Genomic DNA, 132707 nt, shown 5'->3' with positions numbered 1-132707 from the left:
TTGATGAGGGAAACCAAGAAATCCCATTAGCCGTATCCGTAGCGTAGCTCTGAGCAGCTCGCAGTTCTGCTCCGCCGTTCTAAAAACAGCTTGCACCGACAATTAAAGCAGATATCAGTGGAATGTTTTTGTTAATATAAGTCCTAAATAGTCCTATTTTCCGTCAGCAATCACTTACATGAAGTATTTCAGCCTAAACACGAGTCTCTCCGTCACTCTGCTCTGCTGTAACCCGAGGAGAAAATTTTCCTTGTGGGATACAAGTGTTATCCAATGAGGAGAGAGAACGGCATGAAGGGCTGTGTGTGCAGCCAAGGGATGCGCGTGAATGTGGTGACGTAGCACGAGGACCAATTGATGCCTGACAAGGGCGGGGGCTGCTAACTCATGGTGCGTTCAAAGAAACTCGTACTTTGTGTTTTTCCTTCCTGTGAAGTCATACCAGTTCGATCTGGTACGAGTTCACGGGTCGGAAGTTACGAGTGGCCGTTATAGGGAACTTCCACAGACAACAGGATGGTAAAAACACGAGCTACGGGTTACCTGGAACGCTACCAAGTCGTAGTTGTGACTTGAAGCTGTAACTTACGGTTTCAAAAGCCTGCCTTGAACGCAGCATAAGCCGAAACGGCCGTGAAGCTGATATCTGCTTTAAAGGTAACAAACCTACTGCTATGACTATAGGGATTATGACAATGGGCCAATTTGCCAAAAATGTTGAACTATCCCTTTAAATTCATAACTGCATCTTATTTTACCCCCAACTGCCCCTGTTTTTAACTAGACTTCTCTGTTTTTAATTTATCTTTGTCACTTTTACTTTTTGGTATTTCAGATATGCTTATGAATGTTTCAAACGTTTTGTGTTTTGTCTCGGCTATATTGTAAATGAGGTTGCTCCTCAATACATTTCCGAGTTTAAATAAAGGTTATAATAAGATAATAATAATTAGAAATAGTTTCATCTTTCCCACATCACATGTCATGTCATTAATGCAGTCATTGTAATCTGATATCTGACCTGAGGAGAGGAGCAGCTGATGAAACCAAGTGGCAATTTAAAGAAAATGAAATATTTGCAAATGTTGCATGTGGGTTGGTTTGAGTGTTTCTTTGAAGACCCACAGGCGTCTTCGTTACCTGCACACAGAAGAGGCTGTTTTCCTCCCTATCACGTTACCTCATGAATAATCAATGCTGACAGGATCCATCCCGGCGTGAACTGAACTCGACATGAAACTGAGAACTTCATTCATTCAAACTTGTTGGCCGACGTCCTGCCTGCCCACGCACCGGGAGCCACATCTTCTTCACCCCGGAGCATCGACGCTGAAGTTTCAAACCCTGAAATGTCACTCAGAGCCAGATCCCACACGGACCTGCAGACGGCGGGGACAGCAGGAGTAGCAGCAGTGTCCTCTCTGGACGACAGCTTCTACAAGTCCTTCTCCATGAGCAGCAGCAACGTCGTGGGCAGAGGCGGCCGCTTTGGGAACGGGGCGGGAGAAGAGGTCAAAGGTCTCTGCAGGCCGAGCAGGAGGCCCGTCCGGATAGTGAGGCCGGTCAGCGCCGTCAACCCCAACGGATCCTTCCTCCAGATCAACCACCTGCAGGGAGAGCTGGTCCGCAAGAGGAAGGTGAGGAGGAGGGAGGAAGGAGGAGGAAGGGAGAGTCAGACTTCAGGCCAAACTGATTTAATTTCTTTTTAAAAAGCACCTGGAGGTTTGATGTTCATCATCATATTCTTATCTTCCTGTGTGTATCTAAAATATAAATCTTCCCTTGAGGACAAAACCTCATTAATGTGCATGAGTTAACAACAACAGTGTGTGTGATGGCTGCAGGGCCAGGCTGAACTGCTGCTGTGCAGGTTGTTGAAGGGCTTTTATTGTGGAAACTCCTTGAATGATAAGCAGACATTAGTATCTACTGAGGCACAACTCTTGAAGCATTAAAGTAGCTATATAACATTTATACTGGGGCTCGTGTCCCAGTAAAAAGGGTCTGGTGAGGAAGAAAAGATGAAATTCTGCAACTGTAGAGAGAAAATTAAAAAAAAATCTAAGTTTTTTTCATATTGTTCTGTTGTATATCTTTTTGGATGAACATCACACCTGATGTTGTCGTCTGCACAATGTCTTCACTGCTGAGAGTGAGGAACAGGTTGCATGGAATTAGAAAGGTGTTAGCCTGTGTCACTCAAGAGTCATGGAAGCTGAGAATCTGGAAAATATGGAAATTTAAAGGAAGGCAATAAAAGAGAATAATAAAAAACAATTGAAGAAGAAATACTCTGAAATATTTTAAATCAAAGAGAAAAGCCCAAAATAAAAAATAGAAATAGAAGAGTGCTTGGTGGTTGATTGCACATCCCATGTTGGCAATGCCCAATGCGATGATCGCTGCATGCCGTTCCCCCAGTCTTTCTCCCCACTTTCCTGTCTCTCTTCACTGTCCTTTCAGTTAAAGGTACAGTGTGTAAAATGTCCCGTTGGCAAAGTGACGGTGGCCTCCAAGGACAAAAAAACTGGGATGACTGGGAGTATTTCAGGAGCATGGAGCGATGAGGTGAAGATCTAAACCATTTTACGATATGTCTGCTGTTTCCTACTTCTTCATTGGTTTATTTATGAATGCGGAACTTGTGAATCATGCTCTCTGGTTGGCTGGATTTTCCATTTGGGCTGCTGTACAAACATGGCGGTGCAAGATGGCGACACTCTATAAAGCAAGACCCTTGCTATATAAAAGAGTAATTATAAGGCTATACGAAAACCAAACAAATTTGTATTTTATAGCGATTATACACTTATACAAATATATTCAGATTTTGCCAATAAACCTTGTTAATTATTACACACTGGCCCTTTAAAAATAATAATAAAAAAGGCTTTGCATTCAGGACTTGTCCTCACAGTGGTGAGTAAAAATGTAAACATTGAACATCCACAGCTCTGTTACACCTCCAGCTGCGCAGTGAAGAAGATCACTTGACAGAGATGAAAGTTCAGACCACCTACTGAATGGACCTCATAGTGAGATTATTCTCTGAGCAACAGGTCTGGAGTCTAAACTCATGATGAAAATCAAACATTAAAGTCAAACGGTCACAGTGATGATGTTGAGACTGGATGTTAAGAGTCTAAATGTTCTGTCACGTCAGGTCTTTGATGGTTGAAATGAGTCCATTTATTTCTCTAATGTTACAAATGAGTTTGATTTCAAAGCAGAGGAGTCGTTCTTCACGTCTAAGCTTCATTTTATTTCCCCCTTAATCAATCATTTTAGGCTCCTCAGGTTTTTCCTTCTGCACCACACGTCACTGATAATGTTGCTGATGTTTCCTCAGGAATGTGAAGATCTGAAGAAAGAAAACAAGTTCTTATCAAATGAGATCCACATGGAGCGGATCATGATGCGCACGGAGAACGAGCTGACCATGAGGAACCTCAGGAACCTGAACCAGGAGCTGCAGGCGGAGGTCAAAGAGGTGCGTTCAAAAACACCGCTTTTTACACAGCGCATCATCACTCACAAGAGATAAGACGACGGAAAACCACCCAAACACATCAGTTTGACAGTCTGACACTTACTGCATTGGATGTAATGATATGAACTGTACAGTAAAGGTCAGGTCATTTTTTGGATGTTAAGAAATGTTATTATTATTATTTATGTATCATAAATATGAGGTAAAATAGCTGCTGTGCACTTTAAAGTTTGTTTTCTCCACATGGATTATTTTAGTGAACAAGAAATTTATCCTAATTATTATAATTTGCTTTGTGCACTTGTATATGCACTGATCTGCTCTCATGTTGGTTTCTATTTTTGTCTTCTTCTATTTTCACTTTAAATAAGTGATTTCTGAGTCTCAACTCAACTCAAAATGTATTCATATTGGACATTTAAAAACAACCTTAGTTGCCCAAAGTGCTGTACAACATACATAGAGTCAAGTGCTAGCAATATAGATAAAAACAGCATACATCATCAACATAGAGTAACAATAAGATAGGGCAATAAGAACAGATGAAGCCGACTCTCCATCACATCACATCTTTTAATCTGCATATGTACTAATCTGTATTATGTGATTATGTAGTACTGTAAATACAAAGATAAAGAGGAGCAGGGAACTATATCCTCTTGTCTTGGATGATGACTAAATAATCAAACGTGATAATTAGACTCTGTGACAGTGTGACAGTGTTACAGATACGAGATGAGTCACACAGTGAGTCACAGTGTATCAGACTTTTCTCTGAACACCACGTTATCACAGTGTTACATGACGACACTTTGGTAATGCAACTGCTGCCTTTAAAATCCATTTGCACATAACATTTGCAAAATATAACTGATAGTAAGAGGACCAGTATATCATTTGTATATAAGGCTGGAGAAAGTAAAACTTCAGTGCTGCAAAGTGATTCAGAAGAGGCCAAGATGTGATGAGTTTTAATTTGAGTCAAACTCTGAAAACCTTGGATCCTACATTTCCCAGAATGCAACTAAAAGCATCTTTTACACACTTAATGCTCTTGTCTTTCCAGCTCTACACAGTTATGTTTATGAAATCTGTGGAGTGGCCCTTTAATAATAGGATTTACAAGGATGTATTGAGTCTCAGATTGTCTCCAGTCGGATGTTGTGTTCCTACATTAATGTGAAAAGCAGTTTCAAGTCGAGTCACACCACAGTGTCGGTGTCACTGACTCTTATTCTTCAGCTGAGCCGGGAGTCGTGTTACATCTGCAGACAAAGCAGCCGTCTCCTGTTTCCTGAACGACTCCCCCATCTCCCCATCTCTCTCTCTCTCTCTCTCTGTCTCTCCTCAGGTGAAGCAGAGGCTGTACCAGAGCCAGCAGAGGGCCACGCTGTGCTCCCGGGCGGCGGAGGAGGCCGAGGGGTCGAGGGGGGAGGCGGAGAAGAGCCGGGCCCTGGCCGAGGCCCGGGCCCTCGGCTGTCGGCAGGACAAAGACGTGGCCGAGGCCGACAGGGGCCGAATGAGTGAGGAGCTGCAGCATCTTAGGAAAGAGGTGAGCACACACACAGAGACACACACACACACACACACACACACACACACAGAAACTGTCAGCTGATCTGTGCGGTCAAGTGTAAACAACATATTTAGATGAACAAGAAAAGGCTCGCGCACATCCAGAAGTGCAGCCAGGTGCTGAGTCCAGGGAGACGATTATCAAAAACAAGAAAGGACTCGCAACACTTTTACTTTTTTTTTTACTTTTATTTATTTGCACATAAAAAATAAAACAAAACATTTACTTATCTCTCTTACTAGTAAGAAAGGTATGAAAAATAAATGTGCAGGTGAGGTCTGAAACCTGAAAGGCTTATAACATGACCTCACCTTGATCTAACACATAATTGAAGCACAGTCAAGAAATAATAATCGCATACCTTGTGCAAGGTATAGATAGAAAATAAAATTCAAAAAGAAAGGAAGGAAAAAGATGAAAAAAACAGGGAAGATGTTGGTAGTAAAAATAAAAGTAGTAGATAAAAATAAAAGTAGTAGATAAAAATAAAAGTAGTACTATCCCTTTAACTCTCCAAGTAGTACAACACTGTATGGGCTCCCAAAAGTACAAACATTTATTAGAGGACTATAAAAAGGACAACGTTTCGAGCAGTGCGCTCGAATAGAAGAGCGCACTGCTCGAAACGTCTAATACATTTTTGTACTTTTGGGAGCCCATACAGTGTTGCGAGTCCTTTCTTGTTTTTGATAATGTGCATATTTGGCAAAATGTTGAACTATCCCTTTAACTCTCCACTGAGAACTACACAATTTGACAGACGTGTAATAATGCTGTGAAAAACAAATATGAAGATGAGGAATGAGGATGTTTCTGAGTCTAGTGTCCCTCAACGATGTTAGGGTTACATCATACAACTCAGTTTGTAAATGTGTCTTTGTCTCATCGCAGCACACTGATGTGCAGCTTCTTCTGGCACAAACGGAGAAGAATTATTTTGAAACCAAGCTGAAGCTGGACCGGGTGTCTGGAGAGAAACTGGCCCTGCTGCAGGAGAAACGGAGCCTGGAGTCGGACAGAGACGACCTCCGACACAAGCTGAGACAAGTCACACAGGAAAATGTCCAACTCAAAGACAGGTGAGAGTGTGTCTCTTCAGGTTAAAATAAAAGGTTTGTGGTTTGTGGATTTAAAGCTGTAAAACGAAGCACCACAACACCACAGTAGGGAAAATCTCATGACACAGAGATATTATAGATAAACTCTATTTCTCCAATTTTAAGGGATAAAAAAGTCATTTGGACCCATTTGATCCTTAATTGACCAGAAAAAAACTAAACTTGGTAAAGTTACAAAAACAAAAGTATAATTTATTCAGTCCTGATACATTCCCCTGTGTTAAAGCTGTATTGGTCTTTACATCTTTTGGCCACTAGGGGGCAGAAAAACATTATTTCCTTCTCACATATTGACACATTACCTGTTACACAGTCACAGAGAAGTGTGCTGAGGTTTGAAGAAAAGACAAAACAGTGTGTACTCAGGAAAAAACAACCATTGAAGCTGTGTGAAGGAAAGTTATGGGGACCAAGGATGGAGCCCTGATGGACGCCAGATTTCAGCATAAAAATAAACAAAGTGGTCAAAAATTTAAGAAAGGATAATTAAAGTTAATTTTTTGTAGCATTTTCTCATAGTATTGTGTGAAACAAAAGCTCTACACGCTGATGGATCAAGGTCTGTTTGTTTAAAGTGGCTGAATGATTGTTATTTTTTGACACTTAGTCACAAACTGTGTTGACAGTGTCCACTGTTCTCAGCTGATAGTAGATAAAACCGTGTCCAGTATCACCCAATGAGTCTTAAAGGAGGGAAACTGGGACAATGAGCAGCGTCAGAGGAAGGACATGTTCATCGTCTCCTATGTCTTGTGTAACGAGAGGAAGAGGCTTTACTGTATGGTTGAACCTGATTATGGCTCCTTATCAACAAACAAGCCAGTGTGAACCCAGTCCGTCTATAGGAAGCAATAAATCCACACACAGTAGCAAACCTGATGAAATCCAGCCTTAGAACAAACCACGGTAACAATCTGTCCTATGGATAATTTAAGTAAAACTGATCTATTACATCAGCCAGTGCTGCATCCAGGGCCGTTGCATAGGGGAGAAAAGTGATGACAAATATAGATTTAATGGTAGAACTCATACTAATGTTGCATCAGTATCAAAACATGCAATAATTATGTTATTTGTAACAACATTTGTAAGTATGTTTTATTTTCCAAGCAACAACCCCCTGCCTTCTCTTTAGAAAAAATCCTTTAGTCCATGCATGGAGCAACAGTAGTAGCCCCCCACATACTCTATAAGATAACGTAGCACAGATGAGGAGACAGAGTGAGATTATATAAAGTGTTGCGGTGGTGTCTTGAAAACTAGAGCTAATTTAAAGGGATACTTCACCCAAAATCGATAATTCACCAATCATCTACTCACCGTCATGTCAAGGAACTTTGGGAGTCATCAAAACGCTTTAGGAGCTCCAGGGGGGGTCCGGCTGGCTACGGATTATATATAATGGCGGCTGATAGGGTTCACTTTTGAATCGTCCAAAACACACACTATGATACATCCAGATACCTCCATACTGCTCGTCTGTACTGACCCAAGTGTCCTGAAGCGGCCACATAAAAAAGTTGTTCGGAAAAATTAATTTGATCTCTGTTTTTAGCCTTGTTGTAGCAGTAGCTCACATGCGCGAGGTTTGCTGCGAGATGTTTGTTCATCGTTGTAAACCACTGGATGTATGATGTAATCATGGAAGAACATCTGGCAGCAAACCTCATGCAGCCACTGGGAGCTACTGCTACAACAAGGATAAAAACAGAGATCACATTAATTTTTTTTCCGAACAACATTTTCATGTGGCGGCTTCAGGACACTTGGGTCAGTACAGACGAGCAGTATGGAGGTATCTGGATGTTTCATAGTGTGTGTTTTGGACGATTCAAAAGTGAACTCTATCTGTCGCCATTATATGAAAATCCGTTGCCAGCCGGACCCCCCCCCCCTGGAACTCCAAAAGCGTTTTGATGACTCTGAACCCTTCCTTGGCATGACGGTGAGTAGAAAATTGGTGAATTGTCGATTTTGGGTGAAACCTAGAGCAAATGAAAATGTGGGGACATCGTCTCAAAATGCTTGAGAGCTAAAGTGTAGCCTACATTGTCTTTTATCAAGAGTAAATCAAGAGGAAATAAGATGTATGGATGTGTGGCCACTCGGGGCTTCCATACTATAATATGTGTGGGAACGGACAGAGGAGCTGCAGATGAGACGAGGGATTGAAAAAAGACAGAAGAAGCGGCGCGGTGCATTCCTGTGGGAAGGCCAAAAAATCCTGTCGTCCACACGTCTTTTTTCTCTCGTCCGTAGCTTTGAGAAACAAAGATGAGAGTGATGAAGTTTCATTCATCACAGGGTGTTTTTTTTTCTTTTCTTTTTTTTCCGCTGCACTCACTTAATAAAACCTCATTCAATCTCACTCCTTCACCCTGGTGTTGACTTGTGCAGCGGTGGTCCCTGGGTGATTCTTCAGAGGGAAACACCTGGATCCAGATGTGCTCAGTTATCCAAACACATTAGGACCTACAGGCCTGTGATTCTCATCTTTAAAAGCTTGTTCCTTTGATTTATTGGCTGAGAATTGGTGTGTTTATTATCTTCATGAAAGACTAGATTGATTTTTATTTCAAGTAGGCTTTGTGTAATCCTTAAAAAATCAAAGTATGAGATTGTTTCAGAGATATTTGGGGATGTAACATCTGCGTTTCTGTTCTGTACAGTGAGATGACTACGAGGCGCAGGGCCGTGGCTTCGGAGGAGCAGAGCAAAAAGGCCCATCAGGCTCAGCGGGAGGCCGAGGCCGAGCGGCGGCTGGCCGAGAAGGAGAGGACGGAGAGGACGGCCGAGTGTCTCGGCTGGAGGGAGAAGCACCAGGAGCTGGCCGACAGGTTCAGAGCTCAGGAGGATCTGAAGGCTCTGAGGCAGAACAAAGCTGTGAGGAATCAACCACAAGGAGCTTCACTTGGTTTTGTGTTTTCCAAATTGCATTTCAGGGACTGTTCTTTTTGTTGTTTTTTCCACTAGTGCCAGGCCAACATCAAGAGCTACGTCCTGTGCATGACAGAGAGCGACCAGAGGGTGAAAATCCTCAAAAATCAGGACGGCAGCCCAAGAAATTTCACGGTGAGATGCTCCTAAACTCAACTACAAATGGGTTAGTTTTAGATTTTTCATCCCATAGTGATGTGGTGAGGTCACTTCCTGTTTTATGAATGAATGAATTAATTGCTTTTATTATTGTGTCATGCATACTTCTGTATGCCCAGCTCGCATGGGCTTATAAGACACCAAGAAAACTAACGGGGTCCAGAGCACATCAAAGAAATAAGAGAACAAACAGGGGTTCAAAACCATTATCTGAAAAAAAAGAAGAAAAGAAAATTAAAAGTAAAACAATGCCAAGGTTCAGGAGAAATCATCAAAAAAATGTATTAAAGTTTCCAAACTTTCCTGTCTTCTTTTCCAAGCTTGAGAAGTAAAACTAGCAGTTTTAAACAACAACCACTCTAACTTCTGCTCATCAGAGCACCAAAATATTTTAGGGTTTTGTCCAAAGATTTCATGAAATAATCCCTCTCCCAAATCATCATACTTCGTACAATATAAAAGGAAATGAGACTCACTTTCTACTTCATCTAACTCACACATTTCACATATTCTATTCTCCTCAGGAATATTCTTAAATCGACCAACCTCAATGGCCAGAGGAAGAATACCAGTCATGTGTTGTTTTTTTTGTATTCAGGAGGGAGATCCTGTGTTTATCTCCACACCAGAGTCCAGTCCTGACGAGATGGAGAGAAGCTCATCCAGGTAAACAAATGAAAAAAAGGCTGAGGGCAGCAGCTGCTGTGAGTCCTGAGGCCACCAGGGGGCGCCACACACTGTGAAATGTTTTCACCAGGTCATTTTAGTAGATCTCTAAGATTTTACTGCAAATATTAACATTAAAACTTAGATACAAATGGGAGGTGATGGTCATATTGACAAATTTATGAATGAAAAGTCAATTTAAAGGGACTTATCAATCATTTTTTTGTTTTGTTTTAAATGTGACTACACTTTGAACTGTGTTTCCTCAGGACCATGCTCAGGGTCTCCGCCCCACACATCGGCCGGGATCTGGGTCCGAGTCGCTTCGACGACCTGCCCGCCTTCGGAGGAGGGGATCGACCCGACTCAACACCTCCGCGCAGGAGCAGGAAGGTGGTGGAGTATTTCTGGATCCCCACAGACCAGGAGTGATCGATCGCATTTTAAAAAAAAGAAAGGAGGAAAAAGTTTTGATTTTTTTTTTTTTTTTTTTTGAGAAAACGCTGCAAATAAAAGGTGAAAAATACTGTTGGTGCTCATGTACTGGACTTTATTGACATTAAAGCAATAGAGGTGCACGATAATTATGAATACCTTATACAATATGATCCAAATCCATTGCCTTATACATAAACATGGCTTGTGAGCACGATTCTTCTTGGGTAAAACTTCATATATGTTGATCGTTTTTAGCTGTTAGACTTATTGTAGTGAGAAAAGGAGGGAGAGAGGGGGTGAGGGGGGCAATTAAAGTCATCTAGAAAAAATAAAAATAAAGATCTGCTTTCATTTTTAGCCAATTTAAGAACAAAACATTAAAACATTTACTCAAGAATTAAAATCAAAACAAAGAGTCTAACTCAGTGTGAGCTTGAAGTGTGAAAACCTTTTAGCAGGTAAATCCAATTCATTAAAAACAAGCTTTTTTGTTTTCTTCCTTCCTTCTTTTGCATTGCTTAATATTAATACTTGTAAACCATGTGAAGTGCCATAGGAAATATTCTGCTTCAATACATTTATTGTGCACTCAGGCCAGGACCAAATCAAATACTTCAACATCTGCTTGGACTCTTCGGGTCGTCTTAGATTTCATTATCCCAGCACAAGGAGAGAGGAAAAAAAAAAAATCAAAAACAAAACAAAAAAAAACAAAAAACAAAAAACAAAAGCCCATCTAACTAAGAGGTAGAAACACAGGCAACTTTGAAACGTTACGGCGGCACACCATTGATTACAGTTTTTAAAATATTGTAACATTTGGAGGATAAGTATTGCAACCACTCAACGTAATAAAAGACAACAAAGGGAAGGAGGAGGTGGTGAGGGAGGCAGATAAAAGGGGAGGTGGGCACCACAAAAAAGGAAGATGCTCATCAGTGACTATGAAGAGCACTTTTATTTAAAATGAAAGAAAAGAAAAGAAAGAAAACATGTTTTAATTCATTATGAAATGTTTTGCCAGCTTGTGCTTCACTCTCACTTCAGCGCGGCCCCTCACGGCTGATTTCACATCCCCTCTGTTTGTTAAGCATCACATCATAAGAGTGTGTGTGTGAGAATAAATGTGAGTGATGAGAGGGGGAATCCAAGCCGGGCCCCTAAAGAAGATCACAGAAAGCAGATCACTGACAAAAGACCTCTTGTTATTAATTTGTCTTATAATATATATATACTGTATATATATTGTTTTTTAACTAGCAGTTAGTGAAGCTCGCCACTAACTTGACTTAATTCATGGGGAGGAATCTAAACATCCTTTTTAAACCAGTTTCCTATCAGCGGGGAAGGAGGGAGGGAGAAGAAACAGAATTGGGGAAGGTAAACTAGATGGGAAATGAAAAACATGCAATAATAACAATAACAAAAAAAAAAAAGTTACAAACCTAACAATCAGAGCAAAAAAAAAAGAAAAACACAACACATGGTTGAGCCACTCCAGACTTCATGTAGCTGATCAGGACACAGATCCAAAAATCAAACATCCATTTTTTTTTTTTTAGGCAACAGATCACAACGATGCTCGTCAGCCTGTCTGTCGTCATGGTGAGGGTGGTAACACATGAGGCCCCTACAGGTACAAGCTTTTTTCGGTTTTATATGTTTTCTCTTTTTTTTTTTTCGTAGCGAGACACAAGAAGCAGCTGAGTGCCACGTGGTAGTGGTTAAATTAAGCACGGAGGAGTTTTAATCAAAGGAGAAAAAAAAGGCGAGTGTAGTAGTAGTAGTAGTAAAGATAAGGTCGTTGTTCTTCTACACCATGACGCTGCTCAGTCCGCTTCGTCCTCCGACTCCTCCTCCTCCGCCGTCTCCAGCCAGGTGAGCCACTGGTTGACCTGGAAAAAAAAAAAAGAAAAAAAAAAGAGGATTTCAATTCATTTCTGTCGATCTAGAACAAAATAAATCGAACGCTCGAGTGTGACGGTGTTTCTGTACCTGGAATAAAGCTTTTCCTTTTCCAGGGAATTCTTGGGTGATGTCTTCTTTCCATGCGAGGAAGGCTTCTTCTTCAATGATCTCCATGTCGTAGAAGTTGACAAAGTAGCGCAGCAGCATGCCTGAGGGCGCACGGTTCGGAGAAAAAGCGTTAATGAACCGTTCCAACAGCAAAATAAAGATATAAAATTTTGTTATACCAGTTGTAAAACGGCATAAGTTTCTGGCTTTAGAGACAAAATCAGGTTTCCGACAAAAAAATCTAATAATTTGTGACATTTGAGTAACTAGATGTGTATCATATAAATAAATTGTGCAATTAATTGTTTTCATTATTCTGAATTTGTATGCCATTATGTCACCAAAAAATTTCCAGGAGATTGTAGCACATACAAAATAATGAAACCAAATAACTTCAGATAAGACCAAACACAGATATGTATTAAGATAAATATACAGTATTTTCCATACTGCTTCCATATGCTTTCATACTTGCATAGGTACGGAAGCATATTGCATTTGCATGAATAAAAAAATAAATTTAAAAAATCTGTTTTTTTCTGAGTAATTTATTTTTTGGTTTGTTTTTTGGAATATTTCTTTCTGTTTTTCGGACTAATTTTTTTCAATTTTTCTCTGACTTAGCTTTTGAGATTTCAAAATCCCGCGAGAAGCTCCAACCTGCAAGTGACATAAGGACTGATTTCAAAATAAAGGTGCTACATCAGACTGCTCTGATGTTTTCTGAGTGACTCTCTCTGAGGTGGAGTTCTGCAATAACAGGTAGTTTCCTTTCAATATAAGTCTGGATTTACTAAGAAAAATGAGTTGTAGATACAATGCTGTATTTTTCGTGGAGCATATCCATGCATGTAGCCTATCCCATGGATCTAAGATCTAACAGATCCATGATAAAGAGGAGGCTTGACCGCAGCGGTTAAACGTTACTTGCAGGTGACTACTCGCGGGATTTTGAAATCTTGCTAAGTCCGAATTTTTTTTTTCAATAAAAACAGAAAAAAAAAAACTCAGAAAAGCCAGAGTTTATTTTCTCCAAGTGAATGCAATATGCTTCAGTACATAGGAACCCTGAAACATGTTGGTCATGGTGGAGTTTAACTGACCGCTGCTCCCTGCTGGACAAACTATGGAATGAAAAACTGTTTCCAAAAGTCTCATTTCATTGTGCATGTGTTCGGGGAGGTGGGGAGGGTGGGGAGGTGGGTCTGTACCTTTAGGGAAGCCGCTGGCGTTGCAGTGCACCTGCAGGGCGTACAAGGCGCTGACCTGCAGCTCGGTGTGGTCGTGCAGGAACTTCTGCATGACGGGCTTGAAGGCCAGCAGCAGCTGTTTCTCCTGCTCCAGCTGCTCTTTGGAGGGGGCCGCCAGCTGCTCGTCGCCGTCCGCCTCCGCCATGCACAGCTCCTGGGAGATGTACTGGAGGAAACTGGGAGAGGGGGGGGGACCAGAGGGTGGAGAGTTACGTTACGAAATCACCAAACACAAGGAGAGCCAGTGTTGTAACGATTCCTTTGAGTTTAGATACACAATAAACAAATAACTAAAAAGATCTAATCTGCCTGATGTTCCTTTGCTTTTCCTGTATGAGGCTTTTCCATTTATCTCCATTAATGTCACTATGAATCTAATACATCTGAGTTTTGAACTGTTTATTAAGCCTGAAAAGGAAAAATCTGAAAATACTAGACGCTCCAAAGTTGATCAGAATTCATTTTTCTAGTCGTCGATCAGCTCTGGTGTCTGCAGCCCAGTGAAACACTGTGTTGTGTAACAAAATCCTAGTGTCTTCCAACTTATTCAATGCACTGATGCACAATAAGCCACTAAAACAAAAACACACCAGCTGTGTGGAACTTTAACTTTAACTCAATGAAACTGATAAAACACACAAGTGCATCTCAATAAATTTGAATATCATGGAAAAGTATATTTGCATGTCGGCAATTCAATTCAAAAAGTGAAACTAATACATCCTATAGATCCATTACACACAGAATTATTTATTTAATTTCTTTCAATTGTAATGATTATGGCTGATATTTAATGAAGACCTAAATATTACAAAAGACCAATTTAAAAACACAAGGAAATGTTGTCCTTCTGAGAAGTATCTCCATCTATATATGCTCTCAATGTTTGGTTGGGACTGTTTGACTTGAACTACTGGAAATTAACTTTTCCATGATATTCTAGTTTATTGAGATGAACCTGTACATCATTCTCACTCATTGATGATTTATCGGTGACAAAAACTCCTTCACTCTAGTTCAGCTAAGCTCCTGGAGCATGGTGTGTGTGTTTGCGTGGGGGCTATAATTACCTAGTCATGAGGATGTTGACAAAGCCTTTATCGGTGTGAAGCTTGGGAGAGATGTTGTCTTTAATCCACTTGTAGATGGACTGTGGAGACGGGTCTGCCTTTATCTGCTTCAGCAGCTCCTTCTCCAGCTTCAGCAGCGGGAACAGGAAGCTCAGGCCCTTCCCCTCCAGGATCTCCAGCATGCGGTCCTTGTTCTGATCGATTTCTGCCAATCACACAGGGAAGAGAGGGACAAGGTGGTGAGGGGGGAGGTGGGGGGTGTCACAGTGCTGATAACAGAGAGAACAGGTCTGCCCCTACAAAGGCAAAGTGCAGTATCTGTAAAAATGCCAAACTGAGAAAAACAGCTTTTTGTGTTTTTCATTGTCAGGTTTAAGCATCAAATTATGAATAACTACCAAGTTTTGAATTGATTAGATCAGTGGTTCTCAACCTTTTTGAGTCGCGATGTTGTTGTTTTGGTGTAGTTACGGCCGTCAGTAACTTGTTTTGAGTAATAAAATGCATGTTTGAGAGTCGCTCGTCGTCCTTCTAACGTACGGTCGGACGCTACATGAATTAATTAATTAATTTTGCATATTTATATTTTTCCAAAATGATTTGGCGACCCCCAGAAATCATCTTGCGACCTTAACTGGGGTCGGGACCCCAAGGTTGAGAATGGCTGGATTAGATAAAGGTGGACTGAATTAAATGTATTTTGCAGTTTGTCTTCCTGACCAATTTAGACCGTTTTATGGCAGATACTGCACTTTTGCCTTGGTTTTGGTGCAGATACGGCACTTTGCCTTGGTTTCACTGCTTTTTTGGATGGAAAAAGCCCAATAACTCTGGAAATTTTAGCAGTACCAACATCAAATTCTACCAGATTGAAGAGAATATGCCACATTTTTGATTGGTCCCCAAACATTTTTCTTGAAAAAAAATGCAGATACTGCACTTTGCCTTTGTAGGGCAGAGGAGGTGAGGTTGTGATAATGAACAGTCACGGAGACGAACCTGGGAGCATCTTCTGCATGTTGACCTTGCTCAGCTGGAAGAGGTCGGTCAGCCACTCCCGGTCCTTCAGCTTGGCCGTCTGTTGCAGGCAGAGCAGGAAGAGCGGGAAGTGGGTGCCGTTCTCCAGGGGGTGGGCCAGCTCCGCCACGCTCACCAGCTCCGCCATGACGGCCCGCGCCGCGAACTGGGCCAGGTACGACTTCACCAGCGGCACGTCCAGCTCGATCTTAGGGCACTGGTCTAGGACGTTGAGGAAAGCCTGCGGGTGCGGGGGAGGGGGGAGGGAAATGTCAAGAGCATGAATAATGATGCAGCTCAGTGGGAACATGTGTCATCAATAATTAACAGCAGCCTTTGAGGGTAATTCATCACAATTTGAAAATGTCAGAATCAAACAGCGAGATGAGTTTGTCTCCTTTTTTTTCTCCTCCTGAACCCCCCGAGGAGATTTAGAGCTGAGTAAACTTGACTGAATCCAGACTGACACTGAATGGAGCCATTTTGCGCCTAAAATTTAAGACAGTGCAAAATAAAGTTTTCATTTACTTCATCACAGGTGTCAGGCCAATGTGTGTGAGAATCATGAATGAAAAGGAAATGTAAATATTTGCTGTGAAAGTCAGTGTGTAATAATTGTTAAGGTTTACTGGCAAAATCTGAATATACCACCCATGAATATATTTTTACAAGTGTATAATCGCTATAAAATAAAATTTGTTTGGTTTTCGTAGCCTTATTCCTCTTTTGTATTTACATATAGCAAGGGTCTTGCTTTAGAGAGAGTAATTTCTAGGTGTGTTCACCTCTGTTTGTTCAATACACGTACAGTTTCATCTTCTTCATCATCTATTTATTTTTTCTTGTTAATCATACTCCATTATAAATACTGCTTTCTTTTTCTTTTACTGCTATTGCTGTTTATTATCTGTGCTATACATTTCTTTGCTGTTGTCTGATATTAGAAGAAATGCTTCTTGCCATCAGTGGCCCCAGACTGACTCTGGACCAGCCTACCTGGTCAATTTTAAATCTTTGAAAAACTTCGGCAGTGGTGAAGCAATTTTTTATTGTTTCTTATTTTGTCAGGCCTTTTTGGGTTTTAAAAACCATGGGCCACAGGATTGTACTTTTCATTGGTTGTGTCGTTTGCATCGTAAATTCTGATCCGTACAAGCACCTTGTTATTATGTTAAGAAAAGTGTTATATAAATAAAGTTTATTACTATTATAATATGAGTAAATGCTGCATGTTGTGCACACCTGCATGAAGCTCTCTCCAGTGATGAGGCCCTCGGTGCGGAGTGTGTGGATCAGAGTGCTGGCGTGCTCCTTGTCCTCATCGGGACGGTCCAGGGAGCACACGATGATCTTGCTGAGCATCTCCGGCAGGAAGTGCTTGGGGGCCTTCATCTCACGCGCGCCGCTCACAGCCTCGGTCAGGTTCTTACTGTTCAAGTACTCGGTCACGATCGTCTCCTGGAAGAGGGGCAGGTCGGTCAAACATAGAGAGAGAGAGAAAAATGTGATGAACTGTTAAAAATATGTCTGGGAGAAGATCCACAATTTATAAAGTTAGCTGCACAATGTGTGACACTCTGCCATGACACTAGAGAAACACACAAATGCTGATCAGAACCATTATTGCTATAATACAATATTGTTTTTGTTTTTTATTTACTCATTCATTTATTTTTATTATTATTATTATCCTCATTTAACTCATTGAGTGCCAACCACGTAATTTCTCGTTTTTCGTTCCCATGCGTTGAGTGCCAAAAACGAGATTTTTCGTTTTTTGCTTTTTTTTTAAATTATGAAAATAGACACTTTAATACACATTATATGTAAATTTGGGGACTCTACGACGAGGAGAACTGAAATAGATGACGATCAAAGTCACATGACAGCTCATGATCTGGAAGTTTTTTATCATAACTCGGCTTCTGCAAACGGAGTTCTGCATGTGGATGCAGCAGCTGCTCTGCTCTCACCCGCGAGGCTCCAGCAGCTCGGAGCTGAAACAGGAAGCTCTCAGCCGACTGTCCCGCCCGGTCTTCATCTGGAGCAACACCGTGTCCTCCCCAAAGTCCCCCCGCGGTAAAATCTGATGGTCTCTGGGCCAAAGCAGACCGGCATCACCGACCCGTACCACAGAAGGACCGCGACCACCGGCGGGACCGGTGTTCCCGAGCCGCTGTGGCCGACAGACCCTCATGTTCCTCGGCGAGAGGCTGTGACACGGCACGGTGCGTCTGTGTTATTGTTGTTTAGTGGCGCCCCCCCGCCCCCGATGGTGGTTTTGTGAATAGAACAACAATTGTTGTATATATTTATCTTACACGAGCCCTTTGATCCAGAAATGCGAGTGTCAGAAGAGTGACAGGCACAAACAGAGCACCTTTCATAAAAGACGCTCTATCTCCTTTTCTAGAAAAAAAGGAGGGATTTTGGTGAAACCCAGCCATGTTAAGCTTGACTTTTCTCAGGAACAGAGGCACGTAGAAACAAACGGTTTGTGGTCATTTGAAGCATAAAGTTAAACCTTTCAATTGAGCCACAGTATGTGTTGGTGGCAATAATATAGAATACACTATGGCTCTACATAAAAAGATCAAAAATGGTCTAAATTGCCGGTACACTTGACTAAAACTTTGGAAAGGAGCACGGCACTCAATGAGTTAATATGAACTATGTGTATATATTTTCTTTTCATTATATATAAACAACTTGAAACTGCCTAATGACACCCAATCTGTGTATAACCCAATGTATAAGAGAGACAGCACTTCATCAGCACACACACACACGCATAGGGTATATAAATGTATATATACTTTTTAATTTATTTTATTTTATTTGTATATATTTGATTCTGTGAGTTGTATTTGTTTTGTTTCATTGATTCTTGATGCTTTGGCAACATAGTTCTTGTAACATTCATGCCAATGCCAATTCATGTTATCGTTTATGTTCTGCCATTGACTTTCACTTATTCATCCGTTTATTTTTTTGTCTTTATTAATATTATTTTATTGTTATATGCTTTGGCAATATAAGCACTGCCTTATCATGCCAATACAGCTATTTAAATTGAAAATTGAAAGAGAGAGAGGGAGAGGCAGAGATGAGTCGGGTCACACAGGAAACTAAAACAGACTCGTGTCAATAATATTTGTGTTTGTCCGTCCCCGGCGTCTCTCCGTCAGTGAGCAGGACGTCCCACGGTGAACGTTGAGTAAATGTCACGGCAGGTTTCAAACGCTCCACAGGAAGCGTTTATGTGCGTTTACGGTCACACACATTAAAGTATTTTGTGGTTATCTACTGTTTATGAGGACTTCCTCAATGTGGCTACAGATCATTACTGGGTTTTTTTTTTTTTTACTCACCGTCATCTTAAGCAGTTCTTCCTTCGCAGGAGGTGGTTTCTTGTTCGTCTTCTGAGGTTTCTCTTGGATGGGAGGAGGGTTGGTCTTCAGGCCAAGCTGTGGAGGCTGCAGCAGCAACAAGAGTTTGTGATTATTATTGGATTTGGCTCATTTGATTTCATTTTTTTGTGTTTTTTTAATTGTGCTCTGCTCTCTTACTTGTCCCAGAGGGGGGGTTTGGGTGCGTGGGGGCTGAGCGCTTGGAGGCATCATGGTGGGGATCTGAGGCTGCAGCTTGGGTACCTGGTTCTTGTTGAGGAGGAATGACTGAGCAGGCCTGAGGCTGATCTGTGAGACCAGGAAGCATCAAGGGACAGAGAGCAGTCCGACGACATTAGAAACCATCTTTATAAAAAACATTAGGAAGCTGAAAATCGGCCGATTCCATGCCCTCATATCTCATAATCGCAGTCAGCGGACCAGCTACCAGCTGAGGAGGAGGAGGAGAAGGAGGAAGAGGAGGAGGAGGGAAAGGAAAGATGGAGGAGATAACAGAGAGTAGAGAGGTAGAGGAGAAGCTGGCAGCAGGTTAGATTCCTCAGAATAACGCGTCTTTTTATAATCAGTGGGCAGAAAGCGAGTTACACCTTCCCGTGCACAGCGTTGAGGAAAGTTACCTCATCAGCATTGAGCTGTCCTTTCTTGCTGAATCGTGGAGGCATGTCCTTGGACTGGACCTGCTGCTGAGCCATGTGGTTCTGGTTCTGGTTGAGGAAATGCTGGTTCTGAACCTGGTGAAAGACGCACGAGCACAAGAAGAAGATCAGTTCTCAAATGATGACCAAACTGTGCGATTACACCAGAAGCGTCATAGGCAGCCGGCATCCAGAGCGTCAATTTGAAGTTGAGAGAAGATCAACTTCATGCAAATGAGAAGTGTCGCCGCCAAACCAGCAGCCAATTGCAGACCGTGAAATGTTCTGCGAAGCCTGAAAGCCCCTTTGGCCGCCTTCTGCAAGGCAGAACAGGCGTGTCTCCACTGCAGGAACCGCCCCCAAAGGAACTAAAGGAACTTATACGGGGTCGAAAGGAGTCCCTGTTTTGGGGTAGGTGCTAAAATCGGCCCCCAAAAACTCCCGGGTGGGGCTTGAGGTTTCCTCTGTTCTGATTGGGCAGACTCGCGGGATGAGATGGCAAGAGAAAGCCCCGAAAACAGCTGCATTTTTAAACCCAGCGGTTTTTTTTTTTAAGCGTCTATGCAGCCAGAAAAAAAAGAGAGAATAAGTAATATGCAAGTAGCAGTAGTAAAGAAAGAAAGTATGATAAATACGTGATCGAATGATTATGTGATGATCGAAACAGCGATTAAAAACTCAGCTTTATTAGAAAGCGTAGGGAAAGTTGTAGAGAAACATCAGCAAACTGACGAACAACTGAAGAATGAATTACCTGGTTGGACTTAACGAAGGACTTGGGCCCCATGTCGAACTGTGACTGTGGTTGGGGGGCGATGTGGCCGCCGTGGCCGTTGAAGAGCGGGTTGGTTCTATGACGTCCCATCGTGGGCGAGTACCGGTCCTGAATAACCCCCGGGCCAGTTCCAATCCCACCGCCTGGAAGACGACGTACAAATGTTAAAAAATGAGCCAAGTATCGACACAGACAACGTAAAGATTGAACTTTAAATAATTAGATGCATGCAACTCCACCCACACACACACACACACACACACACACACATACCTGGCATCTGTCCAAACATGTCGGCCAATCCCCCAAGAGTCTCCCTGTCCAGTTTCATTCTGTTGGGCATGAAGGGGCTTTCCAGGAAGAAGTCCATCCTCATCCCCTGAGACATGGGCGCTGGGATGAAAACACCCAAATCCTACAACACACACATACACAGTGTCAGCGTCTTAGTGACATGATCAGAGCTCTACTTTTTTTTACATTTCCTACATGAACTTAAGTGTTTAATAATAAACTACACAGCTGTCAAACCAGAAACTTCATTACTGCTGACTCACACTCTGCACAAAACGAAGCTCATGTGCATTAATTTGTAGCTATGGGATTATAATCTTATATTTATACTTGAATGCTGCAACTTCAGCCTCTGATGTTGGACACCAACTTCTAATCATCACTGTGACTGTGAGCGTCGTCTCTCTGGACTCACTTTCACTGCCTCCTGACGGATCTGGTGAATCGTCTTTGGTCCGTTGTCGATGAAAGCCTTGCGGGGGATCCAGTTGTTTTCTCGCAGTTCCACTGTATCTTGCAGCAGGAAGCGGATCCTAGCGGGCAACTCCTTGTTGTTCATTAAGGATCGCATACGGCCAAAGTACTGATCCATTAAAGACTGCAGGGAGGGATGCAGAGGAGGAGGACGGGGAGTCAGAAATAGCAGGAGATGCTTGTACATACTTGATGACAGCTGGATTTACATTAGCAGTGGCTGGGAGCCAGTTGGGGCATTAGGTGAAGCCGTGTCTCGCCTGACGTCTCGCCAGAGCCCAGTCAGCGAATGACAAGGCAACAGTTTGACCCACACAGGGAAACAACTGTCCAGCTGAGCCGAAAACCTAAAATGTTTGGTTTTCCCTTCCCACACTGGTCATTTTGAGATTTTTAATTCTTTATAGGGGTGTCCTCAACTAATCGAATCTGATTCTTCAGGTTTGCATTTAGTCCATCATCGATTCATGATCTCATTTGCGTCTTTTTCCGCTCCAAAAAAAGGAGCTAAAACACTCAAATAAAAAATGTTTAATCCTACAGGTGGCTTTATATAACAACAACAGGACGTTCTCCATCCATCCTTTTCCTGATCTCACTCATTAGGCTCGCGTGCGGTGTGCATGACATCACCGCCTCTCTTTCGGGGCAATGACGAGTATAAAAAAAAGGAGAAAAATTAGTCTGTTTTTCCATTTTGAAACAAAAACCTAAACCAAAAAACATCGTTTTCAGTTTTTCCGTTTTTGTTTTGAAACGAAAGAACAAAGCGTACACCGATTGTGTGGCCATGATAGGTGCGTCAATGCTCGTCGCCGGTTCAGGGGTCGAGTGTCACAGCACCAAGGAGAGCGCTGTTTTGTGTGTCTGTGTGTGTAGGTGCTGCGTGATCGATAGACAGAGAATGCGTCCATTAGTTTAATCTATTAAATAAAACTTTAGGCCCGAATTTAATTTTCCCTCTATTGAAGCTAAATGTCATCAAATAGAGTGAGGGAGATGGTGCGCTGGTGCTCGAGGACTCACTGTGATGTATCAAAATCGCCTATATTATAAAAAAACAAATGTAAACCAGATGTTCAGCAGCAGGAGCACCCCGCTATATTCAGAATGGTACGAACTTTTATTCATAACGACGATTTGATTGACAAGGTCGATAGTCAAATCAGACCTCTCCGAATCGAATAGTCGACTAATCGGGGTCACCTCTATTTCTTTATTCAATTGTTTAGTGTTTATACTAGTTTCATGTTTATCTATTTAAGAAATGGGACAATGCATATAAATGAACATTTAAAAAAAACATGTCAATATGAAAAGAGAGATGGAGCTAATTTCCTAATCCCTGTGCTCCAGCCTCTGCAGGTGGCCATGGTTTACAGGAGCCGTTACCTTTGCTTTCTCATGGTCGAGTCTCGGCCCCACTGTTCTCATTATCTGACAGAGGCACTCCAGATCCTCCCCCATATCCTTGAGCTGGACTCTCTTCTTCTTTTCCAGAAGCTTCAGAAAAAGAACAAGAAAAAAGAACAAGAAAGATTAATGGGAGAGAGGAAATCAGAGAGTCGTGCCAGGTATTCTGCTCTGTTTTGATCAAGGTATGCAGCGTTTTTTCTTTTGATGACAACTCGTACCGTCTTCCGCCGTCTTACAAACGAGGAACAGCGACTTCAAACGCAGCACAGCGGCAAAACAACAACAACAACGGCGGCGGAGCCCACTTACTGTTTTGATGCACCTATGAAGGATAGATTCGTGGATGAGGTCGAGTTTGCCAAGTTCCCCGATGAATTTAATGTTGCCAAGCATCTTGATCTTGGCAATGGCACGCTGCTCCTCCTCCTCAGAAGTAAGAGGGTTGTCATGTTTGTCATAGACTGGTGGGGGAAAGGGTGGAGGAGAAAAGAAAACGCAGTTAGTGAAGCGACTGTTGCCAAACGAGCTGCTGCTGCTGCTGCTCGGACATCATACGACGCGATGATGGACTTACTTTCAACATTTCTGGTGCGGTTTTCAAATTCATCTTGAAGCTTGGAAATCAGCAGTCTTCTGAAGGTCTGCGACAGCGACAAAGAAAAGCCGTCAGTCAGGTGTAATGCAGCGAGCCGTGTCAAAGCAAAGTGCTTCCAGAAAAGCTGAGCATGAAATCGCATTACAACCATTTGCATTTTACATTTTACATTTGAGAGGCGGTTTAAAAAAAAAAAAAAAATCATTAAGAAAAAGTAGAGTGGTGCTTTATAACGGCCTGCTCAGCAGAACTCAAGTGGCACCGGGGTAATAAGAGGATATAATTTGAGCTTTAAGGGCGTGGAAATGGCCGACAGAGTGAGGAACAAGCAGACGTACTGTGCTCTGCTTTTGGGATGTTTGGATCTCAGATGATGGGCCATCAAAGTTTGGTGCGTCCTCTGCCAAGCGCAGACATAGCTGAGCATAGAGCGAGCTATACTTCGGCTCTTCTAGGGCTTTGTCTACAATCTGCACCACAGAGACAGAGAGAAGGAGAGGGAGGGAGGAGGGAGAAACCAGAGACCACTCAGGTCATTATAACATGCATTGTATGGGTATGAGTCACTCCTTGCAGCCTGCCAAGTGTCAATGAAAATGCGTTTCCATTTCGCAGATCGCTAAAGAATAAAATAAATCAAGTCAAATGTAGCCTTTCTTACCAGCAAGATGATTCCTTTAAGGACGAGTTTTGAATCTACGCCCACGTTCAGGAGCTCAAGGCATAGCTTGTCAAACTTCTCAGGCGTGAGTTTGTTGAGTATGCTGCAAACACGAGGAGGCAGAGAGAGCAGGAAGTTAGTACGACTGTGAGATCAAGATGCTGGGATGATATTATTCTATCACAATGGGTTTTTCCTTTATATTTAGATGCATGTGGCTCCATAAAAATGGGCTTTAAGATATGATAAGACTTATCATAAATAATTCAAATACTAAAAAACAGAAGAAAGCATGTAGCAAAAGTAATTAACCACTCAATTATTGTTTTATACTGTATTTACGGTAGTCATTCAAAAAATTTAACAAACAATTGGCGATGCTTCACTGTCTAACCACTCCTTCACATGACTGACTGCAAAAAGCTCTTTATGATAAATTCACAGGACCCATTCACATCTCATTAGACACACTTTGTACTGTTGTTTTTGTTACTCGGAGAATGAATAGAATAGCTTTATTGTCATTGTAGTGCTCTTAGTACAACACAATTTAAAGAGCAAACTTTCAAGTGCTCCAAAGTATAAAAAAATAATATGCATACAACAGTACTAAGACGTAATAAAACACACTAATACACAATAAATAAGTAATAACACTCCAGTCTATAGAACAGCGCTCTGTTAGCGTGTCAGTCCGTGTTGAACACCTTTTCTTATCATGAATAGAGAAAAAAAAAACAACAAGAAGAGAAACTGTGCCCAGGAAACGGGAACAGTTCCTCTTCTTGCTCTAATGCTCCGTCTCATTTAGCGCAGCAGCGTCGGTCTGGCCTAAATCTGGCTCATTTGCTGCAGAGAAGTCAACATGTGTAGTAGGTTATTCTTGACGGGGCTGCAGAGGCAAACATCTGCATCCTGCGGTGGCCACTAGCTACAGCTTACATTCCTCAGGAAACAAAGTCACTGCTTCAGTATTTATTTATTTATTTTTTGTGCTTGTAAACATCACCTGACAGAGAGAGAAAAAGACACCGGGCTCCAAAACGCCTTTAAGCAAAGCACATGTTACATCTTAATGAATGTAATAAGGACGAACATTAATATGTTTACACTCATCTGACCTTTGGTGGCTTCAGCTATTTAAGGGGGGGAACTGAAATTTGATTTTCTAACAAGCAGTTTGGTATTTTATTTTCTCGGTGTCATCCCGACCCTGAGTTCTGCAACCTTTGTCCAAGACACTGCTCCAGTTTTTAAGATTACTGTTCAAACATTTACTGGTGTTTTGTGTTTTGTTTTTTTTCCCCCAGGAAGTCTCTACTGGCATGAATGAACTGTTGCAAGCCAAGCTCCTCTAATCTGTTGATGCGATGGGTTTAGTACATTTTGTAAGAACCGTACTCTGAACACAAGTGAAATGCGGTAACAATCTTCAGGCCACAGGAGATCAACATTCCTGCACATTCTTACTGCGGTAAGACTGGATAGAGGGTCAAAGAGGAGGAGTGTTAAAGGGATAGTTCAACATTTTTGGCAAATTGGCCCATTGTCATAATCCCTATAGTCATAGCAGTAGGTTCAGTACCTTTAATTGTCTGTGTAAGCTGTTTTTAGAACGGCGGAGAAGAGCCGCGAGCTGCTCAGAGCTACGCTACGGAGGCTGATGGGATTTCTTGGTTTCCCTCATCAAACTCATCAAATACACAATCCAACAACTCCAAAACGCTCTGGTGGACAAGTTGTGACCTGCACATTCACCACGCTATGAGATAATAACAGAACGTTACCAAACAGAGTTGTTTTAGAGGTAAATACGGAGACTGTTTGCTGAAAAACTGTCCCTGAAGGCAACACACATCAGCCAGTTTTACATGAATTTACCTCTAAAACAACTCTGTCTGGTAACGTTCTGTTATTATCTCATAGTGTGGTGAATGTGCAGGTCACAACTTGTCCACCAGAGCGTTGTGGAGTTGTTGGATTGTGTATTTGATGAGTTTGATGAGGGAAACCAAGAAATCCCATGAGCCTCCGTAGCATAGCTCTGAGCAGCTCGCAGCTCTGCTCCGCCGTTCTAAAAATAGCTTGCACCGACTCCTAAAACTATAGGGATTATGTCAATGGGCCAATTTGCCCAAAAATGTTGAACTATCCCTTTAAATGTGACCTCAAAGAGTTTGAACCTTACCCTCTCACTTTCCTGAAGATTGCATCATGTCGTTCTTTTTCGTTGCTGGAGTTGGCATCTCGTCTAGTGCTTCGTGAAGGAACCCATCTCTGAGAGCTTTGCCCTGGGGTTTTCCCCAGGAACTCGCTGCAGAAGCAAACACAAAACAGACCGAGTGAAGTTTCACACAACCTGATGACACTGCGGTTGCTAGAAAAAAGAAAGAAAAAAAAACACATACAAACACTCCTCCGGCACAGCTCTTGTTTGAAGAAACTAATCGCTTACAGTACCCTAACCCTTTTTTTTTTACAAGTAACTGCACACTTGTACTGCAAATGCTGCACTACTCTGTGTAACTTACAGTCCACTTCGCGCACACACACACACACACACACACACACACACACACACACACACACACACACACACACACACACACTAGGGCCTCAATCAGAGAAGATGCTTGGTCTTACTTGCTTGAAATTCGAGTGTCTGGTGCAGATAATTCACCCCGAGCAGTCAAAACAATATTTGTTCTTTGTTTCATAAGTGTACCTGCTCTGCTGCCAGCTGTAGGCCTTGAAACGCCTTCATCCTTTTATACCGTTTGTTGTAAAACGATCCCAGACTGCTGCCTGAGCCGCTCTATCTGAGGTTGACTGACATCATGTTTCAGGACTTCTGGGTATTCAAATCAAGAGTTTCCTGGAATTCTCTGATCAACAAAAGTTGTCTAGTCTATTTTTCGGGCAGCGGAGGAAACCACTAACAATAGGCACGGTGCTCAAGTGTTGTTAATACCACCGCTACATGTTTATGACACATGGTCTTTAAAACAAAATGATGGATGACAAACCTGTTGCCGACAGTCTTGGGATAGTGCTGAGGTGCACCCCTACCACCTCCTCCCCCCGAAGAAGCACTGCAGAGCAAACACAAAGAGTGGGACACATTAGACCACACACACACGATGCACTGACCTTAATTTACACAGCAAAAACACTTCAGCAACGAGCGCCCTGATGCAGGATACAGCTCCATTTTAAAACCAGGTTGCAGAGAACACAGTATGATCTGTTAGGATCAGGATGTACGTTTTCTACGCAATAATGGTCGATCGTGTTTTAACTACTGCAGGGAAAACTATGTCAACTCTCTTTGTCAGTTATTGGAAAAACAATAAAACAGGTATAAGAGCTCAGTCTGACCAAAAACTTCATGAATAAATGTCACATCATATATTTTTGAATGACAATACACACATTTATATACAGCAACAGGCAAATACAATGCATATAGGGTGAAGTCACGTACATGAATGCACCTTTCAATCAACTGAGAGCAGCAGAGCTCAGGCACGGAGTAGGGCTGCAACTAACTATTATTTTCATTATCGATTAATCTGTCGATTATTTAAATGATTAATCGATTAGTTGTTTGGTCGATAAAATGTTAAAAAATGTCAATCTGTGTTTCCCAAACTACAAGATGACGTCCTCAATTGTCTTGTTTTGTCCACAAACCAAAGAGATACTCAGTTCATTGTCATAAAGGAACAAAGAAACCAGAAATATTCACATTTAAGAAGCTGAAATCAGAGAATTTTGACTTTTTTCTTCAAAAACTACGCAAACCGATAATGCAATTATTAAAATAGTTGATGATTAATTTAATAATCGATTATTGTTCGATTAATTGTTGCCGCTCTAACATGGAGCCACCGTTTTGGCCAACATTGTATCTTTCACATTCAGAAACAAGGGAACGCCTTTCATGTTGCACTGCGTGTCAGAGTTTATTTCTGTGGTTTACGTGGCAACTGCTCACCAAATAAATCCATTATTGGATTAGGATTAATTTGGCTTTCGGTTATGTCACACGTTTTGCAATCTTTTCAACAAAACTTGGCATTTTAAACAAGTTTCCCCCCCAACTCCACTTTTGTTTTTCACTCTGTAACTGGTTTCTGTTTGAGTTCTTTAACTATTGATTAACCTACTAGGTTATAGATTCAATGCTCAAACTTGGTCACTGCCTGTGTTTTTCGATCAGTTTGATACTGCTCACATTTGACCTACAAGCCTGCACTGTGAATGTGAATTACAAACCATCCTGATTGGTATTCACTTGGATAAATTAAGGTAAACTGTAGAAGATATCGCAAAACAATAACAGGTTACACGTTTTCACAAGCAGAACAAAAGCAGAACAGGTCACTCTTCACACCGTTTGATCACAGACATCACGCTTGACAAATAGTCAAATTCTCTCAGCAGTGTGGAAACTACAAATGACTGGTGCTGTTTGTTTACCGAGGGCATCTGCAAGTGTTGTGATGCATTTTAAGGCATTTTTCAAAGGCCTGATTTGATTATCAACACAACCAATTTGGCAGCTGGACGACCATGTGAAACCTCTTAGAAGGCGCACCGTAATCTGCAGCCTCATCACTGCCCAACTTTACGTTCACCAGAATTATCCCTGGGACATTTGAGGCGTCAATTTTTTTCTTGTTTTTTCAAAACATCCATTGTGTGACATCCTGTCAACCATGACCCCGTACACTAATCTGGGTGTGTGTGTGTGTGTGTGTGCTGCTGCCATCGCCGCCACCACCACACAAACCAACAGGACAGAAAGCGTCCCCAAGGCTCATTATGTCAACCCCCTCCTCCCTTTTTCAAAAAGGTCTCACAAAGAGAAATGTCCGACTGCCATTTCGAGCCCTAACCACATCCTGCTTTGTGTTAAAGGCCGGAAGTTCCTTCCCAAAAAACACTACCAGAGGATTAACCAGTGAAAGAAAAAAAACAACAACACAGAAACAGAAATGCATCTCCATGATGGCATAATTTTTTTGAGAAAGCTTTGGTTTATTATTACCTGAAACGAGAAGCACCCCCTTCTGCAATCACACTCTCCACTTTGGCGGCTTGACAATGAAGAATACTTAAAAGAATAAGAATAATAGGAAGGGATGGGGAAAACGGTGCTGAGGAAGAGAAGAGAAAAGGGGGGAGTGCAATTAGTCACAAACAATAGCAACAAGAATTTTAGAAGAAACTAAATTCCCAGTTTTACTTGATTCATTTGTTAATTATTTTATCCAAATTTGACATACACAAATGTATATTTTCAGGTAAGAAGCCAAATTATCTGGAAGTGTCTGCGTATGTAAAACATCTCCTCTGTATGTGATTGTGAAAATAAAAAAGCTGTTAAAACATGTTATCTTTGTAAGCTTTACAATATATTCATTGAATAAGTATTTTATTTGTTTCCTCTTTGTCTTGTTGTCACCTTCAAACCCCCTGGCATGTTTATGACTGTATGTTTTTGTATTAATGTTGTTGTGTGTATAACTTCTTGTTTATATTCATTCGTGTTTTGTTAACAGTAACAATCAATAAAACAGGAAAAACATAGCAACAACAGGCTATGACACAGTTAATACAGAAAACAGGGCATAACAAGTTCTGCAGCATTTTCATCCTTTTACAGTCATCATCAGTTAGCCAGCTTAGCTTAGTCTTTTGTTATACAGGCCTTATATTCCATCCCTCACATTAATTAACACAGCAGCGAGCTAGACAAGACATGCCACCAAATACAGATAACATCAGTTGTGCATCGATAACGTGTGTTTGACAGCACAAATGGAAAATATGTTCCGTATTTTCTAGGCTACAACAACAACAAAAGCAGCAGAGGTGCGTCAGCTAAGTGGCTAACGACGTTCGCTAACGGTAACTAAGCAATTAGCCGGCTAGGTTGCTATGGTTGCTAGGTTCCATACGTTAGCTACATCACGACACTGGTTCGGTAACGGTAACGAACTAATGATGCGTTCGTGACAACTCGGAACTCGGAATCTCCTAGTTGAAAACTCCCTGTTTCCGACTTCAAAGCGTTAAAAAAAGACACACCACTACGCCAGAATAACCAAAAACATGGCGGACAGGGACGATTTTTGCATTCAAAAAGGCATTAAAACATTTTATTTTTTAAATAATGAAACAGGTCATAGAAAAAGGAAGAGAAATAACATAAATGTACTGTGTTCCACAACATCAGTACGTTATTCTGTAACCGTCAGTAAAAAAAAAAACAATGTATATCATATAACGTTGTAATGTATTTTGGCATTTATTGTGCATTTTAATCATTTAACCATGCGTTTCTACCATAACGGTGTGTGGTTCTGCGAGGGTGCAGGATTGTTGTTATGACGTCAGGGTAGTTTTTTTTCCTCCGACTTTGGGTGGCGTTTGATTGCACTTTTTCAAGTAGGAGGTCGGGAAAATCCCTGACTGACCCTCTTTCTGTTGTGGTTTTATTTTCTCTATGCATTTTATTCTTTATCCCTTTTGTATCCATCTTTGACACATCTATTTACCTTTTCTTTAAACTATGTTTTTTTGTAATGATCTGTTATTATTACACAATGCTTTGACTATGTGTTTTTTGATGTACTGTTCTGCATCAATGTATCCCTTGTTGGTTCTGTACATACTTGCTCAATAAAAAAGAAAATGTCCGGAAAATCCGAGTTGTCACGAACGCAGCATAATTAGCCGGCTAGGTGGCTAATTCCATAAGCTAGCTACGTCACGACACTGGTAACCTACCAAATATAATACATCTGTATGACTGCAACGGGTTGTAATCGGTTGTATAACCAAATAGCATTTGACAGGAGGGGGGATGTTAGTAGCGTTGCTCGGCGATTTTAGATTATAGATGCTCTTTTTTTTTGGAGGGTGATGGTTTTATTTTATTAATGGTCCCCTCGGTGACAGGACTAACGTTACCCCTATACCATAATAATGCAGAGAAATTGGGCAGGGCAGGGCGGCGTGGTGGTGGTGGGTTAGCCGCTAACTGTGCCTTTTTATCGCCATCACATCATCATGGCTGAGGCGGTTTGACATAAGGATTTAATTTAATATAAGGCCAGTTTAGGAGTGACCCTGGCCCGGGGACATTACTATGACTATTATTATCAATCAAGGATAAGCAACGCATCATCATCATCACGTTTATTTTATTTTTTTGCAAATACTAAATAAGAGTAGCTTGACGACGACGCCATTTTCTACTTGAATATAAATCAGCTGAGCCATCGGTGAGCTAGCTGGAGCTGGAGCTAGAGCTAGAGCTAGGCTATCTGCCGGCTCCTGAGCTAATATGCTAACGTTATAGTTAGCTGAAGCAAGCTGCTGTTATTATAGACGTTGGGTAGTATCTTAGCTTAGCAAGAAGCCATTTTGGATAAACCGGTGCGGTTTTGTAAAGGAGGGGGGAAAGAAGGGAGGGAGAGAAAAAAAATCTGCCTTACCTTTACCAAAGCAACTTCAGTTTTATATTTTTGTGGGACCACCAAAAGAAGAAATAATAAGATAGGTGTAAAAGAAAAGCGAGTGTTGCGACGGATATCAGGAGATCTAAATGCAAGAAAGATGACCGCACAAACACACACATCAAAACCAAAACCCTGCTCTGCCCGCCTGCCTGCCTGCCTTGTTTGCCTTAGCTTTAGCTTGCTAGTAGGAGAAGAGCTCAAAAGCTTGCTGGCTGCCTTATGGGGGGACAGAGAAGTCAACAATTTGCATTGGTCACGTAATTTGTTGCTATGTCAATTCTGACCAATCACAGGGAAGATCTGTTTTTTAAGGCGGGTCCCAGCGGTTCCTTTCGACCAATCAGAGGCGACCTGAGACAAAAGAGGCCGCCTCCTCCAGTTGACTGACACCAAATTTAACATCTGCAGTGCAGGAAAAGCTAGTTGTTATCTCCTTAAATTAATAGAGATTAAGGCATTAAATTACCACTAATTACACAATTTCCCAACCATTGAAGTAGCCTACTATTTGCACATAAGTCCTCGAAAAGAGCATTTTTCTATTTTTTTTAAAAAACGACCCAGCTTTCATTTTTGCCACTGAAAAAAGTATTTTCATCATATAAACAGATTGTCTCATTATTTTTCAATGGTTTTAATGGGATGTCATTTATCGGCCTCACTAGAATTTAGCTGTGGAGAACCAGAAGCTTTAGTGCTGGTTGCAGCCCTGTATTGTTCTTTCTGCAGTATTTCATTTAGTCATATTTACTGAGTCATTTCTCCTTCCATCTGTGTGGAGAAAACACTCTGAGCCTTTTGTTTACCAAATTTCAGGCACTTCTAGCATGGGCCCTAAGTTGACAGTTGGTTCCCTGACTGCTATTAAGAAACAGTCTATTGCTTTTCATTATTCTTATTTGGGTCAATCCTCAGGCAGGGATTCATTAGTTACATAAAGGTAAGCGGATCATAGCAACCTCTTTTGCATGCTTGACTATTTTTCTACTGCTCCACAGAAGGAAAGTACTGAAAGTTGTATTTGTACAGCAAAACAAAGTTTTATTTTACTGCAGTATATGATATAGCCTACTGTATAATATAAAATAAGCAACATGGCTGGATGATGGACGTAACAAACATTCACAGTACAGGGAACTTAATTAGGTGCTTCATACTAACATGGCCAGGCCTCCCTTTGCTGTCAATACAGCATCAATTATTGGTGGAATTGACTGAATGAGATATTGGAAACATTCCTTTGAGATTCTGCTGCTGACACGGTGTCAAATGCACATTCATGATGCCAATCTCTCCCATTCAACCACGTCCCAAAGGTGTTCCTATGGACAGATCTGATGACTTGGGAGAGCACTTAAGGTCACAAAAAATGGCCCGCAACAATACTTTGAGAGCAATTAGCAGCATTCAAATGAGGATTGATTGGTTCGTATTGGTGTTGGGATTGGGACTTTACCCAGAGTGTACCAAGAAAACATTTTTTACGCTAACAAATTACATAATTAGACCACTACTAGCAGCCTGGACTGTTGACACAGGGCAGGCTGGCTCCATGGATTAACTCTGTTGATGCCAAATTAGGACTCTACCATCTGGTTCGTCAGCAGAAATCCAGATTTATCAAATTTGGTCTTCTGCTGTTGTACATTGTAAAGAGTGGTTATCTGAGTTACCATAGTTTCAACCACATTAGCACTTTCAGAAATACCTAAATTAGCCTATAGCACCAGCCATGCATGGTCAGGGCCATTGAGAATACATTTTTGTGAAAGCTGTGAACATCAGCTGAAATGGATAAGCTGATGCATAGGTGTTCCTAGTACTTGGTAAGTGTGCAGTCAATACCACTAGGTATTTGGTCAGTTCTCCAAGATTGGTATTACAAGCACATTCAAATTGAAATGTAGCAATTGGTTACAACATTAAAGTGCCAAGTCTCAGTGTCTGTTAAATAAATAAATAATATGAAATTAAAAATGCGTGGGGGATATATATAGGAACATGAAAGGAACATTTATCTTAAATTTAGGTTTGTCATGTTTAATTCCAAGGGATTAATAAATGGCATCATGTGGGAAAAAAAGGATTAAGTGGGTATATTTCTGGGTTCAGGATATCGGAGCCTTTAAGGGACACATATGTTTTTGCTGGAGGCATATGTTTATTAAGTTCTGAAGAACATGCCAAGGGAACTGCATTACATCTGGCCCAAATACTCTCTTGGCCTCAAGCATGACAGCAATAGAAATTCAAAGGTCAAGGTCACTGTGATCTCACAAAACACATTTTTGTCCATAAGTTAAATTGTGTCATGATTAGCTTATACATTCTTAAAGGGATAGTTCAACATTTTGGCAAATTGGCCCATTGCCATAATCGCTATAGTCATAGCAGTAGGTTCGTTACCTTTATTTGTCGGTGCAAGCTATTTTTAGAACGGCGGAGCGGAGCAGCAGGCTGCTCAGAGCTACGCTACGGAGGCTAAAGGAATTTCTTGGTTTCCCTCATCAAATACAAAATCCCCAAACTCCAAAACGCTTTTGTGGACAAGTTGTGACCTGCACAATCACCACGCTATGAGATAATAATGGAACGTTACGAAACTGAGCTGTTTTTGAGGTAAATACAGGGTAGTCTGCTTGCTGAAAAACTGTCCCTGAACACAACGCGCATCAGCAGTTTTGCATGAATTTACCTCTAAAACAACTCTGTCTCGTAACGTTCCATTATTATCTCATAGCGTGGTGAATGTGCAGCTCACAACTTGTCGACGACAGCCTTTTGGAGTTGTTGGGTTGTGTATTTGATGAGTTTGATGAGGGAAACCAAGAAATTCCCTTAGCCTCCGTAGCATAGCCCTGAGCAGCCTGCCGCTCCGCTCCGCCGTTCTAAAAATAGCTTACACAGACAATTAAAGGTAAGGAACCTACTGCTATGACTATAGCGATTATGGCAATGGGCCAATTTGCCAAAATGTTGAACTATCCCTTTAAGAATGTATAAGCTAATCATGACACAATTTAAAGAGGAACTATGCTACATTTTTACCTTAATTAAACAGCTTTGGAGCAATTGTGATGGTTTAATAAATGGCTTAACTTGTTACGAGGGAGAATGGAGGCTCTCTGCCTTCCATGTGCGTGACACTTATTTGCGTCTCTTTGCTGAAAACTAACTTTGCAAGATCAGGGCCGCCGCCCCGGTGTCCCAGCTCTTGTTTCTGCACCCCGTAACCCGCAATCTCTTGTTTATGACAGATTAAACTACACAAATATACACGTCGTAACATTGTATATGATATAGGGGAGAGTGGGGTAAAGTGAGACACTTTTTACATTTGCTCCCCTCTAAGCGAGCTAAAATGATTTATCAGTAAAATTTACACATTTCCCATTAATTCAGGATGTTGCCTAGCAATGGAAATTATCAGAATGTATTTAGGACGAAGGACAGTGAAAATATGATTGTTTTAAAAAAAGTGGTCTCGTGTCTCACTTTACCCCAAGTCAGGGGTAAACTGAGACAAACTAGAAAAATCAAGGGGGTAAACCGATACACTTACTTTTTCCACTCTGAAACTACCATAACAACACATGTTGTAACAGCTAAAGTCCTGACAGCAAGCTTGACAACCACACTTTCCAGAACTAATGTCGGACTAGTAGCAGAATCATGGGGATTGGCCAATTAAGCACTTTTGTTTTCTCAACGCAAAGTGACTCAAAACCAAAATCAAATACAACACAAAATGTTTTAATTAACATTCAAATGACAGATAGAACCAGTTAGATAGTCTGGGGGTCAGATTGTAGGCCCCGACAATCGTGACCATTTTGATCAAAAGTCCTCTTGTGTGTGTGGGGAGCCGACAAAGTGGAATATGACTAAAATTTAGTTAATTAAAGGGACAATGAGGAGTTTTGGAAAAGCGAAGCGTTTTCTCACTACATTTATGAGCCTCCGCGCGCACCGTAAAATTATTTTGACCGGCGCAAGACGGACTCATGTTTTCATTCATCAATAATTAAAGTCAGAGGTTCAAAGAGGTTCACATACCGTTGTAGTTCCGACCATAAACGGCGATTCAGCGGCGTTATTCTCATGACTCGTTGCGAAACCGAAAGTAAAAAACGCTGGTCGGCTCGACCAGCATCTCCGCCACCACTAATAATAACAAAATAACGATAGAGACAGAACGATATATTTATCGAAAATGGGCCCATTAACAAGTGTGGGTAGCGGAGATTCATCCACATTAACGTGAGACTTTTTTATAACCGAATAGAAACTCCTCGTTGTCCCTTTAACCAATAAAAAAGTGAGCTGACTGAGAGCACCTAGCATAACAAAGCAGTGTGGCTACAGATCATTGATCACGCAAGATTCCTGGCTTGGGGGATGAGATTCTAGTGTAAATCTTTGTGTGTGGTGCTCACAGTGTCTCACTCTTGGATTTATTATAATACATCCATGGTCTCACTTTACCCCGCAGCATTTGTCTCACTTTACCCCAACACCCCCATTTTAGAAAAAACGACCTCTCTTAGAAATTCAGGCTAATTTTCAGCCAGCATCATCACATGGTTTTATGTGTTGGTAATTCATCATCATGTATCATAGAAGTTTTTCTACCTGAATCAATTTGCTTTGGCACAACAGTTGATTATTGACAGTTTGACAGTTGTGAAAAACATGCTTTCCACAGCATCATGAGGTCCTCTCCTTCATAGCCATGGGGAAATGGAAGGGGCTTGAAAACATAATGGTCAGATGACCATAAATGTGTTCCGTTTTCTAGATATAGGGGATGTCTCACATTACCCGGTGTCTCACATTGCCCCACTCTCCCCTATAGCCTAACGTTATCAACCGCTCTACTGATTGATATCTCGCCGGCTTTGTTGTAAACAAATGCACATGGCCGAGAGGAGGGTTAGCAAAACAGCGGAAAAGCGACCAGACTCCCTCTTTAAAGGGATAGTAGCATTTTTTTTAAGTGGGGTTGTATGATCTACAAATAGCCCCTAAGTACTTAAATTGCAGTAGAAGACTCTCTGCATTCCTCCCGTTAGCAACGCCAGCCCATAGCCCTGCCCAGAGATTTACAACATACAGTGTTGTGAACAGACCCAAAGAAACAGCCTATTTTCGCGGCCTAAAAGAGGTTTTACCTGAAAAAAAACACACAGTTCCATTGTTCGCTATAATATAATTTTTTCCAGCCCTTCAAAGTGCAGGAAAAACACAGTTTTTATTTGGACCTAACCAACTCACGCATCCCTCCGCCCAGGGTTAGCGCCCGCCAATCAGCAGTTGGTTAAGTTGTTACGCCCCTCCGGGCCAACGAAGTTCTGGGGCGTAACAAATAAAAACTGTGTTTTTCTTGCACTTTGAAGGGCTGGAAAAAATTATATTATAGCGATTAATGGAACTGTGTATTTTTTTTCAGGTAAAACCTCTTTTAGGCCGCAAAAATAGGCTGTTTCTTTGGGTCTGTTCACAACACTGTATGTTGTAAATCTCTGGGCAGGGCTATGGGCTGGCGTTGCTAACGGGAGGAGTACTTAGGGGCTATTTGTAGATCATACAACCCCACTTTAAAAAAATGCTACTATCCCTTTAACACATTTAATTGGATAAAATGATGAAGTGATGACATTTTATAAGGTCAACTTCACTGTTACATCATAATGTTCAATGGAAAAAAAACTTCTGGTCGTTACTAACACTTTAGTAACTCAGGAACAGAAAGGGAGATTGTGAACATATTTCCTTCAACTTGATTAGTTGGTGGAGGCATCCAGTGACCATGACTGATGATCCAAGACTTCTGATGAGTCCACTTGTGAGTTTATTCACCCTCTTAGCCCTGCCACAGTCTAGTATCAACCACTTATAACTTACTTCATTTTCACTTTATCCAGCGCTGCCAGGTTTAGAGCCGCTTCAGTCCAGGCCAAGGGCAAACTGCCACACATCATTCAGTCTGTGGAGAAGGGCACGGGTCATGACCTCCTCTTCTCCATGCAGGCAGGGAAAATAATTGGGGACCTCCATCACCCAAGACACCACAAAACTCCCTTTGGCACTTCCAGTTAATCAACCCTCCACCTCTTCACCTCTCCTGCAGCACTGTTGCTGGGAAAACATCCGTTAGGAGACGAAGAAATAAGAAGTAATTTGTTTTTGTGGAAACATCTCTCTCCGTCTTTCAAGTAACCTTTGCTAACAAATTACTGTATTTTTGGAGGAAATGTGGTGAAAATCCAAATAGTTGCAGCTGTAACTGAGAGATTTCATATCATACCAAGTGAAAGTTGCTTATGAAAGGAAATGAAACAATCTGCTGATGCTGGGCTCAAATGTATATGATATGTACAGTAACATCAATTGAAAACAGCAACCCAACAAGAGTGGATGTGGATATTCATTGAAAACTAAGAATACAGCAGCTGATATTTAGTTTCCCCCTTTTCTTATTCCAGACAAAATGAGCTGTTATAAGGTGGTTTGGTTGAGAGACACCCTGCACTTATGTTTCCATTAGGTGTCTAAGGGTGAGATGGAAAACACAACGACCACTGAGATGCAGGAAATAACAAAAGATGATTGAGAACGGTGAGAAATAGGCAGCACAAGCTTAATAAGACAGACACCAATAATCAAACTCACATACACACACATGCATCGGCGGAGGAAACACTCCTTTAATGTTGCATATTGTGCATCTGAATCAAATCACAGATTTACAAGAGCGTGAACTCATCACTGGATGACTGCACGTTTCATGTGTATTTCCATACAGTCAGTGCCATTATAGACAAAGGCTGGTTGGAGGAGATCGCATGACTCAAACCCAGTGAAAAACACAAAAGCATGAATAAGCTTTGGCAAACTTTGTGAACTTTGGTCTTTAGAGGTTGCAGTTAATTTGATGCTTTTTTGTGCACGTTATTTCATCCACCACTGTGTTATCTGCGAACCCAGTCATTTGCACATATAGAGCCGACAGCTACATAGTGCAAAAAAATAAAAATCATTATATCATTATGCAGAACATTCCTCAGAGAAAATAACATAGTGCATGTATTTTCACTTTAAATAACTTGCATGCTCAATCAAAATGCCCATATACTGCAGTATTTAGTATTCAGTGGTCGTAATGATGTAGCGTGTAGGTGTTCATATGCATTTATCTGATTTGCAGGTGTTCATGTTAATTTGCCCACCCCCCTTTTTGCACGGATACACAGCTGCACCACACAAAAAGCTGTAGCAAAGAAAATATAATGACAATAATTACATTTCACATGATAATGATGTTTTGATGTTGAAGGATGAATGCTCCAGATTATTAAAACAGTGGCCATGCAACACATTAGATTACTTAATGAGGTGTTCTTGTTATAGGTAATTATGTGTATAAATTAAGATAAATGTATGAAACGTAACACAATTTGCTTTGAACTGCACTGGTGGTGGTAGTGGTACAGTATAAGACCTGTGCTTTAGATGTATTGTGGTGTATTTTCCACTAGAGGGCAGGCTGAGCCCTCCTGTTGAGATGAAAGGCAGCAGACAGGTTCAGGGACTCTGCTGCTGCTGCTGCTGCCGTGTCGCTCCGTCCTCCATTAGGATGCACACTCCGTCCGGACCTCTCCTGAATCCTATTACCTTCCCCCTATCATAACCACTGACTTCAAACCCTGCAGACAAAATAAAACACTTGTGCGCCGTACCCTTGACAACACTATCATGTTGTTCTCTCTAACCCCTTTTCTCTCTCCCTCTCTCTATCTTCATTGTTCTCCCTGCTTCCTTCAGGAAAACTTTCATCCTGCAGGTCTGCAGTAGCCAACCCGTCTTATTGCTTTCTGCGGATAAAGATCTCTGACCCAATTATAATTAGCTGTCTTTATTAAATAACAGTCCACTGGCCCTCATTTAAACCACCAGCCGACCCTCGCGCCAACCTCAGCCCCGCCGCTTTTGTGTTTCTAAAGTACAAAGTGATTACAGATTTAATTAGCTCAGGACCTTGCGTCCGTATCCATACTGATATTTAGTGCAGAGTCTGAAGATAGAAGCCCTCGGCTGTGTGATGATAACTTGCAGGGGAAATGAAACAAAGGGTTGGGCTCTGGTTATCTTGACTGCTTCCACGAGAAGCTGATAAATAAGGTGATAAATCAAAACAACAAGCGTTTTTCAGGTAATTTCCATAAAAATTACCATCCAGCCCTGAAACACCATCAAAAAGTGTTAAATCGCTTCTCCCAACATCTGGTACAAGGAGCCGCCTGGTAACTGTGCTGCTGCTGAGTCTCAGCTGGTTAAACCTCACTTCTGTTCCCTCCAGATCTCCATCACCATGCGTGTTTAGTTTACTTTATTTATTTCCTTAGTAGTTTTTTCTTTTCTTTTCTTTTCTTTTATACAGTATTTTCCTGTTTTGGGGAGTCAGACAACTGCAGAATACAAGGACAACGATATAAGGGATCATAAAAGTTAACCAAGGCCAGCAGTGAATCCTGTATATTGCTGCACTAACACACCATAAAACCAACAATTTCAGGATTATAAAGTTTGTGACAAAATAAACACGTCAACACCATAAATGTATATTAAGCTGTATTGATTTTAAATGAGTTATCGTACAAATCGGACAAGTTTGCCCTGTTCTGCTCCTCCACCATGAGTCTATAGTCTCTTTTTTTTTTCAAAAGCTCAACTTTTGGATGCATTTATCCGACATTATCAAAACATTTACAGTCTATCATAAATCTTTGGCTGACGTGGCCAGACATCAAGGCCACTGAATGCATGTGGATGGGGAGCAATAAAAATGCTCTTTCAAGTTCATCTGGTTTAGTCTGGACACAGTCTAATGGTTGTTTTGGTTTTCTATGATAACACTGTCGGCGCTGACGAATACACCACTCCAACTTTCTGCTGCAGAGTGGTGCTTAAGCATTATGCACAGACATGGCAGCTATCATTCTTTTATGCTTTGCTCCACTTAAGAAGCATTTGCTGTCATTATAGAAAGGCTTCGGCTGTTATAAATAAAGGTCGCTGACTGAGCTAATGATTTACTAGGAAGTAAAATATGCATGCATAGAAAAGAAAAAGCAGATGAATGGGGTCATCGCTTCAATCTAAGACTCTGAGTAAAGCTGTCACATCACAAACATCAAACTTTATTCATGTTTCTCCTAATAGGATTTTAAAGAGAAGCGTTTTTAAAGAAGCACGTCCTGTCAACCCAACCACCTGCGAGGAGCAGGGAACCAGCATGACCTTTTCCATTGACGTGTTTATCGCTCAGTGACAGCTACAGCATGAGTTTTTTCTTTTCTTTTTCTTTTTCTTTTTTTTTTGTTGGAGATCAGCTTGACTGACTCCATCTGTCTGTGCTGGACAAGAGATAAGGAAGATCTGATGGTTCAAGAAAGGGATGAGTGAAATAACCAGACCACCTTCATGCAGTGGTTTCAAAGCAAGTTATGGATTTTGTTGAAAAACCTTCATCATGTATCAAGTAATTTTTTTTCCATCTAACAGTTAAACTTCCAATAGCTGAAGCTGAAGACCAACCTTGACCCTTTGTTCAGTATACAGCGTGAACATTTTGGGTCTGACAAGGTCGTTGCTCTGCACCTGCCTGCACTGGCTATTTATGTTAGGCTCACCTTTAACCCGTTCCTATGTGTATTTATCCCTGACCTTCAGAGGACGCTGAAAATATGAATGAAACACTCCTTCGCTCTCTCCCCTTGAGAGGACGGTGACCTTTCTCACACATTTTAGAGCCTCTATTTATCCAGGAATGTTTTTTTTCTCAGTGTGTGGCGTGATTTTCTTTTTTTTTTTTTTTTTTTTAGCTCCGAGTTGCTCAGAGTTCATATGAAATTCACACCTGAAAGGCACCGAGTATTGTTCAAGTCCTCTGCTGTCAGCCAGCCAATCAGCAACCGGAGCTACAGTAGTGGGGAAAAATGTACATTCATTTTAAGAGACCTTGGAAATGTATCTGCTGTTTCTTTTTTTTTTTTCCATCTGTTTTGACATTCAATCGTCGTATACAAAGAGAAAGCCATCGCAATGGAGGAGGTAGAGCCAGTGTTTTTCACAACAGTAGCCTCAATAGGCCTCGCTGTAACAAGCATAAAACATGTATTTTGAGAGCGGGCGATGACTCTTGTGTGTTGTTTACAGAGAAGAGCTCTGGCTCTGCTGTCTGCCACCGCCAACACAACTTCACACCACATACTGTATGTTTGTCGAAGGGTATTCTGGGGAGTGTGGGTAATGGCTAATTGGAACAGGAGTGCTTGTTTTTTTTTTGTGCAGGTTTTAAGGAAAGAAGTAAAAGAAAAAAAAATCCTAGAAAACTTCGAAGATGGAGAATCTGGAGGTGTTTTTTTTTAAGCCATGCAGGGATGGCAGAAACCTCCAGGGCTGAAAAGTTCCTCGACTGGCCACTTGATGCCTAATTTTACAGCAGAAAAACATGTTTTCAGTCTGGTACAGAAAACATGCCCCACTGCTTTTGCCCGTTCTGGATGAGATGAAGCAGCTCACTTGGAGCTTTGAAACTTCTCCTCAAACAAGAGTGACATAACAGAGGCAACACCCATCTTTAGTTATACTTCAACCTTTGTCCAAGCATGAGACATGTCAACAGCCACTGGACAAATTGCCATTAAGTCTTGATCTGGGCGGTACGGTGGTGTGGTGGTGGTTAGCCTTCTCTTGCCTCCAAGCAAGAAGGTTCAAATCCTTCCTTTCTGGGTTTGCATGTTCTGTCACGTATGAATGAGCTCTCTGCAGAAACTCTGGCTTCTTCCCACCGTCCAATAACATGCATATGATTGGCAACTCTAATTGCCCCGTAGTGCTTGAATGTGAGTGTGTTGCCTAGCGACTTGGTGTACCATGCCCACTCCTTGCCCTGCAACCCAAGCAGTGTATATAGTCATGTTCCCCAGAGGATGAAGCCTTAAGACAGTGTTTTTCAACCTTGGGGTCGGGACCCCATGTGGGGTCGCTGAAATGTCCAGTAATTGATAAAAAAAAATACTGATAAAATATTTTTTGAAACTAATTATTATTCTTTTTAAAAATATGATTAAAAACACCACAGACAATCCTAAACAACTGTATTCTATACTTTCACTTGCTCAAATTTAAATTGAGTTCAAATAAAATGCAGCATATAGAAATATCTGAGCTGGCGCATCTTGATTTCATCAGAAATTTGAGATGTCAAAATGGGGTCACGAGCCAGAAAAGGTTGGGAAGGAACCACTGCCTTAAGAGCTCTGGTTAATGCCTGACTTTACCTCTACATTGCCACATTGATTTGATTCAAACTGCACCCTCTGGACAAATGACTTTAATTTTCACGCCATTAAATCAGATTTATCATCTGTCTGATATTTTGATTTTTGACCTTTGTTGTAGGTACTTTCTCTTTAGTAGCGTTGTTATTGTGAGCAGGTTGTTATGCTATAATGTTAACATTCAGCCCAAAGCACTGCTGTGTACATATAGTGAAGTATGACCTCTAGTCAGCTCATGATTCAGTTCTTCAATCCTCCACTCACAGGCTCTCTTATGTAAATATCAGGCCACTATATAGGCTACCTAGCTGCATCTTTTTTTCCCCCTCCACTGTAATTTATGTTGAGAGGTGTCTGATGTATTATGCCAGACATCCTTTTTCAATATAAGGTCAGTAATAGTAGGCATGAGAGTAGAAATAGGCTGTAGCCAGAAACTTGAAAACAATTGACTGGTGCAACCCTTTAATCCTTTCCCCTTGTCCCTGAAGGGTTTTTATAAAAAGTCTCCCATTCCCAGGCTGTCTGCCACGGTGCTGATAAACTGCAGTACATGCGACCCTCCTCACATGCGAATCAATAATGCACTGTGATATCTTCTTTTTAATCTACCCCAGTCAATTACATTGTACCTGACAGGCTAATCTAAAAGAACGCATTACTGTTTGAGTGGCCCGTGGCAAAGGTTATCGCTCCCCGGTATAAGAAAAGGTGGGTTTCTGGCTTGCTCGTTTGAATTAGAGTCCAGAAAACAAAATGACTGCATATCAAATTTCAAACACTCTTCATGTGAAAATCAATGGGAGTCCATATGTGTGCAAACATCCAGTCAATTTCTGGCGCATATCACGAGATAGTGACGTGTTTGACAGACTTTCCCCCACAAACCTCTTTCAGCGGAACAATTGATCCACTTGTCAGCCACATGTCAAAAATGACCAATTAAGACTTGGGTGGAGCATGAGTGCATCTCCAGGATGAAGCACAAAAGAAAGCATAAAACACAGAAGCTATGACAGAAACAAATATCTTGTTTATTTGTGTTTTTCTCTTTGCTTCGAGTATTTCTCTGTCTTGGGAAATGCAGGATTAAAATATTAGCGCTTCCTATTCAAACTCTTCCCTCTAGTTCAAAACAAAAATCAATACAAGCTCAATTGTGTTAAAAAATGTTCAAAAGAAACCTGGTCCCAAGGGTGGGATTTCTCACTCTGAGTATTCTGGTGTGTTTAGACTTGAGGATACAGCTCTGGTTGAACCAGCGACAGCTTTTGGGCTAAAACTTTAAAGTTCACTTGAAGCTTGAAACACAAAGTGGTGGGTAAAAATCCATTTTTATAGTTTTATGTTCAGTATCAAGAGACGTGGCTCCTGGGTGTACCGTGGCCTCTGCAAACAAATGCTTTTGTATATGCAGGGGAAAGTCACTTTTCATATGATCGCCTACTAAGGATCAGACGTACGGTGGCTGACAAGTCTCAGATAAATGCAAAAGCCACAACACAATGGAAGAAAAACAGATGTTGACATTAAAGCAACACTATGTAGTTTTTTGACCTTAAAATAATGTTAGCTACTGTGTTACTTACACATATCATGCTAGCTATTGGAATGTTGATGCACTCTGCACTGTAGCCATGGTAGCCCCGCTTAGCAATTGGCTTGGAGGCGTGGGACACAGCTTCCAACTTTTTCTGAACGTCAAAAAAATGTAAGCCGGTTTTGCTCTTCTGGTGGAATTGAATGATTACGTTTCCATTGCTTTCAGGAGTCGCAGAAAACTCATGGATCATCATGTCAGTTTTTAAAAATGAATCTCATACAAATGGACATCCATTGTCAATGCGTTTACCGCAACTATGACAACTACCATGGAAACGTAAACATACAATTCCACCGTAAGAGCAAAACCGGCTTCCGTTTTTGATGTTCTTAAAACTTGTGGATAGTTAAAGGGATAGTTCAACATTTTGGCAAATTCGCCTATAGGGTAGGTCCATTACCTTTAATTATCGGTGCATGTTGTTGAGGTGAATGGTACAGGTTCCCTGTCCCTCAAAATTCATCAAATACACAATCCAACAACTCCAAAACGCTCTTGTGGACAAGTTGTGACCTTACATTCACCATACTATGAAAGGCATAGCGAGGCATAGAGAGGCAAATGCAGCTGGAACTACAGTACATACCAGAAATGGCTGCTGGACAGGGCCATTTCAAAAGTGCAAGTAGTTCTTGAGTATTTGCTTCATGTGTAGTAGGCTAATGTTACTAAATTATACATGACTATAAGGATTATGGCAATAGGCGAATTTACCAAAATGTTGAACTATCCCTTTACCATTAATGTCAGCATCCGTTTTCCTTCATTTCTGTTGTGTTGTGACTTTTGCATTTGTGTTTTGGCAGTGGAAAAGCACATTGATCTCAGAAACAAACAATAAACACAGTAAACGGTAAATTATATCAAGCGAGCCAGGTGAATATATTCATGAGATTCTTTCTTCCCTTAAAACAGGCAAATTAAGATTTGTGTTCTTTCTTGTGCCTTTTAAATGCTTAGTCCCCGCTGGCATTAAAATCCGAGCCCAAATATCACACACACACACACACATTTTCCCTTTTTCTCTCACCTTGTGTTAAAAAAAAGAGAGAGAACTGTTAGTGGCACAAAATGGCACTCGAACACACCATTACTCTGGACCTCTGTGGTAATTTTTGCTCCCTGCCAATTACTCCGCCCCATCATTTGTGTCATCCAAACAGTAATGGGCAGCCTCACATAAGAGGGCAAAAGCATCCGTAAATAATTTCTGACTGTGGGAAATGGAGGAGACCACTGAGCGGGAAAAGTGGCCGTGCTGCTAATTAAAAAGCCACGGCTCCGGCCGCCGATCGTCTCTCCCTCATTAAAGCCACCATACTCCGCAGGCTCAGGAGAAACACTCTGTTCCTGGACTGAGCGGGAGCATCCAGAGGAGTCGCAGTCAGAGGTTAGAAAGGACTAGTCTATATAGGGGGGAGAAAAAAAAAAGGCGAGACAGCTTTGTAGAGGATGACATCCAAATCCAAATTAAGTTAATTTAAGGTTCTGCAGCGGTGCCTGTCAAGTCCTCACAGCATCACGACTCCGGCAGACGAACAGCTAATAGGCAGGACAACTCTGTGGATGAAACACCATGGAGTCAGTGTCACTTTCTGTCTGAGCCTCGGCCCCCCCACCCCCCTCCACTCCCCTCCACACCCCCGACCCCCGTCACTGAGACTGAACCCGAGGAAATTACAGTTAATCTGTCTGAGGTGCATCCGGTTTGCATTTCCCGAGGTTTCTGTGGACAAAATGTGGCACACACGAGATGCATTTCTTTTCTTTTTTTTTTTTTTTTTTAATCCTTATTAGCATTAGGGGAAAATAGGGGAAAATAATGGATGCCGCACGAGAGCGAGACACGTTTGTGTTTGTTCTCGGAGGCGATTCCTCATTTTGCAGTGAAAAGGGACATCAACAATGGAGCATGTGCAGAAATTAACATTGACTCCGCAGTCGATGAGGAGGCCGAGGCCGACCCTCCCTTTCTGTTTGTGATTCTGTAAACTAACAAATTACCACCTGGCCCTTTTCAGATTTACACATGAAAGACATGTGTTGTTATTATTTTTTTTGTTTGTTTGTTTCATTTTGATAAAAGGGGTTTTCAGCATTAAACTTCAAAGTGATGTACACAAAGGGCTGAAGTAGGGAAGGGAGGAGGGGGTTTGCTCTGCAGAGCATGAAAGAGCTCAATCATCATCACAAGGACAAACACATTACATGACGATGGTATAGAGTCGGAAAATATGGCCTTTACGGGAGAATGAATGAGAAGTTCATGACAAGTGAGTACAAGTAGTTATTTCCTCTGTTGGAAATCTAATTGGACCACTGCTCGGAAAGTGATTCATTCAAATGGCAGAAAAACAGCGTAACCCCATTTAACATCATGAATAAGGTTTTGTCATCAGGAAGTCCAGCAGAGACCGCTTTGTCAAGAATACAGAATACATTCAAAAAGATTAACCTCATTGAACCTGGCTTTGAAAAAGAAGCCGTTGAGGCCGACATCTGATCCCAGAATAATATGGAAACCAATCACATTCAGTGAGATTTTTTAAAATAAAGGTGAGCTTCACGCAATAACGACAGATCAGCGATGTCTTGCAAGGTTGTACTTTCTTTGCAAAACCGGTAGAAGTCCTTAGATGTCACCACACCTGCAAAACTACAACAACACCCATAGTTGTTGACACACTTTTCATGGCTCTGCATACTGTAGCATCTGTGGAGGTTTTCCCTATTAGTATCTATCTGAGGACGTGTGGGGAGTGCAAAGGCATCAGACAGAAAAGAGGGGTTCAACAGAAAGTAGAGCTTTAATCATGCTTATCTGATAAATCCAAAAATAATCAGTCTTTGTTTTTAAAGGGATAGTTCAACATTTGGGCAAATTGGCCCATTGCCATAATCCCTCTAGTCATAGGTTCGTTAGCTTTAATTGTCGGTGCAAGCTATTTTTAGAACGGCGGAGCAGAGCCGCAAGCTGTTCAGAGCTACGCTACGGAGGCTAATGGGATTTCTTGGTTTCCCTCATCAAACTAATCAAATACACAATCCAACAACTCCAACTCCAGACTGCTTGCTGAAAAACTGTCTCTGAAGGCAACGCGCATCAGCGGTTTTGCATGAATTTACCTCTAAAACAACTCTGTCTCGTAACGTTCTGTTATTATCTCATAATGATGAATGTGCAAGTCACAACTTGTCCACCAGAGCGTTTTGGAGTTGTTGGATTGTGTATTTGATGAGTTTGATGAGGGAAACCAAGAAATCCCATTAGCCTCCGTAGTGTAGCTCTGAGCAGCTCACGGCTCTGCTCCGCCGTTCTAAAAATAGCTTGCATCGACAAGTAAAGCTAACAAACCTACTGCTATGACTATAGGGATTATGGCCAATTTGCCAAAATGTTGAACTATACCTTTAAACCAAACAGTTGTAACTCTGTTTTTTGTTGTTGTTGTTGTTGGATACTCAATATCCAATGAGAGTGAGATACAGTCTGGTGTCAGCCAGGATAGACATTTATAGCATTTAAAGGACATTTCAAGAACCTTGTGTAACAGCCTCAAAGAGCCCTGCAGGTCTTCAGAGCCCGCACCAGGAGCCAATGTTCTCTGCAATTATACGATAATCGAATCTGCACAGTATGGATTCATCATAAAGTCTAGTGTATTAGGTTGCACTGCAATGAACCAGTGGGGGGGAGAAAAAAAAAAGAAAAACTCCTTTCAGTGGGTTTTACCTGAAAAGTGAAATCTATATGTTTCTCACAACTTGAAGTGCAGACCACCATCTTCAACTTTTCTATAAACACCTAACATCTATTGTCAAGACTCGTCACCGTGACCAGAGGATCAACACATCTTGTGGTAAAAATCACCTCAGGCTATAAAATCTGTTTTGAGTCTGTAGAGGTAGAATATAATTTGTTTTTGAGACAATCCTGTTAGCAGGTCCATCAGTGAGAAAGTTCAGACCCTTCACATTGTTCACATTTAGTTTTGTTGCAGCCTTGTGCTAAAATTGTTTCAGGTGATTTCCTCCCTCATCAATCCACAATCAGAATCTCAAAATGACTAAGTGGAAAGAGAACAGTTGACATTTTTGCAAATGTCTCCCGGTGAGATCTAACCTATTTCCCTGAATGCCAAACACTTCTTGCAGCAGTTACTTGGGTCTAATGGCAGCTCGACTTCCTGATAAACCTGCAGTGCTCTGCAACACACAGACTGACGACAAAGGGCGGCTAATGGGAGAAATTACAACAACCTGTTCTGCTCGACTGTTGGCATTTTCCTCATATGGAAAGAGAAGAGTTAAATGGGAGGAAGGGGCAGTAACTAGTCAGGTGAAAGTGGACAGATAGGAGCTGCCTGGTTTCTGATCGATCTTGGTTTCATCCGTCCAGAGAATCTAATTTGTCATGTTCTGAGAGTCCTACACATGCTCTCTCCTGCTTATTTCTCTGAATTGATATCAATAAATAACCATAATCCCAAAGTTCGTGGACCCTCCGACCTCTTTTCCTGGGCACTGATGTGGAGCTGTCCAATACGCTTCTTTGATTAAGTGGATAATATCAGGACCCAGATCAGATCCAGCCTGATCATTGAATTCTTTCCATTTAATTCTGCCTCTTTTACCAAGGTTCAATCTAACTGCGATAATGTTAAAGAGAACCACTAACCAGCTCATGTATAAGCTTTAGTCATTTTACCTTTTCCAGTTTTATACATGCCACTATTCGTACTATTAAAAGAAACCTAATTTGGACTCTGACTTTTCTGTCTCAGGTTTTAAGAAGGTGGAGAAAGTAATTTAATCTCAATCGAGACCTTTTATGAAAAAGTAGTGTTTTTAACTATTTCCGGTGTGGTTTCTGAGCACTACACAGCACTTGTTAAGGTTTTACTATAATGATCTCCTGTGTGTGAATAGCATACCCAGGTGACTGCTCACTTTTACTTCTTTTCAATGTTAAGAGCAATGTGGATCGTAGCATCCTCTTACAGCACTTGTGTCAAGGTCGAGTTGTCTCCTTCCTTTTTGTTTCCTCTCTGTCTTTCTCTGTGTCTCCCTGTGTGGAAGTCAATCTATCTGGAGGTGGGTTAGTCCAAGAGTTTCTCTCGTCATCGTCTTTTTGTCCAGTGCCCTAGATATCACAATCAGCTAGCAGCATCTCTAAAAGTTTTTTTTAATTGTTTCTGCATTTTTTTTTGTTTCTGTAAATCTCAAAACGCTGTCCAAGTGTTTTCGTGTAGACAACCAAAACCCATCTTTTGTCAAACAATGACGTCATAGCACTGCCTCTGTTAACCTGTTACCTGAGCCACAACACTAGACGTCACGTAAAAACAACAACAATGGTGGATAACTGTTGGTTGCGTGACTTGCGTCCCTCTGATGCATTGTATTGACATACTGTATATGGACTGGGTATCAGGTACGGACATAGACTGTAAAAAGAATGGACGTAGCACCCGTGACGTCACCCATTGGTTTGGGGGAGTCTGTTTTGTGCCGCTACTACGGGGGTTTGAACCGCGCCATGTTGGATTCTACTTGCCATATTTGGAGCGGTGCGGCCGTTGGCCGGCCGAGAGCCCGCCCACTGGCCTCGAAGCAGTGGTCTCCGGACCTGTCACTCAACATTTCCGTGCCCTAATTGGCCAGAACTTTAAACCTAATAATAGTAAAACGGTAGAGTTTAAAAAAAATTCACCCCCCTCAGAGTGTGTGCGGGGGTTGGTCGGTTGAGACCAAAAAAATAAAATGTACCAGGTCGTAAATATGTTTTTTAAAGCTGTAAAATCGCTATTTTAACATGGGGCTCAATTGGAGTTGCTCCCTTCTGGAGCCAGCCCCCAGAGGAAGCCGAGGGGATTGCAGTTTTTTGAATGCGGAAGTGAGCTTCACTTCTCAGACCGACAACTGCCCCCTTGGTACGGATCAGGACACAAATGAAGGAACTGAAGGGCTCAGGCTTACTCAGAGTCGTTTATTGCAGGCGGGGGTTGTTGAGATCCGCTCGTGTGGATCTCACCCAGGTCGGGAGGCAAGACACAAAGTGGAGGAGGCGAAGGTTGAATCAGATAAGTGTTTAATCGCAGTCTGCAGAGAGCGGAGATCATACAGTAACACATAGACAGTGTTACCAGGAAGAGCTGAGAACGATCTGATCTGTGTATGTTTCTGTTCCGTCTTACACACTGTGGGTTTGGTCCCTCCCAGCATGCAAGGCGTGTACTACTGTGATGGTCTATGTGAGCTCTGACGTGTGCTGATGTGCAGGCCTATGGTCACATGATCTATGTGTAGTGAATAACATAGCTATTATTATTCACAGGGTCAAAACCAGGTAGGCAGTTCAACAGGCAAAGTACAAGTAATCGGCAGGCTATATTCTATGGTCGGGGGAATCAAAACTGGTCATTCACAGGAAGATACTCGAGGAAATAATACGCTGGAACTCTGACTCAAAGGACAAGACGATTTGGCACAGAGGGGAGGGGAAGCACGGCTTACACAAGGAGGGGGAAGACAATTAGACACAGGTGAAACACATTAGGGAGGGGAACGCACTCACACAGGCGGGAAACTTGACAGGAAGACAGGGGTAAGACAAGGACTTCAAAATAAAACAGGAAGTGGCACAACAAGAACAGAAAATCAACGGACCCTGACACTGGGAGGATTCCCAATCAATAGTTTCATGTTCAGACAACTTATAGTGTTTGGAGTTTGTTTACCGTGTGCAGCTTTAGGTGCATGTGTAACGGAGGTCCGCGGGTATAGCCACAGTCACGAGGTACCAGTGAGGAGAAGTGACGATGTGTGGCAGTTAGCGGTACTGAAGTTAAACTTAAATACGTGCTAACCCTCTTGCCGAGTGGTCAATGACCTCTTGGTGAAACGGTTAGCATCATCGCCCACAGTGCGGGAGATCCAAGTTCGAAACCCACTTAGGGCAGGCCAGAACAATATCGGTCTCATTCACCAATGTTCACCGATGATGCTAACCGTTTCGCCAAGAGGACAATGACCACTTGGCAAGAGGGTTAGTACGTCTTTTATGGGCGAGTGAGTTTAACTTCAGTACCGCTAACTGCCACACGTCGTCACTTCTCCTCATTGGTACCTCGTGACTGTGGCTATACCCTCAGACCTCCGTTACACATGCTCCATGTCGTCTTCTTCTGTTTTTGGTGTATTTGTGTGGCAGCGTGACAGCACCACATAGAGGCCTGGTATATGCACTACAGTGTTTTCAGAGGTTTTGTGTGTTCGCAGACATTTCTTGAGACAATTCTATGTTTACAAAAAACTTTTAAGAACATAAACAGAAAACAATCGTATAGGGAGACCTCTGTGACCGTGTGGATACGGCCTCAGTCCTCATCTGCCAACGGTTTGGAGCTATAATCTCTCCTGAATCATGGAAAACACATTTATTTGTGAAAAAAAACTCACATAAATGTCACAGACTAGACAAACCGGCAATGCAGTGTTTAACAAAATTGAGATTGAAACACTTTTTCTTTTGCATTCAAGTCATGGTGCCTGCCGTGTTATAACCGCAGGGAGTCATTTCCAACCAAGAGGCCACAAATCTGTTGTTGCATTGAAGTGGGATGACATTGTGAGAGGAGAAAACACAGCTTTATTCACATAACATCAACATTCACAACTGTGTTTTGCAGATGTCTTAAAAAGAAGCTTTCATTTTATATGTTTACTGTAGATTAATAAGAATTGATACCATCTATCCGAGTCAAGGAGCGCTCAAGGATATGTTTTGATTTCTTCCTCATGAGCAATAAATAAATCATCAAGCTGCTTGATAATTGTCTCCCATTTAGTTCCTTGCTAGTTTCCATCCTCAGTGCACATGTAATGCAAATCAAGTGCTGGCAAATGTTTCTGTGACTTCTTCCCTCCACCCTCCTCTCTTCTCTCTGTGCCTCTGAGTCCTGGCGGAGGGAAAAGACTCACCCGAGTGGCTTGTACATGGGTGTAATTAAGATGTGAGGCTATGATAAGAAATCTCTGAGAAAAAGTTTACAAACTGAGGCAACATGAAACAGTAATGCTTAATTTATGTCCATGCCTTTCAACATTTAATGACGTCCTCAGATGTTCTTTAGGAAGAAGAAGAAAAAAAAAACACACATATTTCCATGCAAATGAGATGACAAACACAAACACGTACGCCAGTCTCCTGGATCACCACATATCACACGCAGCCAGACTCCCAGATTATGCCAACGATTGAACAAATATGCCCTCCTCTTCTTTATTCATGGCTTTTTCTGTTTAGTTTGTCGCCTTGTTTGTGTTTGCGCAAAGAGTGTATTACTCTGTTCCAGCGGTTGTTACTGTCAGACAGAGGCCCGGTTCACACACACACAACACACAACACATGCACACACACACAACTTGTCTTACCGCATGTGGAGACTTTGAAAGAAGTGTTTTAATTCAACTAAAATGAAGCTAATGTGCAATTAATCTTGTACAACAACAAGGGAAATTAAACATCTCCATTCAGCTTGAAAAGGTGCAGTAGGAGAGGAGATTAGTTTAACTGGTACAATGACACACCGTCTGCCCGCGGGGGGAATCAGCGTTGTTTAAGCTCGCTGGCGATTAGCCGCGATTAGGTGATGTCTGATAAGCAAGTGCTGATTTGTTATTGTATTTGTTGACAGGGAGATTGCACAACTTTTAGCTGCAATATCATTGTTGCTATATAGTCTACTGCAGTGGTTCTCAACCTATTTGGGGGCACTGAACCCCCTGCATACTCTTAGTTAAAAAGTTAAATTACAATTTGACAGAAAATGGTAGAAGCAGCCTTTTCAATTGCATCATTGCATATTTATTAACGGTTCTGAAAGCAAATACAGTATACATGTAATTTCAGAAGTTGTTGTACACTGAACATTGCACATTAGTGAGTTTTACACCATCCTCCTGTGCGATATTTCACAATAAGAGCCCAATTGGAGACTGTTCACTGAAACACTTAGTTGTGGCCCAAGACATAAAAGAGTCTCATATTAATGTGGATGAATCTATGTTGTTAATGGGTCAATTTTCAATAAATATATTGTTTTGTCCTTATAGTTATTTTGACATTATTATTTAGTGGTCGGTTCGCCCAGTATATTTCCTAGTTTCGGCTTCGTGGACGCTGCCTGACGGGTCATGTGAATAACGCCACCGGATTGCCGTTTATGGTCGGAACTACGACGGTATCTGATTGTCTTTGAACCTCCGACTTTCATTCTAGATTAATGAAAACACTCTTGGCAAATGTTTTCGCTTTCGTCCGTCTTGCGCCGGTCCAAGAATTTCACCGTGCGCACGGAGGCTCATGGGAAATGTAGTGTGAAAACACTTCACTTTCCAAAACTCCTCGTAGTCCCTTTAAAGAGAACACAGGAAATGTTGAGTTTGTAGTAACTTTAAAAGGACAAACCAGAGTGATGTGGTTTCTTATTCAAATATGACCAATTTACGATCAAAACATATGGGATTGAGAAAAATGCCAACAATTTAGGCAATAATGATGGCTCTGGTCACTATTTTAGTAAAATGATAAATGTCTGCAAAGGTCACTCAATAAAATTATATTTTATAGTTTTAAGTACCCCTTGCATGTACACCAGGTACCACTAGGGGTCCGAGTACCCCGGGTTGAGAAACACTGGTCTACTGCATGCAATGTAAGCCATCTGCATTCTCATTAAGTCTAAGAGTCTTTGTGGTCACAGGTAAACACCTCCCACATCATAAAGCGCTCTGTCTGCTGCACATCTGTGTTTTCTTTTCGGCAGCTCACAGCTGTCAGACGTTCACCTGCAGACAGAAACAGCTAATGAATTTCCCATTCTTGTGTTTTCTGTTGTTTTCCTGGGCGCGAAGCCTTTCAGTTTCTGTGCCCACAGAATAAAAAAACCCAGACAGAACAATGGAAGCCAGCATAATGGATTCCAGAGGGATTGTGAGGAATGAAGTCTTGAATGTTGTGTAGATCATCACTGGCGAGGCCACCGAGGGCTTGTTATGTTTGTGCTGTATAAATAAAGTTTGAGTTTGTCATAGTTCAGTCATTATTTTCTGTCACTCAGAAACAAACACAAAGTAGCTCGGGGTTACCTCATCATTGCAGGACGAATAAATATATGCAGGTCCTGTGTAACGAGCCTCTTTTCAAAGGTTTGGAAAGTTTGGTGATCTTTATGCATTGGTGATTTGACTGATTGAGTGAATTGAGTGAATTACCACTAAAGTAAAATATATCTGAGTATTAGGTTGGTCATGTTTTGTTGAATGATCCTGTGGTTCTGACTTATAGAGAGAGTTGGTGCCAATATCTAGTTTGAAAATCTTTAAGCTGCATTCACCATTATTTCACAGTAACTTCTGTATGTAATGTAAAAACCACAAACCGCAGACTGTAGTTTTGCGTCGTGACTTATTTGACTGAACTATTTTGGTTTTACGGAGCCAAAATGTTCTGTTCTGAGCTGCTGCAGTGGAAAACACAGATAAACCCCCTGCACCTTATCTGCTGTCTGACATATTTAGCAACTACCAGGTGAACTTGGTGCTGCATTCAGCAGCTAAAGAGCCAGACTTTTTTTTTTCAGAGCAGGGCTGAAAAACCACAAACAAACAAACAAACAAACAAAAGGATAGTTCATATGAGACAGTGATCTGGGAGCCAGAAACAGCAGCTAAAGATAATACCAACGCTGCTACATGTAGAAATGAAAATCAGCACATTTCCCATATCATGTTTATGAAATTTAAAATATGTCACCATTCTTTTGCTGCCTGCAAGTGTTCAATAAACATGCCATGAAAATGCAACGACATGATGTAGCCTATATTCCCAAATGAAAGTGTGCTAATAAAATTAAGTAATTGTCATTATATGGTATTATCACAGCCCTAGTAGGATTTTAAGGGGCCTACAACTGAATTTTATTGAGGGCCCTCAGCGCCTCAGTGCAGTCAGTACTATTGACCAGGTACAGATCAAGTTGACACAGTGAAGGAGTCAGGGATTAAACAGGCTCAGTGGTGGTTTATTCAAAAGCAGCGTTAAAAACAGGGAATTTAGAAACTCTCAGACAAAGGTACAGAAATCTGGCAGGCAAAACTCAGGGAACAAGGAACTCTAACAAGTAACAGCTGATGGCATTTTTACACTGGCACTGCTCAGGTCGACTCAACCTTTTTTGTTTTTGTTTTTCCACTAGGGAAAGCACCTGGTACCTGGTACCAGATACTTCTTTTTGGTAACGCCACATCCAAGTTCCCGATCTAGAAATGTCCTTAAATTATTGAAAATACCGCATTTACTACTCGTTCGCCAACAATGCAAAAATGCCAGTTCTTAGGCACTTTAACAATACCCATATCCCACCACCAGGAGGCGCGTGTGACCAACTTTCTGCTTGACCAATGGGTGACGTTACTCTCTTATTCCAGCACTCTAGCTACGATGACCCCACCAACTATGTACTGTAGGACTCAGTTGTATAATGAAAAATAACCAAAACCAAGTCAAGCCGAGGCGGGAAACTTGACAGGAAGATAAGGGGGAGATGAGGAATTCAACATAAAATGAGACAGAAATCAGAATTAAACCAGACTTTTTGACATTTGACAAACTAACTGGTCCTGACAGCCTGGTTATTTCTGTTTATCTAACACACCCTTAAAAAGTTATACTCAGTATTTTCAAGCCTGTTCACAATTTGTATGATTGACACTGACATAACAAATCACCAATCCATAAAAAAATCAAGCTCTTGTTGGACACTTCATATTCTCAGCGGGCTCTAAACAGACACTTAGTTTGCTTATACGCCTCTGGCTGACACCGGTATCTGGGAGTATAATGAAGCTGAGACAAGTAGTCTGATGTGTGGACTGTACTTGACAGGGTAAACACACAATGCACAGAGGGTGGAGGTGTCAGTGGTGCTCGGTTTTATCTGTATGTGAAACCATGGTTGGTGGTGGAGCTCTGGGAAACAGCTGAGAAACCCTCCACCACATATACAGATACAGTCATGTGACTACACTGCAGCCATAAGACGGTACAGTAAATGCAAAACACCTGTACGACACTTTCCCAGTGTTGCGTGACACTCGAAGCGCGTTTCGCACATTGGCTTTCTCTCCACGTACACAGCCATCAATGCAAACATGATAAAAACAACAAAACAATAAAACGTTAAAACTGCAGGTTCACTGATTTCCTACATCATCAGCGAAACAGCTTGTACCCTGTTATTGCTCTGTCAGAGTTATCATGAAATATGACGTCTTTCCATATCATCAACCCAACTGGGAGCAGCGCAGGGTGAAAGACTGTCATGTCAGACGGTTGCGCACACAGATATCAGACTGCACACACACACACACACACACACACACACACACACACACACACACACACACACACACACACACACACACACACACACACACACACACACACACACACACACAGAGAAAGTGCACTCAATCTGCCGCCGCTGTCAAAACACACATTTGACGGGTAATGAGTTAGGGTCATTACGTCTTGAAGTGCTCGCCGCCATGCGCTGTGATGCATGGAGGCTTAGTGATGCAGCCAATCAGAGGTGGCTGCCGTTCGCATTAATTGCTCGTTACGACGGGGCGCTCCTCGGTTAATGAGACACGGTCCTATACACGGTGCACACTGTGTTGTATTTTCTTTTTTGTTGTCGTTGCAATTTATCACTCGCTGGTAGAAGTTTGAAAAAGAAAAAGGCCAGTTAACGGATGCTCTTTTTGTCGTCATGACAGCGGGGGGCCAGTGGACTTGTCGTGCTTGCAAAGTACAGCGTGTCACCACAAATCAGACGGCCTGTCAAAACATCCACTGTCACTGTCACTGTATGCAGCTTAGCACAGGGATATGAAGCAACCAGCAGCAGCAGCAGCAGCAGCAGCAGCAGCCTGCAGCTTATAGCCTGTGACGCTTCAGCCTCCATATTTCAATATGAGGATCAGGTTGTTTGCTCCCAAACAACAGTGATTACCCCTGACACCTGTCATCAACACCTGATTTTCATGTCACTGCTCTCTCTCTCTCTCTCTCTCTCCTCAGAGGTGGTGGTGCCTCTCGTGCCCCCGCCCTCGCCCTTCCCACTGCATCCTTCTGTGTTGTGGATGCAGCGTGCATGGCTGCCCTGGGGTGATGTGTGCGCAACATGCAGCATTGCAGAGAAAGACCCCCAGCCTCTAATAGAGATCACAAACCATGAGTTTTTTTTCTTTCCAGGCATGAAAGCTAGAAGACGTGACAAAGGTTGACAACGACTCTGAAGACACGTGAAGTCTCCTGTCAGTGTCAGCAGCGACTCAGACCTGCTGAGGAATCAAGATGCAAGCAGGCTACAGTATCACCTACTTAGCATAGTCTTTAAAGGAGGAAGTCAGAGTGAACTTTATGTCTTGTTTCAGCAGAAAGTTCAGGAGTTCAGCGTGTCCTCAGAAAACAACAACAACAAAGACAACACCCAGACACAAACGCGGATCACAGCAGTAAGGCAGAAAAACTCTGTCAAGGCTGCACAAACGTGCTTTTAATCTGCATCGGGATCAGCGGTGGTGGTGGCGGCGGCGGCGGTGGTATCAAGCTACACGTGGTGATAGATATCCATGAGTTTGAGAGAATACATAAATCCTGTCTGGGAGCCCTGAGCGGGTCGATTGAAATTCATCACGCTGCTGTTGTGCCATCTACAGGTGAGACAACATCAGATTTTGCAGCAGTCAAAGTCTGCACTTGTCACCAGGGCACTTACATCGAAAGAGAGATTGGTCAAACAGTTACAGGAAATCTGTTTACTATTTAGAAAAAAAAAATGAAAATTTAAATTAAAAAATTAAAAAATTAAAATTTATTTTAAACACGTGAAGTCATATTTACCAAAACAAAAACAGGATCCAATAAAAAGGATGTAAAATCACAAGTTTGAGTGTCACATTGTCTGATGCACTGTTAAGTAGTCTGGGGCCGAGAGACAGGCCTTTCCGTCAAAATAAAAGCACCAAGCTAATAAAATGCGGTGAAACTTTTTAATTTGAGGAATATAGTTTACAAGAAAATCCTAGAGCCATTAAGTTAACCTTTTTCTTTTATTGTATTACAAGTTATTGTCTATTTTGTCTATCTAAGGTTTATGTTGGTGAACACTTTTACTTTGGTGAATTTGGTGATTTCCGGATCCGCTAGAACACCAGAACGAGAATGCAGACAAAATTTGGAGTAAACAGAAACCAGGCTCTTCTCCTTTCTGAAGATCCTGGTGACGCGAGGCTAACTGTTAAGTGATAATTTAGTGTTGCCAATGTAAATGCGTGATTGTTATATTGTAGCTGACTTCATGCAGTAAAAGTCAGTGTGCTATAGATGTAAAAACAGGAATGAGTTTTGTTTAGTGCATTATTTATGTTTGAATGTCTGAGTTGATGCAGCTGTGGATAGCAAGTGCTGAGCCCTTATGTTTGCAGGTTTTCAAAATAAAAGCATCCTGTTGTATGGGAGGATTTAACATAGACTTATCATCAATAAGAGAAAGTTAGAGCCTTCACACAATCATAACATGTCTGAGAAACCTGTCTAATGAGTGATATGTGAAAATGTAATTTGCAAATGTAAAAGCCAATAATAGTGTTTGCATGTTTTGTCTATAGCAGACTGCAGACTATACTGCATATGGGTTAAAATGAATATGTGTCCTGAATAGGAATGAATGTCTCTGCTGGGAGTAAAGGAGTAAAGAAACGAAGCATCAGCATCTCTCCCTCTCTCAGGCTTTAAAAAAAAAATGTATCTACACTCTGGGAAACGTGGCCTTCAGAGCCGCTGCGGCCGACACACGTAGGTGAACCTATAGTGACAAACAGTGAACTGTAGTGTCCAGACTGAACACACTGTTATTATCTCCAGTACAGAGAAAGATAGAGAGAAAAAAAGTTTCTAACAAATTTCAATTTCAAGTTTTCAAGACAGAGACACAAAGATGCAGACATAACCTCTTTGGCAGAGACTCAAACAAGTCTGGAGAGCAACTGTGTGTGTGTGTGTAAGTGAATGCTCAGCTGCTGCTGCACCTTGATGGACAGTCATTGCAGTCGTCATCCTTCCTTCAGACCTCTGTGGTTCCTTCAGACCTCAGCCTGACATGTGAGTCTCAGAGGTCACGTGACAATCTCATGTCAAGACTTGTCAGCGTGGGAGAGATGACAGGAGCTCGCCGGCTTCACAGCAATTCACACCTGTGTGACTCGGACCAACACACACAGTTAAGAGACTTAAAAACTCACAGCAGCAGCAGCAGCAGCAGCAGCAGCAGCAGCAGCAGCACATACAGGCACCTCTAAGATGCTGCTGCACTTCATTTGTTTTGTCTTGTAATGAGTCTTTCTGCCCTTTTTGAAGCTTTTCTATTTAATTAATTGAGTGCTAATGTGCTAATGTGATCAGCTGTTTGTATTTAAAGCTAAAAGCCAAAATAGACTCCAAAAAAAGCACTAAGTTTCTAATAGCCTTACTCCAACCTGTTAAAAGGATTTTATACCTTTGTTCAATCTGTTTATCATGAACAAATAACCACAGGTCATGTGTTTCTTTAAAAATGTCAGTGAGAGAGAGAGAGAGCGTGTAAGAGAGAGAGTCTAAAAACAAAATGATGCACAAATTGAGTCCTGAGGGAACAGATTGTTCTGGCTTCTAACGCTGGCAGCTGATCTCTTACTCAGAGATGGACCAGAGCTTTCCATTGCTCCGAGAAGAAACAAAATAAAACACACCGCAGCCTTCGCCAACCTAGCAGCCCACCTACCTGTGTGCATTACACTTTGTTTGACCGACAACAGCTTCACTTCAGCCACCAATGGTGTTGTGGAGTCCAAGACCAAGACTTTGAGAGGGCGAGACCGAGTCCATTTTCAAGACCATTACTGTATTCATTACCAGTATAATCATGTGGTTTGAAGTTTATATTATTCTTCAGCTAAAAAGAAAAGATAATTTGATATAAAACCGAAACCACAAACAAAACAAAGAAACAAAGTTTGGATTGAACAGAAGAACACGGCTCATAACCTGCTGAACAATGGTGCAACCAAGTTTTTCAGATGGTTACCCACAAGCAGCTAGCTAGCCTGGCTAACACCAGACCTCATCTCAATGTAGACTGAGATTCGGTCTGGGAACCACCTGTTCATTTTTTCGTATTTGAGGCGTGGTTTACGAAAGCCCAGAGCTGTTTATTGGGCGCTACGAATGTCTATCAAATGCGTCTGTACGTAGCTTATAGCCAATCGTATCAATCATATCCGATGACGTATGTAGAGTGAAAGAAAAAAACACTAAATGTCGCTCATATTTTTTCAAAAATAAACTTGCTAAAGACTTCCTCTAAAGACTTTCTAACGCTGCATCGAAAGGTAAAGCGTCTGCCGCCATGTTGGATCGACAAGCCATCAACAAAGTCACTTCGGTGTGTCGTCATCGTCTTGCTGCCCCCTCCTCCGTTCTGTAATTGGCTCCCTCGTCGAGGGAAAAATTGGTCCGTGGTTTCCAGGCTGAAATAAATTTGCGCGCAAGGCAGCATGGGTAAACCCAGGCTAACAAGCAGATACTTTTGTAGAAACAAGATCGTAAAGTTCTTGAATTACATCACATAAACCAAAGAGCGAGTGACAGAGAGACATTTGCGGGTGAAAAAAAACAAAACAATGTCACAAAAATCCTCAAGTCCAAGACCAAGACCTTGAAAATGTGGTCCACAACACTAGGCACCAAGTTAAATAAATAACTCAAAAAGACGCAGCAGAGGTCACAGAGACAAACCACAATATAAATCTCCTCATTTAACAGTTTAGGCGTCGTCGTCGTCGAGCGTTTTGCAGCAGCGAACACACTCCTGGGAGAGAAGTTTCCACACAGGAGTGTTTTTGCCATGCAGATGGTGCGTGACTTTCATAAAAGCCCTTAACAAATGGAAGGAGTAAATGAAGTGGACAAGTTTCTCCCAAGCAGAACATCTGGGAGGTTCTACAATCTCTGAGAAAATAGCTTCACATCTAGATTTTCACTGGTCCAAGGAAATAATGACACATGAAAAACTATCCTGCAGCAACTAACTTTGTTGGTAGTCGGACTCAGAGAGGCTGATACCCCCCCACTCCCACTCCCACTCCCACTCCCCATGTGGGCTCAATATTAGTCAGACAAGCTTCCTTCCTCTGGGTATACAACAGATCTATTGTTATTTGTTTTACAGTTGTGTTTCAGCACAGCAGCAGCAGCAGCACACAGAAGACGTTTGAAAAACCCAGAGACTGATCCATATTTCATTGAAGTCTGTCAGGTTTGGAGAGATTAGGTTTCAGAGTCTGCTTTTCTTTCTGGCATACAGTATGTGTGTGTGATGTGCATCGTCTAATATGACAGTTTTTTTTTATAGTGTTTTCTCTCCACCAGCCACACCGAGTGAAGCGGTCTCTTAATTAATCAGGATTTCAATTAACAGAGCGAGATTGTTTGCATTATCTCTGGCTGCTTCAGATAAAGCTGGGAAGCAAATTAAACGAGGATCAGCGCTTGGATGTGCATCACATGGAATGCTAATGGCCGCTGACGATCACACAGATTCGCTCTGCAGATTGTCCAAACGGACGTTCATGTGAAGCCAGCTTCAGTGCTTCAATATAAAAGTTATCTATAAAAAAAAATGAAGTTGGTTAATTATAACTTGGGCTTTGTTTTCTTTATAGTTTTGGCTTTCTCTTTATTTATGTGTTTGGTTGCTCACCAAACCAACTGGAGCGTGCACAGATTGGCTGCGACCCCCAAAACCACGAGGCCTGTTATACACTAAAAGACTCAAGTCTGACACCTTCTCACATCTAATGACACTGTGTCAGAGTTTCAGTATCACAGTGAGAGAAGCTAGAAAGACACAGGAGACTCTGTTTGCACGAATATCTGCCATCTGTTTTTCCCCTTGTTTTACTCTTTGAAATTCTGCATGATAATAAAAATAATAATATAAAGTTAGGAACTCACCACTGTAATTGTCATGATCTGCCTCTAAAATGACTGTGATTAGACGGTGATGAAAAATGCCGTGATGCTGTGCATGTTTTGTTTTTTTTCCAACCCAAAGATCTTCATGAATAAATGAATGAAGCCACTTTTGTTTGTTCTGCTTCACTTGGGAATCAAACCTACAGTCTCACAGGTAGCAGCTGCCACTGATCTGATGGGGATTCGCAAGGCAACACAGATGCAGGGTATCGGGATAACAAAGGTTATTCATAAAGGAAACGCAAAAAGGACTTCAGCTGACGGAAAAATCCAACAAAATAAAGCAAACCTCAGAAAGACACGAACCGGGAAAAACAGAAGTACAAAGGTCAAAAGACTCACAAGGAGAACTGCATAAAGGGTTAACACAACATGAACGGGCAGGGCAACAAGGTGGATGAGGAAGAGGACACAAGGGATTTTCAAAATAAAGCAGGAAAACTCATGGGGAACACATGGAGGACGTGACAGCAGCTCTAAAATCTGGTAGCTACCCAAAAATGAGAGACTTTATCTGATAAATAATGCATATACCTAACAAATCATGATACACGAGTGGCTTTTAAAGGGATAGTTCAACATTTTGGCAAATTGGCCCATTGCCATAATCCCTATATAGTCATAGCAGTAGGTTTGTTAACGGCGGAGCAGAGCCGTGAGCTGCTCAGAGCTACGTACGCTACGGAGGCTCATTGGATTTCTTGGTTTCCCTCATCAAACTCATCAAATACACAATCCAACAACTCCAAAACGCTCTGGTGGACAAGTTGTGACCTGCACATTCACCACACTATGAGATAAGACCAGAACGTTACCAGACAGAGTTGTTTTAGAGGTAAATTCATGCAAAACTACTGATGCATGTTCCCGTTGGTAGCAGTTTTTCACCAAACAGTCTCTGCATTTCCCTCTAAAACAACTCTGTCTGGTAACGTTCTGTTATTATCTCATAGCGTGGTGAATGTGCAGGTCACAACTTGTCCACCAGAGCGTTTTGGAGTTGTTGGATTGTGTATTTGATGAGTTTGATGAGGGAAGAAATCCCATGAGCCTCCGTAGCGTAGCTCTGAGCAGCTTGGGGCTCTGCTCCGCCGTTCTAAAAATAGCTTGCACCAACAATTAAAGGTAACGACCCTACTGCTATGACTGTAGGGATTATGGCAATGGGCCAATTTGCCAAAACGTTGAACTATCCCTTTAATGATAAAAAGTATTGATATCTAGATTGATAACGATGATTCTGACCTTGTATTAGTCGCTGTTTGATTGAAAATAAGTTTTATGGCGTCCTCTCCCCCTCCCTCCTTTAGCTCAGGTGCAGTTTCCTCCCAGTCTAAGAAATCACTGGCTGTAAACTGTGATGGATGTCTGAGGACACCCCACTCCATCCTTCAGCCGGCGCTTTAGGTAAAGATTTTTACTGTTCACCTCCATTTTCTCCTCTAAATAAGTTTCCCTGACTGTGGGGTTTGTTCAAAAAGTTGTTTACAGCTCCTCCGTCTGACAGCTGCTGCTTCTCCACCACCACCACCGCTCAGACATCTTCTTCACGATGCTCCCCCAGAGGAAACACACACTGGTATCTCCTCTGAAGGAATAGTGCAGACAGATCTAATCCTAGCTGGCTATATGATACTTCACAAGCTGCATGGAGATGAATAAAAAAAAAGAGTGAGATTTATCAAATAAATATGTGTAGCAGTAATAGGCCACTAAAGGAGTCTGTGGTCCTGTCCCATTTCTCCACACTTGGCTGAGTGCGCTTGGTTACGCACACACTTTGGTGACGTTTTTCTGGTGGAACGTACATTTGCATATATTGTGCAAACATGTATTAAGTGGCCAAGCGTGCAGGGATATTTAAAAGCAATCAGGACTTACATGACAAGTGCAGCCTGTCATCTGCGTGCCATTGTGCACACTACAAGTCCGACACACAGACATAGCACAGCAATAAACAGTGCTGCTGGATCACAGTCTCTTCTACTCCAAAAGTGTCTCTATGTGCAAGATTCAAATTGCAAGTAAAAAAAGAAAAGAGAAGACAAGAAAAAATAAAAACACATAGTATTAAACAGAGTGTAATGAAAAATATTCACATAAGTTATTATCAATAGAGAAAATTCATAATTAGGTGATAGGTAAAAAATGATCAGATGTGAAAGTAAACTAAGCCTAAAGACAACAAAACTGAAATTGAAAAATATGAGATTTAAGAATATAAATATGAGATTAAAAAGTCATAATTATGAGATAGAAAGTCAAATTCATTTTATCAAAATTTATTTGATGGCATTTCCTAAACGTGGCTTGCTCCCGGTGACGGCAGCCTTCTGGTGCATTGTGGGATTGTTACTTGGTCAAACACCGCTCTGATGCGGTAAAGTGCAAATCATGCACGCTGCACTTGTCGTTGGAGAAATGGGACACACTGGCGCACCTACCCTCAACGCGCACGCCAAGTGCCCAACTGTGTAAATGTGATCGAGAGTGTGCATATTGGGACAGGCCCTGTGTCCCTCCCCTAGCTCTCACTTCCTGGCTTGAGGCCTGCAGCCCGCCAAAGATGATTTAGTCTCAGTATTGAACCCCCTTTGTTTTCCTTAGCTGACCATCATGGTCAGCTGGTCGCTGTTGATCCTGGTTATGTTATAATAAGCGACTAAGGGATACAGGTATGCGCGCTGCAGTATTGTTTACATTCTGCTCGTTAGCTCAGGTAAACTCACCTGTTCGTTTTCTGTTAGCGTATCCTGAACGCATCACCGGCGCACCATAGACGCTCCGGAGCAGCGCGTGCAGCTCCTCGTTCCTCTCCTCGTCAGGAGGACCCCCCGCTGGACCCCCCCAGACCAGGACCAGGACCTGCTGACCCCTCCGGACTCCTCAGTAAGGTAAGGACAGTGCTGCTGCTGCTTCACTGACCCCTGGCTTCGCCGCTACGTAGACTATCACTTCCTGTTCTCGCTGCTTTCTGCTTCAGTCGCCATTGCTTCACTTTTTGCAGCTGCTGCTCCTGCTCCTGCTGCTGCTGCTGCTTACCAGGGTTGCTAACTTTGTTGATGTTCATTTGGTTCTCTCTCTCTTTTTCTTTCAACCCCAAGTGTACATGGTCCTGGTTTCTTTTTGTATTGGCTTAGATTGTATTTGAGTGAGTGGGTCAGGTTGGGCCTTGTGCTTCTTCTTGATTTTCCTTTTTTCTTTTTTATTGACCAGGTTCGACCCAACAATTAATGCTTATGAACTTCCAGGCCTGTTAATAAGGACTTAAGGTTGATTATAGATGTGCCAAGAGCAGGACTTAGGAGCTGCATGTCTGCATTGATGCTGCTCACTGTGCCACTGTTGTGAGGAGGTTGCAGGAGTCAACTCTCACCCCTGCTGTGCTGCTGTGATTGGCTCGTACTCATATAGGCTTTAGGCTGCGTGGATAAGCATCGCAAACCAATCAGGTAGTTATTTGAGAGCTTACACCACGAGCGCTTTTGGTGTGAGAATTGTTGTGAGAATCGTTTGAGCATGAGAGTGTGTGAGACAGAAGGTGAAAGTGTGTGTCACATGCCAGAAGTGTGAGAGTTGGCAACCCTGTGCTTGTTATTGTGACTCCTGCCCTTCCATTGTATAACATACCTGTGTGCCTTCTTATTGCTATACATTAGTATTGCACTATTATTATTACGACTACACGTGTAGGAGCCAAGTTATGCACATTTGTACAGACGGGTGGCAGTGTCTATGTCAAGTCTCTATATATTCATGTGACATAAATTACGCTGTGTAGCCTATGCCTAATCAGCGTACACATTTTGGACATTGTGCACTAACACACACAGCACACGTACAAGCCATTTTAAACCAGAGTGACTTAAAGTAGGCTATATCATATATGATATATCAATATACATTTAAAGGCCCCTGGGTGACAGTGTTGGTTTTTCATTTCAATAAATAAATAAGGTTTCATTATGGCAATAATCTGTGTGGCCCTCGTACCGCCACCTGGACACTGCATGCACCAACATTTGCGCCTGCTGTCTCTGCTGTTGTAAAAAAAAAACAGTGTTGTAGTGAGAGGCCTCGGGAAATTTATATTAGCCTCTGTGATCAATAAGGAGTTTTAGTTTTATTGCGTTGCAATCAATAACACCAAAACAAACTACATGTTCATTATATTCCATGATAAATTTATGGAATCCAGAAACAATAGCTTATTGATTCTTGTTCCAGAAGTTTTATATCTCATACATTTTAAAACACGGAGCCCGTGTAGTCTTCATAAAGCGAAAACAATTAACACATTAGACGCTATAGGTGAAGCTGTTATGTTTTATTCATGGCTGTGGGAGTATTGTTTTTTTTTTTCAGAGCTGCATACTGAAGACTCAAAGTTATCGGCAACACTTGCAAAACAGCGTTTGACAAATTACGACCCGTGGTATCCAATCACAGCACAAATGACTGACGATAAAAAAACAAAACTCAAAGGCGAACCAATTAGGGTTACAGAGGCTAAGTGGGAAGGTGCTGCTCCGCGGCACATGTGTGGTTGACCGACGTCGTGGCTGTGCACATCCAGCTTCCCCCCGGCTCAGAATAATCGATGCGGGCGGATGCGGGCGATGAGGGAGCCGAGTCCGCAGGGAGAAGAGGAGAGCTGGATCACATGGTCTCGGATCAATACCCAGCAGTGGATTTCACCTCTGCCAAGACACTCGCCCACCATGGTCTGGATCTCACACACTCACACACACATGCTCATGAAGTGCCTTTTCATTTCTTGTGCAAATTAAACACTTAAAGGGATAGTTCAACATTTTTGGCAAAATGGCCCATTGCCATAATCGCTGTAGTCATAGCAGTAGGTTTGTTACCTTTGATCTACGCTACGGAGGCAAGGCAAGGCAATGGGATGGCTAATGGGATTTCTTGGTTTCCCTCATCAAATACACAATCCAACAACTCCAAAACGCTCTGGTGGACAAGTTGTGACCTGCACATTCACCACGCTATGAGATAATAACAGAACGTTACCAGACAGAGTTGTTTTAGAGGTAAATTCATGCAAAACCGCTGATGCACGTTGCCTTCAGGGACAGTTTTTCAGCAAGCAGTCTCTGTATTTACCTCTAAAACAACTCTGTCTGGTAACGTTCTGTTATTATCTCATAGCGTGGTGAATGTGCAGGTCACAACTTGTCCACCAGAGCGTTTTGGAGTTGTTGGATTGTGTATTTGACGAGTTTGATGAGGGAAACCAAGAAATCCCATGAGCCTCCGTAGCGTAGCTCTGAGCAGCTCGCGGCTCTGCTCCGCCGTTCTAAAAATAGCTTGCACCGACAATTAAAGGTAACAAACCTACTCCTAAAACTATAGGGATTATGGCAATGGGCCAATTTGCCAAAATGTTGAACTATCCCTTTAACTTCACTGACATGCAGAGAGCTTTGTTTCCTCTTTAGTGTGTTTTCCATTTGTGCATCTCTGCTGCAGGAGAGATTAGAGACCAAACTGAGGAGGTGTGACTAAGTAAACTTCAGGATTTTTTTTCTCCCCCCCCCTTTTTTTTTTTTAAGAGACAGGTCCACAAGTGAGGATGTTATCTTCAGAGAGACTAATCAATAGAGCCAATCTCACACCCAGGAGGGCTTTACTGCCCATGAACTTATTGATGCTTTCACAGTTGTGGCACTGGTGCACATTAAATCCTTCAGCTCCTCCTCCTCTCGCTCCCCTCAGGAGTCGCCGCTGAAAACACAGTGGAGATCCCATTTGTGTTGCTTTTGATTTCACTAAGAAATTGTTTCACTTGGCAACTATTTCTTTTTCTTTTTTCCCCCCAAAAAACCGCTATGTTTCACAACACACAAGCCCCAGAAGGATTTAGTCTGCTCTGCTCTAAGTGCAGCCTCTTCATTTATCCTTGGTTGTATCTGGGTGCACAGTCCAGGTTTATCGAGAAGGAGGTTTGTGATGTGGTGTGTGTGTGTATGTGTGTATATATGCGTGTGTGGGTGCAGTATGGCCTGACAAGAGCACTCAGTAGGTATGTTTTTGTTTTTCACTGTTGATGTTATTATGATATATTTCAACATTTAAAGAAATATGAAAACGCAAGGTGGGAGGGATTAATGCACATTCAATGAAATCACATCCTGTCACACACACACACACACACACACACACACACACCTACACACACACACACACACACACACACACACACACACACATCCTTGCACAAACAAACAAACACACGCCCCCACACACAATCACGCAAGCAGCGAACACACACATACATACCTCGGTGTTACATAAAAGCATCACTGCAGCTCAGCTCAGCTCAGCTCAGCCCATCTGCCCCCACAGGAAGAGAAGAGGGTAAACTACAAAAAGACGATGCTGCCTGTGTTTCTGTTGTGTAATTCTGCTCTGAGTCGTGTTTTTCACACTTCTGGGCCCCGTTGGTTCTAATTAATGCGAAATTTCAGGCCTATAATCTACACTGTGAGGTTTTAAAAGCATCTCTAAATAATGATAAAATAAGATACTCAGTTGAACCCAGGCTGGCAAATAACACATGAGAAATAGAAAAATTAGGCAAAAAAATAAAATAGAGAACACGTTTTACCGTGTTTATTACAATTAAAATGTATATTTAATATTATACAATTAAAAATGCAACACAAAGTTCTTGTCATAATAAAAACATCACATCCCACCCCAAATCCCCAAGTAGAATTAAATACGCAAGTAACTTAATGAAATAAAAACAGGCTAAAAAGATACAAAATAAAAAATAATAACAACAAATTAAGTAGGAAGTAATAAAACAAAAACTAAATAATAATACAACAATAAGTAAATAATATCATACATAATAAGAATAAATAAATAAAGGTTGCTCTTTACATAGTGGAACTTTACATAATGTAAAATAATTGTACATGTACATTCAGCCCAGCCAGCTTCAGTATTCAGTATCAGTATTTTAATACATCTTAATTCACTATATAAAGCTCGTCTTATTTCCGTGTTTCCTCTGTGTTGTCTGTCAATGGAACAAATGTCATTGTGTCATCACACAGCTCATTAACTCCACATGTTAACCAGCTGTCAACTGAATATGATTGGTCTGGACAGCTACATCCTTCACTGATATTTGGTTTGAGCAAAACAAACAAAGAAAATTAATATTATTACAACATGGAGCGAATGTTGAGTTGCCATTATGAACTGAATAATAAGTTGGATTAACCCTTTAACTTTAGCCTCTTTTAGCCTCTCTAAGACCAAATGGACTTTGTTGCTACAACACGAATTTGATGAGCAACATGAGTGAGTCAGATAAGGAGGAAAACACTCAAGTGCAAGACTTTTATTAAAAAAAGGAAAAGACAAAACATTCCTAATTTTCCTCCCATGAAGCCTTGCAGCCTCCCTCCCTCCCGCCTGCTGCTGTCCCTCCAAAGCAATTTGTAGTGGCAGATTGCCTCGGTGCCGTATGACGTGGGAGAAGTGGCTGTTTATCAGGCGAGCTGGTATTTAACTTTGTAGGACACGTTTGTATTGATTGGGCTTTGTAATTTTCTCCTGAGTAGATTGAGGGGCTGCTTGCAGGCTGGTTGTGCATTAAAATTAACAGGATATCCCTTCAGCGTGGCCGAGCAGCAGCGTCACGGTGCAGAGAGCAGTGGGAGGTGGGGAAGTAGGGACATACCGGGTTGGATCTAAAAATATACTTCACAAAGGCTTTGGCACTTTCATGTGAAATAAAACTTTATTGATGGCCACAGGGAAGGTTGAAGTTGCCACGTTAATACGGTGCTGTCGTTAAAGACACCATGAAATGAAAAATGTATGTGATGTCCAGCTTTATTCCTGTTCCCACATGTTAATTATTCATTTATCAGTTGGTATTTGCCAAATTCATGTCAGAGGTGAATATATATATATATATATATATATATATATATATATATATTTTTTTTTTTTTTACATCAAAATGTGTATTTTCTCCTTGGAAAATGATTTTGGATGTTTGATGACTCATCCTGCACTCAAGGACATTGCTCATTTTGCACTGAATTGAAATTTTTTCAGGAATTTTTACAGCCTTCCCCTGAAGTATGATGTGCGTTTTATTTACATTGACATCACCTCCAAGTTGAGCATTTTTCCGGTTGAAAAACAAACACCAAAGTTGGAAAAATTGACAATTAAAATAATGAGACAAAAATATAATGATATCATAATTTGAAAGGTTAGATTTCAATGCAAACGTTTTAAAAGAGCCGAAACAAAAAGCATGTAACATGCACAAGAACAAACAGGCCGCTAGCCATTGTTAGGAGGTTTGAACAGGGTAAGAATTGAACAGTGCTATGTACATGTCTTTAATGTGACAATTACCAGATAAATAAAATAAACAGCAAAATTACAGAGTGTTCACTACTGTTGAAGAGTAGCAAGTAGCAGCCATCTTGAATCCTTATTTCGGGGCTTTCACGATTAAATGTCCCAAATCAGTGGTCAGAATTCCGACTTCCTAGTAGAACTTGAACGCACCATAAATCCGGCCAACCTCATTTCTTCTTTCTCTTCCAAGTGACGCTTAACGTACATTCATTATGATTGGATTGGCTACCAATCAATAGCTTCATGTTTTACTGGAAACATGTGGGGCATGTGGACGTCTGTTCAGGATGTCTTTAATCCTATGGTGCATCAAACTCTGCAGGCCTAACAACTCTTTCAATTTGTCACCATTATTAGTTTATTATTGGCTCTATGTAAATGTAGCAATCTGAATAAGTGCTGTTGTCTGTGTGTAATGGGCAGACTGTATTATTATTTCCCTGACGTGGCCGATGAAGTTTAGCACTGGATCCACAACGTCATCAAGCTGTGGCTGCAACAGCAGCAGCAGCAGCGTCAGATGTAACGGCAGCTGAAGTATTATGTAAAGTTGGTCTCTGAGTCCTGTGCTTACACGTTGAAGTGAAAGTGCTGATTTGCTTGAAGCTCTGTGATGTGAGGCAGCCTGACAGTGCGAGAGAGCATTTGGTTCAGCTCCACTGAAAGAGCAGAGTGAGGAGAGAACTAACATCTTCACTCAACACCGAGGTTTTTTTTTAATTTTTTTTTTTACTCCCCATCCGAGACCTACCTTGCTCCTCCGAGTGATCACCTTCCTTCACCACTTCTTTCTTCTTGCAGACTTGTCTGTTCAGATTATGAGGAGGTGGAGTACCGACGGACAAACCTCTGACATCTACTTCTCTCCGCTGCGTCTTTTCACTCAGCTCTGCCGTGCGGCGCAGAAAGAAAAAGCTCGGAAGAGGAGAGGAGAACAGTAGTTTTTTTTAATTTTCTATTCAAGATGCAGCCTGGGAGCCAAGTCGGAGGGAAATTCATAGAATTTGGCTGATAAATATTCATGATTATGGTAATTCAAGTGCCAAGTACTGCAGTTCTAATAGTATAATTTAGCTGGTTAAAGGTTACATGGCCAGTGAGCAAACTAATAATAATAGCTCTTTTTCAAGAGGCAGAAGGCTCATTAAATCTGTCAGTGATCGCTGTCTAGTCAATTCTTCTTAGTGCTCTCTAGCAGCAGAGGCCTGTCTGAGCCCTGCACGTCTCTGTTCACAATCACTCTACTGTGTTCCTGCCTTTTCCTGAGCCAAGACTCGGAGTGATCATTACTTAAAGTTTTATGTAACTTTATCACATTAAAATGTATCAAGATTGATTATAGGCTAACTATAATATAGGTTTCATGTACAAATGTATCCCTAATTTAATCAGAACTAGTGAAAAGTTATTTTGAAATCTCTGATTCTAGTCATGGTTACAGTTGATTTCATATGGTATCATGTTGATTTCTACACCTATGTGCACGTGCCAGCTTTGTTGTTGCCTGCCAGAAGCTCGGGAGACTTATTGTGCAGCTTTAAGTCACATTTCAAGATGAATTTTTTGAGTCTTGATCATTTTCAATTATGTATATTAAACAAAAGGTGGCATTTTAGTCAAAGTTATCAGTGCAAAACAGATTTTCCGTGCTTTTAATGTGAAACTAATGCAAGGACTCAACTACTGGTTGATCGGTTTGGGAGACTGCATGGACCTCTGTTGATAATTCAGCAACATGAAAAAGATCTCAGGAACCGAAGGAATCCAAACCAAGGTGGTGATGATGAAGACTCCAACTCCCCTGATCCCACACCTCTCCATGACTTTACCAAACTCCTATTTTGTCTTGTTTTTGTTATTATTATAACCTTTATTTATTCTTGAAGACCATTGAGGATGGTCCTCATTTACAATGGTGTTGAGAGAACAACAAATACAGCAAAGAAGAACAAGAGTTTCTAACAGAAAATATTAGAAAACGGGTAAATACAGTGAACACAGTTATCAATTAAAACAATTACAGCCCAGTGAAACCAGGTTTGAGACGATTTTGAGCTGCTGTACTGATGGGAGAGACTCTAACTTTAAAATGTTCTGCACATTGTTCCATATGTGAGGTGCATTGTGGGAGATTTTATTGATTGTGACTCCCCTTCCATCCAGTATGTTATGTTATGTTATGTTTATTTATTTGATATGGACATCACAAATACATTAAGACTGTTCCAGTGGACAGACCAGATGCTTTGCTTGAGTGTGTATAGCACAAGTGCTAATTTTCAACACCAGTCCATAGGCGGCTAATCTAAAAATACAGAACATATTATCAACAGTATGAGATAAGATAAAACCAAGTGCATGACACTACATCATGACAGTAACATACTAAAAAATACAGAGCACAAGATCAACGAGAGGAGATTGAGTAAACAGAATCATGATCGTAACAGTAAAAGTAGTAACAATAAAAAAGTCCATATTTATACATGTGAGCATTGTTGTTTTGCTTTTAACCATGTTTTTAGTCCTCTGTTAAACAAGTTTGTGTCAGTCTCCAGTTTCAGGTGAGTGGGTAAAGTGTTCCATAGGTTAACCCCTTTTATTGAAAAGGCAGACTGATATAAAAGTCTGATTATTAACAACTGGTCGATAATGTGGAGCAATTTGAGAGATTGACCCCAGGTAATGGACGTCAGGGATGCTGGAAGTGACCTCATGAAATCGGAGAGTAGATTTATAAAAACACGACCCCCTCATGACGTCATCTTGTTTACTTCAGCTGAGTCAGAAAACGTCCGTCTCATCCTGATGACTGATATGCAGCTGTTCCTGCCTGACTGACTGACTGACTTGGTTTTGTTGTGGAAAAGTTGTGCAGAAAGAAACACACCGTCTGAGGAGCACAGCACATCCAGTAGGTATAGACCTCCGATAGTTGCATAGCAACAGCAGGAGCTGTGATAAGTTTCTCCTCTGCAGGGGCTCTGCCCAGCAAGCTGAAATAAAAAGGACCTCCTCAGTGGACAGGAGGAGGGTGGAGGGGGGGGATGCTCTGTTTTTGACAGTTCATGTTGTTAGTGACACTTAGTTTACTTCACTTTTTCTTCCTCCAGAGTTTCGCTTGTCAATTATATCCGCCTGTCGCAGTTCAGCGCCTCATTCGAGCTTATTTCCATCTGAGAGGAGATGTGATTACACTCCATAACAAAGTGAGAGGAAGACTTGATAAACACCCTGGGCTCTCTGCTGAGAATCATCTTCACTCCCCGCCCTGATGCAAAAGGTCAAGTTTACTTCTGCACGCACACACACAGACACACACACACACACACACACAGTTTATAAAATTAGTGAAGGATCCACTTTTTCATCTCGTTATGAACAAACATTTATGAAAAAGTTCTTCTCCTTTTCGCCTTTTAGTCAAAAGATAGCAGATGTATAATCAGCAGGAGTTAGCATTACATGTGCTCTCAGTTGTAACCAGTGCACTTGACTGAAGCACATCCTCGACTAGGTGAAAAAAACCTGTGAGGACTGCATGACTCCGATGTGGGTGATTTGAGGATGTAGTTGAAAAGAATTGTGAAAAGCTGCACTTATTTACATGCTCTTTCTGTTTTTGTTAAAAATCGTGACCAGGCTGACAAAGGTTCATGCGACCACCTGGAGTGCATTCACCAGAGATGGGGCTCCAGTGTGGCTCTTCTCAATCAAAGAGCTGATTGGCACAAAAGAAAAAAAGGTTCACATTGAACACCGATGACTCAGCTGCCACCGGGACACAATGGCAGAGAAAATGTGAGAAAAGGAGGACAAGAAAAGACCAAAGTCTGAGTTCAGTCAGAACCCGCAAGTCGAGTGATGAGTTCTGAAAATTGCGACTCAAATATGACTCACCTCTGCCTGTGCTCTGTCCATTAGTTTAGTTTCTCTGTTACATTATAGATTATTCTGTCCCACTTTAACCCAGAACGGTGGCTCTTAAAGTTTTGTGCAGAAGTCACAAAATTACTATTTGTTTTCTATCTTTGAGGCCTCGTCCACTACAAAACAATCAAGAGATGTGTGCATACACATGAAACCACTGAAAAGGACTCTAACCGCTGTTTGTGTCACATATGTAAGTCTTGTATGTGACGCTGTAACGCTGCCACACAAATACCAAAATATAAAAACTGTATAAGTCGACTTAACACGAAAATTTCGTTTTGCCAGTCCAAATATGACGATATAATGGATGCGTTTCAGGTGTTTCAGTATCTCAGGGATCTGACAGTAGTCCGCCGTTGGTGTTGTTATGTCACGTCTAGTGGTGTTGCTCAGGTTACAGGTTAGAGAGGAGGGGCTATGACATCATCGTTTCACAAAAGTTGGAAAGGCTGGGGCAGCGTTTTGAGATTTATACACTCTTGGACCTGTTTGCCATATGAATAAAATGCCAAATAGATTTTTTATTTAAATAAATAAAATTCAGATAGGCTACTCCTAAACCTGTATCCATCCAGTGATGTTAGTGCTACTCTCCTAAAGACTACTTTTGCAAGTGTGGATAAAAGTGGAAAACACAACTCACTCACTCACTCACTCACTCACTCACTCACTCACTCACTCACTCACTCACTCACTCACTCACTCACTCACTCACTCACTCACTCACTCACTCACTCACTCACTCATAATAACACGGCTCAACCTTCTGTTGCACAGGACACCATAGTTTTTAATCTAAAAAAACAAATTCACTTAATTAGTTAATTTACCTACTACACTAATTCATAAATGTGTATTTATATTCATTGAGAGTACATAAACTAATTCTATAAAATAGTGCCAGATACACTCAGTATGAGTGGCCTTGAACTTCCCTCCGATCCACATCTGCATTCCCTCACAGACCAAAACCCTCTGGGCTCACACTCTGAGGTTATTTTTGTTTGCTTGAATAAGTTATGAGTTTTTCATTCCTGACTGGTTTAAGATGTAATCATGCTACACTGTGCTGTTTTTTATTTATTTATTTATTTTTTGTTCCCATGAAGAACCTTTTCAACAACCCTACGAGGCATTTATGGGGAATTTGCATTCATAATCACCCTTCTCGCACCATTGCAGTAACTGCTTCAGTGGTTTCTGAAAAGGTGTTAAACCAAGTTGGTCCCTGAGAGACCTGAGAGACAAGAACTCTGACAAAACATACACAACAGCTTATACAAGAGGGCGGGAGGTAAAAATCCCTTTGCTTCCTTCACTTTTACTTTCATAATGCATCACAAAAGGCCTCTTGGATCAATCGTGTGTTATTTCACAAAGGTGCCGTCTAATTTTTCCATTAAGCGCGCTGGAAATATTGTTTTTCAAGTGGGTTTAGCACTTGAACTCTAACTTTTCATTTTAAAAAATTGCAGCATTTCAAACATGAGTTTAGTAGGAACTTTGATTGCTTTTGCAAGAACTTAAAGAGAAGATTAAATAAAGCTAGCTGGGAGTGGAGCTGGGAGTGTGGAGGGGGGGTTGAGTGAGTGCAAATGTGTAAGTGTGTGGTTGTTTATATGTTATATGGGGCGTTTCATAGCAGGTGAGGTAATGAGGAAGAAAAGGGCCTGATACTGCTCAATCCCACTGTACCTGCACTCCATCATCCTCCGGGCTCTCAGCGCCTAACAAGGGATATGAGTTGTGCTTCCTCAAAGCAGGTTACAGCAATCCCAGAGGTCCCTGCAATACTGGGGTGGTCCCTTGTGTAAATGTGTGTGTGTGCCTGTGTGTCTCTGCGTGTGTTGATGTATGTGCATTTTTTCCTATTCTTAGGTGTGTATGTGCGTGCATGAGCGGTCCGGGAGGGACAAGAAACTCCACTAATAGCCCTGTCGTCTCTGTGGGCTCTCTTCCAGGCTCGGCTGACCTTGAGCAGGGTGGGATGGTTGCAGAGAGAGGGTGGGGTTGGAGGAGGGGGTGTTGGGCTCTTAAAAGATGACATGCCCAGGCTTTCCTTCCTTTCCAACTCGCACTCGGCCCCTGAAGTTGGAGAAATATCGTGTAAACCTTTCCATTAATCATGCAACTCCTGGGTCATTAAGCACCCCCAAATCGCCCGCCGCCCGCCGCTGCAACGTCGTCTACCTTTATAGTCATGCTATCTCCCCACAATAGCCAGGAGCTGTGACATTGCTCTTTAATAACAACCACACACACACACACACACACACATGAACACACACGCCTCCCTGTTTCCCCCCCCCCCCCACCGCCCCGCCACCGTCCTCCCGGCCCTATTGCTGTTTGGGAGTCAGTAACTCTCCTTGTTATGCGCCAGTGCCGCGCCGCTAATGCAGAGAGACGTGTGTAAATCAGAAGATAATGAAAAGTATGGAGGCCTGGACTGACTCCATGTGTTCATATCACTGCTCTCTCTCTCTCTCTCTCCTTCTCTCTCTCTCTTTCTCTCTCCTTCTCTCTCTTTCTCTCTCTCCACCGGAGGCGAGCGGCAAGACAGACGTGATTCCATGAGACACGGAGCAGTTTGCCTGCGTTCGCTGGTATAATGATAAGCCGGTAACTATGCAACATGATGGGGGATCTGTGGGCGACACAGTTTGAACTCCCAATTACTTTAGGACAAAGAAACCTGTTGCTGTAACATGATGTAACGTCACCTGTAGTGAGGGACACACACACTTAATTACTTAAATGAGCCACTTAGCGAGCTTACTGTATGCTAATATGATACAAAGAATACATGACGTTCTCTTAGGGATCATCAGCAGCCGATGTTGTTTTTCTCCTATAAGTATTCTCTCTCTGTGAATCGGCTGTGTGAAAGTCTAGTTAACTGTAAATTGCAGTGAGAATTGAGACAGAAAATACAACAATTTCCAGGTGGTTGGGGGATGTAAAATCTGACGGTAAAAAGAACTTGAATTGATTTTTTTTTTCTTCCAACCATCTGTGTATTTCTTTTTGTTAAATCAGTTGAAAAGGGAAGAAAAAAAAGGAGTTTCCCCTTGTTGACAAATTCACAGAAAAGTGTGTATACCTCAAGTTGTTTGGAGTTAAAGCTGGTGAATAAAACAGAGTGAGAGTTTGGTCTCCTCTGCTGCTATCTCTAAACTGCACCAGCTCTTCCTCGCTTTCATCCACTCACGCGCCTCGACACGCTGGCCTTCAGCCAATCACATGTCAGCCGTCCAACTTTAAAGTGTCACTTCAGCACTGTGCTGATTTGGTGACTTCACCACCTCACCTCTAGATGCCTGTTTCCCCTCTCATGACGATGTTCCCATCCTCACGCTTCATCGGTCAACACCACCACCACCATCGTCTGTAGACTCCAATTCCTGTTGTTATTCCTCTTGGACCATTTCCAGTGGTGATTGACTTCCTGTAGATGCACAAAAGTCTTTTCCAACTTCGGTTCTTTTTACCTTGAATTAAGAAACGCTCAAATGTCTTCTTATCTCTGAGAAAAGAACATGCATGCACCATGTCATGTGAAAGTAAAGCTGAGCTCAGACAGCAGCAGTTCTGGGTCAGGTTAACCTCGGCTCCTCAGCTGGAGGAGAAATCAGGTCAAGGACCTTGTTCAGTGCTGATGTTCAGCCCAGATTATATGATTACATTATAGGGGGTCAAGAGATTCTTATAATCACTGGGTCCAACTCAACAACATCAAACATGTTTCATATTAAGGAAATTATGTCTGTTTCAGTTTTACTCTTGGGTGAGTGAGCTACATGTGAGCGTGACAAGGTAATGTGCCTCCCAGAGCAGTTTGCATGTTGGTGAATAGGAGTAAACGGCACTTGAGGCTAATATTAGCTTCTTTTCAGAGGCCACCTCATTCATGATGCGTTGTAGTTGTAATGGAAGTCGTAATTTGTTTCGTAAATTGGAATTTTAATCTTAATGCCGCCTGAAGTCGAATCTCCAACTAGTTAAGTCGGATAAAACCTACAAACCTCAGCAAGAGGACTCTGATGATGGACGCTACTCGTCAACAGCAGCAACAGCAGCATTAAAATAAACCATGTACAAGTACTATTCAATTTTTATCCCTGGACAATTTCCTACACCATTTGAATGTATTATTATCAACATAGTAGCCTGTTGGGCTACTTATAATGGCTAACAGTGGCTAATGGCTAGCAGCCATTTGTTTTGGTGCACATTACATTTACAAGTATGAAATTGTTATGGTTTTGTTTTGTCATATCAATCGTCCATTTTTCTGAGCTCCATGTTTGTTTTTCGAAAAATATTTCACAAGAGAAAATACATCAATTTTCATGCAAAAATACTCAGATAAAAACTCGCTGAGATGAATCTCACAAACATCCACAGATAAATGAACAATTACCATGTGGATACTGGATTGAAGTTCAGAAAATACAGTTTTCAGTTCATTTGGTCTTAAAATGAGACAAACTAATAGTGGAGTGACATGACATGCAGCTAGGAAGTGCAGCCTCTTCTTTTCCTAGATAATAAAGGATCGAGCAGGTGGATCCTCTTTGTCCTAAGATGTCATCGAGCTGAACATCAGTACAACTGTTCAATTAAAGAGCCTCTTAACCCCAAGTTGTTGTGCAGAAAACCTACATGTCGTAAAAACGTGCTAAGTGAGAGGAGCCACACTTAGCAACTCAACAGTACGGGCTGGCACAGCTGGTGGTGATGCAAAGGGAAAATCCTCCGTGGATCAGACCATTTCACTGTGGTTCAGCCTTCATGGTTGATGAAGGACCATGTTTTTGTAGGCCACGTCCTTCAAACAGCCTTTGAAGTCGAAATATGAAGATTAGACCGTCTCGTTTTGCCTTCTGCTTTTGTTTTCGGTGCAAAGTGTCGCAGCTTCCCCATTAGATCATGTGAGATCACATCAGTGGTGCAAATCTTGTGCATGTTGGAGATTAGAGAGATGAACATCTGTGAGATATCTCCTCATATATGTAACCCGATTTAAAAAAAAAATAGATAAAAATAGTTGGATTAGATTTTAAATCTGCTGTTTTCTGAGCCTGTCGCCGCGTTGCCAGATGGAGTTCGGCTGGACTGCGATGGCCGAGGCGTCTCTTCTACCACTTCTCAAGCTGGCCTCGCCATCCAATTACTTTTAATTACTGAGGAGAGGATGCGCAAAGCACCTTAGCAATAGGCAGCGTGAGTGGAATTGCAGGCTCACGGGTGGGTGATGGGGAGTTAGAGAGCAACAGGGCTGGCATGTGTGGTTTATGGATGACTTGTTCTGGGGCTCGCGGGGAGCCTCTGTCTGTGTATGGCACCTCGAGGGCTGAATTAGCCCCCTGATCCACTAATCAATTTGGAGAGGAAGGGAAAATGAATTCAGGTTCTCCCACTTGGAGTCGAGGAGGAAACACATTCCTCCCGGTGCTTATAATTTGCTGCCTGCGTGAAATAGATGCCGGCATGAAGAGCGAAGAGCCCATTTGTGTCATAGTTTCCTTGTTATTGTTGCGGCGTGATTCATGAAACCCAGCCGCGGTGTTTTTCTGCATTTGTGGAGGAAAATCTCCAATCAGATTTCTTGACAAAGATGTGGATCGATTTTGAGTTAAATGACCACGGTGTCAGCTTTCTGTGTGATCAAGTTGGGATAATATTTGAGCTCCGTCCACGACCCGTATAAATTAATTATCCAGCGGCATATTTAAAGTGTTATTGTGCCATAATGAAATATTCAAATCCCTGCTTCCAGCACGACGGCAAGCATGCAAGGTAAGTCCGTAATGATGACATAACGGCCGTGGAGGAATAAATGGGATTCATAGGAAATGAATCAGAGTCGGCGGGAGTCTCAGTGTGACGGATGAGGCCAGAAAGTGGGTCAGAACCACAGGTCGGTCGGTTGTTCAGTCGGCCGGTCGGTTGGTTGGTTGGCTGCACAACTGGGCCAAGACACAACGCCACGGGGCAATCAGGCATCAGCAGACAAGCTGTCCCAGCGTTCAGCCAGTCACGTTGCATTTCCTCGGGTCAATTATAGACTGTGTGGACTATCAAGATCGGGCCTTTTGGTGATAAGCCCGGAGACAAGGATGAGGGATAATTTATTTCTGTTTTGTCAGCAGAGCATCGAGCATCGTAGATGTTTAAAGTCTCCCACCACCACCTGGGCGCCACTATACCAAACTCCAGATGTCTCTCTCAGCTTGAACAAAAGGAGCCGCTGTTAAAGGGATAGTTCACCCAAAATTCAAATTTCACTCATTATCTACTCACCCTCATGTCGACTAAGAGCTGTGAGAATTTTCAGAGTCCTCCGTTCCTTCTCTGAGTTACGGGGGGGTCCGCGCAGCAGTATTTGTCCATATAATGGTTGTCAATGGATACCAACTTTCTTCGTCCAAAAAAACACACCAAAAAACATCCAAATACCTCCATACTGCTCGTCTGTAATGTCCCTCTTGTATTGAAGCCCCGACATGAGAAATTGTTCCGAAAAAAATTAAATAAGTCTATATTTTAAGCTTGTTTGTAGCGGAAGCTCCCAGTGTCTCGGTTCACTGCTCTTCCTGTGTCAGTGCAAATCTCTCGTGATTTTCACTGACCGGCGGAACAAATTCTCATGTCGGGGCTTCAATACAAGAGGGACATTACAGACGAGCAGTATGGAGGTATTTGGATGTTTTTTGGTGTGTCTTTTTGGACGAAGAAAGTTGGTATCCATTGACAACCATTATATGGACAAATACTGCTGCACGGACCCCCCGTAACTCAGAGAAGGAACAGAGGACTCTGAAAATTCTCACAGCTCTTAGTCGACATGAGGGTGAGTAGACAATGAGTGAAATTTGAATTTTGGGTGAACTATCCCTTTAATCAACTCGATTTATCCACCTTTTGACTAAGTTGTGAATTTTTCACCAAGTCAGTCATATTTTAATCACCCCCCCAGCCCCCTGCAATTAATCATCGCGCTGTTTAGTGTGATTGCAATGAATATTCAGTTACCTGCCGAGGTCTTTCGGCCTGACCCCTTCCTCTCCCCCTCATCTTAATTATATCCCGTTCGGTGGCCCTGTGGTGGAGCAGCAGCAGCCTGTTTGCCTTGCACGCCGAGCCCGCCCACCCCCACACACCCCCTCCTTCCCCACCCTCCCTCCCTTAGCAGTCATTAAGAAAAATGACACAAGCGCAGGTAGTGAAAGTACCTCAGTATGCAGAAATTAGTTTAAAGGCAGACGCCATAGAGCTCGGCAGAATGAAATCCCATCTAGCCGCTCTCGCTCTGCACGGAGAGTCATAAATCACCGCCACAAAGCTGCTTCCTGACGGCTGAGAATCACAGCGTTCAGTCTTTGAAAGTCTAAGACCACCACCACAGCCCCTCTCCCCCAACTGCTGCATGACTGCCCCATCCTAACCCTTCAAAAAATACTCATGCACACAGCTCAGAGTTGATTATTGGATGGTGAAAGTTAACAGGAAAAGTTTTTGCATGGGTAGTCGAGGTGGACCTATAGAGAAGAATTAACTATAGTCCATTTAAACACTATATACTGAGTGTGTTATGTGGTTCAGACTTGATGTCAACTTGTTGCCCTTTTCCTAGAAGGTACAGCGAACTCGTCTCCAGATCTTCTTGAGATCAGTTTTGTCTTTTTAGAAAACGTTTTTCATTTCGCCCTTGAAGATGAATCCTCTGCGTGTGTCTGTGACGCTCTGATGTCGGCTTTTATCCCCTGACTTTGCCTTTTCAGATGAAGCTCCACATCACTTCTCATTACTTTTACTTTTTAGATCTCAGATTGCCTTTCAGATTGTCTTTGTCACTAGCTGCTGGCTATTAAAATCCTTTCACCTGCTGTTTTCTGCTCGTCTCCCAGTCTGGTCATGGCATACTAAAAAAAAAAAAGAATACAATACAGGTTTGTATTTTGTTTTGGTTCGTCTGTATTTCATAGTGTTACCTTTCTAGATCCCAGAAAAAAGATACATCTTTGAATGTTTTTTTCTTTCTGTATTGAGGTGCAGGTTAAATAAAATGCCAAACTTTCAACTTGTCCCAAGGTTTGTCTTTTATCGTTCCAGTCTAATGTCATTTCCTGTGTGTCTTGTGTCAGACCAAGGTCAGAAATATCAACATTTTAGAAATAATGACGGCCTTTTATTGGAAATAATGCGGTGCTTCATCGCCCATTAAATCTGCCCTTCACCATTTGGTAACATGTGGCTGAGTGTTGATCACATTATATTGGTATTTAATGGAAAAAAGGCTACAAAAAAGCCCATTTACAAGAGGCTCAAGGCCGTTCACTGGACTGTTTAACACAGTTTTTAAAGGAGCTATATGGAAGAAATATATGACAAGTAATCATAAAATCACCCAATTATGTCACCAGAGACAACGGAAGCATGTTAATTTGAAACATTGATAACTGACAACAATATTAGATTATATCTGATGTTACTAAGAATAAAAGATCTCACTATGACCCTCAAACACGTCTTGACAAAAGCAGAAACAAAATAAAGATCTGCATAAGAGGAGATGAGTTTGAAAGATGGAGACGGCTGAAAGTGGAGAGGAATTTGAGGACTGATGCCGGAGTGGATAATTTGTTTCTCCTGGACACACACTGAGCTTTTTGCACAATAATCCGTTTTCCCACTGCACGTATACAGCTTTATCCGCTTCATTTTGTCCTATCAGTGCATGGTCTCGGCTCCGGTGGCGTAGAGAGACTGTGTGAGTGAGTCTCGGGGTACCAGAGCCACAGAGCTGAAGCTGGGCAGAGGTTAGCGTGTGGCTATCTGGGGGGGAGGGGGAGGGGAAACACGCTGCAGGCAACAGTTTTGGCCACAGTCTGACATACAGCTCCTTTAACCATTATGATACCTGGTGAAGTCATAGGGTGGGGGTGCGGGGTCGGTGCTACAATGTGACTGCAACATAAAGAATAGATAGATAGATAGATAGATAGATAGATAGATAGATAGATAGTACTTTATTAATCCCTTCGGAGGTTACCCTCAGGGAAATTGAGGTTCCAGCAAGCAGCACAGCACCGATCATACATTAAAAAGGCACAGATAGATATGAGGATATAAAAATATAAAATATAAAGTGCAGTCAGGGCTAAAAGAACAATAATAAATACATATAATACATATAAATACATCAATCCTCATCTAGTTGTCTATAGTCCCTATAGTCATAGCAGTAGGTTCGTTACCTCTGTGGCAACCCAGGGGAGAATGCAACCAGATTCACATAAAATAGACTCCAAGACAGATGAGGCAAAATCAAAAAGTCTTTAATAGACAAGTTAAAGGGAGGGAGAGGGGCACAGGGTTAAAGGTAAACTAAGGTTTCTTCCCGGCTGGGGCGTTTGTCCTCAGGTTTCAGTCCTGGGTCTCCAACGAAACAGGCTCCTGGATAGGGCAGAGAGAGGGAGAGAGGTGAGGCATGGGTTACTTGCCACGGGGTCCAAGGGCTACTCAAACAGTCCCACGTCTCTGGCTCCTGGCTTTCTGACGTCTGTTGCCTGTCGTTCCTCCTGGTCGAAGAGCAGCCAGATTGAGTGGGAGAGCAGGGAGTAAATCTCCTCCCCTGATTACCTGATGGGCTGCAGGTGTGTCCAGTGCCAGATTCCCAGTGGCTGCACCACCTCCACTGGGTAGAACACACCCCCTGCTACCTCCCCTAACCGGAGCCTGGGGTTTCCCGGTCGGGTTGGGCCTGTGGCTTCTCCTGGCTTGCCACATACCCCCCCCACCAGCTCCAGGCCGGGGCTGGGAGCGCCAACAAACAAGCAGTCCTCTCTTCTGGATAGGGCATCCGCATTTCCGTGGGCCCTGCCCGACCTGTGTTCAACAGAGAAATTAAAGTTTTGCAATTCCAAGAACCACCTTGTGACCCGTGCATTGGTGTCCTTGGCCGTTGATAACCATTTGAGTGGTGCGTGGTCTGTTACCAGGGTGAAGCGTCGGCCGAGGAGGTAATAACGCAGCTTGGTCAAAGCCCATTTGATAGCCAGACATTCCTTTTCTATGGTGGAGTAGTTCTGTTCATGTTTTTTCAACTTACGACTGATGTAGGTCACCGGGTGTTCCTCTCCTCCTCTGATCTGTGAGAGGACCGCTCCGACCCCTGTTCCGGAAGCATCAGCGTGCACAATGAACGGTTCGATGAAGTTTGGGGCCCCCAGCACGGGCTCCGTGCACAGGGCCTTCTGAAGGGTGGAGAAGGCTTCCTCTGCTTCAGCACTCCAGGAGACCCGGTGAGGGTGGTTCTTCTTCGTCATCTCATGCAGAGGGGCTGCAATCGTAGCAAAGTGGGGGATAAAACATTGATAATAGCCAACCAGCCCCAGGAATGTCTTTACCTGTCGCTTGGTCATCGGCCGGGGCCAGGTGGTGATCGCCTCCACCTTCCGGAGTTGGGGTCTCACATTACCCCTGCCGATGGTGTATCCCAGGTACTCGGCCTCCTCTAGCCCCAAACGGCATTTCTTTGGGTTGGCTGTCAGGCCGGCTTGTCGCAGAGCTCTCAGGACTGCCCGCAGGTGGCCTAGGTGGGCGGTCCAGTCTGTGCTGTGGATTATGATGTCGTCAATATAAGCGGCTGCATACTCACGATGGGGTCGGAGTATCTGGTCCATCATCCGTTGGAAGGTGGCGGGGGCTCCGTGTACTCCAAAGGGCAACACGGTGTAATGGTACAGGCCATCGGGGGTGACGAAGGCGGTCTTCTCCTTGGCCCGGTTGGTGAGGGGGACTTGCCAGTAACCTTTGGTGAGGTCAAGAGTCGACACAAAACGACTGGGGCCTAATCGTTCAATCAACTCATCGACCCGAGGCATAGGATAAGCATCAAACTTAGAGATTTCATTCAGTCTTCTAAAATCATTGCAGAACCTATCTGAGCCATCGGGTTTAGGAACGAGTACAATTGGACTGGACCAGGCACTATGTGATTCTTCAATGACCCCCATCTCCAACATTCTCTTTACCTCTTCTCGAAGGCTCTGCCTCTTAGCTTCGGGGATGCGATAGGGCCGGAGCCTCACCTTTTTTCCTGGCTCGGTGATTATGTCATGTTGGATCACATCCGTACGTCCAGGCAGGTCAGAGAACACATCTTGAAACTGGCTCGTCAGTTCAACCAGGTCTTGGCGGTGGGACGGTGCCAGCTGAGGGCCGAAGGGTACCTGTGCATTCAAACTGGACATTTTAACAGTCAAGGCGGGCACCGGGGCCGCATCAGTGGTATGCCATTTCTTCAGAAGATTAACATGATAAAGCTGACAAGTTCTTCTCCTCCCCGGTTGCCTCACCTTATAGTTGACCTCACCCACCTTCTCCATGACCTCATAGGGCCCGTGCCACTTGGCCAGGAACTTGCATTCTGTGGTTGGGATGAGGACCAGGACCAACTCACCAGGCCTGAACTCTCGGATGTGGGCTTTCCTGTTGTAGACTTTGGCTTGAGCTTGCTGGGCTTGCTGCATATGCCCCCTAACAAGGGGCCAAACCATGCTCATCCGGTCCTTCATCTGGTCAACATACTCAATGATAGAGCGGTGGGGAGATGGTTGTTGTTCCCAGGCTTCCTTGGCCAGGTCCAGCATGCCCCGTGGCCTCCGTCCGTACAGCAACTCGAACGGCGAAAATCCTGTGGACGCCTGTGGGACTTCTCGGATGGCAAACAAGACAAAGGGGATTAGTTGGTCCCAGTTTTTCCCATCCACATCAATGATCTTTCTCAGCATTTGTTTGAGAGTTTTATTGAACCGTTCAACAAGACCATCTGTCTGTGGATGGTAAACAGACGTCCTTAACTGGCTCACCTTCAACAGCTTGCACATCTCCTTCATTACTCTTGACATGAAGCAGCTTCCCTGGTCGGTGAGGACCTCTTTGACAATGCCCACTCGACTAAACAGTAGGAACAGCTCACGGGCCACAGTCTTAGCCGTAGCTGCCCGTAGGGGAATAGCCTCGGGATAGCGAGTGGCATAGTCAAGGAGGACCAGGATATACCGATGTCCCCTGCTGGATTTAGGGAGGGGACCCACAATATCCATGGCCACTCTCTGGAAGGGCGTGTCAATAATGGGTAAAGGGATCAAAGGGTTCTGATAGTTTACCTTTGGGGCTGTCTTCTGGCATTCTGCACAGCTTCTGCAATAATCCTGGACAGCCCTCTTCACCCCAGGCCAGTAGAAGCGGCCCAGGATTCTCTCGTACGTTTTTTCTACTCCTAGATGTGCCCCTAATAGGTGTGAATGAGCTAGGTACAACACTTTAGGTACATAGCATTTTGGGACCAACAACTGTTCAACAATGAGTTCTCCCTTTTTAACCACCCGGTACAAGAGCCCATTTTTTACCATAAAATGTGGAAAGATGATTGCACTCACCCCTTCAACTCGGTTGCCCTCAACTTCAATCAGGTTCCTTCGGGCTTGTTCCAAGTTGGGGTCCTCTAACTGGGTGGTTCCAAACTGGCCTGGGTGGGGCCTCCTTTCCTCCTCTACAATGGGGAATTCAGAAAAAGCCTCTGAAAACCTGTCGTCTGATGAGGCTTCTTCGGGTTCAGTGTTCCTGGCCCCTACAGGTTCAGCTGGTCCCTGAACGTCTTCACTGGTCTCCTCCCCAGAGGAGCCGGGGACCCCAGCTGCACAGACAGGCCGGGGCCTCGCTTTCCCGCTGCCCCGGGGTTTCTTCCTCAGGTTGTTTGGCCCCCACAAACGCCAAAATATGGGGCAGTCTCTCCCGATGAGTACAGGGACTGGCAGGTTTTTCACCAACCCTGCGATCAACTCAAAGGTGCCCCGTGTGGTCTGGACCTTGATGTGAGCGGTGGGGCAGTCCCGAGAGTCCCCATGGACACAGGAGACCGGGATAGAGGGCCCCTGGGGTCCTGTCGTCAGTTCGGGCCTTAACAGGGTCACAGCACTTCCAGAGTCCAGGAGGGCCTCTGTATCCTGCCCATTGATTCGAACGGGGAGTTTTGGGGCCGTCATGTCCTCATGAGCCCAGCAGGTGGTGAGATAGCCGCCCGCTTCCTGGGGGGCCACAGCCGATTCTGCTGTCGGCATCGATTCCTCATCACCGGGGCAGTTCCACGATAGATGGCCTTCCTGACCACATGTGAAGCATCTGCGACGCTCCCGGATAATTGCCGGTCGGGTCTGGGGGGTTGCCCGGGGCTGGCCCGGCTGGCTGGCCCCTGGTTGAGGTCGGACCTCCTGGCCCCCCCTTCTCACCCTCGGCTTCTCTCCCCGGGGGTCAGAGCGGCCGGGACGTGGATTCTCCCCCCGGTTGCTTCGCAGCAGTTCAACGGTTACCTGGTGGTTTTCCAACAGCTCTACCAGGGCATCAACAGTCTCAGGATTACTTTGGGAGGCGTACCGTTTGGCGTCTGCAGGTAGTGCTCGAATGCAGCGGTCCATAACAACTCTATCAAGGGCCGCGGGTCCGTCCCCTGTGGTCAACCAGGTGCGGGTCAGACGTATCAATGTGGCTACCTGGGGGCGTACGGGGGCCGTCTGGTCGTAGGCCCAGGCATGGAACCGCTGAGCCCTTGTTGGGATGTTGTGGCCATAATGGGCCAAAATGGTCGTTTTCAGCAGGTCATAGTTGTTGACGTCCCGGGGAGAAAGGTCCTGACAGGCCCGTTGAGCTTCCCCCGTTAGGAAAGGGGCCAGTATGCCAGCCCACTCTGCCCTGGGCCACCTCTCTCTCTCTGCTGTCCTCTCGAATACCTCCAGGTAAGCTTCAATATCATCTTCTGCACTTTGTTTCGTTAGCACTTTACTGGGTCCCACTGGCCTCTCTGGTTTCACCAAGTGTTTTCCCAACACAGTGAATGCATCCTGCAAGGCTTTAAGGCTATGGGCCTGTTGGGCTTGGGTTTGGATGAGCTGGGCCAGGGCCGCCTCCATCTGAAGTCTATTTTATAGTGAATCTGTAGCGTTGGATCACGATGCCCGCATTCTCCACCAAATGTGGCAACCCAGGGGAGAATGCAACCAGATTCACATAAAATAGACTCCAAGACAGATGAGGCAAAATCAAAAAGTCTTTAATAGACAAGTTAAAGGGAGGGAGAGGGGCACAGGGTTAAAGGTAAACTAAGGTTTCTTCCCGGCTGGGGCGTTTGTCCTCAGGTTTCAGTCCTGGGTCTCCAACGAAACAGGCTCCTGGATAGGGCAGAGAGAGGGAGAGAGGTGAGGCATGGGTTACTTGCCACGGGGTCCAAGGGCTACTCAAACAGTCCCACGTCTCTGGCTCCTGGCTTTCTGACGTCTGTTGCCTGTCGTTCCTCCTGGTCGAAGAGCAGCCAGATTGAGTGGGAGAGCAGGGAGTAAATCTCCTCCCCTGATTACCTGATGGGCTGCAGGTGTGTCCAGTGCCAGATTCCCAGTGGCTGCACCACCTCCACTGGGTAGAACACACCCCCTGCTACCTCCCCTAACCGGAGCCTGGGGTTTCCCGGTCGGGTTGGGCCTGTGGCTTCTCCTGGCTTGCCACACCTCTAAAACAACTCTGTCTGGTAACGTTCTGTTATTATCTCATAGCGTGGTGAATGTGCAGGTCACAACTTGTCCACCAGAGCGTTTTGGCGTTGTTGGATTGTGTGTTTGATGAGGGAAACCATGAAATTCCTTTAGCCTCCGTAGCGTAGCTCTGAGCAGCTTGCGGCTCTGCTCCGCCGTTCTAAAAATATCTTGCACCGACAATTAAAGGTAACAAACCTACTGCTATATTTTGCTATAATTTGCCAAAATGTTGAACTATCCCTTTAATGTCAACTGGAAGTATAGAAGCCTACAGTATCCCAGACGCTTCACACTGACTTTTGCAGTTACACTTAAGTTTAAAAGAGTTTGCTTACTTTCATTTCTAAATAGTGATTGATTTATAAAGGATAAAAGACAGTAAATCTTCTCTTACAGCATCAACAGATATTGAATGTACTTTAACAAAGACATGCATCTGATACTTATATAACTGAAAACAGAGACTGTACTGTCTTGATCAATGACTTAAATATACAATATGCAATATTCTCAGTAGGTTTTCTTTTTCACCTCGAAGAGCTGAATAATAAACAGAAGCAGTCTTCGCTCCTGCAGGTGATTAAACACAGAATAAAGTAGTTTCACGTTTAAAAAATGGTGCCGGAGGGGACGCGAGGCTCGATCCCTCCCTGTTTATTAGACCTCCTCCTTTTGTATTTAAACTCTCTCTAATGTTTGTGTTTTTATTTTCGTACCTTCAGGGACAAATAAAGTGGAGTGCACACTGTGGACGGACACAGAGTCACACTAGGACAAGAGTTTACACTGTTGTCTGGTTGGTTTTCTTTGTTTTGGTGTTTTTGCACTGGTGTTTTTTACTCAAACAGGGTAAATAGTGCCTCTGTTTTGTTTTGGGACCATTTTCATCTGCAATTTTAGTGCCACTGGTATTTACTGGTGTGACTGTGTTTGTGGTCTCATTATTATCAAGTAAATACTTTTTTTGGTTTTGGTCAATTCTTGGATTTATTCTTCAATAGAAAAATATAAGATACTTATTAAATCAGTGGCAGCTCACACTGTAAGTCTGTAAGACACATTCAGTAAAGTGCATTATTCATTTATTATTACAGCTTTAACGACTTTAACATTTCTACTTTCAGAGATATTATTCAACTGAGAGAAATTGCTCTTTAACAACATCTGCAGTGCAATAATGATTCATTTTGCACTTGGATTTGCTCGTTTAAAGCAGTGACTTATCATTATGATAATAATTACTCACTCGTGACTCGACAGGGTGCAGATTTGTTGATTTACCAGACAAAAAAAAAAAAAAAAGAAAAAGAAAAAGGCAACCTTTCATCTTTCCACTCAGAGTTAAAAAGACGGCGCAGGTTATTTGTATGCCACCCCTCAGAGAGCAGAAAATGTGACGGTGCGAACGGAAACGGAATAAAAACGATAATGAAATCACGGTGACAATGAAAGATAATTTGGCTGCTAAGTGATAGAATTCATTTCTTTTTATGACCCACATTATGTGAGACCTTCAGCGGGACGATATACTGCAGGTTCGCTCAGGTTCCCACGTGTGTTTTGGTTTATCTGAGACATTAAATTTGTTTGGGAACCATCTGTTCACTGAGGCAGGATGATCTAACACTCGTGACCAAACGACTTTATTATGATGAATGAAGTGCTAATGTTTGTGTCAGTCCTGAAATTGCCGCCATTACACTGCATTGTGTTCTTGCCTAATGATGCACGGTAACTTATTTGGTAAACAATGTAGCTGTCAGCATGCAACAATGTGACTTTGGGAAGAAAATGACTTATTAAAGTGCACTGACAATTTCCTGTCCTATGATGATGGTGATTCACAGGTTTTCTTAATTACTTACAGTGTCTTAGTGCACCTGGACATTACAGCTCTGGCTCATGTACAAATTTCACAATAAAGATGAGTTTTTTTCTGCATAAAACAAAGCAGATGAAAAAGATGATTTCAAACATATACATCACCGGTTCTCAATCACAGTCAAATTATGTTTATTATGACAGAAACATTTCATTTACATCTTGAAATGTGCCAGAAATGAACATTTCAGCCAGTCTCCAGACAAGAATCAGCCTTCACTGATGTTTAAATGGAAATAATTGATAGTGATATAACAGAAACAGAAACTTATTAACTTGCAGATCCTGTCTTTACTCTCAGGGAACCATAGTGATTTAGGGATAAAAGCCATAAGCCATTGTTCCTATCCTACCTTAAAGTGATAGTTCAACATTTTGGCAAATTGGCCCATTGCCACAATCGCTATAGTCATAACAGTAGGTTTGTTACCTTTATTTGTCGGTATCTCATAGCGTGGTGAATGTGCAGGTCACAACTTGTCCACCAGAGCGTTTTGGAGTTGTTGGATTGTGTATTTGATGAGTTTGATGAGGGAAACCAAGAAATCCCATTAGCCTCCGTAGCGTAGCTCTGAGCAGCTCGAGGCTCTGCTCCGCTGTTCTAAAAATAGCTTGCACCAACAATTAAAGGTAACAAACCTACTGCTATGACTATAGGGATTATGGCTATGGTCCAATTTGCCAAATTGTTGAACTATCCCTTTAAGATGACTGTCCTGACTTTCACTTTTTCACCACTTAAAGGTGTACAGAAATGGCCGTTTGTCGCGCCGAGTTTACCCGAGTAAGGAAAACTAATTTGATTGGTCGTTATCGAGCGGGCGGGATATTCAAAGCTTGGGGCGAGACCGAGCTCTGTGTGTGTGTGTGTGTGTGTCTCAGACGTTTGATTGACGGATGACGGATCCAATATCAGTGGCTGATGAATCGTGTACAGGCTGACGTATAATCCGTGCGCCTGCATTATCCAATGCGAAAAAAAATACCACACTTTCATCCCTGATTTAATAATAGAATTTTGCACAAAGTTTGGCCTACATCGTCTGATAGATGAGTTATTACACTAATTTTATGACCCAGAGTGGGCTCAAATTAAATTTTCTTTTCTGTACAGCTTTAATCAATGTGGCTGCTCTTTTATTGCTTTTACACAACAGGCGAGATGTCAACAGGCAGAGCAAACATGCTGCAATGTGATGACAAAGAGCTCGTTATAGATACAGTCAACACTGAGCTGTCACCCTACAATTAGCATCCAAGCGACTTTAGAGAGGACGACTGACTGACCCAGAGACGTGAAGCTCATCAGGTTTTTAGGTGCAGCTGACAAATGGCTGATGGAGACTTTCAGAGTGAAGTGGTCACTTCTGTTCTTTTTCAGTGAAAAATCAAATGTGTTACTGAAATACCTCAGCGAGATGGGATGAGAAAAGTGGCATTAGTTGCTAGGTGACAGACATAAAAGTTGGTTCCCATTGTTGGATTTTGTATTTAGGATTTTTATAACCTGCGATGAAACAGAAGATGAAGTGAGATGAGATAAAATCCTACAGTTAGATAGGAAAAACTAGAATAAACTATTTTACCTTAAGCAAGTTTTTCCATTTTGATTAGATATGCTAAGAGCTAACCAATCTGTGAAACAGCTCTGCAAAAAAAAAAAAAAAACCCTCCAACCTGCAAACTGCTTTGCACTTCCTGCCAGGTAGGAATACAAGAACACTAAATAGCTACAGCTATTAATGTTGAAAATCCTTATATCTTCATCTTTGCCGTTAATGTTATGAATAGCTGTGTTTTCTCACGATGTATAACTTTGCTCACTGTTCATATGATGGATGGTTATTGATCCCTCTCTGGCTCAGGCGCTGGGACGACTCACGGAGTGCGTGGCAGAAAGTCTTTTACCGAGATAAGGTGTCCTGCAGAGCCGCAGAGCTGCAGAGCCGGATCGATGTGTGAGCACGCCACTATCATACATCATCATTTTCCTGCCACGCTGTAGATCTGATGACAGAGCAGATACAGAAACAGTAGGAGAAGGAACTGGAGTTATTGGAGTGTCAGTCTGCATAGATACTGTATTTATATATTTTTGGAACACGTATAAAGAATGATTTACATACATGTAAAACAAATGCAATGCAAAAACAAGCTGGTGTTTTTTTTTTTTTTGGTAACTTTGTGATGTCACAGCGAGGCAGTCATGCTCCAATCCCTGCAGGATCTGTTTCTTTAGAGCTCCAGAAAGAAATCTGAGAGAAGAGTAGTAATAACTACACTTATATCTTCTTATGGATCCACACAGAGAATATCAGCCAAATGTTTTTTACATACCACGTATAAAATTGAACTTTATTGAAGAACAGAGTTGAAGTTTTGGATTGTGTTGAGTTTTCAAAAACAAGCCGTCAAGACTTCTTTAACTTTGTGATGTCACAACGAGGCAGTCATGCTCCATTTGTTACCTCAGGTTTCTCCTAGAAAGAAACCTGAGCGAGAAGATGTAAATACTATACTCTAAAATATATCCTTTTGTGGATCAACACTTAAAATAAAAACACAGGATTTTTTTTTTTAATATGGGACCTTTAATCCAAAGGGAAACATCTATATCTCTGCTCCACCAACTCCCCTTTTTTCCTCTTTGTAGATCATGTACAACTTTTAAATTGACAGTTCCAGTCACAGTCGCTCTTTTAGCAACAGTAGTGTTTCACTAAATCAGTAGCTCTGTTAATGGCAGCTGATTCTTCAGCCATTTACAGTCGCAATCAGCATCTGTAAGACTAAAAGAGAACCCCTGCTGTTTCATGTAAAATGTGTGTGTGTGTATGTGCGTGTATGTGTGTGCATGTGCGTGTGTGTGTCTGGTACACAAATGGGAACAAAGCTTTTTCATCAAGTTACATCAGAAGCAGCCAGGCAGGGGAGTGTTTTATCATCCCTACACCACAGTGCATTCAAATCGCGTCAAACAACATGCAGCTATGTGAGAGTTCTGCTTAAGCATGAAACATATTTAAATAGATGTTTATCACAAGAAAGACTTTAATAAAGACTCCGCTGACTGATGACAGGATCTCATTGCTAAAACATCAACGAGACGAGCTCACGGAGACAAGGAGAAACAACTTTGCGGCTTAGTTTGTGCATGCATAATCAGAGCCGAGGCGGACTAGATCAAATGTACTGTATGCAAGAGTTGCATTGTAGTGCATCACCAGAGAATGCAATGCATTGAAGGAAAAAAAAAAAACTTCCATCATTTATTTACATCAAGACTGATTGTTGTGCTTGAAGATGGAAGAGAACCACGAGGTCGTGATGTGGGATCACTGTGCAAACAGAACCGACACATGGTTCATCTGGAGGAACTGCAGCGTGGAAACTTTTTGTGTGACAGAAAGTTTGAGGTGAAGTCCTGAGCATCTTTATACAGCACAGGAGAAGATGCACAGAGGAGTTTCATAATGATAAAATGCTACATGATGTGTAAAGGCTCCCATAGAGTCGGCCGTGCGGTGCGCGCACTGTGAGCGGATGTTTGAGTTTTCATGGCCGAGCTAGTCACATCAGCTCGGTGTCACATTTAAAACAGGTCGATGTGAAGACTTCTCCTCAAGCAATCTTTTGTGTGACACCGAGTACGCGTATGTGGAGTCCGCACAGACTTGTCTGGTGGATGTCCGTTTTGGGTCTGCATTGAGTCCGCCTCGAGTACACGCAGACGTCCGCAGAGTCCGCTCCGCCCGACTATGAGGGCGAGCCTTAAAAGAATAGTTCACCCAAAATTCAAATTGCACTCATTATCTACTCACCCTCATGTCGACTAAGCGCTGGGAGAAGTTTCATAGTTATCCGTGGCTTCTCTGAGTTACAGGGGGTCTCTGCGTAGCAGTGCATGTCCATATAACGGTTGCAAATGGATACCACTTTTCTTCGTAACAAAAAGACACACCAAAAAACATCCAAATACCTCCATGCTGCTCGTATGTAATGTCCGTCTTTCGCATTTCCGGGCTTCAATACAAGACGGACATTACATACGAGCACTATGGAGGTATTTGGATGTTTTTTGGTGTGTCTTTTTGTTACGAAGAAAAGTGGTATCCATTTGCAACCGTCATATGGACATGCAGTGCTGCACGGAGCCCCGCTGTAACTCAGAGAAGGCACGGAGGACTCTGATAAACTTCTCCCAGCCCTTAGTCGACATGAGGGTGAGTAGATAATGAGTGAAATTTCAATTTTGAGTGAACTATCCCTTTAACAGTGCCCCGATATTTCTCATTACTAAGTCTCAGACGAGAACATTAACAGGAAACACAAATCCAAAAGTCACAACACAAGGCAAGGCAATTTTATTTGTATAGCCTGTTTTTACAAACAGTTTGTCTCAAACAACAGCATTGGAATTTGCGCTGGCTAATTGTTATGATTATGTGTCTGTCAGGAATGAGCAATGTTGTTTATCGTCTTCATAATTACGTTTGTATTGTGCCATTTAACATTAGGCCATTATGAATGTAGCTGCACAGCAACTTTGATATAAATGCTACATCAATATGCAACACTAGCTCATTTAGCTAACTTTAGTTAAAGCTACAGTTGGTAAGTCGACAAAAGTGAAAGTAAAGTCGAAAATTTGAAAACGATACACCAACATTGCTCATTACTGACAATCATAGTTATAACTTTAACTTTGTGCGCTATTAACTTCAACGTACTTTAACTTAATTTCCTTGAAACATTGCAGTCACGTCATGTTTTCATTCACTTTGGTTGTGTGGATTTTGCCATTGTGTTTTGGCTTTTGCATTCGTCTTTTCAGTTAATGCATCTCTCTGAGATGTCTCAGTCACCGTACCTTACAATAACAGTCACAGAACAGAAGCTATAAATTCCTGTAGCCTGTTTGCATGTATAGAAACAAAGCAAATATATAAGACTCACTGGCATGTTCTCGGAAATTGCCACTTGTACATTCACAAAACTTCCGGCTGAGGGAGAACAAAGTCAACACCCTTCAGACGTGACAGAGGAGGCATTGATCTGTCCCTGTATAACAGACCCACAGTGAATAGGACCAGGATAAGCTGCTTATATGCACTGTTGCTGCTGTTGATTAAACAGGAATTAACTCGCACTTGGTTGCAACTCTCCATAGGAACATTTTTAGCTGCGTAAATTTAAAGACTGATGGAATGTGTTGGCACTTAAGTTCCCCTGAACACACCAGCAGAGACAGAGAGAGGGCGAGAGGAGACTGCTAAGATGGAAACAAAAAAGTAAACTCCTGAGTGCTGCTGATAGAAACCTGTCTAGAGATTCTCTGAACCTGAAATTGGTGCTTTCATACTCCCACACAGCAGCACGAAGGAGCCTTCAGCTGCTGCACAGACAATTGCAGAGTCAAAGTGTATTATAACTACTGGGACAATGCAATGGTTTTGTTGGAGAGGTTTATTTTAGCAATGGAATAAAGTTGAATTTATGCAACTATTAATGTCATCAAGTAAAACATGATTTCAAAAACCTTACTTTTTAAAACCCAGCTTTTTTAATTTTCATAATAACAAAGGACCTGTCAGGTCTCCACTGAAAGCAGAGGATGGGCTTTTTTTAAATATTTGGTCAAAGTTGACCTTGACGCCAAATCAATATTTAGAAGTTCCTTTGATATTTTTCTAAAACTGTCACACACCATCTAAACCTACCCCGTACTTTTAAATGTCATCCTGTGTGCTCGGCGCAGCCCCCACCTCTCTCTCCTGACCCTGGATCAGCCGTCAGTGCCTGTTGAGGCTCCGATTTGGGCTTAACTCGGCACACGCGCGCACATTCGCCTCACCTTTATGACCTTTGAATGCGTTTACCTGACAAGCAACTCAAGCGGTGTCATGAATTATGACCTCTGACTGTCAGTAGCAAAGCTGGAAGCAGGATAACGTCGTTGTAGAGTCACAAAACCTTATAAAGAGAAGGTCAGGTGGATGGATAGGTCAACAGCGCAGATTTGACATGGGAGGCTGCAGCTTGTTTACTTCCTACCAACAGTCAACTTTTTTTTGACAGGCCTCTCTTTTCCTGGCCTTAAAGTGAGATATTTGTTAAGTGTTGCTATAGTGCTACATAGCCAGTTTGAGCATTAATAGCTGTTACATTACCAGTCTTGAACCCATTAAGACCTGCTAACATTGGGCCCCTGCAATGGAAAAGAGGGGTCAATCAGTAGGACTCAGTAGACGCCGGTTTACTGACTCCAGCTTCGATTGGCATTGATGTAAACACAACACCCAGGTGAACTGGCTAATTTTCACCCATTTTCCTCTTTCAGAGCACTAGACACTGTAAATAGACCTGTCACCAGCCCCGTTCAGTGCTGCACTGTGGCTAAATCTCAATCTACTCTATGTTTTTTAAAGATGTTTTAAGAACACAATCAATGATAAAAGCTCTTCGCATGGAGGCTTCAACATTTTTACTGCAGAACCAACCCAATATGAGACAAGACTGATTTAGCAATTTAACAATTTGCATGACAGTTAAAGGGATAGTTCACCCAAAATTGAAATGTCACTCATTATCTATCGAACCAGGGTCCGTCCTCTTCCCGGTTCGTCCAAATTTGACGAACCGGGAAGAGGACGGACCCTGGTTCGTCCAAATTGGACGAACCGGGAAGAGGAGCTTCCGCTACAAACAAGCTTGAAATATAGACTTATTTCATTTTTTTCGGGACACTTTCGCATTTCGGGGCTTCAATACAAGACGGACATTACATACGGGCAGCATGGAGGTATTTGGATGTTTTTTGGTGTGTCTTTATGTTATGAAGACAATTTGTATCCATTTGCAACCGTTATATGGACATGCACTGCTACGCCGAGACCCCCTGTAACTCAGAGAAGCCACGGATAACTCTGAAACTTCTCCCAGCCCTTAGTCGACATGAGGGTGAGTAGATAATGAATGAAATTTCAATTTTGGGTGAACTATCCCTTTAAGTTTTACGATATTCGCAAGTGCATGAGATAACATCACTTCTCGCAGCTGTATTCATCCTCAGTCCAAACAGAAAATCAAACTCATCTGGCAGAAGAAAAGAAGTAAGCTTTTACCCTCGTCTTCTACCTAAGTTAGCATGCTAACCAGCCCATCTCGTCATTTTCCAATAGCGAGTCACTGTAGCCTCCAATCTGCCCTGAGGAAGTAAAGCTGCTCAGGGGACGTTTTACACCCTCCTGTCTTATGATGCCTGAAGGTCTTGAGTCGAGCCAAACTGGTTAAAAAAAAAAAAAAAAATGCCCATCTTATATTATGCACATCACATTTTTTTGCAGCACTGCATGTTTAAAACTGCTAATTTATGCTAACCCACAAAACCCAAAAAATTGTTGATACTGAATCATTTCATCAGTGTTTACTGATTACAGAGGAGATCCAAACGGGAAACGAAGCTGAGGAACAGAACACATTTCTACATCTTTAGAGGGGAAGCATCCACTGCTACACACATTGTTAGTCGGCCTTAACAATTCCTCTTTGTGGTGACAATCATCGGCGTCGAACGAGCAGTAAGCCAGAGCCAGAGTCTATTCAGCAGAGCTGCTTTGTCGAGGCCGTCTCCGCTCTCCAAACTGATACAGCTCACTGAAAACTGTCTTCATGTCAATCTCCTTTTAAAGAAAAAAAAACTGCTTATTGCTTTATCTCCTTCATGCAGTTTACAAGATAGCAGGCTGGATGTGTAATCCATTGTTCCATATTCTTTCGTATCAGCCCCTTTTCCGTTCCCTTGTACCTCCCTGCCATTATTTCTGATTATTACAGCGTTACAGGGATGTCAAAGTGCTGCAGGCTCGGCCCCTCTCCTCTTGTGCGACTCTGGTGATCCAGTAACCGAGGCTTATTCTGCTGCTGCACAAATTGTAAGTCATTTTTTTTGGGATAACAGCTAAATGACTCATGTAAAAAATGTTAATTCGGTGTCACTCAAAGTAAGAGGCATTTTAATATTTTGGAAGGAATAGAGGGTGGCGCTTTTCTTTTAGGGCTTTTCTTTGACAGAGCCGTGCTAATAATGTTGTTAATGTCATAAAAAGTGACAACTTGCAGATGAAGCACAAGCTGCACTGTTCCTGTGTGTGTGCATGTGTGTGTGTGTGTGTGTGTGTGTCCCTGGAGATGTGTACATGTCTCTAGAATCTACAAAGAGTCGCTGCCGTTGAAACACGACTTATTTGCTTATTTGCGAGTTAGATTTTCCGTCAAGATACAGCCGAAAATGAGAAAATGTCTCTCCGTACGCTGGCCATGTTTACATGCAGCATAATAGTGTATGAATAATTTATTCTTATTCCAAATGAGTCATTAACAGTTCGGCCGGACAAGAACAACCCCCTCCCTCTCTTCCCTCAGGCTGCAGCAGAAAAGATTTCTTTCTCCGTCTCGTACTGAAAACTCAGACTGACTCTGAATTTCTCTTGACAAGTTGGACAGTTGTTAATTAGTTTGTCTTCTTTAATCATTTTGGGAAGATCCAAATGAAACCTGCACGTCAGCGTTAATCACTATGTCTTTTCATCTTTCCCATCTTTTTTCTGTTGTTGCAGAAGTTTTATTCCCACTGCAAAGACTCTCTTGTCACATAGCCGTCAGCTGACAGCTGGATTTTAAGACATCACCACTGATTACACCCCAGAGAGAAATGCACCGTGGCAGAGTTAATAACATTCAAACATTGACGATTGTGTAACACGCAAAAAAATAAAAATAAAATCTAAAAGTCGGTAGTTTTTAATGCTGGATTCATGATGTTTTTATTACCCTTCTGACCTCTTCTCTGAGGAATCCTAAATGACTAAGCTCCCATTTGCATTATAAGAGCAGGTGGACACCGCGATCCAAGGAGGGACCCCACAAGGGGCCAGAGGCCAAAATAACTGCAAAAAAGACTCAAAAGTCAGAACAATTTTTCAGAATTTTTTTACTTTCCTGAGACTTAATTATGGTGGCTCCCTAAGGACAAAGTACAAGAGAGAAAGCATAAAAATTAAGGGAAATATGCAGATATCCAACAACAAATGCAACAAAAAGGACACAAAAATACAGAAAACACATGCAAATCAAACCCATCACCCTGTATATCAACTGTTGTTGGAGGTCTTTTCTCTTTTTTGCATGTGCTTGTTGAGTTTCTACATTTGTAACTTGTTTTTGTGCACTAATGTTTTTGCTCTAGTCCTGTATTTGTTGTTTCCTTGGGGAAATAATCAAATCCAAGCCTGAAAAGAAAGAATCACATTTTCACTAGATGCAAACAAATGCTGTCAACAACAAACGTCTTTGTGATCTCTTTCGTTTCTGAAAAAGGCAGCCAAGACCAAAGTGCTGAAAACTGCACTTCATCTAATGACCACTTTCAATAGACTCTCATGTTTGCATGTTCAACATTACAGCTGAAATAAATGTGTTTCCAGCCTGGTACAAAAACCTTTTAGTTTCTATAGCTAATTTCAAGGTCAAGGTCACTTCCTGTTTGTGAATGAATAATTAACAGTTTGGCTGTTTTGAGTGACAACTGGGGAGGTCGCTCGCTGCTCCCGCTACAACATCTCTTTGTCCAGTTGGATTCAACTGTTCCTAAAAAACACCAACAAAGCATTGAGTTAACATAGAATTCATACAGAAGAGAAACAGCGGACAAAAAAGTCACATTTACAGAAGAAATAGTCGTCTGAAAGGATGAGAAAATATTCAGCTCTATACAAAAATACTTTCCATTATGACTCTCTACATAACTGACCATCTTAAATCATTAAGTTATCCATCTTACCTCTTTATATAATTCACTTTCAAGGGAATATGGTATTTAAAATAAATTTTACTGCAACAGTTATTGCTACTATCACTCAGATAGATCCACTTATGACCCATTTACTCTCATTTATGGTTGCCCAAATATTTGAATATGCTGTTTTAACAAGTTTGGTGTAAAGGGACTTGAGTGGTGAGGTCTTATCTCCAATCATCAGTGATCAGATGACCACAAATGCTCCTCTGCTCTTGAAAGGGAGCACATCTCCACAGCCTGGTCCCAAAAATACGGTGGAAATCACATCTAATATGGGAGCGAGGCTCTGATGTCGACACACATTCGGGGCCGTGCACTATAATGTATTTCAGTATTTGAGCCGTGAATCCAGCGACAGATGCAGGGAAGCAGTAATAATAAAAGTGAGCACTTCCTTGGTAAAGTGTCTCTCACCATGAAAATAAAAAACGAAGAAATTCAAAAAACCTCTCTGGTTGTTGTTTTTCCCCCTCTTCCAGGAGACATGAGAGAATTTCATCATGTGCCACTCAGGAGTTTCAGAGAGCGTTCACAGCACATTAACCTTCACAGATGTCAAGCTGGGTTTGTCATGCATGTAACGCCGGGAGACAAACCTCAAGCTTTTTATACGACACAAGCGAACACACCTTTTGGCACTGCAGCTGATTTTCTGCAGGTGACGTGCATGGTGGCTATAAAAAAATGAATCTCCACCCAGCAGCCTTTGTGGGTATGTAGTGATTGCGAAAGCTTTTTTGTGTCATGCGGATAAATTGATGAATAAAAAATGATGTATTGCACGGATCTGTGTCACCAAAAAAAAAAAAAAAACACACACACACCGATGTGGAACTTTACACTCGCATCTTCAAAGTGGGTTTAAAATAGAAACCGAACACAGCATCCATGCTGCTATGCATCTGACTTTAAACAAACGCTCCTCTTTTTTTTTTTAGGAGATATTTTTAGAATCTCAATGGACCTGTGAAGTTAATCAGTGTTTTGTAGTCAGTTTAATTTCAGTCATGCATGTACAACAGGATGCCTGGATTCATCTCTGAGCTCTGCAGCCTGAGACGAGATAAGAGATCCCAGCTTGTTTAAGTCAGCGACACCATCATTTGGCAGAATTTGAGAGATGTAACTCTTTGAATTTATAACTGTGACTTAAAAGCCAAAGTTTATTTTAACATCCAGTACATTTTTTTTTTTTTTTTTTTTTTGGATCCAACATGAGAGAGATTTCAGGGAAGTAAAGTCACCAAGATGTAGCTCCAACTTTTTAGAGCTGCAGTCGAAATCTGTTGCGTCAGCTCTTTTGTTAAACTGGAAATCCAGATTATTCTAACCAAAGGTGACTGCCCCTGCATCTGCTGCCCCAGCAATTAATGAGATGGGTCTCAGGAGTCACTGAGGCAGATCCCCGGATAGAGCTGTCCACTTTATCTTGGCCTACATGGAAACGTTGCAGGCCAGACAGTGATTTAGTGCCCGGGCTTCCAAGAAAGGTCACAGCTTCCTGTACCACACCGCAGGACCTCCCCTACTGTATCCGCCAAAGAGTAATGGGGGCTGACTCTGCATGCTCCACGGCTAACATTAACATTTTTCTTTTTTGACATGCTTTAGGATTCTTCCCACTTACAGTAAGATACTTCTTTCCCTGCAACTCACCGACATGCTGGAGAACATACAGGATCCAGAGGGGACGGTAGCGCAGCCTCCTCGGAGACGGCGCTCGTATTTCCTCACCCTGAACCTGATTTTATAAAGAACCCTCGGGTTAACCCTAACACCATTCATGTCATGTCCATTTACTGAACTCATGATGTAACATACTTAATGTTAATTTAACATGATTGTTCTCTTTGTACTTGTACTTTCTCCTCCCAATAGGCAGGCTTGGCTTGGTTCCCTATAAGCAGGGGTGTAGCTGGTCGGGGGCCACAGGTGTACACCATCCACCCACTTTTTTCAGCATGTTTAAAAAACAAACTATAAAACCACTGAAGCAATGGACAGAATATCTGACGACTTGCCTAAAATGCCAATTTAAGTTTGCTAAGGTCGCTCCGTTAAAATACAGGATCGTCCCGTAGCCTATTTGAAAATTAAATGGTGTTTATCCCATATCTTGGAGTGGTCTTGAATGCAGCATCATCCCATTCTAAGTGAAGACTCGTCCAACTTTGCCTGTGACGGGGTAAAACTTTCTGCCATTGGTGGATTGATCACAGACAAGGGTGGGAAAACTCACCTTTGCACCATAAAATCGTGATTTTCATGCAAAATGTGCGAAATATGAAAGGGTTGCATCATTTCATAATTTTTGTTGCAAAGAAGTCACATGTATCTTTGCAGAAAGTTGAAAAATATCACGCAGCATGAAACGTTATTTTTTTTTCTTTTTCATCAAATCATATTTTTTGCCAGTTCCCACAGTTTTTAAGTCTGGGCAAATTCATCACATTAAAGCAGATATCAGTGGAATGTTTTTGTTAATATAAGTCCTAAATAGTCCTATTTTCCGTCAGCAATCACTTACATGAAGTATTTCAGCCTAAACACGAGTCTCTCCGTCACTCTGCTCTGCTGTAACCCGAGGAGAAAATTTTCCTTGTGGGATACAAGTGTTATCCAATGAGGAGAGAGAACGGCATGAAGGGCTGTGTGTGCAGCCAAGGGATGCGCGTGAATGTGGTGACGTAGCACGAGGACCAATTGATGCCTGACAAGGGCGGGGGCTGCTAACTCATGGTGCGTTCAAAGAAACTCGTACTTTGTGTTTTTCCTTCCTGTGAAGTCATACCAGTTCGATCTGGTACGAGTTCACGGGTCGGAAGTTACGAGTGGCCGTTATAGGGAACTTTCACAGACAACAGGATGGTAAAAACACGAGCTACGGGTTACCTGGAACGCTACCAAGTCGTAGTTGTGACTTGAAGCTGTAACTTACGGTTTCAAAAGCCTGCCTTGAACGCAGCATTAGCCGAAACGGCCGTGAAGCTGATATCTGCTTTAAATCGCATTGATACCCATCGCATATTCCATCGCATCTTTTATGAAAACCTGCTGCATAATCCAGCATAATAATGCATAATAATGTGCCAACAAATCACAAAAAAACGCTGCCTTTTTCTGGAAGGACCACTTCAAGCCATTGCCTTCCCAGTTTGTTTACCTTGTTCTGAACATTTAAGTAAAAACAACATGTTAGTGCTTCTGGGTCCTGAGTTTCAACAGAACATGATAAAGGCAGTTACATCCATACTGTGCAGGAGTTTGGCCACATTACAGGATTACTGTGTGTACAGGAAACAGCTGGAGCAGTGAAACTCTAACCGATCGGCTTCAGTGACAGAATTAAGATGTCACGGAGATAATGTGCCATTAACACTGACATTCAGCTTCTACTTCTCCTCTGATGCTTCATAGTCGGAGCCTTGTTCGTGGCAGCAGGGAAGGTCAGTTCACTGCCAGAACACTCATCAAACCACTCATGTCGAGCCGTAAAGTGAGGACAACTCTCAGGCTTTTAGGAGGAAAACACACCCAGGAATGCTTTGCAATCCATTTAATGTAATGACTACGACACACACACACACACACACACACATACACGCACACAGCATAATGTTATACGAGTGTAATTCTGCAGAGGCTAAACGAGGCTACTCACGGGGGTGCCGGTGAGAAAAAGTCTTGATTGCACTGAGATTTTGGTTTCGCCTCAGGCTACATAATCGGCACTGCGAGCACAGATGGTTGATGGTGTGGCATAATTTTAACTGTTCATAACGGAGGCCCGACCAATCAGCTGCGTGTGCATCTCACAGCAACATGTTCTTGGAAATTTAAAACAGGAAAGGAAACGATAGGAACGATAATATTATGTGAGTTTAAAAAGCGCTGCATGGCTTAATGAGGTGACCTTGAGTTGTACATCAAAAGGGTCTGCAGCGATTGACCAATCCCGTTTTATCTCCATCTTTGATCGGCCGCCATCGATCTCAGCTGCCTATTAAATGAGAAGGGGACACCATTTATTCTGCCGCCTCTTTCATGGGATATAGATCAGTTATCCGGGGGGGTCGACCGACTCGGCCTCCTGGAGAGATCTGACCGAGGAGATACTGTACAGAGGAAAACGATAAAGTCAGGTTTTTGCTCGCGGACGGGAAAAGAAAGCCACCTCCTGCAGGTCGTGTGGTTCACACGCTGCTCAGAGAAAATCATTCCACTTTGTCAGTGAATCTACTGATTATCAATGAAATCAGTCCAGCCAGTTCGATAGTGTTGTTACTCAAGATCCAGCTGTTCAGCAGCATGTGCAGCACAGTATTAATCATGATTGCAGGTCAGTTGTGTTTGTGTTTTCTGGGTTGCATACAAATACAAATACATATAATTCACAGCTGGAGATGGAAAAAAATGAAAATACTGTAAACAAAACAACAACTAATCAAAAACAAGGGCGGATGAAAACTGGGCGTGGCTTCTTTAAGGAATCAGACTGACCTTAATTTTCAAACTGGGGTGACGGGAAACTAAGGTTTTGCATAAATTTTAAGTTAATTCAGTTAAATTCAGTTTTATTTATCCCAAGGGAAATTGAATTTGCAGCAGGCATCACAGACACAATAGACAGAAAACAAACACCAAAACATCAACATATATATCATATCACTGTAGTAGTACATAAAAACAGGTAGTACAATTAATAAACACTATAGGCTACCACTAATAATAAATTACTGTATAATAGATTTAGTCAGTATTTAGCCTAGTTGGTATTGTTTTCCCACAATATTGTACAGTCAGTTTATGAACTTGCAGCTGTATGTTTTGCTCTTGCTACAAGACTAAGAACAATCAGAAAACATAATGATGAATATGACTCAACCAATACACCTGTTGAAAGCATATGGCTCAATGTGAGCACATTAAAGCAATACTTAGCCTACCGATCTGGCATTTCACTCAGCACAGCACAAACATTTGAAAATCAACAGCTCCACCTCCCTCACAAGTCCCACCCACCTCTCACTCCTGCTGCATCTCCACGAGCCCCCTCCCTCCCTGCTGCATGCGTTGGCATGGCAACGGTAAACAGAACAGGAACGCGAGTGAAACGGGAACAACACAAACAAACACAACACCGGAGTTTTAACGGACTCAGTGATGATGACTGATGAGTTTTATAATAAACTGTTGTTAGCCTACTGCTACTGGAGACGCAGGGGAAGTGATTGTTACAGATTACAGTTCTCAACGAGCCGAGCTGGCGGCCGGACCAGCGCCACCTGATGCGCTGGTTCAGGGCCAAAATAAATCCAGACCGAGCCGAGTCGAGCCGCGCCGGTCCGGAGTTCAACCGGGTCCGGACCGCTGAGAACTCACAGAGCTAACCGTAGCCTAGCCGCTACCACAGAGCTAACAGTAGCCTAGCCCCCTAGCCGTTAGCACAGAGCTAACAGTAGCCTAGCCCCCTAGCCGTTAGCACAGAGCTAACAGTAGCCTGGATGCTTTATAGACACATGTGACTTCCTGTGTTTACGTATCACTCGGGGCTGCTCACTATCAACGTTACAATATCAGACATGAAACTCCACGACCAGCTGCGGCTGCAGTTATTGGTCTTTTAAAAAACTATTTATTTCCAAAAACCTTCTTTCTAGTGTGTATTGTGACTCTAGTCTCCTCTGCTCATGTCCTGCTACTGCTCTGTGTCAATAAGCGTTCTTCCTGGTCGGGAGGGGGGAGAGGAGGAGAGGGGTGCACAAAGTGATTACATATTAAGTAGGTTCGGTCGCTCATCAAATCTTATTAATCGGACCGAATAATATTATTGGTCAGACTTTTCTCAGAATTATATGAGAATGAAAAAATTATGAGTTTTTAACCCTGTTGGGTTTCTCTTACATTTTAATGTATCATCAGATTATTAATAGCATTTTAACTTAGACAAAGAAATGTGCAAAAGTTCCAGAAAGGTAAGTATTGCTTTAACATTGATAATTCATTGAAAGCGTTTCTTGTCCTGTCCCTACATTCACAAAACAATTAAGTGTTGCACTCTTCCTCTCGACTGCACCTAACAATAATCAGTCCGTACAATACAATTTATTGAATTGCAACATCAGTTTCAATTTAGTTTATTTAATAAAACGAATGTAAATGCACCCGAGTTAGCTTAAAAAGCTAGATTTCATCGTTAGTCCCTCTGCCGGATTGTAAAGGGCAACCTTTAAAAAGAGCAACAATGAAATAAAATACAATACCACATGGAATAGAACACATTCTATACACATAATAAATACACATTTGGACGACAATAACACAATAACGTGTGTGTCCACATTAATGAATACACATTTGGACAACAGTATATTAATTTATACTTTGTTAAGATTTTTTTCTTGAATACCACTCTATAAAACCACTCTACAGGCTGAAAATGCACTTTTAGATGTGGTTTGAGCATAATGCTGCTTAAATTACAGCCCCGGTCTCTCTCTCAAAAGGTCCATCCAGCCATTACTCATCATTTTTCCATAGTGACTCAGCAGCTTTACAGTCTGGGTGCTTTATAAGACTCATTTTTCTCAGCTTCACAATATTTTTGCGATTTTTATTATTTCTGTTTTTGCAGTGTAATTTTAATGTATGCAACATTTCCCAACATGTCAGGCATGTCTTTAAAGGCAGTAGGAGGAAGAAGCTTCTACCGCTTATGTGATGTCGGTATCTGTGTTTTTGTGTGTGTGTGTGTAGAAAATGTTAAGGTATTCGTCAAAGCCGAGGCAGACGTGTGCGGATGTGACCGTGTAGGTGTCTGCTCCGAGCTGATAGGGCTCTCAGCTTGAGCTCGCGACAAAACTGCACGAGCGGCTTTTAAAAACTTTGATTTCGAAAAGGAGGAAGCGAGTTCCCACTATTATCTACGACGCACGCTTCACCACTCCCACATCCCACATCCTCATCATCACATCCCGCCAATCGACAGGTCCAACTTTTTCAAAGAGGCTCCCCCTGTGAAGACACACTTTTCCTCCTTCCCTTTCCATCTGTCTGCTTTCTAGTCGAGCAGAATTAGAGAGAAAACCCATCTTCAAAGACGTTTCTCTTTTTTTCTTTTCTCCACTACCTTTTCTTTTTTTTTTTTAATGATTTGAAAACTGCAAAAAAAGAAAAAAAAAAGCAGCAGGTTTACAGCTGAACCCTGGCTGGGATTATCTGCTGGTGTCAAAGAGAGAGAGAGCTACTGACTCCACTGTGAGGCTGTCGGATGAAAACCTGGTGTGTACAGAAAGTCAAGGAGCTCGAAATGCATGAAGAAAAAAGAAAGAAAAAAAAAAAAAGTACAGCTTAAACAGCCATGCGATTTTCCGTCTCCGCTGTGGGTTTGTTCATGATCATGAAACTTGCTCAACCTATAAAAGACCTTGTAAACCTTTTAAATTAGATTGCTTCGTTTGCACATGAAGTTATACCCAGCCCTTCATGCTTGGATAGTAACTTTGTATTTTGTGCTGATAAGCAATATTTCACAGCAGTACCGACTCCCTTATCAACTGTTTGTATGGTACTCTGTGTAATTTCTTTATTTCTCCTCATTTGTTCTTCTTGTAATTGGCTGTTTCTTCTGAATTTACTGCGAAACATATATACATTACAGGCAAATGTTTTATTTAGAGGAAAACATTAGCAGTAAGGGATATGGCGGCCGGTCTATAGTTTCTCTCTCCCAGTCCTCATTAAAAAGAAATACATGATATTTTTGGTTCATGTGTTAAAAAGATCTGCTGATGTCAGTCCACCACAAGTGATGGGGAGAAATTTCAAGTACAGAAATAGAAGAGGAAAAAAAACAAACTTCCCAAGGAACCAACGTGATGAAGCGGGGTTGACAGGCCAGGTTGGAGGTGGCATCAGATTGGCGTCAGGTAATTGAGTTCTCAGCATGAAAATAATATGGCTGGGAACAGGTACCGCTGTGTTTTGGTCACGAGTCCTGCTGCTTGTTTTTTTTATTTTTTTGGTTTTGTTTTGTTTTTTCTCTAAAAATAAAAGGCCAAACGAACAGTCGCTGTGAAGTGTGATATTTTTAAATCTCATAGAGGCGAAGCGGAGGTTTGTTTTTCTGAGGTTTTAACACTTTACTGGATCTCAGAGCAGACAAAACGCTGCAAATGTGCTCAAAACTCACCTTTTTAAATGAGCTTTTAATATATAATTTTGTGGGTGTAAAGTGTCTTTGAGCATTTGTAAAAGCGCTTACAAATAGAATGTATTAATTATCATTATTAGAAATGTGGTCGGGGCATGCAGGCAGTTGTTTTCAGCAAAGCCGACAAGAAGGCCATCCATGGGGCAATGTTTACCGAAGTCGGTAACGTTAAATATTGTATACGTGTTGTGTATATTTGTGTAGTCTTATATGTCATAAACAAGAGATTACAGATTACCGGGCGTAACACAGTCCATGTTTCTCATGAGACGAGATCTGGGAGGTGAGATCTTGGTTTTCAGCCAAGAGACGTGAGATGGAAGGCAGAGAGTCTCCATTCTCCCTCGTGACAAGTCATTTAACCATCACAATTACTCTGAAAACCCTGTTTCTTGGTTTGGTTCTTGTTGATTCTTTGTTGAAATCTCTCTGAATATACCTCTGTTTAGCTGTTTGGACTTGACTAACCTTGGTTTTTGAACTGTTTATGGATCCGAGTTGTGGGTATTCTGAATGGTTCAGTATGATAGATTGTATAATTTTCTTTAGGTTTTAGTTTTGACCTATTGTTGTGGTCGTTGGATGTGATTTGGATTGTTACCTCTTTGACAAACTATTGTGTTTTTTGTTACGTTTTGGATTAAGTTGCCATGTGGGGCCGTATCTGGATTAAAACGTCTTGAAACCAGCTTTTGTTGCTCCACACTCAAGTTAAACTCAATTCCAGGTAGCTCAAGGGTTTGTGACATTTTCATGCCTCATCCTCAGGGAACCATGACAGTCTGAACAAACACTGTATCTCAGAAACTGTTGGATGAAATGCCAAATTCAGAACGAATCAAATGTTCAGTCTGCACCACTGCAAGTGGCCACAAATAACCCTGACGACATTTGCAGTGCTTTAAGTGTCTTGTTGTAGAACTGACATTATTTCAAAGTTTCCATCACAGTCTTGTTATTTCACAGTGCTTCAACAAAACATCTCTTTATTATTTAAAAAACCTTTATTTTGGTATTTGATGGCTTCTCTCTATTTTCACTTCGGTTTAAAAAACCCGACAAAAGACAGACTGATAGCAATTATTTTTTTGAGTTTGTGTTATTTGGTGCAAAGGCAAAATGACTTCAGTGTCTACACACAACGACAAGAACAAAATACATTTTTTATATAATTTTTCATTTTGAGCTTCTCAAGTTTTAGTTTTTCCACAAAGTTTTGTTTTGTACTTTTAGTTCAGTGCACGACGAGGCTTTGGAAATGGAAATTGTCCTTGTCGTTTGATAAACATTTTTTGTGTATTGTAATAATGTGGATGGTTGCCTGTTAATTTGCAGCCAATTCTTACAAAATACCAGGTTTTGTGTTTGGTTTGTTGTTCTTAAATACCTGAGGAACCTGCGCGCACTCACTCTGCAATCAAAAAACAAAGCTGTGTGTAGGTTTGTTGTCATTTGGAGCTGTCAGTCATTCATTTAGAAAAGCGTTTTTTTTTTACAGCATCTGTAATCAGTTTGTTTCATAGAGTAAACACACACACACACACACACACACACACACAGCTGACACCCTCCTTCATTGTGTTTGTTTCCTCTGCTTTGTTTGGCCTCTTCTCTCCGGGTCGTGTGGATCAATGTCCATCATATTGTTGTTACAGTCTCATTCTGATTGTGTCGCTCTATTTCTATTTCACACATCTATTGCACATCTGTCAGCCCCCTCCCTCCTCTGACGCTCCTCTTCTTTTTTTTTTCTTTTTTTTTTGCCTTCCTTTTTTTTTGCCGGATTTCTTTTTTTTTTTGCCAGATTTTTTCTTTTTTTTTTTGGGCAGCCCTAATGCTCCTTCGTATGATTGTGTATCTACTTTGTCGCTCTATTTCTATTCCTGTACACACATCTATTGCACATCTGTCAGCCCCCTCCATCCTCTGATGCTCCTCTAATTTTTTTTTTTTTTGCCTTGCTTTTTTTTCTTGTGCCGGATGTTTTTTGTTTTATTTTGGATGGCTTTTTTTTTTTTTTGGCTGGCCCTAATACTCCTTCGTATGATTGTGTATCTACTTTGTCACTCTATTTCTGTAGCTACAGAAAGCTTTTAACTCTGTTTTTAGTGTTTTGTTTGTTTTTATTCTGTCTTATGCTTCTTTTTTTATTTTTTTAATGTTTTGTCTGTATGTAAAGCACATTGAGTTGCCTTGGTATGAAATGTGCTATATAAATAAAGATGGCTTGCCTTGCCTTACACACATCTACACATCTACAGCCCCCTCCCTCCTCTTCCTTGTTTTTGTTTTTCCTTGCCTTGTCCGATTCGAGGTCCTGACAACAAGAGGGCGTCGTAACGAACCGTTCGGCCGCTTTGAGGCAAACATGTTTTAGTGATTTGTGATATTTGGGTTTTGTGAATACAATTTAACTTGACTTGAGTGAACTGTGCACCGCGGCGGCGCCAGACGCACCTTCAGGCAGCTGTGAGCGAGCTGATGGAAAAAAAAGCTCAACAGTGTTAGTCCGTGGGAGCCAATGATACAGTGCGGCGGTCTTATGGGAGGTCTTTCATGGTAATATGAATAGCTGTGACCTTTTCGTAGAAGCCCAGGCACTAAATCATTGTCTGAGCTCTGTGTTTCTATATAAGCTAAGATAAAGTGGACAGCTCTGCCTCGGGATCTGCCTCAGCAGCTCTTGAGGCCTCTCTCATTAATTGCCGGGGCAGCAGACAGTCACCTCGAATCAGCTGAGTAAACTAATTGAAAGTATGACACTCGATGACAGAGACATTAGTTTTACTGTGAATGTCATTTTGTTTTATTATTATTTTATTTGTCTTTTAGCGCTTTTCAAATAGAGCAGCTCTAGACCTTCTCTTTATGTGTGTGTATGTGTGTGTGTGTTGGCTCACACACATTTTCTCACTGTCCTCCAGTTAATCATGCAGATAATTTCATTTTTTATTTCCTGGCTCTCTTTTGAGATTTTATTTGTCTGTGCAGCTTCAAACTTCTGACAGTGGTGACATCGTGGATAAAATGTTAGTAACTCCCTTGATAGAAGTCGTTAACCCATTTATCACACTGTCTTCTCAAAGGTCAAAAGTCAAAGGTATGACAGGAAGCACAGGTAGAGATAATGGGAGAATAGAGACACAGTGAACGATCATCCCATTTGGATCTCCTGGACCAGAGCCCATATGGGACATGACTCTCTAAAACCTCGCTCACCAGAGCAACCCTGAATGTCCCATACTTTATAACATTATATTATTATTATTATATTGTCTTCACATGCAGAACTCAGAGGAACCTTTTCAAATTTGATGCAAATGTCAAAGGTCAAAGTCGGTTTGTCTCCTCAGGAAACACTTCTCAGCTGTTATTGTAAGACTTTGTGTAGAAACTATGACTGTGAGTGGTGGTAATACCAGTTTGATTATAAAGCAGGTCCAGAAACGACTTCAGTCTACAAATAAATACACACTGAATTCAGTCTTAAAACCAGCTTCTTACGGATGTTGACACTTCAAATAAACTGGAAAAGTGCTAAGATATGGGATCTAAAAACAGAAACATGATAAACATCTATGAAAAAAATGTGCGAAAAGCATAAAAACATGTTAAAAATACATTAAATGAATGTTGAATCTTGCATAACTGACCGGCGTGTGACTGCATGAAGGAGCAACCTGCTTTCCAAAGTGCAGTCGTAGTTTATGAATCAAAGGGAGGTTTCCTGTGACGATCAGTGAGTCGACATGTTTGCTAAAAGTTTGGCTGGGAGATAGATGGACTCACTCTGCTGTGTGTGTATGTGTGTGTGTGTGTGTTCTTGTACATGCTACGTTGTGAGGACCGGAAAGAGTTTTTAACCAACAGAGTGAGGACATTTTTGGGAAGTGAGGACATTCTGGCCGGTCCTCACTTTTTCCAAGGGCTGTTTGAGGGTTAAGACTTTAGGTTATAATTAGGTTTAAATTAGGTTAAGAGTAATGGTTAAGGTTAGGCATTCATTTTGGATGGTTAGGGTAAGGGGCTAGGGAATACATTATGTCAATGAGTGTCCTCACAAAGATAGCATTACAAGAATGTCTGTGTGGGTGTGTGTGTGTGATCTCCATAGTTTCACCAGCCAAAGTCAGAAAGCAGCTGACTGAGCTGTCATGTGATCAGATCATACTGTACCAGGGGTAAGATCACCCACAGGCGACATACTGTACTGTACAGTAGCACTCTTTCTCTGGTGGTTCCCCTTCACTCTCATGTGAAGCTGGTTTTAGTGCACAAACATCAAAGGGATGGAGCAGGTTAGATGTGAGGGAGTAAGTTCCATGCATATTCTCCATGACTCTGTGCAGCATCAGCCATAAACATCTCACTAGACATGGTGCAGTTCATATAAACGTCAGTGTCAAAGTCCTGGGGCTTCATCCTCTTCGAGCTGTTGGCAACGAAATAAGACCAACAAGGTTATTGCACATGTGTTATTCACATTTCAAATCCTCAGATGCATCAAAAATAAACCAGAATGTAACTCATAATGAACAGAAATCCAACATTGAAGAAACCTGCAAAACTCCACAGAGAAAGATGGAGCTGACAGCAGCAGCGCTGCATCAGACATGCAGCCGGCGGGAACACAGATGCCTACTTCTCCGTGGCAACTCAGCATCATCAGCATCATCATCAGCAGAAGCAGCAGCTGCAGTCGCCACAGGGCCGTGTCATGTGTTAGCGTTAAGGTCCTGGTGTCTCTGTTTACAACAAACTACTACTACAAATACTACTACACACCTTCAAATGGAAATGGAAATCCTGATAACAGGAAACCTGACAGGCAGAGTGAGCAGGGTGTAATTATAATTTAATGCATTTTATTTATTAGATTTTTAATAGAGTGAGTGGATAATACTGATGAAATAAAAATAGAATGAATTAAATCTCTGGATAATTAAAATGTCACCTTTTTACTGATATTTAATTCCATTTTATTGGTTTTTACAGATGAAACTTAAACTCTCTACCACTATGGATACCTGTAGCTACACATACTTAAACTGATCTGTGTGTGTGTGTGTGTGTGTGTCCAACAGATTTTTTAAAACATGTATCCTAATACATATTTAAAGCCCTTACAAGGAACTTTTAACTGGAAATTGCAAACGTCTCTTGTTTCTGCTGATGTCTCTGTGTGACCTACAACAGCAAATGAGCCCATCGATGTGAAGCTAAGCTGTTTCTAAATAGTGAAACTGGGAGGCAGTGGTTGGGTCAGTCCACGGATGAAACAATTTATGAAACTATTTAAGAAGTTTTTTGTTTTTTTTGCAGAACATTGCGCATATCACTGTCACTACACGTACGGTGCACAACTTGTTGCAGCAGGAGACTCCTGCAGACTTACATGTCGTTGTCACAGCTGCAGCCATGGAGTTTGAAGCTCCTCTGCACCGGAGACAGCCGAGGCAGGCGGCCACTCGGTCTCACTGTCCTACACGGTCCTACACTGTCTCGGCTGGTGGGAGCTCACACTTAGCGACCTGAAGACCAGACTGCTGACCGAGACACGGTTTTCCTCCTCGGCTGGTTTGTGCTCCAGCCTGCTCCGCTGTCCTGCTAGAGGTTGTTCTACAGTGTTTCAATTACATTTCCTAAGTAATTTTCCTAAAACCGCTGACAAAAAAAGTTAGTCTGGAGCCCTGACGCGTGAGCCAGATAAGCGTCTTTACGACAATACGCGCTAGAGCTCATGGGAAATGCAGTCTTCATCCCGGCAAAACACCACAGGGGCCGCCAAAATCAACATACAATGAAAGTTCCTTGCAGGGGCTTTAATGTGATTTAAGACACGTCCCAATGCTAATTTGACAGCACTGCATGCATTAGCGAGGATCTGTGTGACTGTCACCGAGGTTTAGACATTATTGACGCAGCTATTATGAAAGTATCAGCAGTTAATTCTGACTCATTTTCATCACCGTGTCCCAGGATGACAAGAGGGAAGGAGGCTTATTAGTCATATGGCTCATGTTGGATTTGAAATGGCGTGGAGTTAAAAGCCCACTGTCGAGCAGGCTGAGCACGGGAACATTTTGAGAACCAAAAAATGTCATGTGAAGTGTAACGTTGATTCGATGACTTCATCGCAGCGAAGGCCGGTCAACTTGAACACCACGGCCGTGCAAAGTGATCCTTTGAGCTTTGGATCACAGTGCTTCGATGTTAAAAGAGTCGGCGGAAGAAACGTCCTTCATTAGGAGATGTTATCCTTGATGAGCATCTTGAATCGGCTCTTTCAAAGCCGTGAAGCACACGCGGCGCTGCAAGAGCCCTTGAGAAGAGAAAGCAAATGTCTGGGCTGCCGTACAAACGGAGACGGGTTCTGGTTTGTCAGTGTTCTCCACCTGAAATTAGGCCAGAAACTCATGCATGTGTCTCAGCTGGGACCGTTTTAAGCAAACCAGCGACGCTACGTGCGCTATTTGCCGTATTTTAGCAGCCATTTGAACTGCCGTTTGCATCACAGATGGAAAAAAACACAAGTGTTCTCCCCGCTGCTGTCAAGGCCACTTTAAAGCCCAAGAAGTTCGCAGATCATGCAAGAGAAAAAAAACACACACACACACACACAAAAAACAAACATTTGATGATCTGTCCTCAGAGGGACTCCTTTCAATTATGTTGGCAGCATTTGAAGAGAGAAGATGCCACGCCGTCTAGTCTCTGTCTGTGCTTAGAAATTGTTCTCATACTGTGTTGCTACACAGCCACCATGGCACATTTGAATTTCAAAGCTCGCTCTTCCCAAGGAAAGTTTCCAGAGTGACTTTCACTAAAAAAAAAAAAAGAAGAACGATAGAAAAAAAGAAAGCTGGGAAAGGTTTTTTTTCTCTTTTATTATTATTATTATTCACTCAATCAAATCCCAAGAGGCATTGTTTGTCAGAGCCAATTTAGAATGGGTCCGCTCACATATGGCGCTTTAAAGCAGCAGAAAGCTATTTAAATTGATGTTCAATCCCAGAGAAAGAGAGTTTTGAAATAACACGGCACGCTGCCATAAATCAGATACAGCACCTACACATACAAACTGATATGAATTCAGGACCGTTTTCACTGTCACCACGATTTCATTATTCAGAAACTCTTTTGCTCTATTTTAGTCGAGAGACAGTTTTCCTCCTGTCATTGTGGTTAAAACATGAAATTATAGGATCTTTATCTTTAACATACGTGACAGAGAACAATAAAGTCCCACAGTAACAGAGCAGAGTTGCATGTTAGTGGGGCAGATAACTGTAATAATCGTTCACTTCTGGAAACAAGCACCAAAATTGGCACACATACTCCTTAGGGATTGCTCTTTTGATAAAACCCGTTAGCCACATAAAAATTAAAGATGGCGGCCATTTTTCAAGATGGCCGCCATTGAATATACAGTAAAATTGCATTTCGGAATACAATCGCAAAGACTTGTCCTATTTTAATGATCTTGGTATCAAATAATACATTTTTCACTATGCAGAATCCAAATTTGGACCCATGGACTTACTCACTGGCTTCCTTGTACCATATATCAGTCCTGGAATCCTAATATTATGCTAAATTAGAGGTTAATTATGTCTGACTCGGCTAAAATGCACGGTAGTGTATATCGTAGTAGTGTTAGAGGTTTAGTATGTGTAGCATATTCCTGTACTAGGCTTCCAAGCTGGATATGACACAATTAAGTGTGTATGTGTGTGTAGGCCCCCACATACTAGACTCTGCGGACTCAATGCAGACCCAAAGCGGATACAGTAATATTGCATTTCGGAATACAATTGCAAAGACTTGTCCTATTTGAATGATCTTGGTGTCAAATAATACATTTTTCATTATGTAGAATCTGAATTTTCATGTTAGAAATGTTGGGGGGAGTCTTGTACTCCTGGCAGGGTTACCCAAGCCGAACAGGTCGAAGAGTACAGACTAGACAAAGAGTGATCCCCCGTCGCTATTAGTCAAGTCAAGTCAAGTCAAGTCAATTTTATTTCTAGAGCACATTTAAAAACAACAGGTGTTGACCAAAGTGCTTTACATACAATATTAATTCAAACAAAGACGGGACAGACACAAAGAAACATTAAAAACAACAAGTGAGGGGGAATGATGGTATGATGGTATGGGAGGTTCCAATGAGACTGAATTAAAAGCCAGAGAGAAGAGATACGTTTTTAGCTGAGTTTTAGATGTCTGTGGAAGGTGAAGATCTGATTGTGTGTGGGAGACTATTCCATAGTTTGGGACCAATAACTGAAAAGACTCTGTCACCTCTTGTTTTTAGTTTTGTAGGTGGGATGAACAGCAATGACTTGTCAGTGGATCTGAGCAGACGAGAGGTAGAGTAGGGGATGAGGAGTTCTGAAATATAATCAGGTGCTAATCCATGCAATGCTTTAAAAACAAATAAAAGTATCTTAAAATGAATCCTATATTTAACAGGTAACCAGTGAAGTGTGGGCCAATATAGGAGAGATATGGTTGATCTTTCTGGTACCAGTGATGAGTCTTGCTGCTGCATTTTGGATTAACTGTAAACGGGATAGGGCTGATTGGGTGATTCCGGAGTAGAGAGAATTACAGTAATCTAGTCAGGAGGAAATTAAGGCGTGAACCATTCCAAATCTTTGGCTGACAGGAATGATTTGACTTTTGCAATGGATCTTAGACAGAAGAAGCTTGTGCTGCTGACTACTGAATTTATGTGTTTGTCGAATTTAAATCCAGAGTCAAAGATGACACCAAGGTTTTTTGCATGTGGTTTTAAATGTGAAGACAGAGGACCAAGAGCACTGATGATGGAGGAGGAAGTCTCTGTGGGGCCAAAAACTAGGAGCTCAGTTTTATTTTGATTGAGCTGAAGGAAACTTTGAGCTATCCAAGATTTGATGTCCTTTATGCATAGTAATAGTGCACTGATACTACCCAAGTCAGATATTTTCAACGGGAGATGTAACTGTGAATCATCGGCATAACAGTGGTAAGAGATATTGTATTTTCTTATCGAGCCCAGAGGAAGCATGTATAAAAAGAATAAAATAGGTCCTAAGATGGAGCCTTGTGGAACCCCACAAGGGATGGATGCAGAGGAAGAGTACATATTGTGCATTTGGACAGAGGCTGATCGACCTTGGAGATATGAGGAAAACGACTGAAGGGCCATTCCCTGGATACCAACAAGATGTTCTAGGTGGTCTTAGAGGATGGGGTGGTCTACAGTATTGAAAGCTGCTGAAAGATTTAATAGAATCAAGATGCAATGATCACCAGAGTCTAGAGATGTTAATCATTACTAACCCTCACCTGGCTGGCAGTGAGAGTAATAGACCTGGAGTAGCAACATGGTTGACTAGGTTTTGGAGCCTCACATAGAAATGAGGTGGAGAACATTATTGGCCAATGATCAGACAGAACATACAGTAACTATTGACTTGAACAATCAGGTCAGGGAGACCAGATGTTAAAATCAAGTCAAGAGTATGACCATGCACATGAGTAGGTTCTGTGACAGACTGGGTAAGATTGAAAGACTCAATTACATGCAGAAAATCACAGGTAAGTGCATTAGAAGGACAGCAGACATGGATGTTGAAGTCACCTAGAATTCTTACATTGTCAGAATTAATGAGCACTGATGATAAAAAGTGGGAAAATTCTTCAATGAGTGATTTGTTAAATTTAGAGGGGCTGTATATGAGTACACAGAGTACTGGAATTGATCTTTCAATCTTACACACCATATATTCAAAGCTTGTGTAATCATTAGTTGAGAAAAGTTTACAGTTAAAATTTTACTTAAAAACCATAGCAAGTCCTCCTCCCTGGCCAGTGGTGTGTGGTGAGTTAAGAAATGTAAAATTTGGAGGACACAATGCAGAAAAGGAGCTGATATCACCAGGTCTTTGCCAGGTTTCAGTAAGACATAAGGAGTCCAGGTTGTGAGTTGAAATAAAGTAATTTAGAATGAGACTTTTGTTTGAGAGTGATCTGACATTGATGAGTGATATTTGAGTCACAGCACTTGTAGAAGTATGGAGAAATGTACAAGGGTTTAACACAGATGGGCCAAGATAAGCAGCTGAAGGCCTAATGCTGATCAGGTTGTTGTGATTTTGTGGAGATCTACCAGGGACACTATGATTTGACATGGAGCTGGTGATGACTACATGTAATCTACACTAGATGCTAAGCTTATTAGACAGCACTGATAAATGGTGTAAGTAAGCCAGTGAGTAAGTCCATGGGTCCAAATTTGGATTCTACATAGTGAAAAATGTATTATTTGACACCAAGATCATTCAAATAGGACAAGTCTTTGCAATTGTATTCCGAAATGCAATATTACTGTATCCGCTTTGGGTCTGCATTGAGTCCGCGGAGTCTAGTATGTGGGGGCCTACACACACATACACACCTAATTGTGTCATATCCAGCTTGGAAGCCTAGTACAGGAATATGCTACACATACTAAACCTCTAACACTACTACGATATACACTACCGTGCATTTTAGCCGAGTCAGACATAATTAACCTCTAATTTAGCATAATATTAGGACTCCAGGACTGATATATGGTACAAGGAAGCCAGTGAGTAAGTCCATGGGTCCAAATTTGGATTCTGCATAGTGAAAAATGTATTATTTGATACCAAGATCATTAAAATAGGACAAGTCTTTGCGATTGTATTCCGAAATGCAATTTTACTGTATATTCAATGGCGGCCATCTTGAAAAATGGCCGCCATCTTTAATTTTTAGGTGGCTAACGGGTTTTATCAAAAGAGCAATCCCTAAGGAGTATGTGTGCCAATTTTGGTGCTTGTTTCCAGAAGTGAACGATTCTTTTGTAATTTTGCAGTTATCTGCCCCACTAGTAGATGAGGATTATGGGAACTCTCAGATGGGTAGGATTTAGTTTTATAAGGGACTTAAAGGGATAGTTCATCATTTTGGCAAATTGGCCCATTGCCATAATCCCTATAGTCATATGTAGATTTGTTTCCTTTATTTGTTGGTGCAAGCTATTTTTAGAATGGCGGAGCAGAGCAGCGAGCTGCTCAGAGCTACGCTACGGAGGCTCATGATATTTCTTGGTTTCCCTCATCAAACTCATCAAATACACAATCCAACAACTCCAAAACGCTCTGGTGGACAAGCTCATGCAAATCCACTGATGCGCGTTCCCATCAAGGGCAGTTTTTCAGCAAGCAGTCTCTGTATTTACCTCTAAAACAACTCTGTCTGGTAATGTTCTGTTATTATCTCATAGCGTGGTGAATGTGCAGGTCACAACTTGTCCACCAGAGTGTTTTGGAGTTGTTGGATTGTGTATTTGATGAGTTTGATGAGGGAAACCAAGAAATCCCATGAGCCTCTGTAGCCTAGCTCTGAGCAGCTCGCGGCTCTGCTCCGCTGTTCTAAAAATAGCTTGCACCAATAATTCAAGGTAACGAACCTACTGCTATGACTATAGAGATTATGGCAATGGACCAATTTGCCAAAATGTTTAACTATCCCTTTAATAATAATCATAACAATCAATTCTCCCTTCTTTTTTTTTTAGAAATACTTTGCAGTGAAATAATATGTTTTCAGTTTGCCTCTGGGTTAAGATGTGTTGGACATCAGACCAAGAAAGTGCAATAGGTCATGATGCAAGACAGCTATTATTAAAAAAAGAAGAAGACAGTATTCATATCAAGCTGCTTACATAGCTATGAAAATGAATATTTAACTAATATTCAGGGATACATGCAGCCGGCCAGACTCAAATATCTCAGCGTTGTGATATTTTTTTCACTTCTAAGCACAGAAACATTTAGCTAAAAAACCTGAATTTAATTTCTTAAAGATTAAAAAAATCTAAGCATGTGCTTTGTATTGTCTCTCGCCAAACGAGGATTTGAAATGGGCTGGGATTCAAACCGTAGATTCAGCACTACCCTTGCATTCAACACAATGCTATCGAACTCCAGCACCAGACCTGGCAACATCAAAGGGGACTGTGATGAATGTCAGGTGGCTCAGCAAAAGGAGGGCTGATATGCACCACTGACTAGAAGCAACATTTGCCGTAATTGGGTAAAATAGCCCTGCATCCTCACACCATGAAGCTGCATTGATTTTCTATTTATTCATCCCTCTGTTCCTGAAATTCAGCAGAGAGGAGGGGAGGCTGCATGAAGAGAGCGAAGAAGCAGCAGCAGCAGCAGAAGCAGCAGCTCCCAGAATCCCTCAGCTCCTCTGGGAGCAGCTGTGTTTCTGAGAAAGTGATGTTCCTATTGTAAACAGGAGGCCGGTGAGGGTGTGTGTTTGCCAGTGCGTGCTTGTATGTATATGCGTGCGCCCTCGCTGGCTTCATCTGTCTTGCTCTTCATGTTAAGGGCAATGACTCATGCTACGGCAAGGGCCAAAAGACAAACAAGGCACAAGCTGCAGACCACCTGCTGGGCTGGCGAGCAGGGCGAAGGGAAGTGCCTCTCTCTGACATCCATCTCGGCTCTGATTCATTATCGTCTTTATATGAGCAAAAGGTTGCCGTCTGTGGATTCTGTAAAAAGAGTGCGTGATGCATTTGTCCGCCTACTATCCCCCCAAGGCTCAGCAACCCTTCCCTCCCTGGCTGCCAACTCTAAGCACTGTTATTTAGAGTGATGCATTTCCCTCTGCCTTCCTGCTGGAGTGGACTCTCCATCACCTACACAAACACAAACTCTCACACACACATACACACACACACACATACCAACGAGAGTCACGCACACATGCCCACGAGTGTGTGAAGATTACACATAGATGCTAACACAAACAGACACACACACACACACACACACACATGCATACTTTTGCCACTAGTGCAGGAATTGGAGCGGACACGTCACAGTATCCAGGGGCAGCAGATCCTGTCCTGTGCACCAGGACGTTATTTTTCGACAGGTTTCTACTTTGCAGAGACGAAAAGTCAAAGTTCTGCCGCTCGCAGCGAAGCAGGAAGTTTTCATTCCATATTTTTGTACTTCTATATACTGCAACTCCGTTTAGTATATTCAGCTATCTGTTCAAGTTCAGATTTAGGTTCAGGTATGTTTCTATTTTCATGCATAAGGAAGGAAGATGTTGTTCCTCATGAAATCCTGAGCAGTTCATACACAACATAGAAAGATGGACCTAGCCACTGAACAGTCTCTGTATAGTGCTTGTGAAGCAAAAAGTGGGCTACTCTGCCGTCGCCATCTTGGCAGGGCCTGACCTGGTTAATCCAGAAATGAGTGAAGAGGCCATCTTTGTCAACTGTGGCAAGCATGCTCCAGTTAGCATCATTAGCACAGATGGACACTGTTGTACAAGAAGTCTAATTCATCTGCTGGATAAGTAGCTAACTCTAGCTAAAACTTACCATTAAGGCTCCCACAGAGTATCTCCTCCCACCAGAAGGTAGATGATCGACCAGCTAGCCTAGCTCTTTAACTTTGTTGTTTTTTTGTTCACACTCATGTGTCAACATGAATCGCCACTGTGTGTTTTTTTACGGAATTTAAATGAATTGAATGTAAGAGTTGGGCGTACTGTGCGCGGCGCGAGTGTGTGCAGACGTTTGAGGTTGAGCGTTCGGTGTCATATTTAAAACAGGTCGATGTGAAGACTTCCCGCCGAGCAGTCTATTGTGCGACACCGAGTACGCGTACGCGGAGTCTGCGTGGTCGCAAAAATTTATCTTTGCGCGGACATGTCTGGCAAATGTCCCTCTCGAGTATGCGTGGACATCCGTGGAGTCCACTCCGCCCGACTATGTGGGGAGCCTTTAGGCTAACTGCAACTTGCACTAACAATGTAAAAAAAAAAAAGCTAATACTAGAATCTAACTCACCTCTAGAAGCAGGAGCATCAACTTTCTCATACTGTTCATCAAGTAAGTTCATGACAATTATTGGTCCAATATTTGCATCAAATCTACAAACAGCAACTGAAATACAGCTGTAAAGTGATTCAGTTGAGATGATGTCTAGTTGACGGCTAATGGACTGTGAGTGCACCCACCTGTCACTCAAAGCAGCCACACCCTCAACCATATCCTCAGTAAAATTTAAATGAATGTGTAAAAATAGAAAAAGAAAGAAATGGGTTTAGGTTTCATTCCCTCTTTGCAGCAGCTATAAGCGTGTTAATTTCTGCTATAAAGTCGGGTCTATTGGGACTTGACTCGCTCACATCTGAAGCAGAGCAAACATACATTAAGATGAGAGTCATATTTATTATTATTTTTTTTTCAAGGCTATACAGGAAAAAGTGTAGGACCAAAAAGAAAAAGAATAAAAAAAACACATGACATCTTTCATTTGTGTCTCTCTGAGCCTTTTCAATGGCGCTGTCAGCTCACATTGGTCTCAGCTATGGTTTGCATCCTGGAAGAGAAATGGACAGTCACAGGAAGAACTCAGATATGAGTGGAAATTTGGAGCTGAGCATGAAGGCCTGTAGAGTGAATGTCTCTGTATTTGTTCCACTCCTTTTTTTTGTCCGCCTCGCTCTCTTCCTCTCTCTCTCTCTCTTTCCTTTATCCTTCCATCCAGTCCTTAGTCGAGCATCCTCACCTCTCCTCATGCAAGCCTCTCCCGAGCGAGCCATATGGACTCATCTGCATTTCAGGGTTCCTTGGCAGCCAGCGAGACACTCTGAGGATCCTCCTTTAATGTTTCAGTGTTCAGCGGCCCAGCGCCGTAATTTTCCAACCAGCGTGGTCAGGGGAGCTAAAGCGCTAAATTGCTGTCTGGAGATACTCGCTGAAAAAAAGAAAGAAAAAAGGGCGACCCACTAAAAAATGTTCTTGTGCAGGACTGTGCAGCCCAGCGCATATTTAATTCCTAGTTAATCAGCGGGGGCGATGGCGCATGTAAGAAGATTAGACCCACCCTTATTTATCCATAACAGGGCAGATCGATGTCCGTCCATTTTGTTGGAGGAGATCACCACCATGTGACGGGATATTTAACTCCTCATTTACAAGATGAAAAAAGATGATTATTTTCTATTTTCTGCTGTGGCTTCAGGCCTGAGGGATGCCACCTGCATGGCTCTTCTGGACACAACCGCGCTGTCTGGTGAGTTTCCTCTTATCTCGTCTCAGGAAAATGAACAACTCTTCTACACAAGGCGGTTCAGACCGTTCTCTACCTTTGACTTAACCCTGTGGATTTCATTAACCTCAGTGGTATCAAACAGTTGCATGGTCTTCACATTGTCACAATCGTCTCAGAGACGATGTAACGTAGCTCCTTCATCCTTCTCCTGCACACGATGCTGAGGGCTTGTCGTCCTTGTACCGTGGAGGACGGTCGTCGGCCCTTTGACCCTTTGTATCTCTGTTGGACGGATTCCTCCACGATGAAAAATAAATAAGACTGGAGCTGTGAAAAGGCGCGTGCTTCAGCAGACCACCTTTGACCCCGGCCATCCATTGTCTGAGCTTTGCTTCCGTGGAAACCTTTAGTACATTTTGTCCTTGTTAATCTTCCATCTTTGACGTGAACTTTTTCTCTCAGCATCACTGTGCAGACTGTGAAAGAAACATTACCTTTATGCTCTCGTTGCAGTTCAGTCTACTGTACAGTTTTCACCAACAAAAGAAAACCCTATCTGCTTCCTTTATATCTTCTACTACATGATCCAGATATGTTGCAAGAAGCAAATCAACGGTGTGAATGGAGGCAGTGATACTGTGGGTCGCTATCACTGCCATAAACTAGAAACCAGTTGTAATGGATGGATTTCAGGGGTCATAACTTTAATTTTAATTATTGTTTGGATGCCCAAAGACGAGGATTAGATGAAAAAAAAAGAGAAGAAGAGGACAACGAGCTTGTGTCCTCTGTATTGATGTCGAGAGCTTTAATGAACAGAAGAGACTTAATATCTCGGGCGTTTTAATGTCACTGCAGAGGAATAAATGTTATTCATGTGCGACGTTTCACTGCATTTATCAGGTTTGGTAATCTTACACACTACCAGGAGATGTGTATGAGACACCAGTGGCCCAAGGTTAATGTTTGACCAAACACACTGAAACTGGTTAAGTTTGAGCATTAAAAAACACCAACTACATTAATCACATACCAACAAACCTATGTGATTATGTATTTGGAGTAAATAATTTGGAATAATAGATGGACTAGTATTAATCATAATAATATTCAGCTGCAAAACCAACAGTGCACCAAGTTCACGCCCTCTGTTGTGTTAACTATGAAGACGATCGCAGGAAAATGAAAATAAAAATAGTTAATAACCATAATTTGGGATGCAGTTGCATTCGCTTGTCCCATTATGAATGTGTTTCCAACAGAAAGAACATGTTACAGACTGGATAAGCAGGACTAATATGTGAAGATGGCTTCAATGTGTCTGTGTCTTCAATGAAGCAAACACCTGTCAAGAGATGGAAAGTAAAAAACCACTCACCCACTCTTGAGTGGTGCTGGGTATTTGAACACGGGTCTACAGGGATTGAGTCGCCATCGGAGCCTCAAGAGGCCGTTCAAGGATCAGTGGAAAACACTTCCTTGTTAGCTTCATTTTTCAGGCCTGGAGATCGCCACTTCATAACATCGTGTAGAGCCCGTTTCCACTGCAGGAACTTCGGGGTCATTTTACAGGATCGGGGCAGTCGGTGCATGTCTCCATCGCAGGAATTGCCCCCGTAGGACCATCTTCTGGTGCTTTTACTAAAAACAGTCCCTGCCTCAGGGTAGGTGCTCCGAGACAAGACTGAAAAACTCTTGAGGTTTGAGGTTAACTCAGTGCTGATTGGGTATAACTCAGAGCGGGAAGTGGCACCGACAGAATAAGTCAAGATAAGCAGTATTTCTAAAACCCAGCAGGAGAGCAGCATTTGTAGAAAGCTTCTACACTAAAAATAACCCCAACAATAACAATGACAAGAGCAGTAAAAGAAGAAGAAAAAAAAACTGTTGCACAATGATTACATCACCTCAAGAATCCACTGGGTCTTATGCGTCCTGCTCTGCAGTGGAGACACAACGGTCCAGACTCAGGGCCGAGTGAGAGGACGTTCACCATCACCAGACAATGCGGTCATTCATAAACATAAATGAACCTCATAACGCACACAATAGCTGGTTAAGGAGCCGTTGATTTGAATAACCGAGCTGTGAAGCTGCTCCGAGTTCATTCTTCATTCATCTTCCAGGGTCTTCAGACCACACAGAGCTGAAGAATGAATATGCAAAACTCTCTTTTATGTTACTTTCAGGCCTCTTTGTGTCAAGAAGCTGTCACATTTTCTATTTTCAGATGTTTTTCTTCCCAATGAAACAGACCATGTTTCACAAATAATGAAACAAACAAAAAAACAACAACTCAACCTTGAGTGTTATGACGCCGCTCCTCGGAGATTACAACCAGCAGATGAAGCACAATATGCATGAATATGATTAAAACCACTGCAAGTAGCCGGGGTCAGAAGTCGTTTCGCTTGGCAACTGAATATTCATCAATTTCACCCTTAAACTGTGCAATGATTAATTGAACCTCCAGTGTGATTAAAATATGAATGAGTTCCTTTCAGAAGCCTAAACTCTCAGGGACGGCACATCCAAACTGAGCAGTTCATGTTTAATGCATGAACCACATATTGGTTTATCTTAGTGAGACCACTCTCTGCTGCCGCGGCTGCCAGGTAGTCTGTCCTCGCCATATGCCTCCGAGAACGCACGGGCTTTCAGATCTACGGTTCATTCCAGACATCATGGAGATCCAAGCGTTCGCCTCCATGTGTTCCTATACTTTTTTACTTTATCTCCGGTCAGGTTTTTTTAGGAGGAAGGAACAAAAAAAAAAAAAATGCTAATGAGGGGGAATTCAAGAGCACAGACACTCCTTCATTGCCCTGGGCGTTGTGTCTTGGCCCATTTGTGCAGCCAACCAGCCAACCTGTGGTTCTGACCCACTTTCTGGCCTCATCCGTCACACTGAGCGTCCTGGAGACTCTCTCTTTCTCTCTCTCTGATTCATTTTCCCCCCGAATCCCATTCATTCATTCCTCCCAGGCCGTTATGTCATCATTACAGACTTACCTGCTCCGTCGTTGCGTTGCGGCGGCGGTGGCGGTGGAGGGAGGTGGGCTGCATTTGAATATTTCATTATTAGCGGCGATGATGCCTTAAAATGTGCCACAGGATGTGATTTATACAGGTCACACAGGATGTTCGCTCGTTTCTGTGCCCGAGTGTAATCACTGCAGGCTGCGATCAATGACCTGTTAAAGGGATAGTTCAACATTTTGTCAAATTGGCCCATTGCCATAATCGTTATAGTCATAGCAGTAGGTTTGTTACCTTTATTTGTCGGTGCAAGCTATTTTTTAGAACAAGTTGTGACCTGCACATTTACCACGCTATGAGATAATAACGGAACGTTATGAGACGGAGTTGTTTTCGAGGTAAATACAGAGACTTACCTCTAAAAACTCGTCTCGTAACATTTCGTTATCTCATAGCATGGTGAATGTGCAGGTCACAACTTGTCCACCAGAGCGTTTTGGAGTTGTTGGATTGTGTATTTGATGAGTTTGATGAGGGAAACCAAGAAATCCCATTAGCCTCCGTAGCTCACGGCTCTGCTCCGCCGTTCTAAAAATAGCTTGCACCGACAAATAAAGGTAACAAACCTACTGCTATGACTATATGGATTATGGCAATGGGTCAATTTGCCAAAATGTTGAACTATCCCTTTAATGTATCTTTACATGATGCATTGTTGGTGAGGAAAGGGTGAATTCATTGTGGTCAAGCAGCAGCAGCAGCAGGAGGAGGAGGGGGAGAAGGACAAATATGGTTTACTTTGTTTTGAACCTGCAAACCTGTGTGGTTTGGATTTGTTTGGAGAAGTTAGACGTACGGCCTTGTGTTAATTTTCCCTCCCTCTTCAAATTGATTAAGGGATCAGGGGGCTAATTCAGCCCTTAAGGAGCTACACTTAGACACAAACTCCCTGAGAGCCCTAGAAGAAGTCATCCATAAACCACACATCACCCAGCGGTTAGCCAGCCTGCCCCTGTCTCTCTCTCTCTCTCTCTCTCTCTCTGTTTCGCTCTCTCCATACGCTGCATCTAGCGGCAGCCTGCTGTGGAGAGAAATGGACCAAGAAGTAAATGAATGCATTTTATTTCCACAGAAGCCAGACAGAAACAGAAGGAAACATGACACACACACATGCACACACATACACACACACTCACACAAAAAAAAGACACGATAATGAGCAAAATCCAATTAAATACTTAGTTGTTGTTTCAGAAAGGAGGATGTGCTTGTTGAATACACAGCTTGCTATGCAACACATGGCTTCCTCCCACATTCTCCAACATTTGCTTCAAAAGAGAAACTAATTCTTTTTTAGTAGAAATGTGGCGAATGTGGACGGATATCTATGGGGACATGTTAGATTTAATTATTGTACACTGCAGTTTTTATCATTTCTCTCTTTTCTTTGAACTCTGAAGTGTTTACTGTTTAAAAGCTCTTTGTTAAAGATGAAGATGAAGCAGTTTCAAAGAGCTGCAGCTGGTTGTACTGGTCAGCTCCCAGTGTAAATGTGCAACTTTAAGGTCGTTGTGTTGTTGCCTTGAGGGCCAGTATAGTATATTATCAGCTGTAAGGAGTCAGACACTCAAGCCAGAGGAGTTCAATTTTGCCCTAAATTACCCATTTAATGTCCGACTATCAGAATATAGAGACAGTTCCAGCAAATATGACTGAATAATTGTTACCAACTGAAGCTTTAAGCAGCGACAGTTGAAGTGACGGCTACACCGCCGCCTGTTTACATCCCAGCATGTTGAAGTAGTAGAAATCAAAGTTCATTAAAACAACTAACAATGGCTGCTTCACTTCTTCAGCAAACCGAGGTCGTTTTAAAGGCTGAACAGAACCTGATACCTGCTTCAGAGACGCATTCAGAGCTGGGGTTTGTTTTATTCTGTCTGTGGCTTCAGCACCACGGACAGCGACACCGTCTTTTTATCAGTACACAGCAGAGTTGGAGGCAGTTTGTGTTGTTGTTGTTTTGTTGCTGTATCAATGAATAAACCGGAAAAATCTGTCAAATAATATTCATAAAAAACCCACATCTTTAACAAATATATTCATAAATCCATAAAAGTAATTGCAAATAAATGAAATAAACCGTCACTGTGTCCTTGAATGAGGATCTGAAACGTACAGTATCTACTGCCAAGTCTGTTTACACAGACAAAGAGTTTGTCTTGGTGTTAAAGTGCAGACATATAACATAAGAATAAACATAAACAACATAAACATAACTCCAAGGCAACTCCATTTGCATCAGGCTGCAGCCGTCCTCATTAGTCCAAACAAGAATATTTTATGTAGAGCAGAGAGCAGAACATCTCTCTTTCTAACCAGGAAACACAGGTTGCTCTTAGCTCTTATTTCCCAGAATGATGTGAATGATACATTCACTGTTGATTGAAACTGTTCTAAATTTCTATAATATTTTGCCCAAAGAAACGATAAATCTTGCTTTAAATTATGTTACATTGTTGCACATTAAAATACAATTAATATATCAAATAAAGATAAGCTGAAGATATTTTCAATCAAAAGCAAATTAAACCAAATGTTCCTCATTAAACCTGCAGCTTCTAACAACACATGTTTATTTGCATATAGAGCAGATGGACTTATTTATGAGCCGAGCCACTGAAGATGTTTTTTTAATTCCAGGTCAGAGGTTCAGAGATAAAACATCACACGACCGAGTCACAAGTGCACAAATTTGTTCAGCTTTTCATAATGTGGTGGATTTTGTGTGTGTGTGTGTGTGTGTGGTAACCAACTGAAAATAACAGGATGGTCTGACAAAGTTTTGGGAAAACAGGAAAGTAAACACTGAGTTTTGACGAGGCCAAACAGGTCAACCTGAGCCATTGGAGCAGCAAGACCGGTTCAGTCTTCCCAACCTTGAGACCTGTATAGCCTGTTTTGATTTTTGCGATAAAAACTGTTTTTTTTGGGTCTTTCTAGGTTTGTTGGGTCTCGGCTGAGTTTCTCAATAAAAACCCAGAGCTTTTTTGCACCTGTCATTAAAATGCGTCTTTAGAGATCAGTGATCACATGTGGACAGCGAGACACATCGCCGTTTACACCGGTCTCTAACATGTGTCTTTAAATTTGTCCAGATTTCTGTTACAGCCGGCATGACCTCCGATACAAAGGACCGTGTGCACAGTTTCGTTCATGTGTTTACACCTTTAGACCCATAGAAACTGTTGCTTTGTCAACACGCAATCATCATCCATTTCCTCCTCTTCTTCAACCGTTGGCGCGCTGGATATACGACGTGTTTTCTGCTCGTCCTTGTCTGAGATGCATCAGGATCCATTAACGATTACACTGCAGAAGATGGAAGATGTGGATAAATGCGTCTCAGACAACCTCAGCAAGTGGTTTGACTAAACGTTTTGGTGCCTGTTTGCACTTGTATCTAGAGCTAATCACTTGTGTCCACTTGTGATCTGATCGCTCAAGACACATTTTAATGACAGGTGCAAACAGGCTTCCTGAACGCTGCCTTGTTTCTGTCGTCTTCAATATAATACAGGAGGTCTGCTGCTGCTGCTGTTGATGAAAACAGACTAGAAAGAGCTTCGGCACAGTGTTAACGTCCTCCTCTTCCTTTCTTGGTTTCTGAGCTCCATTCATTAACATGAGAAGCAGCAATGTGTGTATAACTATATGTCCACTTCAGGTTTTTCTCTCATACTCAACGTACAAAACCACAACCAGAGGCTCTATTTTTACACTTTGAGTCCATTTCCTATTTTCTACCATTCAGTATTCATAACTGCAGTGATTGTGTGAGGTGACCTGTAGTCCCCCTCACTGTGTCTGAACACATCCTGTCCTGACTCTGACTGAGGGAGGGATGAAGCTGCAGCTCGAGCAGCAGCAGTGTGTGTGTGTGTGTGTGTGTGTGTGTGTGTGTGTGTGTGTGTGTGTGTGTGTGTGTGTGTGTGTGTGTGTGTGTGTGTGTGTGTGTGTGTGTGTAGCCATTATATGTAAGTCGCTCGGACAATACACACTCATTCACATTAGCACAGTGAAAGGCTGAGTGAATGAATGAAAGAGGTGAAAAGGAATTTCCATTTCTATCTGAGTCTTTAGCTGCAAGGTCGCTCCAATCGATTCTTCACTGCAAACACCAGAGACACCTCGTCACTGTATAGTGAAGCATAAAATAATGACTCATGCTCGACATGTCCTTTTATTTAAAAAAAGATACACAAGGGAACACGGCTCACTTTTTGCTATTAAATCCATTTGCATTGATATTTTCTGTATTGCGCTTATTGTTGGTGCAAAACCTCAGAGTGTCTGAATCTGCATATGAAAGACACGTCATACAAACACTGTCCTTAACCAAATTTTTTTCACTGGTCAACTATTCAAAGATGCCACCACCGACGATCACTTGATCCCCAAGTGTCATGTTCCAGCATTAATAGTAACAGTGTCAATTGAAGTCTTTTAAGTAAGAATTCAACCAGCCAATCATCATGACAATAACGTCCCGGTCAATATTCTCTCTCCGGCTCATTAACTTGACGACTTCGCGATTCAAAAAGTGTTGACTGTGAGGGAGCCGGTGGTTGAAGGAGCAGATGCCCCGCGGGGGAAACTCACACTGAGCGAGCAGGAGAAGGTTCATTGGTCTTTTGCTCAAGGACACTTCAACATGACAAATGGCTGCTGATGGATGGATTATTGGTTTTCTTTTTTTCTTTTTTTTTTAATGTACATGAGCAAAACCTGACACATTTCTGTTACTGAGGTTCAGGCTTGAAAATTAAAACAGCTTTTTTTTTCTTTCTTTCTTTCTTTTTTTTTTTTTACCCCCAATCAAAGTATCAGATGATTAAAAGGGGAACGATTCCCTATTGATTTCCTGTGTGAAGCACTCGCAGACATGTTTTGTTTATTGCTATTCTGCAAATCAGTGGAGCACAGCAGGAAGAGAGAGCAATTACAAATGCAAATTCCCAATAAGTGCCTGGAAGGTATGTTGAAAGGTCCTCCAAAGGATTATAATTGCAGCCTGGCTTGATTACATTTAAAGGGAGATG

General features: G+C 42.2%; 1 protein-coding gene across 1 annotated transcript; it reads right to left on the bottom strand.

Annotated features, from left to right (window-relative positions):
* Positions 1–11629: 11629 nt before the first annotated feature.
* Positions 11630–65689, bottom strand: eif4g2b (eukaryotic translation initiation factor 4, gamma 2b; the record flags this gene model as incomplete). Its single annotated transcript, XM_083974372.1, has 22 exons — positions 11630–12279; positions 12380–12501; positions 13612–13826; positions 14721–14925; positions 15720–15978; positions 16980–17195; positions 19109–19213; positions 19307–19435; positions 19765–19878; positions 20537–20700; positions 20831–20972; positions 21267–21449; positions 22718–22828; positions 23051–23202; positions 23316–23382; positions 23675–23806; positions 23998–24100; positions 26186–26311; positions 27024–27089; positions 29051–29159; positions 65349–65456; positions 65545–65689. The coding sequence occupies 22 exons, from the start codon at positions 65687–65689 to the stop codon at positions 12214–12216; spliced, it is 3039 nt and encodes a 1012-aa protein (XP_083830498.1). The 3' UTR covers positions 11630–12213.
* Between the last annotated feature and the right edge of the window lie 67018 nt (positions 65690–132707).

The sequence above is a fragment of the Trachurus trachurus genome, assembly GCF_905171665.1.
Source record: "Trachurus trachurus genome assembly, chromosome: 6".
In the NCBI taxonomy this organism is placed as follows: Eukaryota; Metazoa; Chordata; class Actinopteri; order Carangiformes; family Carangidae; genus Trachurus; species Trachurus trachurus.
This window is presented reverse-complemented; position numbering and strand designations above follow the sequence as displayed.